The 144,179-nt window shown below is 35.7% G+C and overlaps 4 protein-coding genes across 4 annotated transcripts in view; 3 read left to right on the top strand and 1 right to left on the bottom strand.

Moving 5' to 3' along the window:
* Positions 1–14,984, top strand: part of LOC138320836 (cell surface hyaluronidase-like) — a 24,021-nt gene extending 9,037 nt beyond the window's left edge. The window contains 14 exon segments of the mRNA XM_069264090.1: positions 220–351; positions 718–850; positions 2,506–2,566; positions 2,877–2,912; positions 4,026–4,154; positions 4,674–4,857; positions 5,118–5,333; positions 5,888–6,093; positions 6,627–6,797; positions 7,906–8,065; positions 11,588–11,656; positions 11,964–12,066; positions 12,504–12,614; positions 14,691–14,984. Coding sequence (XP_069120191.1) covers positions 220–351; positions 718–850; positions 2,506–2,566; positions 2,877–2,912; positions 4,026–4,154; positions 4,674–4,857; positions 5,118–5,333; positions 5,888–6,093; positions 6,627–6,797; positions 7,906–8,065; positions 11,588–11,656; positions 11,964–12,066; positions 12,504–12,614; positions 14,691–14,869 — 1,890 coding nt within the window. The 3' untranslated portion in view covers positions 14,870–14,984.
* Positions 14,985–21,392: 6,408 nt separating this feature from the next.
* On the top strand, positions 21,393–38,412 carry LOC138320835 (perlucin-like protein). Its single transcript, XM_069264089.1, has 5 exons — positions 21,393–21,892; positions 22,553–22,643; positions 28,370–28,446; positions 35,699–35,786; positions 37,313–38,412. The coding sequence occupies exons 1-5, from the start codon at positions 21,593–21,595 to the stop codon at positions 37,531–37,533; spliced, it is 777 nt and encodes a 258-aa protein (XP_069120190.1). The 5' UTR covers positions 21,393–21,592; the 3' UTR covers positions 37,534–38,412.
* Positions 38,413–63,089: 24,677 nt separating this feature from the next.
* Positions 63,090–102,593, top strand: LOC138320834 (E3 ubiquitin-protein ligase LRSAM1-like). Its single transcript, XM_069264088.1, is given in 27 exon segments — positions 63,090–63,240; positions 66,476–66,713; positions 67,137–67,190; positions 67,526–67,570; positions 68,044–68,085; positions 68,087–68,116; positions 68,581–68,595; positions 68,597–68,650; positions 69,042–69,068; positions 69,071–69,126; positions 70,868–71,034; positions 73,766–73,813; positions 75,918–76,045; positions 76,426–76,455; positions 80,294–80,416; positions 80,620–80,707; positions 80,832–80,928; positions 81,333–81,403; positions 83,447–83,546; positions 84,075–84,165; positions 84,609–84,764; positions 84,964–85,059; positions 85,966–86,064; positions 89,995–90,126; positions 95,945–96,070; positions 96,671–96,823; positions 97,641–102,593. Coding segments are annotated over 26 exon segments (2,370 nt in total). The 5' UTR covers positions 63,090–63,240; positions 66,476–66,500; the 3' UTR covers positions 97,770–102,593.
* Positions 102,594–102,704: 111 nt separating this feature from the next.
* On the bottom strand, positions 102,705–138,685 carry LOC138320833 (uncharacterized). Its single transcript, XM_069264086.1, has 19 exons — positions 138,517–138,685; positions 135,233–135,741; positions 134,609–134,917; positions 124,443–124,618; positions 124,002–124,202; positions 123,661–123,793; positions 123,153–123,381; positions 122,739–122,900; positions 122,211–122,515; positions 120,615–120,988; positions 111,846–112,686; positions 111,478–111,596; positions 111,009–111,109; positions 110,427–110,568; positions 110,099–110,229; positions 109,801–109,927; positions 108,367–108,552; positions 106,887–107,046; positions 102,705–106,507 (listed from the first exon to the last, which is right to left on the bottom strand). The coding sequence occupies exons 2-18, from the start codon at positions 135,573–135,575 to the stop codon at positions 106,915–106,917; spliced, it is 4,011 nt and encodes a 1,336-aa protein (XP_069120187.1). The 5' UTR covers positions 135,576–135,741; positions 138,517–138,685; the 3' UTR covers positions 102,705–106,507; positions 106,887–106,914.
* Positions 138,686–144,179: the final 5,494 nt, after the last annotated feature.

Below are 144,179 nucleotides of genomic sequence, written 5' to 3'. Positions count from 1 at the left end.
TTTGTATTCAATTCTTCTTTCTTAGCTTATATATTTTCACTCATGACCAGAACCATAACTAGTTTTTACCTTACTAATTAATTGATGCGTGTCGAAAGAAAAAACGTTGATTTCACACAAAAAAAATAGTTTTAATAACTGGAAATGTTAAAGAACTCCTGATCATTTTCGATATTATTTTATATTATGTATACAAAATATATATATTTTTATTTCTAGAAAAAAGGCTATTGGTTTATATATCCTGATATTCCTCTCGCTGGGTCAGCTAACAAAGGTTACATGCAGAGAGATGAGGCTCGTCGTACCGCTATCACAGAATTCACCAACAACGTCGCACATTCCAACCAGGTATTGTTTTTTTATACAATATACAGACGTGTTGGGTGAAATAGTCAAGTAGGGTATACAGCTTTACCAACGTTTCGTATTATTGAGTATTTTGTACGCTTCTTCCATGTCACGTCATACAAACACTTGATCAACAGACATGAGAGCCCGATCAGACGGACTTACGGACGGACGGACGGACGGACGGACGGAAGGATACACCGCAAACAGATAGTCCCCTGAACAAAATACATCAACAATATAAGCACATTTGAAGATGATTAGAGCTCTGGTATAAACTAGACAATACGTTGACCTTAGTCTCAGTAGCAATCATAAAGACAATACCTTGTAGATAATTCGGATGATGAACATTTCTCTTTGTAGAATGGACTTTTCGTGGACAATCGTCTGGACGAAATTACGGGAGAAATCACATCCACTAACCGTTACGAACCGAAGGAAGACCCACTCGACGGGGATTCCCCTAACAAGCACGTGATCCTCGATAGACTTACCTGTATGTATATAGGCATGGATCGAAAACTCAAAATGATGAGTTCGACTTTAACCAGGACAGATTTATAAGCATTGTCCAATTACCTAGGACGATCATATGATACGTCATGGGTGTTAAAACTATTATAATAAATTGCAATTCCCTAAGTACATTATAATAATAAAATCATAAATGAGACGCTCCTGTAAACTCTGCAATTGGCATAGAAATATTTTTTTATAACAAAAAAGACATTTTTCTGAATAATTAACAATTAATATCCCACAGCGACCTCGCACGCATACACTTGAGAAACGAGATTGAGGCCGCAAAAGGGATTTTCTAAAGTAATGAATTAGACATATTAAACAGTTTTTAAATACACAAGAACCACCACATACATCTCATAGAGTATGCATAATTCTTAATATCACGTCTATCACGTCACGTCACATGTATATCGCATAGTTATACTGTATATCATTAAGTCTACCAATGCACCACGTGCACGTGGCTCTAGGACTGCGTTATGGTAAGCAAAACCAGGTGACATTTCGAATATAAGTAAAACTATTTTAAAACAAAATAAACATTATGAAAAAAAATATTAATATACACAGAAACACATTATGTAGACTCTTATTACTACTGTATATGTTAATTGTAATACTTACTTCATGCATGGTGGCGAATGAGAGCGGTGAGCAAAATGAACGTAAGCCGTTGGTGTGAATGAAGACACGTGTGTAATTGGTACGGTGACTGTTTGATAAAATTATACAGGTAATGTTCCTCTTTATCGAGTACACTAGCCTGAGTTCCTTATATAAATGTAAACTCTATATTAGACCGTTCGGGCCTGACTTCTTGTGATAATACTATTAATAACTTCTACTTCATGATTGTTTTGAAATCAAATTTAACATTGTGTGACATATATATTACTAAAATTATTAAATGTATAAAACCTGTAAACGAATAGTAAAATTTTATTCTATTTTAAAAGAATTTCCCCCCTTAAAGTAACTTATTTGAATGGATGTGTAAACAATGATTGTAATTAATGTGAAAGTGGAAATAATCAATTAAAATATGGAAATTGGTATGGAAGTCCTTCTGTGAAAGGAAAAATATTGTTATTTACATGCATATATTGAATAATTTTGAAAAAACCCAATTAAAGATGCTCCACCGCCGACAGAGTATAAATGATATTCATTATTTGAACAATAATTTGTGAATAATCGTGTATATAAAGGTATGATTAACACAAAAAATAACATAAACTAATTTATTTTAACTTTGGTGCATGCGCAATCAATACTTCATTCCATATAGAATATAGTGCCACAGATTTTTTTGGGATGCAATTAATTATTTTTCATATTTTTAACTTGAAGTAAAATTAGAAGCTCAAACTTTTCAATGGTGGTATTGGTGTAAAGTAAGTAATTTTAGTAACAGAAGAAAAATACTACATCGTCTACTCCTGCTTTTGATAGTGAAAAAATACCATTTGTCAGCGGTGGAGCATCTTTAATATCTATGATATTTATTAGAAGTACGTTTGAAGCATAGGTATATGAAGAAAAATGTTTAAGCTATTTCAGAAATACAAAGGTTATGTTCAAACCCGACTACACCACTGATATTTATATAGAACTTTTCTTTTTCAGCCTATCACAACTCACGAAATGCGTGGGTCCGCGGCGGATGGATTACAATAAACAGGGCCTCGTAAGTAAATCGTCACGACATATATATAGCGATGACTTAGAACTTGGCCAAAGCCAGCATAAGTCATTAAAACAGACATATCAATAAATAAAAGGAATAGCAATGCCTTTTTAAACTTTTACAATAAAACTATACAAATAAATATATATTTTACTGCCTTCGCTGTTTCCAAACATTGTTGCTGTTTCAAAAATTATAAATGCTATTACATCTGTTTGTAATTATGTATATTACTTTAAAAAGTAAATTGTTATATACGATTTTTTGTTACAAATATTCTAAACGTTTTATCCTTTTTTTTTCTTTGTAGACTAGCCGGTAGTCAAACGTCAATCACTCTTGTCGGGTAAGTGTAGCCTCTTATACTTCATACATCGTTTTTTGTTTTGTATTTTTTTCAGCTTGTGTATATTAAGTACATACAGAACAGTAGAAATAAAAATTGCAATACTAAGTTGTTAAACTTGTGCCTAATTCCTATTGACTTTGTTCAAATAAAATATGTTTAAACTAAATAAAAATTGTCTTGTAGATATTGAAAAAGATGTATACAAGATTATTTAGTTAATTTACCTTCCCGAGCTCAGTGAAATCAGTTCAGACGACGCGTTTCGTTAATCGAAATATGCACAAAATAAAGTGCCTCTTTCGCAAATTGATTTGACACGATGAATGATCCTCCTTCCATACTTTGCACCGAACGGAAGCGCAGTCAGTTCGTAATCTATATATATCAAAATATGCAGAATGTTATCATCTATTCCAGGACGACGTCGGCTACAACTTGCCGTCGTATTCGGAACTGATATGTAAGATATTTCGGCATATTGAACAGATGGAGCAAGCATGCTGCCCTTCGTGATACTTAGCCATGTCATGTGTTTTGATTTTTTGTTTGTTTGTTTGTTTTGTTTTGTTGTTAAATTTATCATTTCATTGATATGCAACATCAAGGTTTTCCACAAAACTTGCTCCTGTCAATAAATTTAGATTATGGAGTGAAATCTCAAATAAGCACTTTACAGAATGACAACCAATAATTGATAATTGTACAGATTAAATCTACGGATTGAAAGCTTCTGATTGTCCAGTCTCCACGTCACCTGTCACGGAGACAGTCCGTATGTGTGAAGGCATCAACAGCGCTCTCGTCAATGTGTCCTTGCGGTGTACCTCCACCCGTCTATATACCATTACACATGCGATTGAGGCACCAATAGCCACCAGAAGAATGATTCCAGCCATTATTCCAATGATGATCAACATTTGTGTAATAGATAAAGTGTTCGTTGCTTATGTTGACGCTTGATCAGACGTATCGTCATCATCATTATCATCATCATCATCATCATCATATAATCCATACGAGAAATCTTGTTATAGTCTCTGTCGACAAGTGAATGACTCGAAGGGAGCATTGATGAAGATGTGCTTTGATGTTAATAATCTCTTTTTACAGGAAAGCGAACCTGAAACTGTTTCTTTCAAAAAGCGTTGTTTTGGGTGAGACACATAATCTTGGCGACCCGGAATGGAACTCTGGAGTGGATGGCTGGAAACTTACTCGTTCATTACCTGAGAGAAACTAGTAAGTGAAGCGAAGCAGATATGACCAGGCGCATTACCTGATCTACGTTATGATATCAAATTATTGTGATGATATCAAATTATCATATATATATATATATATATCTACATTTCATAAAGATGCTACACCGCTAACGATTGGCAGTTTTTCTTTATTAAAAAACTGGAGCAGACGAAATTTTCTTCAGTTGCATAAGTTACTTACTTTACACCATTACCGCCATTCAAAAGTTTGAGTTTCTTAGTTTATTTCAAGATAGAAATATTAAAGATAATAAATTGCGTCCCGGAAAAAGTCCACTTCACTATGCTCCAAATCAAACGGAGCACTGCTTGCGCATCCGCCAAAATTAAATAAGTACCCCAGTGTGCAAGCGCTAGAAAAATAGAAAAGGTTATGACTTTTTACGATTGAACTCCATCTGACGTAGGACCTTTATATAATTATTTCTCAGCCTATTACATATCTGCGCCAGTACATCTATTCCCTATCAATCATTTCGCATTTCTTATTTTTCAGTAACAGGCCCATACAAGGCGTGGCGTATTACGATGGCCCTTCATATATATTCGATACCTTTTTTGCCAATTTCACGACAACTGCTGACAGGAAGTCGGGAGCGATAGGGTTTAAGAGGAAGAACAGATTTTCTTCACCGTCAATTAGTGGCACAAAGAACATTAAATTTGGCTTTCCGGACGGGGTAAGTACCATATCTGCAAGCGTGTACTTTCTGTTTGCAAAATGAATTAGATAAAAATCATACAGCAGTGATTGTTTTATAACGTACATAGTTTTGGTATTTCAAAAGTAAATAGGTTAGCAATGTAGAAATGTTTGGATAACCGGCATTATATGTTAAGCTTTATGATTGCCGATACATTGAAGATTTTCTAACGAAATTTGGATGTTTTAAATTTAATTTTAAGTTGTGCATATGTGATTTTATGGTCCCTACCCCAGATTCTGATCGGTAACAGAGTGTATGACGGTAACAGTAGTATGGAAGGTTTTGCTGATTTCGATGGAGATATTGCCGCTAAGTTTGTGGACATGGATGGTTCTGTAACCACCATTGTAGAAAGTTCTGTCGTCAGGTCCGATCCGTACATGGTGACGTCACAGTGCACGTTCAGGAATAATTGGAACTTAGCGATCTGTCCCCATAGATACGTAGAGGTAAGTATAGTTACCCGTAATATACAGTGTATCATACTGTAAATAGACACCGGTGACACTATAATCATTTTCTCAAAAAATAACTGCTAATTTATGACAACATTGATAACACTTTTTAGTATTAACGGATGGTACGCAAATTCCCATTGTGAATGGTTTCTTGTTTATACTAAACAAAACTATAGTGTCTGATTTATCCATGTTGTACTGGCGACCCTACCATGTGAAGAGTGACGGTTCATACAATGAGTGATAGCACCAACGCGCACGAAACTTTGTCGCTATTCTAATGGTGCATTGCGGTTGTCATATTGTCACTCTTTGCATGGCGAAGCCGCAAAAGCGATCGTGTGACATAGCTAAAATCAACAACTACATAATGGACAATATTGACCAAATTAAGGACGGTTTCAGTCGCATTGTCTCAATAAGATTCGAGAAAAATCATAGTAGAATATTTTACATTAATGTGTTTTCTTATTTTGCCGTGCTTGACAGGATGTTTATTTCTTAAAGTTGATAATTCGGTTCATGCTTTATATTTCTATACACAGATGAGGTTTTTCGTCATGTCCTCCGGAGATGACGCTCTAAAGCCGTTTGCATCACGTGACGATGCCCCAAACCATCCCCGATATCTATCACCCGATGACAGCGTGACCAGGTTTTCAATGATAGCCGATGGTCAGCACAGTTATTCTATAAACTGGCCGGATAGATCTCCATCTCAATATCAAATCATTATGAGTGGTATGGACAAGTAAGTAGAAAAAAATGCCTTTTCATATTTCCTTTTGATATTTGTTGATATTTGATGTGTTAAGCACCTTAGCAGTGCTTGTCTTGCTGTAAGATATGAAAATTTCATTTCTCCGTCTTATTGCATAATCATAAAAGACAACCTAATTTTCCTTATTCTCAAAATACTTTCGCCATTACCATTTTCCCCACTATCTCCGTTTTGCTTTTGGCCATTTAAGAATATCATTAATCCCTTCGAGGTAATCGCTGGGGTCTGTCTTTTGAACAAAATGTCTTTGTATGTCATTTGTGTCGTTTTATTTATGTCGATTGATGTTGCATGTTTTGGATTAAAACCTGTACAATTGTTAGAGAAGTTCTGCTATTTTGTATCAATGCCTTTTGAGAAAAAAAGTTTAACTGTACACGTTTGTAATAGGCAATAAAAGGCAATACTTACTTACTAACTTACTTTTCTCTCTTAGGAAACTAACATTGACTTTATCATATTTGTATGTATTTGTACTAAAACCATTTGATACACATTTGTAGTCGATTCCCAATTCGCATCGGATTTTGTCTACCTCGCAACGCTAAGTTTGACTTATATAGCTGGTACCCCACTGTGGCTTGGGGAATGCGGTTTTGGACGGAAGTAAGCAGCCTACAGGAGATAGATGATGATACTGTGGGGGCTAAATACTACTTCAACAGTAACACAGGGTAAGTACAGAGGTCTTGTCGGAAGTCAGTAGTCTATCGGAGACAGATGACGATACTGTGGGGGCCAAATACTACTTCAACAGTAACACAGGGTAAGTACAGAGGTCTTGTCGGAAGTCAGTAGTCTATCGGAGACAGATAACGATACTGTGGGGGCCAAATACTACTTTAACAGTAACACAAGGTAAGTACAGAGGTCTTGTCGGAAGTCAGTAGTCTATTGGAGACAGATGACGATACTGTGGGGGCTAAATACTACTTCAACAGTAACACAGGGTAAGTACAGAGGTCTTGTCGGAAGTCAGTAGTCTATCGGAGACAGATGACGATACTGCGGGGGCCAAATACTACTTTAAAAGTAACACAGGGTAAGTACAGAGGTCTTGTCGGAAGTCAGTAGTCTATCGGAGACAGATGACGATACTGTGGGGGCCAAATACTACTTTAAAAGTAACACAGGGTAAGTACAGAGGTCTTGTCGGAAGTCAGTAGTCTATCGGAGACAGATGACGATACTGTGGGGGCCAAATACTACTTTAAAAGTAACACAGGGTAAGTACAGAGGTCTTGTCGGAAGTCAGTAGTCTATCGGAGACAGATGACGATACTGTGGGGGCCAAATACTACTTCAACAGTAACACAGGGTAAGTACAGAGGTCTTGTCGGAAGTCAGTAGTCTATCGGAGACAGATGATGATACTGTGGGGGCCAAATACTACTTCAATAGTAACACAGGGTATTATAGTAGATCCAGGATTCATATAACCTGTTGGATAGAGGTTTCTAGGAGCGTACATATAGACATATTGGCAGATTCAAGGACCAACTAACCCATTAGAGCTTCTAGGAGGTCCTAGACAGAGCATGGTATGAATTTATTGGAATTGTTTAAGTGCAGTTATGAAGCTAACATTAATTCCGTTTACAATATTTTAGAAGACATTATCTAGATATGTGTTTATAAATTTCTTTTCGCTTGTGGGATGCTTACATTTCTGCGTTTTCAATCGGTTAAATTTAAAAATAATAGAAATACATTGTTGTACGATAATAAGACTTTTAGCGTACAATTCCAGTAATGGAGTAATATATTGATGCATTATTGTAGGATGTTATACGTGAAAATGATGACTCCCCAGGACCTAGCTTCCTTCGAATACTACGACTGTCAGAGCAGGAATTGTCCCAATGTTCGTATCAGCATCACAGAGGGGGATCTGACCGACGCAGATTGTAGTCAACGAGACACGCCCACACCTCCAGCTCAGGTATTTACTGTAACAACTCTACCAAGGTAATTACTATAGTCACCTCTACCCAGGTAAATACTATAGTCACCTCTACCAAGTTTATTACTATAGTCACCTTTACCCAAGTAATTACTATAGTCACCTCTAACCCAAGTAATTACTGTAGTCACCTCTACTAAGTTTATTACTATAGTCACCTCTAACCCAAGTAATTACTGTAGTCACCTCTACCCAGGTAATAATCATAGTCAAGGTAATTACTGTAGTCACCCTTATCCAGGTAATTAATTTAGTCACCTCTACCCAGGTAATTACTATAGTCAACCTACCCAGGTAATTACTTAGTCACCTCTACCAGGTAATTACTATAGTCACCTCTACCCAGGTAATTACTATAGTCACCTCTACCCAGGTAATTACTATAGTCACCTCTACAGTCACCTCTAACCCAGGTAATTACTATAGTCACCTCTACAGTACACCCAACACTAAATAATTACTATAGTCACCCCTACCCAATAATTACCATATTTACCTCTACCCAGGTAATTACTTACTATAGTCACCTCTACCCAGGTAATTACTATAGTCACCTCTACAGTCACCTCTAACACAAATAATTACTATAGTCACCCCTACCCAAATAATTACCATATTTACCTTTATTTACCTCTACCCAGGTAATTTCTATAGTCACCCCTACCCAAGTTATTACTATAGTCAACTCTACCCAAATAATTACTTTAGTCACCTCTACCCACGTAATTACTATAGTCACCTCTACCCACGTAATTACCATAGTCATCTCTACCCAGGTAATTACCAGTCACCTCTACCCAGGAAATTACTATTGTCACCTCTACCCAGGTAATTACCAGTCACCTCTACCCAGGTAATTACCATAGTCACCTCTACCCAGGTAATTACTAAAGTCACCTATACCAAAGTAATTACCATAATCACCTCTACCCAGGTAATTACCAGTCACCTCTACCCAAGTAATTACCATAGTCACCTCTACCCAGGTAATTACTATAGTCACCTCTACCCAGGTAATTACTATAGTGACCTTTAACCCAAGTAATTACTATTGTCACCTCTACCCAGGTAATGTAATTACTATTGTCACCTCTACAAATGTAATCACTATAGTCTCCTCTACCCAGGTAATTACCATAATCACCTCTACCCAGGTAATTACTATAGTCACCTCTTCCCAGGTAATAACTATAGTCACCTCTACCCAAGTAATTACTATAGTCACCTCTACCCAAGAAATTACTATTGTCACCTCTACAAACGTAATTACCATAGTCACCTCTACCCAGGTAATTACATTAATCACCTCTACTCAGGTAGTTACTATAGTCACCTCTTCCCAGGTAATTACTATTGTCACCTCTACCAAGTAATTAATATAGTCACCTCTACCACGTAATTACCATAGTCATCTCTACCCAGGCAATTACCAGTCACCTCTACCCAGGTAATTACTTTTGTCACCTCTACCCAGGTAATTACCAGTCACCTCTACCCAGGTAGTTACCATAGTCACCTCTAACCCAGGTAATTAATATAGTCACCTCTACCCAAAATTACTATAGTCACCTCTAACCCAGGTAATTACTATAGTCAACTCTATCCAGGTGATAACACTAGTCACATCTACCCAGGTAATTTCTATAGTCACCCCTACCCAAGTTATTACTATAGTCACCTCTACCCAGTTATTTGCCATAGTCACCTCTACCCAGGTAATTTTTATATTCACACCTACACAAGTAATTACTATAATCACCTCTACCCAAGTAATTAGCAAAGTCACCTCTCACCCAGGTAATTACTATAGTCACCTCTACCCAGGTAATTACTATAGTCACCTCTACCCAGGTAATTACTATAGTCACCTCTACCCAGGTAATTACTATAGTCACCTCTACCCAGGTAATTACTATAGTCACCTCTACCCAGGTAATTACTATAGTCACCTCTACCCAGGTAATTACTATAGTCACCTCTACCCAAGTAATTACCATAGTCACCTCTACCCATGTAATTACTATAGTCACCTCTACCCAGGTAATTACTATAGTCACCTCTACCCAGGTAATTACTATAGTCACCTCTACCCAGGTAATTACTATAGTCACCTCTACCCAGGTAATTACTATAGTCACCTCTACCCAGGTAATTACTATAGTCACCTCTACCCAAGTAATTACTATAGTCACCTCTACCCAAGTAATTACTATTGTCACCTCTACAAACGTAATTACCATAGTCACCTCTACCCAGGTAATTACATTAATCACCTCTACCCAGGTAATTACTATAGTCACCTCTACCCAGGTAATTACTATAGTCACCTCTACCCAGGTAATTACTATAGTCACCTCTAACCCAGGTAATTACTATAGTCACCTCTACCCAGGTAATTACTATAGTCACCTCTAACCCAGGTTATTATTATAGTCACCTCTAACCCAGGTTAATTATTATAGTCACCTCTACCCAGGTAATTATTATAGTCACCTCTACCCAGGTAATTACTATAGTCACCTCTACCCAGGTAATTACTATAGTCACCTCTACCCAGGTAATTACTATAGTCACCTCTACCCAGGTAATTATTATAGTCACCTCTACCCAGGTAATTACTATAGTCACCTCTACCCAGGTAATTACTTATAGTCACCTCTAACCCAGGTAATTACTATAGTCACCTCTAACCCAGGTAATTACTATAGTCACCTCTACCCAGGTAATTACTATAGTCACCTCTAACCCAGGTAATTACTATAGTCACCTCTACCCAGGTAATTACTATAGTCACCTCTAACCCAGGTAATTACTATAGTCACCTCTACCCAAGTAATTACTATAGTCACCTCTACCCAAGTTATTACTATAGTCACGTCTAACCCAGGTAATTACTATAGTCACCTCTACCCAGGTAATTACTATAGTCACCTCTACCCGTAATTACTATAGTCACCTCTACCCAGTAATTACTATAGTCACACCTACCCAAGTAATTACTATAGTCACCTCTACCCAGTAATTACTATAGTCACCTCTACCAACGTAGTCACCTCTAACCCAGGTAATTACTATAGTAGTCAACCTCTAACCCACCCAAGTAATTACTATAGTCACCTCTAACCCAGGTAATTACTATAGTAACCTCTACCAACGTAATTACTATAGTCACCTCTAACCCAGGTAATTACTATAGTCACCTCTAACCCAGGTAATTACTATAGTCACCTCTAACCCAGGTAATTACTATAGTCACCTCTACCCCAGGTAATTACTATAGTCACCTCTAACCTAGGTTATTATTATAGTCACCCCTACCCAAGTAATCACTATAGTCTCCTCTACCCAGGTAATTACTGTAGTCAATAAGACACATCCCGACTCAGTTAAACATATTTTGTTGAAGGGTAACCAAAGAGAAACAATGGTTACAGTTATCGAAATATCCAGGTGAACAATAAACGCATTTGAGTCTCTAAAACGTTCATGTTTTTGTTACAGACACCGATGGCTGCAACCAATCAACAAAGCCAGAATTCAATGGACGACTATTATGACGAACCCGAACAGGTATAGTACCCATATGTGATTCACTATAATAGTCCAATGTTTCGGTTTCCCCAAAAATTTATATTATGTTAGCAATTTTACTCATACTATTAAAATGGCTGAGCATTACACCAAAATCAACCTGTTATTAATTATGTTTCGTCAGCATTGACATTAAAGACCAAGCATGACACTTTAATGGGATTATTGTCTTGCGTAAACAGCATTATCATCAACTCTGATTGGAAATGAAACATTTCCCCAAATAAAATAACTCCTTCCGGTTACCAGTGAGTTGATTAATTATGTCGCTGTTTGTCGTGGACAGGACTGGGGAGCTGGTCTGACTGTTCCCTTCACCACGAGACAGGTGGTGGATGGCGGCTACAGTAGCTGGATGGAGTGGACCGAGTGTAACGCCGACTGCGGTGGTATGTATACAAGAACAAGTCGGAAAGCTAGAAAAGATGAATGAAATAATATCTATCAGATTGCAGATTGAAATTCGGTACGATTAATTTTTAACAGAAATCCACTCTAAACATCTATCTAAATATCTTTGTAATATATTCCCATACGGCACTAGTGTCAAATTCTGTCAATAGTGTCAATAAATCTACGACTATACAGATCATGACGCCAATGTGATGTCATTAGTACGGCAAACAACATTACGTAACGATAATTCAAGATGAAACAATATAAGAAAAATAAACAAAATGAATAAGCCATGTCGTATTGACCAAAACGAAATACATGGAAGAAATCATTTTTATCTCTAAGCATCAAGTATGAATCTATATTATATTTCACATGAAGTTTCGTTACATGTCAATATTTTGAAAATATGGATGAATTTATTTGCAAGGTGGTCAGTCTGTAAGAAGCCGGGCCTGTAATAACCCGAGCCCCAAACACGGAGGAAAGGACTGTGTAGGTCCTAGGCAAGAGACTAAATCCTGTAACACCCAACCTTGTCGTAAGTATGAAATGTATTGCTTAGAGTAGCATACAATATTCGAATATTGTGCGAAATCATGTTCAGGTATATATGGTTTTTTTTAATATAAATAGGTAAAAAGGAAGTAAAGTGCATATAATAATGACGCATTACCATGGTAACATTGCTATATGTATTCAATAACACTTCATTATGCACATTCCCCTAAGCAACAACACAAATGGGAAATAAATTGAAATGATTAATAATTGTAATTGCATGTCCATATTTACAAAATGTCGATAATACAAAAAAAATCATGATTAAATTTATGTCTTGACCAAACATTTTTGTTGACTCATAAGTATCCTTATGTTTATGGAGCCTATGTCACTCGAAGTAAACACATATTCAATTATCGCATATTTAGAATGCTACTTTCCTTGTTTCATCAAAGATGTGGATGAGGAGGGGCCGTTTCGATATGAATAATGCATTAGGTATGATCAAAGCATGACTCATTACAGCATGACTTTAGGTAGAAAGTAACTCTTAAGTGAATTAGGGTACTAATATGTAAATTTTAGGTGACTATCTTCTTTATAAAAAAGGCATTCATGCTGGGGGAGGGATATAAAAAGGCCTTATTAGTCCAGTTATTAAATGCCGAAAAGTATATTTAAAAGGCGAATCTTTATCAGCTTGGCTATAAATGTAGCATTGATGAACACTAAGGTACAGTACAGCTTACCTACATTTTCTCAGCAATGTGAACATCATCGATATTCCAGGGGTTACTATCACTCTCGTTATATCCAACTCTGGATTACTTCATATCAGATCTGGTGGCTATGTGTAAATGTATGTCAATAGATAACAAGGATAGAACGGTCCGTTGATGTTCAACAAAAGAATCAAATAACCCCATGGCTTTGAAGTTGGGCATCGCTCTCTGGAATCTTCAAAGGAGGTCACTGTAGGCCCGTGATTGGTCAGTTGTCTCCTGAAAAACCTTCAGTTTTCTATAGTCCAATGGATATTACGACAGTTTCAGTAGCAACCTCTGGAATATTGAGGATGTAATGTGTGAGAATATGACTGCGTAGGATAATGAGTCAGTCCAAAAATCCACGTTTTTACATTGCATTACTGTGTTCTGCATGCCGTAGTTTTTGCATTATAACATATTAGTAGAAATAATATCATTTCGTATGTAGCATGACACAACAATGACAGGGTGACACACATGGTGATTTCCCTGATACTACACAAGCTAATAAAGAAAATGAATTGAAAACCATTCATTTACACTGTTTTATGGTGATGCATGCATTATTGGCGTTCATTCTAAAGATATTCACAAAATATACCATGCTATCAAACTCGATTCGACACTTATTTCTTACGTCTAGGTTACTGTCATCTTAATCAAACTGGAACTTTAAAAAAGTGCAATTGCTTATCACTGAATTCTCACTGAAAACATAACCATAACAGGATTTGAAATATATACAATTATAAAAAGCTTGGCATACATCAGAAATAAAACAATATAAAATGTGTTGTTAAAACTTGACAAATAAGCCTGATCAAACACACAATAACATCGACAAAAATCAGGAACACAAGTATGTTTAATTGTCATTAATTAATTATCACATTAAATGCTACATAATAATGTCTCTCCAACATGGCACATAGCGTTTCACGTAAAGTTGTAATTTTTTTATTTAGTTGATGTTTTTTTCGGAATGACTTCATGGAGCTTTGGATGATGATGGTAGTAATGATAAGACGATAGAGAATAATTAATATGATAATGATGTTGATATTTCAATATAATAGCCTGATAGTTGTTTGATTATTGATTGATATATGTTTCATTCATTTTTGTTGATGATATTTATTTTTTCAGCCATTGTTGGTGCTGACATTTAACAAAATGTTCCAGCTTTAAATAATGATATATTACGTCTTTGTTGGCTGTTGGTATCTTGTTTGTTCCAGCTATTAACGGTGTGAGTTTACTACATGTATGTTCTCTCTATTGTACGTTACTGTTTGATCCAACTATTGATACTAATGATATTTAAATGATGATTTTTTTAATTGCAGCTATTGATGGAGGTTTCGGACAGTGGTCAACTTGGTCAATGTGTAAAGGGGTCGTGAGCTGTAAGGGTTACCAGGAACGCTCACGTAACTGCGATTCACCTGCTCCAGAATTTGGCGGGGAGTATTGTGAAGGGTATTCAAAGGAACTCCAGAAGTGTACCACGACAGGCTGTATATAAGTGTATGAATTGTACTCCCATTGCCAAAGAGTCAAAGAAATTCTAAATTCTTTATATTATTATGACTTTTTTATTTCTGCGTTTTGTTTAAGGAATTAAATTTCTTGAAGAACAATTCATATATCCATATTGGTTTTTTATTGACTATCACTTATACTTTGATAATCCTGCAACTGTTCCACATACTGACCGATAACTACTGCCGGATAAACTTGTGCAGTATCCGTCAATAAGATCACGTGAACATGTTTCACATCTGATGGACCTTTTCCTAACTTGACCACGTACCTTTAAACTTTCGGTGAATGAAACGTCATTCAGTCCCGCTAAATAGTGACGTCACATTCACCAGAATGACGTCATTTTTACGATAGAGAAAATCGTGAATGACTTATCATAGAATAGGAAAGGTAGATTATGTAAATATAGCACAGGAAAGGAACATGATTTTGCGCGGCACATGATCTTGCGCACGCATGATTTCCGCTAATTTTGATAAAGGAATAAACTTATTCGGACATATAAACTTCAGAAGGGCAATGTTGATTCTTATACAATCTCAGTTTTTAGTCTAAGATGCAGACATACCATGTTACAAAGGGGCCATAGTGGAAGAATGGATGAAAGTGCTTTCTGATTTAAAAAGTCACCAGCAATTTTTTATTGACGTTTGTAAAAATTGAAAATTGACATATAATTGAAATATTTTGGTTTTTCTATAAGAATTTAAATGGTCAGGTAAATAAATTGATTTTTATATGAATAAAATTGGATTATAGAGTGTACTGCGCAAGATTATGTGCTATGTTTACTTCCGGTTCAAACATGGAGTAAGATAACTGGTTTTCGTTTATTTTTGGTAAACTGAAATATACCATTACTTTTTGGAAAGTTACTGAAAAAACATATGTTTGATCCTTACTGTCACCATGACATCACTATAAATGAATATTAAATGTATCACCTATCGGCTATGAAACTCTTAGGTGCGCAAGATCATGTGCGGCATTGTATGCATGTATTAGACATTTGTATCAAGCTGGCAAGAAAGAAAGATAACGATTAAGTCCTCGAATAAAAGCCTTGGTTAGTAATATGAAATGTTGACTTGGTAAAGTCTTAAATAGCATTATAACATAAGATGGTAAAGTTCTAGATAATGTTATGATGCCATATACCACAGATACACATATAAAATTTCCTAAACGATAGAACTACTAAAGCAGACAAACCATAAGTCCGTATGCACAGTATACTTAGTATTTTCCAGACATTTAAGAAACACAGTACTGGAATGCTAATAAATTGATAACGGCAGCTTTTAGCTGAGTATCATGGTGTCTTGTATTTCAGTTGTGACAGCCAGTATGTTTGTTTTACTTCAATTATTTTATTTGAGGTATCAATTCTAACATTCATTATAGTTATTTGCTTAAAATAGAATATTTAATGAATATTAAATGATAATACCTTACATACTCTGTGAGTTGAAATAAATATGTATACTTATGAAAATGACTTTGACCAATTTAGTGAACTAATTCGTTATGCAACTGTCCCTTTTGACAAATGACACATTTCCTTTTCAATGTTTTATCCGACCAATGAATTATAAATGTACATAGCCATATTTTGTATGTAAAATTATTTATGACAAATGTCCTTAAATCAATTTACCTCCTGATATGCTTTGTTCCCACGGCTATTGATGCACGTATTGAAAATAGACACCACATGCACAGCAAAACAAATACACTAAGTGTAAAGTTTTAATGTTCAGAAAAAATCAATATTCATAAAAAGCTTAATGTAACAGCCGACAATAACCAAACATAAGTCGATGATGGTGATTTTATTATCAATAACTGCGAAGTTTCTAACAATGTTTAGAAAATGATCTAATAGTACATAATTAAAAGTAAAGTAGTTTTCTACGTGAAAATTGAAAATCAAAATGAAACTTATTGATTAATGATATTTAGTTTGTGATACTGGTTTGATACGACTACACTGGTTAACCAAAAGGATTTCAACTACAATCGTCTTGGATTGAAAAGGTCATATACATATGTACTTAAGCATATATATGTCAAACCGTTCGTCGGTATGTTTTCTCTGGATAGTCAGTCTGTTCTTCACCTGGCACTTTTTAAAAATTAATGACCATGACTTTCACAAAGACATAAAACAAAACAAAAGAAACTTTATCTTTGAAAGCCAAGGAAATACCAACAAGTTTGAAACCTGCAATTGACATAGTTACTTTTCTTGTAAATCTGTGGAAGTACCTTAGCTGTTTTAAATATTGAATGTTTGACACAACAGACACCTTCTGGTTAATATCAACAGAATATTTCACTTCTGGATATTTGACTGATAATATTGCAGGTTTGACACAACAGATGGCTTCTGTTTTGGTTTCTGTAGTAACCTACCATGCAAAGTCAAGTTGTTTCCCGTCTATATACAGGGGAGCTAACTACCACACATAATATTTTACGGTCATAACAAATAGCGCCTAAATAGAAAGCCATTATCATATCGTTGATACTTGAAATAATCAACAATGGTATAAATGCATTTTACAAGAAAATGCTGTATAAAGAGTAGCCAAAATCTAAAGATTTATGCAATCAATTAGAACCAAGAGGTTGCAGAGGACAAGAGTCGTTATATGTGTTTCCATACTATTCAATGTATGTAAGTAAAAACGATAATCAACTGCCATGTATTACATGATTTTAGGATTTTGAAACGTGAACAGTTATAGGACAATTCTATCTTTATCTGATACATATAATATTTACGTAAAGAGATGATTATAACAGATAATACTTCAATTAGAACAGTTTGGTGATGTTTGGAGTGAAAGTTGCCTGATTTTTCCTCGTAAATTTGAGAACCTCCGAGTTTAATAAGAAAACCTCCAAGTTTAATTTATTAGAGGTCCCATCAATATTAATTATAGGACCCATCGAGTTTAATTAGAGAACACACCGAGTTGAATAGAAGGTCCATCGAGTTTAATTAGAGGACATCCGAGTTTAATTAGAGGATCCTCCGAGTGTAATTATAGGACCCTTCGAGTTTAATTAGAGAACCTCTGAGTGTAATTACAAAACCTCCGAGTTTAACTCATGGATCATCCGAGGTTAATTAGAGGACCCACTGAGTGTAATAAGAGGATCCCAAAAGTTTCATTAGAGGACCTTCCGAAAGTTTATTTAGAGAACATCCGAGTTTATTGATAGAACCTCCGAGTTTAGTTAGGGGACCCTCTGATTTTAATTAGATGACCCACTGTGTGAAATCAGAGAACCTCTGAGTTTAATTACAGAACCTCAAAGTTTATCCAGTGGACCTCCGAGTTTATTTAGAGAACCTCCGAGTTTATTTAGAGGACCTCCGAGTTTAATTAGATGACATCCGAGTTTAATTAGATGACCCTCCGAGTTTAATAAAAGAACTTCCGTATTTGATTAGAGGGCCCGTCGAGTTTACTTAGAGGACACATCGAGTTTAATTAGACGACCCGCCGAGTTTAATAAGTGGACCCAACAACTTTAATTAGGAGACCCAAAGACTTTAATTAGAGGACACACCGAGTTTAATAAGTGGACCCAACAACTTTAATTAGGAGACCCAAAGACTTTAATTAGAGGACACACCGAGTTTAATTAGAGGACCAACAGAGTTTAATAGGAGAACCCACCGAGTTTACTAAGAAGACCTCGAAGTTTAATAAGATGACCCATCGAGATTAATCATAGAATCCTCCCAGTTTAATTAGAAGACCCACAGAGTTTAATAGGAGGACCCGCCGAGTTTAATTAGAGGACCTCCTAGTTAAACTAGAGAACTTTTGAGTTTAATTAAAGAACTCTCGGAGTTTAATTAGAGGACCCACCGAATTTGATAAGAAGACCTCCGAGTTTAATTAGAGGATGATCCGAGTTTAATTAAAGGACCCTTCGAGTTTTATTAGAGAACCACCGAGTTTAATAAGAGAACCTACGAGTTTAATTAGGGGACCCAAAGACTTTAATTAGAGGACACGCCTACTATAATAAGAGGACATACCGAGTTTAATTAGAGGACACACCGAGTTTAATTATAGGACAAACCGAGTTTAATTAAAGAACACACTGAGTTTAATCAGAGGACCTACAGTGTTTGATAGGAGGACCCACCGAGTTTTCTTAGAAGACCTCGGAGTTTAATTAGATGACCCATCGAGTTTAATAAGAGAATCCTCTGAGTTTAATTAGAAGACCCACAGAGTTTAATAGGAAGACCATCTGACTTAAATTAGAGGACCTTCTAGTTAAACTAGAGAACTTTCGAGTTTAATTAGAGAACGTCTGAGTTTATTAAGAGAACCTCCGAGTTTATTTAGAGAACCTCCGAGTTTATTTAGAGGACCTCCGAATTTATTAAAAGGACCTCCGAGTTTATTTAGAGGACCTCCGAGTTTAATTAGAGAATCTCCGAGTTCATTTAGAGGTCCCCGCAAGTTTAATTAGAAAACCTCCGAGTTTAATTAGAAAACCCACCGAGTGCAAATATCGATATTGATTTAACCGGAAAGCTTGAATCTATTAATTATTGGACAGCAGTCTGTTATCGACCATCTTGGTCACAATGCAATCTCCAAATAATAACTCACTATGATATTTAAGCATGAAATTGTGGTCAATACCTTTGATAGGTTTTAATTCTATAAATAGATCATACAAAAGACGCAATTACATAATTTACGATATAATTCTTTGTATTATTATTTATTTTTCATACCTCAAATTTCACAATACACCGGATTCTTGTCACCGAATTATTGTTACCAATGTCAAACATCCTATCTTAAAGAAAGTGTCAAATAGTTTTACATGCGTTTCCTTTAATCAGACTAGTATAATCTCGGCCGTAATATAACGAGTCATACCGGGCACGTCCCGTTGGATAACTAGTAATACCTTAGCCTGGTACCTGATACGCTTATTAACATCGAACGCAATCAAACATTGACAGTGCGCCCTACCCGGAAAAAAGAAAAAAAGAAATACGCGGAAAATGAAAAAAAAATCTCGTTCTAAATGAAGCTTTGAAAGTAAATCTTTCTTTCAGTGTTGTACGGTGAGAAATGAGTGAAATATTGGCTAAACATGAAAGCTTGGGCAATTAAATATTGATATATGGAATGGTGAATTATATATTTCTATTAAAGAACACAAAAAGGCTTTACATATAAAAGCGATTGAAGGGAACTAGAAAATATTTTTATAGCTTTAATATCAGACAGTAACCAAGGGTGACCAGAAAGTCGGTGAAGTAAATTATAATAGGCCTATAGTACTTAACAATAATGTGTAACAGCCCAATTTGAAAAAAAATAGCGCACTTTGAACAAAATATTTCAAATTGTCTTAAGTATTATGCAGATTCAACACTTAAAACAACAACAAAAAAACCGACATTTGAAGACTGCGTTGTCTTGCACCGTGCGTACTTTGAAATACTCTTTCAAAATGTGCTCTTTTTTCAAAGTGGTTTTTAACCATGTTGTCTGTAACTCTGAAGATTCTGAGTTACGCTCGCTAAATATTCATAGTGAATAAAACATCTAGAACAGACGAACAATTCTAACGATGTTTAAGTTTTATTCAGCTTGATGAATTTGAGGTCATTAATAATAGGTTAATAATTATAATCAATAAAATATGACACAGCCACATAAAAATATACTGCGTCGGGCACATATCCTTGTATGTCGGTCATCTTTGAGACAAAAACTGTTTATATTGATTTTCGAACAAAATAGCGCCTCTTCTCTGTTAAATTCCTAATTACATGTATCACAATTCTGTGAGTGATCTACTCTTATCTCTTATTTGCGCGATGACATATCAAATCAAATGTCAAGTTGTGTTGTCTTTGTTCTAATGGGTGTAAAGGACCCATAGTATGCTTATCACACTTAGCGAATTTGTACGATCGATGAATTTGAACATCACGGAAGTATCCATAGCAGGGCGAAATAATGTGTTAATGGCTAGTAGAACAATGCCCACATCATTTTAGGATGTATCTATGATGTGCTTCGATCGCTCTATCTAGTTGAAATCTTTGAAAGAAACTTTGAAATCCGACATTTAACTTCATTAAAGTAAAATCACGAAAAATGAGTTAGTATTAAAGCATATGATCATACCATTCATATCTATAATTGTACTTTCGTCAGAGTGGGATATGGGTATAACTGATTTGAATGGTGATGTAAACAATAGGATGGCGTGATTTCCAATCATATCGAATATATGGTTAAAAATAAACACGGCAACTCATTATCCTCGTGAATACATGATTAGCTGTATCCCATTATTCTATATGCTCTTATTCGGATGTTTAAATCACAGAAGGGTAAAGTTAGTACTATTGATGTCCAATAATCATTTAAGTGCTTCAGTCCTTCATGGTCGCATTGGTACACGGCAATAGAGGGGTACACTACACATGTAGTGGAGTAGGGCCTCGTCAACCGACGGGCGCAGTCAATATCTACTGATTCAGGCAACTAAAGGCATCATCCCTTTGTCGCCTATCGATAAACAAGATGGTCATCATGGTGATCTTCACTTCTACCGCTACTTAAGTTAAATGATTAAGTTGAATTATTCAAATCTAAGTTGAATGAGTGATCACATTTAACTTATATTAGTAAAATTTATGATTTTTCATTTCCTTAGAGGACAAATAACCAATATGGATATCTATTGGCATGATATGTGTGTGATTGTTTTGATTCTGGTGTTTGGTATGGCACTGTCGGAATTATCTGCAAAGTGGGAGCAACGTGTTTACAATGACGGGGAAATATTCAAAGTGATACAGCCATCAGGATATATATCCTGTTGGAAGGCTTGTAAGCTGTCGGTAGACTGTGCCGATATCACATTTAACAAAGATCTGCTATATTGTGGCCTTATAAGGAAGTCACCTGCTGTCTCCCCTCCTATAGATCTAACGGTAAGTACTATACGGTCAGAATGAAAGATAGAAATTTTATTCAGATCTATCAGATGTATCTTTAAAATATATTACAATTTACAATGTATGGCTTTTATACGGACCTTCTTCCATACAATCGCTACAGAGGTGACGGTTAAACATTCATTGGAGTTGTAGATTTAACTTTCCTAGAATTAAAGGTTTACCTTCTCATGGAGTTGAAGGTTTATCTTCCCATGGAGTTGAAGGTGTAACTTCCCATTAAGTTTAAGATTTAACTTCCCGTATAGTTAAGGTCAACTTCCAAAGGAATTAATCTTCCCTTGGAGTTGATATCCATGGAGTTGAAGGTTTAACTTCCCTTTGAGTTGAAGGTTAAACTTATCTACATAATACATGTACGTTTATAGTTTTCTATTTCACAGACTCATTTTTCCGAAATCCTGTTGGTATTATTTTGAAAACACGATACCTCTTCCGTTAAAATGTATTAGGTATCTCGTTATAACTTGATACAAAATAATGATCTCGTTTTAACGCTTAACTAATCTCGGTTTAACGAGACTGATTATAAATGGTCTGTATACCATGTGGTCATTTGTAACCTTACGACAGAGGCTTTCGTGTTAAAATATTTCCATTGTTTATAAAGACCTAACCTGAATATTTACATTGCAGACACAACTTGGACCATGCAACAGCCATTCGTGTAACGTAAACGAACGCTGTGTAGCTTTATCAGGGGGGACAGCTGTCTGTATCAACGCTGGTAAGGCTATGTTCTCTAATTGTTTACGTCAACGTAGACATTAGAAGTTGTACAGAAACTTGTACTGTATCATTGTCTACGCAGACATTATACGTTGAGCTGTATCATTGCTGGTAAGGCCAGTTTCTCAAATTGTCTGCTTAGGCCATATCCTTGCAAATGTCTACTAAGATATTAGCTATATGAAGTAAATTATTGTCTAGGCCTACTGAGGTCATAATATCATTCTGATGTCTACTTAGATATTAGCTATAGGAAGTAAATCATTGTCTACTGAGGAAAAATCCATCTACTTAGATATTAGCTATTGGAAGTAAATCATTGTCTACTGAGGAAAGACCGTCTACTTAGATATTAGCTATAGGAAGTAAATTATTGTCTACTGAGGAAAAATCCGTCTACTTAGATATTAGCTTAGGAAGAAAATTATTGTCTACTGAGGAAAGACCATCTACTTAGATATTAGCTATAGGAAGTAAATGATTGTCTACTGAGGAAAGACCATCTACTTAGATATTAGCTATAGGAAGTAAATGATTGTCTACTAAGGAAAGACCATCTACTTAGATATTAGCTATATGAAGTAAATTATTGTCTACTGAGGAAAGACCGTCTACTTAGATATTAGCTATAGGAAGTAAATTATTGCTATTTCATACGACTAATTAATTTTCCCGTTTTTTTATGTTCTTTTTTTCATTTCTAGTATAAGATCCTCTATACAGAGTGAAAATGTAATAAAAATCTACTTAATTCAGCGATATTAACAAAATGAGAGACAGATGTCCTTATGCGATATTTTGATTGATGAAATGTTCATGTCCCATGGATTGACTTGACGTAAGGACTTGTCAGTTTTTAGGACCTTCCTGTGGTCAGTACCTTGTAACTGCGAAACTCGCTAGTCAGCTAAACCTGCCTATATTATTAGGCTTTTTAAATTTTTTTTTTGCCTAATATATAGTCAGCTCGCGGTACCTCTTAAAAATGTGAAATCGTAGGACAGATTTGGCGGTATATTTCTAATATATCGTCCATGCAATGCCGGGAAAACGTACACATACCTATTCATTGGGATCTTATGTACTCCACTGCCCCCAGTTACATCCCATATATGAAATTTAACAACTCTGCACAATGAAATACTTCCGAGACCCTTCTATTTCACACATTTGTAATGGCCGCCGTTTACACATTTAGTAGAGCAAACGGTAGCCAATCAACGTCGCTTCCGGTTTAGAGTACTGTGGGAGAGCATGAGAGTTCAATCGTTATTTTGTAAAATGTTTGTAGCAAACAGTAAAATTGACGATTACCGATACACATTCCGGTTATCAAGAGGGAGATAAGTGTAAAATTAAACATGTCTATGAGAAAAATACTTCTCAAACGAAATTTAAAATACAAATTACTATTCAATCTCCCATTCATTATCGCCCATGAAATCCACTATTTAGATGGCCTAGAGGTCTGCATACGTTACTGTGTCACTTTATCAGCCAATGAAATGTTGAATATTTGTTTTCAATATCTACTATTTCGAGTGAATAAGAAACGAATTTCCTATTTTTTTTATCAGAATGCTTTATTCGGTTTTACAAAGACATGTGTGATATATTTATTAAAAAAAATCCTTTACATACAATTTTGATATTAGTTGTCCTCTCGGAGCGGGCTTTTATTCGTCATTCGACACTCACCTCTCATCATTTACAATCAGTTTGACTTCACTGTATATTTTATCGCGAACAGTGTTTATTTTCCTATCCCGTAGATAGATTTTGATATATTTATAAAACTTAGCAGAATTTCCATTATATCACACAAACACTTATATTTACTCTGTCGCTTTCTTTCACTCAATCACCAGATATATATTTACTCTGTCGCTTTCTTTCACTCAATCACCAGATATATATTTGATATATTGTGATACATAATTGTTTTCCCAGATAATCGTAGGGATCAATTTGGTATTTACCATTGATTAAAGTTTTTTATACAGGAAGTTATGAAACTATCGATACCTATCTTAGATAGACGTGTAAATAAGATAAAGGTCGTGTCTTAGTACGGTATTTAATGTATGCTAAACAATTATAGCGTCATTGCCTACAGCTACTAATTATGGTTACAAAAGAGAAAAAACAGAATAAACCATTAACTTAATATCAATAATTAATTAGATGCCCCACACTGAATGCGTGATTTATCGGAAGTTAACTTCTTACAACAGTATTGTTATAGTATAAAGGCGTCGCTCGGTGACTGTAGCTTATGTTCTCAGCAGACACTAAAATTTTGTAAAAAAAATGCTAAGATCAACATTTTTTGATTTTACAAAAGGAAACAATACGATGATATACTCTATTATGCATTAATGGTCCTTGGTTGAATCATTAGATAAAATCGTTTTGTTTCCTATAAAACTGTGTCTGACTGTTAGGTACATGATCAATTTAAACAATTATAACCAGAAGTTGTTATGTCATTTCGAGGATACAGGTATTATTGTTTTCTTTATTAAGATAATTGGTACGTATCGATTGACATTCTGAACATTTAATTTCATCACAAGCGTCACTAATGGTTAAAATCATTCTGATGTATGGCTTTGTTAGAATGATATTTGAGTTGGCGGTCAACTCTCGCATAATCATTAGTTTTCATACCTGACATTAGGTGTAACGCCTGCTTAACTCGTTCTAATTGTTTGTATTGTAGTTCTTTCTTATATTGAATCATTCAAATGCAACCGTTAATAGGATAAACATTTCGCTTTTTTATGCTACATTAACCATCGTTTTCTGTATAATGATTCATCTTGTCACATAACATCCAACTGGTATAAACACGTACAATTCTTTAATTGTTATTTGGTATTCCCTTTTTATATCGATAATTTGCTGAGCTCATTTGTTCAAGAGATGATCAAGCTATATCGTATATATATGATACATATGTAGCCAATAAAGACGTTGTTGTAAGCTGGAGAACCAATACGGTCATCCGATTTCTGAGTGGCCCCGAGACGCCCGAAAAAAAATACTCGTATGCGCCGTATTGTCCTATATACCATGAACATCAGCTAACCCTAAACGATTTCACTCACTAGAAATACAATACGTGAAGCTGATTTGCACTGCTTCTTATTTTAATTTATAACGAAAAATAGCATTTAAAGCGCAATTTTACAATGTGTATCATAGATATATTATTTTCCACTGAAATGATGTTGTTCAATGTTTAGTTTGATTAAATTTTGTCCATTTATCACAGCAGAAACAGGGAAGTTATTTTAAAAGTTCACTTGAATATCGTTCATCATCGAAACGTAAGACATTGTATCTATAAACATTATAAGAGTCTTGCATAACGCATACTCGAAATTTGAGTTCTTTCACATTCATGGTGAATTTTTAAAGCGGAGCTTTCTACGCCATATTTGCTCCTCATACCAAAGAACATTTTCGTATACCGAGACACGTTAGACATTGATATTGGTTTAATTTAGGTACACTCTTTTAATTTAAAACATAGTTGTGATATAGTCCAATATCTGAATGAAAGTACTATGGTTATCACTAACTGTCCATTAAGTGAATTGAACTGTCCAATACGTAACAACTTAATGGATAGTTTTGGTCACATAATGGACAGTTAGTGACCGGAGACAAATCAGTGGATGGAATCAAAATACCCAAAACAAAAATGAATTCAACAATTTAAAATGAAGGAACAACCCATATTTGTATATATCATAACCTCGGTATAATCTATATTCTTATACACAGAATCCCTTCAGAATTTCAATGTTAGACACATATCCTTGGTTGTTATATTAAGCTCCCTGCTGCTGGTTTTACATACAACATCACTGTTATTTGGGGTTCTGTAAGTCTTGGAACTTTATGACAGGAAGCTGATGGTATAGTTTGGTGTCCATGTAATATGTCACTCACTGCTATCATTTGCTTCTCACATGTGCGTTTGTATGACCTGACACCATTAGAACGATGTCCCTTTCTGTTACGAATTGTTCGTCCAATCCAGCACTATACATGTGTTTAGCTGCAGTGGCCAGTAGGGAGTAATTCGTATAATGTCCCTGGAATCAAGCCTTTTCACATAATTTCGAAACTGTTTGTTGCAATTGATGAACACCTACTGGAGAATTGCAGTACCATACTTCTCGCGGCTCTTTCTTTGGTCGTAAGTAAAGGGCATCTATACTGTCACGAGGTCTGAAAAACATAAAATAATGTTGGTGTTAGAATTGAATAAAATGTTTTTTCTTAAAATCATAATGCAGGTCCATTGCAGTTTATTTACTATAAACTGGTATATTAAATCAATTATAATAATATCTTATACATATTATGCTAGGTAGATTGAATATATAAACGACTTACCTCAGACTTATGTATTTCTCATAAATATGTACTGGACATCTTTCTAGATGGATGGTTTTCTCATAGGCTCTGGTAGTTTTAGCACTTAATTTCCTATGTTGTATCTCACCAGCATTGGTCTTGGAGATATCCTCAGTGTACTCCAAATACTTTCTCCCATTCGAATCTACTTTAACAGTAATCTGACCTTGCTGTCCAATGCGTAAATTTCTGTGCTCTTGTCCAGCTCTGAGAGCAAAGTGGAGCCCAAGGAAAACACTAGAGTATCTCAAGGTCTTTTTGGAGTGTCAGTCCCTAGCACTCCTATTTCCCACTTAATGTTTTCTTGGTTTTCTGTTATGATTTCCGCTTTTTTTCATTTAATCCCAGACCTTGTCTTGCCAGTAATTTCATTTTTGCGTCCATAATCCGCCTCATCCCTACACATTCTTTGTCATCGAGGAAATTTACCAGGCGTTTTTTGTTTCGTAGTTGGTGTTGCAAAGCAATACCTAGTTCATAAAGTGAATTAGGTCTATAATCCATATCATTTTTATTTCTCACGTTAGCTACGAAAAACTCCAAGGCTTTATTAGACACTCATTGGACATATCCAGTATGTTTCCTTTTAAATTTTGCACATCTTTGTTTACAGAAGCTGCATTTTCTCTTTCTGTTTGCCAAGTTGAGAAGACGTTTATGGCCCATCTTGATTTATCCTTTGTTTTATTTGAAAGTTGTCCAAATCTGATTCCTTTAATGGCTTTGGAAATCTTGTTTCTTCAACTTTGCGTAACTTTCAGCATTTCTTCTTCATCACTAATATCGGAGTGATATACATATACATTGAAATTAGGTATTGTGTTTTTCCTTTTGTGTCAGCAAAGTTTCTTCTTCTAAATCATCTACATCATTTAAAACAGTGTCAGAATCCACATGATTTGAGAATGTTGAATGAGTCAAAAACATATCCTCTTCGTCTGACAAAATTTTTGAAACTGATATTGCTTACCTGTACATACTATGCATGAACGCACACAAAGTATGAAAAGCATGGGCAGTTATATAATTAGAGGACAGTTCACAAACTGTCCAATAAGTTATGAAAGAGCACTGAGGATACCTGTACATGCCATGCATGAAAGCATACAATGTATGAAAAGCATGGACAGGTACCCGAAAATGAAAACTTGACAAACGGTGTTATGTTTTAAGTGAGAGAGAAGCCTCAAAACTGTCCATTATGGACATTGTCCATTATGGACATAATGGACACTTTTTCGGCTTCTCTCCATAACGTCTAACGTGACTTTGTTCGATATTTTTCTGTTGTAGTGGTTTGTGAAGGGAAATACTACCAAAACCGATGCTTCTTCGTAGGTAGTGCTAAGGCCAGTTGGTATGTCGGACAGGTAAGAATGTCGTCTCTGTAGTTTCCTGATGAGCTATTGGTATTTTTGTTTTTTCTTCTCTTTTTGTTGGCATTTGCTGTCATTTTGAAATTTTGTAATTTTTGTATATGTCGCTTGTTATACGTGTATTTTTAGCGCTTTTTCTAGGCTATCACACATAACAATAAGGAACATTCGGGACCTAATTTAGACCCCTGTGGAACACCATGAGTAGTTTAATTGCAGAAGATGTGACTTTCTGAAATCGATCAAATAGATCAAATTGGAACAAGTTGAAAGATTCTTTCATATTGAGTTTACTTTTGAATTAAATCTAATGTATAAAAATTACATCTTATACATTGCTATTATCATTGTTCTTTGCCTGCTTATCGAAAATACTGAGTATACAAGAATAAAAGAATGATGCTTACTGAATCCTGACTGTAAAATGGTACAATGGATACTGGTTTGTAATTAGAAATATCCAAGATTAATCTAATGGACTTAGTACTTCTCAGCTAGTGTAATGTCCAGACAATATATTAACTGAAGACATACCTCACCTAACCTGTTGTTTTCCTGTTCCTGTAGCGAGATGTATCGCTATTATTATTTCTAGTTAGTTTCTTGATTTTCTTATTATCAAAGATAAACAATAAATGGAGACACAGAAACAGATATGTTTTACGGAAATAAAATGACGAGTAAGACAGTGGAAAAGAAGGATGATAAGAGAAAAGGAAACTCTAGGTTATCAGTTATTATGGATAGTTTGAAAGAAGAAATAAAACGACACAGATGGATTGCATTGTCAATATACAAACAAATAATATTAGGATAATATAGATGCTAATTTATATAAGAGGAATTACTAACACCGCGATAGCATCTGAGAGTAGGGAGAACAAGAAACTGTAATTTACAAAGTGTCCCCATGTTCACATTCTCTGCCATTTCACCTTTACTAATTTCAGTGTATTTTTGTAATTCATACAATTCACAAATAAACCTATTAGATGACTTGTGGAACTATCGCATTTAATTATATCAATACACTGGTTTATACCATGGCTAAATGGCTAAGTTATCATCCTTGCTGTTGTCAAGGTTTCGAAATTATCAATATGAAAATAAAGGATTACTCAAATTTAAGCTTAAATGTTATACTTGTACATGTACTTGCAATTGAAGAAAACATATTAGATAACGTCATTGTACCCAAATTGATACTGTACACAAATTGATACCCTGAAACTTTGAAATTGATAAGTCTGTCTCAAACGTGTTAATCCCTAGAAATGTGGTCCTGCGACAAGTACTATTTGTACTATAATAGTGGTTTTTTAAAGCGTAAGGTCTCCTAAAAGAAAATTTTATTAAATAATGAAATTTAAGATATCAACACTTAACAGAAATAGAAAAAACATAGTTGCCTTACATTATTTTTTATATAATCAAGTGCAAATTGTTCTTTGTATAGCGTTATTTCTTCATCTTGATTTTTACTAAAACTGTTACTAGATTCAAGTATCCTGTAACTTGATTGATCCATAATTATGTTTGAAGTATTTTTACATCGACTTTTTTATAATCATTATAAAAATAATTGATAGGGGTCTTATGACATATACAACACATTGGAACTATATAGGCTGAGGTGAATGCCACAGAAAACTGAATTTAAGGATGCACTCCTCTGAGAAGTCAAAATTTTCCTGTATTAAACTTTTTTCGGGATTTTTGGAAATAGGATTTCATATAAAACATTTTCATTTTTGAGCTATTGTCACTCAAAGATACCTAGTTGACAAAATACTGGATTTTATGGGAACTTTGCCGTTTTGACCATATACACAAGAGATTAAAGCCATAATTTCCTAACGAGGTGTTTGATATGTATGGATGTTTGTAGTATTTTCCAGTAGTCTTCTTTAAAAATATACCAGTTTTGATTAATAAGACTAATTTTTTTTCTCCGATAAACAACATATATTTCCTCTACCCCTTAATTTTGAGCTTCAAAATGCACCATTTTCAGCAATTTTTGCCAAATTTAACCCCTTTATAGAAAAAGTTCTGGTATTGAACTTGTGTTAATATTTTGCTTATCAACAGGAAAAGGGTTGTTCTTTCTAAATCAGGCAGAAAAATGGGGTCCGTGTGCTACTTTTTTGCCCGATTTAAATATTTGTTATTTTTCAGTATTTTAGAGTAAAAAATATGAATGCTCAAATAACCATTAAATGTGAAAATAAAGTGACAAAATTGTATCATTTCACACATTAATGCTCAATATTTTAATTACCACGAACCCAGTAAAGCTTTACGGCAAAAATTAGCTCAATTCAGCTAAAAATACTGGCGCAGTGTTGATATAAGTAAAAACAATTTCAATAAAAAAAGGTAATACTGTGGCTCTACTCAAAGCGAAAAAAGACACAATTTCAAAATGGCCGCCAAGTGGACCATTTCTTAAAATCACCGTATAAAAAATCTACTAAAATAGAAATGTAATTTTTTGACAAAATTTAGAACTGGCGACTTGCTACAGATATTGATAGATTTTATTTGAAAATTTCATAACTTCTTTGATACAGGTCGAAACGAGACTTCAACGGGACTGAAAACCTCAGAAGAAAACATCCTTAAATCATTGAAATATCATTTAAGCCATTACGTGATCTAACGGGGTACTGATTTAGCGCATGAAAATAAAGTTTGTATGCTCTTTTTCAAAAGAAAACAGAAAAAAGTGAAGCACACCATGCGATAAATGTCATATAAGAGAAATCTACGTGTATTGGCATCAGTTTGGGTTCAATGACGTTAGTAATTTTCTGTTGTATCAAACTTTCCACACACAAATGTACCATCAACTTGAATTATACTAAGGAATGTGGCAGACTGATTGAGCACCTCCTCACGAGTATCTTTCCACAGACTCTCACAGTTATTGAGATTAGTTTCAATTAGATTATGAAGATATAAAGACTTTGCGTCTTTGACAAGTCTACTTACTACATTAAACTGCAAATGATAGTCAATAAGATCACCATTACGGATGTAACAGTGTCATCCATCTACTCGGGCCGGGGTTGTTTTTCATAACTACGTGGTAATAATAATAATAATAATAAAATATTTTATTTAACCAGGGCTACATATTTAGACAAGTCTAATTTACAATATGGCCCTGCATCAGTATATACAGTTATCACAGACAACAGTTTAATACAGACAATACCTTAATTTAAAAGACATATACATTCATATCAACATGTAAATATGGTTGCTTTCTAAAATATTGGTAGAAAGTATAAAACTAAAATTGTGAAAACACATCCTATAAATATTTTTGTTTAAAAACAGCAACACTGGGGGCATTTCTAATATCATTGTTCAATCCATTTAGTAAATTGGAACAAGTGTAAACAAATGAACGCTTAAAATAACTTGTTCTAGCATTAGGAATATAAAACTTATTTGAAATTGAAGATCTGGTATTTCTCATACTAACATCCCTGATATAGGTAAACATGTTACTGAAGACACTAGGAGTATCCCCATGTAAAATTTTATAAGCAAGAACAGCTTTCCTAAAAATAAAATAGTTTTCTATTGGCAGCCACTTCAACTGAGTAAAAAGTACTTTGGATGGTGTTAAAATATCTCTAACATTTAGTAAAACTCTTGCTGCTCTTTTTTGTAGTTTGCACAATTTATGAATATAAGATTTGTTACTGGCCTCACTCCAAACAACAGAGCAATATATAAATTGTGGAAAAACTATACTTTGGTAAACTTTTTTTCAGAACATCATTTGACATAAATGGCCTTAGCCTTTTCAGAACACCAATCTTTTTTGAGACTTTCTTTGATACATAGTCAATATGGTCTTTCCATGAAAGACAACGGTCAACAAAAACTCCAAGGAGTTTTGCACAATGTACAGATTCAATATGAAAATCATTTATATTTAAATTCAACTCTCGGCATTTGGATAACCTCTGTGCTGATCCAATCATCATGCACTGGGTTTTGTTCAAATTCAGACTGAGTTTGTTTTCTCTCATCCACTTGATTGTACAATGTAAATCATCTTTCATTTGTGCCTCTAAAAGATCTACTGACTTATTTCTCACACTTTGTGAGGTATCATCGGCATACATAATTACAGTAGAATGTTTAAGACATTTAGGATAATCATTTATATTCAAAATAAACAGCAGTGGCCCAAGTATTGAACCCTGTGGTACTCCAATATCTATAGGTTTAAAATCAGACATGACATCCTTGTAGCTTACTGCTTGTGATCTGTTTGTCAGATAAGACTCAAAGAACCTTAATGAAAGAGGTGATACAGCATATGATTTAAGTTTATGTAAAAGAACAGCATGATTAACAGTATCAAAAGCTTTTCGAAGGTCGATAAATACAGCACCAGTTAGAAAACCTTCATCGATATTTTAAAACCATTTATCTACAATATTAACTAAAGCTGTATCAGTAGAATGATTTGGACGAAATCCAAATTGACAATCACTTAAAAGTTTGTTCTTAGAAAGAAAATCATAAAGAGTATTGTGAACATACTTCTCTAAAATCTTACTAAGAACACATAATACAGAAACAGGTCTGTAGTTATTGACCAAGTTGGATTCACCAGCTTTGAAAATAGGAGTAACCTTGGTCTTCATCCATTCAGAAGGAAAAGTTCCATTAGAAATGGACATGTTAAACAAAAAGGTCAATGGTGACACAATAGAGTCGCCGGCTATTTTAGGTAGTTTCACAGAAATACCATCAACGCCAGTAGCCTTACCATCAGCCATTGTCTTGATTTCACCCAGAACAAAATCTGGTGTAATATTTGGTATAAATTAAGGACCGTCTGTTACAAAATTATCTACTGTTGGTAAACTATCTTCAAAGGTTTTACCAATTACAGATCCAATATTACAGAAAAAATCAATAAATGCATTAGCAACTTCCACTTTTTCAGAAATAGTACTTCCGTCAACTTTTAAATTAACGGTCAATGTAGATTTTTTACTAGGTAAAAATTCCTTTATCTTTTCCACAGTTCTTTAGAATTCTTAGAACATTGCATAACAGATTCATCTAAATAGTTTTGTTTGGCTTGCCTAATTTTAAAAAGAACTCTGTATCTACAAGCTTTATACAATGACCAATCAGATTCTAAGTTAGAACATCTGGCTTTGTTATGCAGATAATCATGATTATGCATTTCATTTAGAATATCGTCATTAATCCATTGAGCAGAATGTGTTTTTACTCTTTTTTCACACAAAGGTGCATGTTTATTTATAACACCAAGAAAAAGATCTTTAAATGCAGTCCAAACATCATCTATATCTTCAAACACCTCAATAGAACTCCAAGGAACCTTTTGCATGTCAGCAGTCAGGTCTTTTAGGTTAATGTCCTTGAATTTCCGGTATTGGACAGTTTTGTGAGAGTTAAGGGACCTTCCCCTAAGCTTACGGATAGCATATACAAGGTGATGGTCACTACATCCCAAAGGAATAACCCCGGAGACAATATGCCCAATAGAGTCTGATGTATAGATATGATCTATGAGGGTACTTGAGTCTCTGGTTTTCCGCGTTGGTACAGTGATTTGTTGCCGTAGGTTGAATAGCAACATCAAGTCTTTCAGTTTGGAAGATTTCAGTTCATCAACATTGAAATCCCCGAGTACCACTAAGTTATTCTTTTCCGTGGACAATTTCTCCACGACCGAGTCCAATCGGTCATACCAGTTAGCTAATTCATTCGGTGGTCTATACACTGTGACACACGTAATTGGTGAGGAGTTGTTAGGCCTAATAGTAATAGATAGTAGTTCCAGTTCAGTTTTACAATACTCAGCAGCTGAGGATAATGTATTAAGGACATCATCGTATTATGTAACAACACCTCCACCACGCCTGTTCCGGTCCTTACGATACATACTGTATCCAGAAACAGAAAGTTCACCATCTTCAATTGAGTCATTCAGATGACTCTCAGAAATTGTTAAAACATCAAAAGTTTGGTTTCTTGGTAAAATTCTTATATAATCCAATTTGCTAAGAAGACCTCTCACATTCAAATGTGCAAATCTTAGTCCTGGAGGTAAATTTTGGACCTCTTTGTCAGATGACTGATAAAAATCATAAAAAGTAGACATGTGGTCCACACACACATCAGCCATTCCAGACCAACAGGTGTGGTTTGGTCAGTAGTGTTCACGCAGGTAGAGTGGACAATTGTGGGACAGCCAATAGAGGTAACAGTCTCACTTGAGTGAACTTCTATACTACATAATCCGCACCCAGTATTGTTGTCAGGAGGTCCTGGGTTCAGATTTACATCGTTAGAAAGCAGTATATACAGTATGAAAAGAAACTGAATAGTATTCACTCTCCTGCTGTACTGGCTTTTCTTCAAGGTTTTGAGTCCATTCAAGAAATTAGACATGATGATATCCGCACCAAAACATTTGATTTCCAATGATAGAACAGGAAAACATGTTCCAGGGGTGGTAATAAAATTCTCTGTCAATTTTTGGTTAAATAAACCGCCTCTAAACATGGTAAAAACAATACAATTCAGGAGCAGTATAGTAAGGCATCCACTCCCGGCGGCCATCTTTAATACGAATCCTGCTGTACATAGACCCGTGGTTCTATGTACTTGTCAGTGTTAAGACATCTTTTCTTATAATTCTTTCAAATGTAGCAAAATAATTGATGCCCGTGTTGTAGTCCTTCTATCGTACAGGATACATAGTCCCAGTGACATTTCTGAGAACATGTATGTCTATTTTCTCATGGTATATCATTTACGTTATAACATCGACCATAGTACAGCGTTATTTGACACCTTCTCCAAGTCTTTTGAAATACCAGAGGTATGTTATTTGTATAACTCGTTTAAATATTATATACATGTTAGTTTTTTTCTTTTTTTTCTTTTATAGATTTCCTACTCGAAAATGCTAATATAAATTTCAATCAAGCCTAATGCATTATTTATAAGTTCCACGGAAGACTCTTTAGAAACTGGTTGACGCTTTCTTTGTATTCCAAACAAACTTTCTGTTGTCACTTTTTTCAATGTTATAATTGAACGGCTCTCCTTATACATTACACTGCGTGCTACGGAAATAGAGGTCGACCCAGTAGTGTAAATTCTGTTATCAATCGTCTAATAGGCAATATCATATCACGATGAGCAATCAGGGTAATTTTACTGTTTGTTACAGGAGCAGTGTAAAGCATCAGGTGGAAGTTTGGTAACGGTGGACTCGAGTGATGTCATCAGTCTTCTATCTACCATGACATCAGAAGGAGGCAAGTTTCACAATTTTTTACATTTTCGCACTGAAATATAAGGTTTTACGTGAACATAAAAGCGACATACTGGCGATAATGACGTCATATTTTTGTGTAAAAACATGACGTTATGCTCACAAACATACGACGTAATAATCGCAAGGGCAAATAACTTGTAAAATAATAACCTTTGGTGGAAGAAGCAGTGATGGTCTTCTGTATATAGAAGAGAGAAAAAATGTGATAAATATAATATCCCTTGTTTCTTCATGAATACCAGTTATATTTCATCTCCTGAGCTGGAAACTTGATATTTTCACTCGATGAAATATGACTGGTATTCATCAAGGAATATCCTCTATAAGATATTATACTATATCGTTATTAACCGATCGCCAGACAATAATCAGCCACGACACGTGCAAAAGCATGTGTACTATTCAATGTCGGGGCAAATTAACGTCGTAGTAATACAAAATGCAAAGTCTAAAGCAGTGACCGGGCAGTTTGATAGACGACTGGTGATCCCTTAATGTAAATATGTGTAAAACCAATTTGATTAAATCATAATTTCTGTTCTTATTTCGGAACCATCCTCTATGGAGATAGCGTCTGATATAAACAATGGACAGTGGTTTTAGGAAGAACAGAAATCACAACTAAAAACTGATATTTTTATTACCCTTAATGTAGTGATATCAGCAAGTCTTAAATGGTATGATATATTATACAAATATTTCATGGGTTACTGTGCTCTAGTTCATAATATTTAACCCGAGGTGGTCGTAATCAACAAATGTTTTAATTCAATATAATATTTGTTGATTACCACCAAGGAGGGATAAATATTATGAACTAGAGCACAGTAACCCATGAAATATTTGTTTTATTACATAATCACCAGTTTTTCAGTTTAATACTTTTTATAAAACGAATACGACAATCACTTAACAAAATCGTCAACACCGTACCGTACGGAAACGTTTCAAATCCTATTGAAGAATGATGTATAGCCCACATACGTCACGTTGTAACTCCGGTTGGAATGTCTTATTGTCTTCTTTCACATTATTAGATCTGCATGCAGCCTTTCAATTTAATATATTCATCGTGTCCGTTCTCTAGTCGATAAACATCCACATGACGTGCTTGATTCGAGATCTATAAAGTTAGCGCGAAATTGAGCGTGAACCTTTGTGACGTCATAATAACGTAACTCACTGTTACGCGCGATTCACAGAAGTTTTCTAAAAAAAAACTAGACAACAACAGCGAGGTGTTCCTAAAGCCGTGCAATATAACATCTCGAACCGTGCAATATAACGTTACCATATAAGCGTGCAATATAACTTCGAACTGTGAAATATAACAAGGTTATATTGAACGGTCGGGAAAATAGTTGCAAATATTATATTTCCTCATATATAGATTGGTGCAAACAAATTATGTAATAAAATAAAACAACTGCGGTATAGGCCTATGTTTCAATGGAATAACCATTTTTAAAATTGTTTATCTTTTTTTTAAATTTTTTTTTTATTTAGTATATTGGGCTGGCGGAAATGACATCGAGACCGAAGGGGAATGGAAGTGGATAGAGAATGATCAAACCATAACTACTAACTCTTGGTGGAATACAGGCGCTCCAGATGTCAATTCTCCGGGGAAAAATTGTTTAGGGGTTGTAACTGCTTCCGGTGTATGGCATGATGTGGACTGTTCACTTCCGGCTGTATATATATGTCAAAAGTATATCACCCAATGAAATAGAATCGAACTAGGTAATTGTACTAGACCACGACGTGTGTCTTACAATCAGAGCTACTAGTATTGTACTAGGATAACAAGTACATTTTATGCTAACGCGTTTTAACAAAAATGTCATCATATGCATCATATATTTCTTTTTATGAATCAAAGTTTACCATGTAACCAACCATATAAATCATGCATTATTTAAGAAGATACGAATTTGTATGTTATTTTCCCTATTTTTTTTTTACTTAAAAAACGCATAAGTGATTGAAGTTTTGTCTGTTAAATATGTATTTATACAAATGAGTATATAAAACAATACGTGTATATTTATCTTTTATATTTCAAGTACTAGATATATTACCATCAGAATATTCAGCAACTTTGCTTCATGCAGGAACGCATATCCTTTATATTGTACATTTTAACAAATACTGTCGATATTTTCATCATCGTCTTATTATTATTTATTTCTACATTAATAACTGTCGTTAAAAAATCCATGTCTTATAAGCTTTATTTTCTGACTTAATCTGGTATTCAATTATAAATTTAATAGCTTTTAACCATTTCAGTTACATACGTATTTAATCATAAGTTAATTTGTAATTCTTATATAAAAAGCTACATTTTAAACAATCAACAAAGTGGGTTGTAAGGATATCAAGTATCAGGCATGAATACTCGAAAATTTACCTACAAAAATTACTTATGTTTATGTCTTATAACCTCAATAATTTTAATTAGGCATATTTCAATTTATTGCAAATATGATTTTATAAAATTGTATTACGGTACGTAAAATTTATTTATTGTGCAATCATTGTCATAAAACCACTTATTATTATATTTATAACATGGTTGTAAGCCATGAATTAAAATACTGTTATAACCCTATGAATATGTTTGTTTTTCTATCAACAATTGATTATATCCACTTTTCGTTCGATGTATACGTACAAGTGAACTTAAACTCTGCCGTGTCAACGTGTGACCAGGGCATAGAAAACATGGTGCGTTATACAGGTCAGAGAAATCACTATATTTGGAAATAAACACGCAATCATGTGATCACTAGTTACCCATAATACAACTTCATATTTCGGCCAATGGCATGAATGAGGTATAAGCACGTGACTCGTTTTACTACGTTGTTACTACAAAAAAACACGTGTTTTGTACCATTTGGGGGAATATCCCCCGCGGATCGTGGTTTCATTTCCAAAGTTGGGAAACAGATTGAATTTCATAAATATATATTTGCATTTATCTTTTCACCAAAGCGTTTGTTATATAAAGGCATAACGAATTTTTCATTAGGGTTTTAATGGCCGTGTACTATTAATATTGGTTCAATCTTTAGGATGAAAATCCTCCCGGGACGTGGTTTTACCTCCAAAGTCGGGAACCACATTGAATTTCATAAACATATATTTGCATTTATCTTTACACCGAAACGTTTGTTATATAAAGGCATAACGAATTTGTAATCACGGCTTTCATGTATACACATACATGTATGTATATATTTGAGAAAACTACCCTCGAAACTATATATTACCATATTTATTCATATGGATTTTGTAATTATCTATTATGACTGTTTAAAAAGTAATACTTTGAAAAAAAATGGCACGTAACATGTGGATGATATAACTTTTATTACTGATATTGTCGATACTGAATGCTTTTATACAATTTTGAATCATATTCACGATATGCATCCCTAATAATTCAACTTTTACTGCACATGTGAGGACAAATGAACACGTATACATGTTCCTGGATTTAAGGAATAGATGTTTATTTTGTTGAGGTTATGAGGGTATAATGATAATGATAATTACATAAAATTTACACGGGCTCCATTATCATTATACCCCATAATTATATTTACAGTTTTTCAAGTAAATGAATATCATTTTTTCCCGCGGCAGTTGCATATTTTTTTTTTTTTATTAAAATACCCATATTTTTTCTCTCCCGTCATCGTCAACGAATTCGATTGAACAGCTGATTGGAATCGAGTCATTCATATGGTCCCGCCAAAAGTGGGGTGATGACCTCACGTTGCTACGCCATCGACTATTCACGTAACAATAGAATCGCCGCGCGTGTTGTGCTAACAGTATACACCGATAATGATAATACTAGAAAGCATGGTTATTGAGCCCATGTCAGTGCAAACTGTAAATATTATGTTATAACACGTGTACATAATCAGAAGTCACGTTAAACATGAAAATCAAGGTCTCACGATATCTTACGTCGCACGTGCACCATACCTACGTGAGAAAGGTGAGTGGATTTACAGAATGAAAAGAGAGAATGTAAGGAAGGCAACGACACCACTGCTCTTGTTCTTTCTTGTCGAGGTACGCGAGTATACATGTGCATGTACATTTACATGTAAATGTATCAAAATGTGATGATTCTAAATAAAAAGGCAAACAATTGAAGGTGGAACATATTGAAACGAATTTCGTCCTCGTCTCTACTTGAGGGTTTCTCACTCAAGTCTAAAATACTGGGTTGTGATCACAGATCATCTGATTAGCCAATTATTGGAAAGAATAACTCAACGCCTCAATACAAGTTCATACATATAATTCTGGTTCTGCAGATACAGAGTCACAATGTGTAATCACACTCTCTATCACTCTAATTACTGTACAATTAGAGATTATGCCAGAATATAGAAGTTATAAATGGTAGCGAGTACAAATGTACAATTATCTAAACTGATAGTTAAACTCCCTGTTATAATATATGACTTGTCTTTTTATAAAGAAACAACAAAGTGATAACTAAGATGCAATAGCAACAATCGCGACAACAGAATAAAGATAATAGTAACTCTGTATATTTAGTTAGTAGTTTATAGAAATTGATCAATATGCATCAATTTCACTATTACAAGATTTAAACCCAAATATCTTGTAATAGATATACAACTTGAGAGAACCATAGTCTCTAGTATTTAACAACTGCAATTCTATATAATTATCTATGGAAATTGATCAATGCATCAATGCATCAATTTCCCTATCACAAGATTCACAATTCCAAATATCTTGTAATAGAAATACTCCAGGCTTTAAACCACTGTGTTTGTAATAAACTATTTATAGAAATTGACCAAGTAATAATCAATTTCACTATTACAAGATTAACTATATCTTGTAATAGAAATACAAGAGTACACTAGACTCGTGTATTATCCTATACAAATATTATAGAATTTAGGAATTATTTATAGAAATTGATCAAGTAATAATCAATTTCACTATTACAAGATTAACTATATCTTGTAATAGAAATACAAGAGTACACTAGACTCTTGTATTATCCTAAGTACAAATTATTTATGGGAATTGATCAAGTCATCAATTCCTCTATTACAAGATTAGGCTCTAAATATCTTGTAATAATTCCCTATTGAACAATAGACGATTTGGGATATTATAAGTTATGCCAACTTTCCTATAATCGATATAAGGGAGATAACTCCTGTAGGCCTACCTACTAATGAACCAAAATGGCGCAAGAATACGTATCCGATGCCGGGAGGAGACGTTAAAAATCACAGTAATCGCTCCGCCTTTTATACCCTCCGGGCGTCCACATTTCCTTATATGGAAAAAGTGGAGGCAATGTGGAGGCAAAGTGGAGGCCCTCCAGACTGTTTACAACAATAACAGTCGTACATTGCCGACGTCACAATATAGGGCCAAAAATGAAAGTACAAAGAAAATGTTATACATAGCGTAAACCAACTGTTTATCGACTGAAAAATGTTCTGTGAATACACAAAATATAGTTACAAATATCTTATTCCGTTTCCGAGCCGTATTTAAAAATGTACACAAAAACCCAGCCGGAACGTCAGCGTCAACAGTTTCACCGTGAAAGCAGTACAACTGCTCGGACCGAATATGTCTTGAAATCGACCGTTGTACGCCACAAGTACGTATTAAACACATACATTTTGATGAATAGTATTGTTATTGTCTTAACGATCACTGAATTAAATCATAAGATTGATCATGGAGCTTACCTAGACAAAATACCTAATTCAAATTCTGACCGCCTGCTTAGTCACGATCCAATATGGCGGCTATCGTAGCCAGTGACACACTACTTGCCAACAAACTATTTCACATACAATCTAATATCACATACATTTACCATCTGATAGCATGGTCAGTTAGATAAAAACATTGCCATTTGCCATGTACTGCTAATAATATACAATCCAACCGTTATTACATGTTTATTCCATGTAAACACACCAGGGGTACAGTTCAGTAGCATAAACACACAACAGCTGATCGTCAGTCAGCTGATCTCAAATGAACATTCGTTACATTACCCCCAACTTTCAAAACGTTGACGTCCTCGTCAACTAAGTATTAACACTATAAATAACGAATGTGAACTTATCAAATTAAAAAAACACTTCCTGATACTGATGAGCAACCATTAAACCTTCAGGACTTAATAATTAATCTTATACATAAACGTAGATTACAACAATGTTTCCTACTGTCATTTCTGACTCAAAATACACATACAGCTAACGTGAACTCGTATAGCTCTATCCGAGGATTAATACCATCCTCCTACTTAATAAGACAAAGAACTTCAACTTCACCCCAACAATAAAGGTAAGTTGTCCACTTCTTGTCGACTTTTAAAGCCACAATATCATAAACATAGTACAAGCATTCCTTATTTTACCACGGTTTGAACTTACCAATACTTCCAATGAACAAAATCTGAACAGTTGCATTGTATAACTATACTTGTCTGATAAACTTTACATCATATAGAGCGTTATCCCTATCCAAACTGTAAAATTTTAACTAAAAATGTCTTCTTTCTTCAAGCTCCTCGCGTTCGTCCACATCCTGTGCACGGTTGTCGAGATCCTCTTCCGATACATCCAAGGTGGCTCGCCATGGACTCGGGCTGATAGTCTAGGTTCATCTATCTGGCCAGGATAGCTTTGCCAGAACAAGGATCCAGGATATGTAGAACTAAGGATATGTGTAGCCAAGATTTTCAACCAGTCTCTACCTCATGCATAAGGCAACTGTCCAATACAGCAATGAAGCTGGAATCAACTCCCCTTGGTCATTCCTCATACCAACTAAATAAAACTATCTTCGTCGTCACATGACCAAATAAGAAAGACACCCACCCATCTGGGTTAACATCGGTTCCTCTAACGTGTCCCGGTCAGACACGGACTCACTAATAGACATATACTATTTTCATCTCTCCCATACAACAATAATCGTTTGATATTTTTAACTGGGCTACACTTTGAATTTCTATCAACCATGTACTCAGGACATATAGCTTCGCTTTCAAAGATCTCTCTCATTTGTCTGTTGTAAGACAAGAATCATCTTATGTCCTGTGATATTATGTTTTTTTTTTTTTTTTTTTTTTTAAATAAAATATCAAGTCTGAGCTGTATTAAACTCAATATGACTGGATTCATGTTATTCGCGTTATTCTTCTCAAGCTATTTTCGACACCCTTTAATTCACTCATCTAATTGACCAACATTACTTTTATGTTGCAGACGTTTCCGACACCTGTTCTTCTTGTGTCCTGGTATGCCACAAAAGAAACATAATCTTGTCGACTTCGTTCCTTCCTGAATTGACCTTAGCTATAGAGTAGCCGGGGTTCCATGGATCAGCAATTCATCTATTCTCTCTGCTATTTTCTCTACGATTCTATCGATGGAATCTTCGTCTTCTTCCTGAATGTGACGGATGCTGCATGTTGCTCGTTTTCGTCTCCCAACCCTGAATGTTTCAAGGGATAGTGCAATCCGTACAGCATCTTCGATGGTCTGCACATTGCTTGAATGTACAGACCATTCCATCTCGGTGTCATTCAGGGCATCTGTAAAGCAGTCGATGCTTATCTGTTGTCTAGTCTCTTGGTTTGCAGATGGGTATCCTAGTCTTACTAGTCTTTTAATTTCATGTGCCAGCTCAGGAAGCGGTTGATCTTTCTTCCTTAATTTTCCTTTTAATTGTGTCTTGTACATGGCTGACATATTTTCAGGCTGAAATCTTGTTGTCAAGGCTGCAACTAAACTGTTGTAATCCTTGCGTTGTGTAACTTCCAAGTCACTTAAGACACCTTGAGCAGCACCTCTTAAAGCAATTGCCAATTCCAAGGCTTTGCTTTTGTCGTCCCAACTATTCATTTCAGAGAGAAGTTCAAATTGAACCAAATAGTCTTCCCAATTGTCTTTACCATCATAAGAGGTCGGTTTCCTATACTTCTTACTGGTCCTTACGTCAAGCTCTCTGTGAGATTGCTTACGTACAACATTTCTGCTGGGCAAAACGGGATCCGGATCAACCGGTGAATCCCGAATAACAGTACTGTCATGCGCGCGACACCCAGCCCCGCAACCATCAGCAATCCGCCCGTGTGGACACCTGCCAACACAATGGATCTCACTAGGAATTAGTCCTATATCTTGATCCGAGGTGAATAACCGGACAGAAGGATCGGCTTCCCGATATGAAGAAAGTCGATTAGCCTTCTGCATTCCCTCACGGATTTCAGAGCGTCGATCACCAAATATCACACCTTCACCGGTGCTTGATGACCGAACCCTCACAGAAGCTGTCGTAGCATCTTGCATTTCTTCTAATGCATGTATGCGTCCATGAAGATTTCCAATTTCCCTCGCCAATGCAGTCTCCTGCATGTGTGATCTTGTTGATCTCTGCATGTTTTCCAACAAAGAATCCGCAGAGAGTAACCTCAATTGTACGTCACCACTAGGTGAACTACATCTGTATTGCGTCCGTGGGAACTGTGTCTTCCCGGCATCGGATGTGGCCATTGGTTCATCTCCCTCAAGGTCTTGTCCCCTGAGCACATCTTCATTCGAATGAATGTCATGACTGGCCATAGTGATTGGTCAAGTAAACGTCTTTAATTGGCTAATATTTGATATCCCACCGCTGCCACCAATGAAACGAATTTCGTCCTCGTCTCTACTTGAGGGTTTCTCACTCAAGTCTAAAATACTGGGTTGTGATCACAGATCATCTGATTAGCCAATTATTGGAAAGAATAACTCAACGCCTCAATACAAGTTCATACATATAATTCTGGTTCTGCAGATACAGAGTCACAATGTGTAATCACACTCTCTATCACTCTAATTACTGTACAATTAGAGATTATGCCAGAATATAGAAGTTATAAATGGTAGCGAGTACAAATGTACAATATCTAAACTAGTAGTTAAACTCCCTGTTATACTATATGACTTGTCTTTTTATAAAGAAACAACAAAGTGATAATTAAGATGCAATAGCAACAATCGCGACAACAGAATAAAGATAATAGTAACTCTGTATATTTAGTTAGTAGTTTATAGAAATTGATCAATATGCATCAATTTCACTATTACAAGATTTAAACCCAAATATCTTGTAATAGATATACAACTTGAGAGAACCATAGTCTCTAGTATTTAACAACTGCAATTCTATATAATTATCTATGGAAATTGATCAATGCATCAATGCATCAATTTCCCTATCACAAGATTCACAATTCCAAATATCTTGTAATAGAAATACTCCAGGCTTTAAACCACTGTGTTTGTAATAAACTATTTATAGAAATTGACCAAGTAATAATCAATTTCACTATTACAAGATTAACTATATCTTGTAATAGAAATACAAGAGTACACTAGACTCGTGTATTATCCTATACAAATATTATAGAATTTAGGAATTATTTATAGAAATTGATCAAGTAATAATCAATTTCACTATTACAAGATTAACTATATCTTGTAATAGAAATACAAGAGTACACTAGACTCTTGTATTATCCTAAGTACAAATTATTTATGGGAATTGATCAAGTCATCAATTCCTCTATTACAAGATTAGGCTCTAAATATCTTGTAATAATTCCCTATTGAACAATAGACGATTTGGGATATTATAAGTTATGCCAACTTTCCTATAATCGATATAAGGGAGATAACTCCTGTAGGCCTACCTACTAATGAACCAAAATGGCGCAAGAATACGTATCCGATGCCGGGCGTCCACATTTCCTTATATGGAAAAAGTGGAGGCAATGTGGAGGCAAAGTGGAGGCCCTCCAGACTGTTTACAACAATAACAGTCGTACATTGCCGACGTCACAATATAGGGCCAAAAATGAAAGTACAAAGAAAATGTTATACATAGCGTAAACCAACTGTTTATCGACTGAAAAATGTTCTGTAAATACACAAAATATAGTTACAAGTCTCTGATTCCGTTTCCGAGCCGTATTTAAAAATGTACACAAAAACCAGCCGGAACGTCAGCGTCAACAGTTTCACCGTGAAAGCAGTACAACTGCTCGGACCGAATATGTCTTGAAATCGACCGTTGTACGCCACAAGTACGTATTAAACACATTTTGATGAATAGTATTGTTATTGTCTTAACGATCACTGAATTAAATCATAAGATTGATCATGGAGCTTACATAGACAAAATACCTAATTCAAATTCTGACCGCCTGCTTAGTCACGATCCAATATGGCGGCTATCGTAGCCAGTGACACACTACTTGCCAACAAACTATTTCACATACAATCTAATATCACATACATTTACCATCTGATAGCATGGTCAGTTAGATAAAAACATTGCCATTTGCCATGTACTGCTAATAATATACAATCCAACCGTTATTACATGTTTATTCCATGTAAACACACCAGGGGTACAGTTCAGTAGCATAAACACACAACAGCTGATCGTCAGTCAGCTGATCTCAAATGAACATTCGTTACAATATATATGTGTTGATTCTTTTGCTAATGCAAAATCAAAGCAATTCTGATATTCTTCAAAGAAATAATTTGCTTGTTGATTGCTATTTATACAAAATCCATGCTAAAAAATGGATTGTACCCACAGAAATCTTAGTCAATCTGGCTCCAATTTCTCGAAACAAAAGTGAAGACTTAAGTCAAAACTTTAGTTTTTCTCCTTATGTAACTTAATGGAAACTTTAAACTTAAGTCAATTTTGTACTTAAGTTTATTTCGAGAAATGTGGCCCCGATTTCTCGAAACAAACTTAAGTCCAAAACTGACTTAAGTCATAAGCTTTCTATAGTTACATAAGGAGAATCTTAAGTTTTGACTTAAGTCTGCACTTTTGTTTCGAGAAATCGAGGCCTTCGGAGGTGAAATCACTTCCCGGGGGGATTTTCACTCTCTATGTTAAGATATCAAACTTAATTGTTTAACACGTACACTTTGAACTGTTATTTATATGCATACATACATACATTTTGGTATATGTACATAATACATGAAAGCCGTAATAACAAATTCGTTAGGCCTTTGCATAAGAAACGCTTCGGTGAAAAGATAGATGCAAATATATATTTATGAAATTCAATGTGGTTCCCGACTTTCGAGATATAATCACGTCTCGGGAGGATTTCACCCAAAGATTGAACCAATAATAATTATACTTGGCCATTAAAACCGTAATAAAAAAAAATCGTTATGCCTTTATATACAAAACGCTTCGGTGAAAAGATAAATGCAAATAGGGGAGAGTGGGGGTAGTTGAGCCACAGGGTTAGTTGAACAAGTGGCGGGAAATAGTTTTACGTCATGTTTATGACGTCATAATCGATTTTTCTGAAGCCGCCGTTATTTGAAGTGGACGTCAGCAAAAGAGGTAAGTCGATATTCCCATAACATTTTTTTTAATACAAGAAAATTATTTTTTCACACTCCAAAGTATTTTTTCGGGAATTATGTATTTTCCGATTACCGCTTTATTTCTTATTGTGATTTATATGAATTATGTACCGTCGAGATCTGTAGAATCACGCGTATCATTTCGTATCAAAACCATTTGTCAGACCATTACCTAAATCGCATTACAGACCATTAAAAATTTATACTATACGCGGGGCTAGTTGAGCCACCTACGATGGGGCAAGTTGAACCACTGGGTCAACGTGCCCTTAGACTGGTTCAACTTGCCCCACTAAGTGCCCGCATCGCCTTTCATAGTTACATAATGTTAAAGAATGTTTCAGCAAATTTCAGTTTGTATTTTCAAAATTGTCCAGTGTAGATGTTCATAATGACATGTATAAAATATCAAAGAAATACAATTTAACAAAGCATGACAATTTTTTGATGGATGTGGCGCAGTGGTAGAAGGCGCAGGTATGTTTGGATAGGCGATTGGGTGCCGTAGATCGTGAGTTCGAGGCCCGGATAGGGCACGAGTCAATAAATTGTCATGCTTTGTTAAATTATATTTCTTTGGTATTTAATGACATGTATATGTATATAATATCATCATTACCTTATACATGTAACGTTAAGAACATGTGTGTGAACTCGTGTAAATATGTCCTCCCCACGATCAGCTGATTTGATCTTCTTTTGATTACCGCTCGCCGTTACATGGACGATTATGATTGGTAAGATCGTATAAGATATTATCGATTAAGGTTAAATTGACATATAAAAATATTTAAGTGAAGTGAGAAATTCATGAAATGTATATAGTAAAATAACTCAAGTTGACTCACATTATGTGTCATGCTGTATTCCCAAGGTCTGCCTTACAAACTTTCCCTGTCCTAAATCATGTACGAGCTGTACGTACCCTGTCCTATATCATGTACGAGCTGTATGTACACTGTCCTATATCACGTACGAGCTGTATGTACACTGTCCTATATTACGTTCGAGCTGTATGTACCCTGTCCTATATCATGTACGAGCTGTATGTACACTGTCCTATATCATGTGCGAGCTGTATGTACCCTGTCCTATATCATGTACGAGCTGTATGTACCCTGTCCTATATCATGTACGAGCTGTATGTACCCTGTCCTATATCATGTACGAGCTGTATGTACCCTGTCCTATATCATGTACGAGCTGTATGTACCCTGTCCTTATATCATGTACGAGCTGTATGTACCCTGTCCTATATCATGTACGAGCTGTATGTACCCTGTCCTATATCATGTACGATCGAGTTGTATGTACCCTGTCCTATATCATGTACGAGTTGTATGTATCCTGTCCTATATCCCGAGCTGTATGTACCCTGTCCTTATATCATGTACGAGCTGTATGTACCCTGTCCTATATCATGTACGAGCTGTATGTATCCTGTCCTATATCATGTACGAGCTGTATGTACCCTGTCCTATATCATGTACGAGTTGTATGTATCCTGTCCTATATCCCGAGCTGTATGTTCCCTGTCCTATATCATGTACGAGCTGTATGTACCCTGTCCTATATCATGTACGAGCTGTATGTATCCTGTCCTATATCATGTACGAGCTGTATGTTCCCTGTCCTATATCATGTACGAGCTGTATGTTCCCTGTCCTATATCATGTACGAGCTGTATGTATCCTGTCCTATATCATGTACGAGCTGTATGTTCCCTGTCCTATATCATGTACGAGCTGTATGTACCCTGTCCTATATCATGTACGAGCTGTATGTACCCTGTCCTATATCATGTACGAGTTGTATGTATCCTGTCCTATATCCCGAGCTGTATGTTCCCTGTCCTATATCATGTACGAGCTGTATGTACCCTGTCCTATATCATGTACGAGTTGTATGTATCCTGTCCTATATCCCGAGCTGTATGTACCCTGTCCTATATCATGTACGAGCTGTATGTACACTGTCCTATATCATGTACGAGCTGTATGTACCCTGTCCTATATCATGTACGAGTTGTATGTATCCTGTCCTATATCCCGAGCTGTATGTACCCTGTCCTATATCATGTACGAGCTGTATGTACACTGTCCTATATCATGTACGAGCTGTATGTATCCTGTCCTATATCCCGAGCTGTATGTTCCCTGTCCTATATCATGTACGAGCTGTATGTTCCCTGTCCTATATCATGTACGAGCTGTATGTATCCTGTCCTATATCATGTACGAGCTGTATGTTCCCTGTCCTATATCATGTACGAGCTGTATGTACCCTGTCCTATATCATGTACGAGCTGTATGTACCCTGTCCTATATCATGTACGAGTTGTATGTATCCTGTCCTATATCCCGAGCTGTATGTTCCCTGTCCTATATCATGTACGAGCTGTATGTACCCTGTCCTATATCATGTACGAGTTGTATGTATCCTGTCCTATATCCCGAGCTGTATGTACCCTGTCCTATATCATGTACGAGCTGTATGTACACTGTCCTATATCATGTACGAGCTGTATGTACCCTGTCCTATATCATGTACGAGTTGTATGTATCCTGTCCTATATCCCGAGCTGTATGTACCCTGTCCTATATCATGTACGAGCTGTATGTACACTGTCCTATATCATGTACGAGCTGTATGTATCCTGTCCTATATCCCGAGCTGTATGTTCCCTGTCCTATATCATGTACGAGCTGTATGTTCCCTGTCCTATATCATGTACGAGCTGTATGTATCCTGTCCTATATCCCGAGTTGTATGTACCCTGTCCTATATCATGTACGAGCTGTATGTACCCTGTCCTATATCATGTACGAGTTGTATGTACCCTGTCCTATATCCCGAGTTGTATGTACCCTGTCCTATATCATGTACGAGCTGTATGTATCCTGTCCTATATCCCGAGTTGTATGTACCCTGTCCTATATCATGTACGAGCTGTATGTATCCTGTCCTATATCCCGAGTTGTATGTACCCTGTCCTATATCATGTACGAGCTGTATGTATCCTGTCCTATATCCCGAGTTGTATGTACCCTGTCCTATATCATGTACGAGCTGTATGTATCCTGTCCTATATCATGTACGAGCTGTATGTACCCTGTCCTATATCATGTACGAGCTGTATGTACCCTGTCCTATATCATGTACGAGCTGTATGTACCCTGTCCTTATATCATGTACGAGCTGTATGTACCCTGTCCTATATCATGTACGAGCTGTATGTACCCTGTCCTATATCCCGAGCTGTATGTTCCCTGTCCTATATCATGTACGAGCTGTATGTACCCTGTCCTATATCTCGTGCGAGCTGTATGTACCCTATCCTATATAATGTACGAGCTATATGTACCCTATCCTATATCTCGTACTCATGAAACACATTATTTCCACATAAACACTACAACACTTTCATAAAGTATTTGTAAGCAGTTCCACACATTCGGAAATCTTGATTTACAGCAGAATATGTACACAATCACGACTACTATTCCGTCACTACTACTATTTACGTCCAAGTACCCTGTCCTATATCATGCACGAGCTCTGTGTACCCTGTCCAATATCACGAGCTGTAATATCACAAGCTGTATATGTACCCTGTCTTATTCACATTTGCTGGATGTACCCTGTCAACGTCCATGCATTATAATGTACCCTGTTCAATTCACATGTGCTGTACCTACTCTGTCCAATATCACGAACTTTTTGTACCCTGTCCAATATCACGAGCTGTATGTACCCTATCCAATATCCCGAGCTGTATGTATCCTGTCCAATATCACGAGCTGTATGTACCCTGTCCAATATCACGAGCTGTATGTACCCTGTCCAATATCACGAGCTGTATGTATCCTGTCCAATATCACGAGCTGTATGTATCCTGTCCAATATCCCGAGCTGTATGTACCCTGTCCAATATCCCGAGCTGTATGTACCCTGTCCAATATCGCCCAATTCATGCCATTTGCGTATCAATAATCCTATTTTACTATGCTAAATTTATTTTTACGCTTTTTATCTATATGCAATACATGTCTTTCTTTATGTTGTCCACAGATCAATATGACACGGACATATCACAGAAAAACCAATAGAGCCGACCGCACATCAACAACTGCATTGAAATGGGCAAGAGATCGTGTTCTGTTAAGCAATGTAAGTGTGAGAGCAGCAGCAGCAGAGTTCAACATTGACCGATCAACGTTGAAGCGTTTCATATTGAAGAAGAGCAGTAATCCTGATGCCTCTATGGGATACCGGGGTCATCGACAAGTGCTTAGTGCCCAACAGGAGGACATTTTAGAGGACTATCTCCTGACGGCATCGAAGATATACTTCGGTATGTCTCCCAAGAGCACACGGGAACTAGCGTATCAATGTGCTATATCGTTTGGCATCAGCATTCCAGAATCTTGGGAAAGAGACAAGTGTGCTGGAACAGATTGGTTCCAAGGGTTTTTGAAGAGACACGGGAGCCTCTCCCTGAGAACACCTGAAGCAACTAGTTTAAGCCGAGCGACAAGTTTTAATAAACATAACATCTCTACCTTCTTCTCCAACCTTGGACAGGTTTACGAAAGATATGGATTTGCGGCAAAAGATGTGTGGAATGTCGACGAAACTGGAATCACAACTGTACAGAAACCAAGAAGAATCGTGGCCGGTAAGGGAGTGAAGCAAGTAGGTGCCATTACATCGGCCGAAAAGAGGTACACTAGTGACCGTATGCGGGGCAATCAATGGTGCTGGTAACTCCATGCCACCTATGTTAATATTTCCAAGAAAAACCTTCAAACCCCATTATATCAGGGACGGGCCAAATGGGTGCACTGGCTCATCGCACAAGTCTGGGTGGATGACATCTGAAAATGTCCTTAAATTCATACAACATTTTGTCGAGCATACAAAATCATCGGTAGAGAAACCTGTCCTTCTACTCCTTGACAATCACCATTCCCACATAAGCATTGACATTTTGACATTCGCAAAGACCCATGGTGTAGTAATGCTTTCCATTCCACCTCATTGCTCTCACAAACTTCAACCTCTTGATGTATCAGTCTATGGACCACTGAAACGACTTGTAGCAAGCGCTCAGGATGCATGGCTAAAGACTCATCACCGGAACTCCAATGACTATCTACGACATTCCAGGAATCCTCCGTGAGGTGTGGCCTCTTGCTTTGACTCCAAAGAATGTCATCAGTGGCTTCCAAACGACTGGGATATTTCCTTTGAATGTAAATGTATTTAACGAGGACGACTTCGCACCCTCATACGTAACTGACAGATCAGCGCCATCATCAGAAACTGCAGCTGAGATATGTCAAGATAAATCTCCAGTTAATACAAGTCAACCTGTCGTCGGTATCCTCACAGACCCCGTACTTGTGTCTTCATGTCGCGCTGATGTGGATCCACCTGTTAACGACGCGATGGTCCCCAATACGGGTGAAAGTGCTAGCACGGCACTCATAGATGTAAATACCTTCCTTCAAGTAAAAGGGAAATCTCAACTGCAAGTTGCAGGTGATGGGCATTGTTTGCTACATGCATTTGAACTGGCAATCCAGTCAGAACTAAACATACATGTCAACTCTTTCCAGCTATGTGGAGGACTTATTAAGGAGATTTCGGAAATGTGAACTTTTATAGTAACTTCATCATGAACAACAGCAACATTTTAGAAGAAATATACAGTTATATACAACGAAAGGCATACAACACGCAAACAGGAGACCTCGTACTGTCTGCTTTGTGTAACGCATTTAATGTTTCGGTAGTTGTGTACATAGTAAGTCACGGTGGAATCGATGAAATTCACCAGGATCCCTGACCATCACAGGACGGGGCGTCATTGGGAACTATCTTTCTGATTTTATCGGGAGAGGGGGGTAATGCACACTACAGCGTGGCTTCCCCTGCAACGAATGGCATTCAACCTCATGCAAATCTTCCTAATGTCGGTCCTCAAAATTTTTATCTGCAAGCAGTCCGTCCTTTCCCGAAAGCGACACCAAGAAAAGGTGTACACAAAGGCCGTAAAAAGAGGAGGAGTGCCATACTGACGGATACCCCAGAGCTGAAAATTATCGAGGAGGAATCGCTTAAAAAGAAACAGAAAGAAAAACAGCAACCTGCACCAAGACGTAAAAGACAAAGAAACGAAGGAGGAAAGCAAAAGAGACAAAAGAAAACGAAGGCCATTGCCGTGATTGAAGAGGATAGTAGTGACGATGATGATTACTTCTGTTTAGTTTGTCTAGAGTCTTATGCTAACAGTAAGCCGAACGAATCTTGGATTCAGTGCATCAATTGCAAGTTGTGGTCCCACGAGGAATGTACCGATGGGTCATCAGTATACATTTGCCAGAACTGCGAATCTGATGATGATTTATTTTGAGATGCGTGGTAATTTAAAGATAAATTGAAACCTCTGAACTTGTCATACAAATGTACTAGTGTCTACTACTTCACCCTGTGCCGCTGCTATCCAATTACATATTACAAAATGTATTTGAATTATTTCGTTTTTCTTTTCTATTTAGTCTTATACAAATATATTCTGTATATTTGCAAAGTATGCAAGAATTGATTCTCTGAAAATTTCACGAATAATATACAGGTATATGTGAACGTGTACGCTACGCTTTTACATACAATGACACTTTAGACACATGTATAAAATACATGATCAGGCAATTTGCCTCTGGCAAGTTAACTTATTCAAGTTAAGAATAAGTAATATTTAGTCTAGGCTTATCAATGATTTGTTGCATTTTGGATTCGTGACTAAATCGGCCTATGTCAAAACAGCACATGTTTGTAACTGTACCTGTATTGTATTTGAACAATCGTACCACTCATTTGTAATACGTTGTAATTCAACCACTTTTGTAAACATTTTTCTTTGTTATATCATGACAAAGAAAAAAAACAAAAAGCGAAAAATGTTCATAGACCATTTAAAAAAACCACACACACCCTTACACAAGGTACATGTATATGAAGTAAACTTAAGCTGGCAAAAAAATACTGGTTAATAATAAGCTAACGATTTATGAATGCTATACATGTGCATCAATATATACATATTCAGATATCATTAGAATACTTTTATTAATTTATTAGTAACGTCAATAATATTTGTATAGGTTCACGGCAAAGATTTATAAGTAGTCGTCCTTGGTACGCGGAAAGTGTGTGGCTCAACTTACCCCGGTTGGTTGTTCAAGTAGCCCCGGACACGGGGTAAGTTGAGCCATTTAACTGAGAACTTGTAATGATTATTATTGTAATATGGAGGCCAAAGAAAATACTTTTAACATACAAAATTAAAGAGACATATGTGCACTTTACGATAGAATTAAATAAATATGTATTTTACCCCTTGCCAATTTTTCGAAGAGCTTTAATAATATCACGAAAATGGCTCAACTATCCCCACTCTCCCCTATATATTTTATGAAATCCAATCTGTCTCCCAACTTGGAAAATGAAAACCACGATCCGCGGGGGGGGATTTTCCCCCAAATGGTACAAAACACGCTGTAGTAATAACGCAGTAAAACGAGTGTGCTTATACCTCATTTATGCCATTGGCCAAAATATGAAGTTGTATTATGGGAAACTAGTGATCACATGATTGCGTGTTTATTTAAGGATTAACTTGAATATATTTTTTATGTTATTGGAGATATAAACACAAAAATCTGAGTGTACTCTAAATAAACCGCGGAAGCCGAATCTATGTTGAGAGTACACTCAGAACTTTTTGTGTTATTATCTTCCATGAACATAAAAATATATAATGTCAAATGATTCCTTTTAATTCCATTTTACTAAAAGAGTAATCTCTTTCAATATTCAAAAATTCATTTTGGGATTCCTTTTGTCTGATGGAAAGTCATTACGCCGATCAGTCATCTTTGAGCCAGATCAGATGCACGTTGATTAATATAAACGGCGGACGCCATTTTTTTTTCTCCGTTTAAATGGGCTGTGTAAATGGTAAGATTTTTAAGCCAATGAAAAATGCTGCTGTAACATGCAAACATTGAATAATATCCATGAATATTATAGTGATTATTCTTATATATGACCTGTTATAGCTACTCGATCTGGCCTAGCTGATAGATCAAACAAAGGTCTTACATCTTACTCTGGCAATTATTTTGGATGAAACAAGTTCCAATGTCATTTCTTTTATAACCATCCTTGTTCCAAATCTAAGGCTTTGTTTGTTGTTTGTTTGATTATTTTAAAGTGCTATTAACAGCCAGGGTCATCCAAAAACTAAGGCTATCTATATGTGCCAAAACTAAGACATATTTATTTGGTGCCAAAACTAAGGCATATCTATATGTGCCAAAACTAAGGCATTTCTATATGTGCCATAACTGGGTGAATTGTTGACATGTTTTTCTTTTCTTCTGTAATCTATTGAAAGCCTTAATTCAAAGGTACTGGTAAACAATCATAATATCTTATAAACATTAGCTAAAAAAATTTTGTCCTATAAAATGTCTTGTTTTATGCCTTATATATATCTTAATGAAAAATACTTCCAGAAATCGCATTACAATTATTAAAAACATTGTGAAAATGTGAAATGAACTTCATGTTCTGACCACATAAAATCATTTCACAGCATTGTTGCCTTAAATTTAACGATTTCTGGCAGTACTGCCAAATTTCATTTTGAGCTTATATGACATTGTAAAACTAAAATCTTTGCATTGTAAGTATTGTAATTCTTAAATATTGATATTTTTTGGAGGCGAATAATAACATATTAAAAGCTTATCTTGATTTGTGATTATGAAAATTACGACACATATATCTTTATGTTTAATATGTGGGACTTCGTGTATCTTACATCACTCAAGGTATCATGAAGTAACATACAATGTAACTGGAATACCAAGGAATTCATATTTTTTATAAGGAGAGCCTTTTTAAAGGCCCACTAACTTTCCGAAACGGCTTTTTATTTTTTTATGGGAATGTAAAACGAGATGGATAATTTTGTAGAGTCGCAAAAGTTCTTAACTTACCGTTAATACTACATGCATCTTCACCTTCTGAACAATTTGTTTAAAAGAAATTAAATGTTCATTTTCATAACGCGGGTCGTCTTATATTTCTCGTCGTCGTCGTCCTAAATACTGCGCGTTAGTTGACTATCACTGTGCCAGACGGCAAAACAGCGAAATGACTCTTCACTGTTATCACAGGAAATCTTGCATATGTTTGGTGTTGTAAACTCATCTTAGGCCATCAGTATTGATATTTTCTGATATTATAAATGTTTTTAAAGAAACCCATATGTTTTGCTCCAGAAAGGTAGTGGGCGTTTAAAAGAAATATAAAACAAAGAATAGGAACAGCTAAATACAATTCAACAAAATTGATATTCATTACACAAACAACGAAATACAACTATTGACCTTTAAGGAGGTGTGAAAATCACCTGCGTCATACCGACTTGTTAATCAGTAGTAGTGCGACAGTTGCTATCGAATATCGTAAAAGTGGATCCCACATTAGGTAAACTTTAGTGAGAAAGTACACGTCTGTAGGTATTGGGGCCATTGAGTCATCAACCGAATCCATTCGTAATTGGACCCCTCACTCCGCACATCCTCAAGATGGTGGGATGTGAACAAGAGAGATGTGTCTCTTGTCCTCAATGGTCTGGCTTCCATTTCTATCTATAATATCCAAAAGGATACTCTCTCTGTCGTTGTGCTGCCTTTTGACATGCTGTTAAAACAATGGCTCCCAACATCTTACAGTGTGAAATTGATAAGAATTTCCGAGTTCCTCATCTCTATTAATGAAGTAGTTACCATGCATGCCTTATAACACTTCATAATCATATAATGATCCCACCAGATTTGCTATAGTATATTTAAGCCCTTTCCTTTGGGATCAGAGAATGATCATTCGACACTGTCGCTCCTTCTAGAAACTTGCCCAGTGGTAACCTCCTCGGCGGCGTCACCGTCAGAATCAACCAGCAGAAACCTCAACCCGCTCTCGATGTGTGCCTGCCTGGGGGTGGGGTATCACTGGAGATACTCATACTATCATTCTGATCCCCTGGTCCAGCCAATCTATTCGTTTTATCAGGTCAATCCCTGTGGTAAGGTCCCCTTTCCCCCTCACTCCAGTTTTAAAGCATTTACCACTACGACTGTTAGTCTACCGGTCATCAGACCACCGTCATTTGTTCCTACAAAATCTTCTATTCGTGTAATCTTACTTGGTTTACTAAACATCTACCACGGCCTCTGTCAGAGTTTTCCATCTCTTTGTTATTCTGCTCACCGATAGTCTTTGCCTGGACGTTAGGTATCAGCTGTGTTTCTCTGTAATTTTGGTCCGCCTCTTCTCACATATATATACCGAATCGCTTCTTTATTCTAAGTTCTCGTGTCTTTGCAAGGAGTTTCTACTGTATAGTTTGTTTAAATTCCGCAGTGAAATTTTTTTTCCTATCTCCTCTATGATAAAAATTCTCGGGGATGAATGTTATCCGCATTTGATTTGTCAATTTCTAAAGAACAGTCACAAGTTGGACGAGTCATCTAACCTTGTCCTAGTCATTTTTTACCATGTTATTTACAGGGTAGGTTAGTAAAATTTACGAGAATTATCTCCGGAAATAAAAAGCAACTATACAGTAATAACATCGGAGGGGACCGGTCGATAAGCTGGTTCGCTATTTCGTCTTCATCCTCGGTTCCATGGGTACGTTGCACTATCGCTTACTAACCCCATGGGGCCATAGGCGCATTTGTTGCAGTATCATTTGTCTGCTCGAGAGTAATCAAGAATAATTCGCCGCCTCTTTACTCAAACGGCACCTCCTTAATTCGATTGGATCCGCTTTACATTAACTCTTGAGTCGCGTCCACCTAATCAACTTTGCAATGTCCCCTCCCTTAAAACATTATTACTTCGTGCCTCGTTAGCCCAATGCGGTCTTTGGTCCCAGTGGTAAGTAACCGTACTCGCGAGCCCCAAAAGTTACAGTGGTAATAGTAGCGTGTAGACCCATACCCGTCCTTCACCCACGTCCACCTCTACAAATGTACAACCGACAACCCTACCCCACAACCCCCTCAAAACCAATAAGAGAGAGCCCACGCAGTGAACACGTAACACTTTAGCCCTCCCCCACCGAATGCACCCAGCGACACCGTCCTTGCACCCTTTCACTTTCGTGTTCCTCCGGGGCTAAAACAGGGAAGATTAAGATAAGAATGCCGGACAAACCCTGTGCTGTCCTCGTTATAGAACGACAAGGTGTAAACCCGTCTCCGTCTCAGTCGAGTTGTCTAGAGCAGCGCAAGATTCAAAATGAGTGTTGTAATTAAGTCACGAGTCATTGTCATCAATTGTATCTGATTTGATTTTAAAAGATGGCATTATCCTATCCCTTCTGCCAACTTGGTACTGGGGTGTCGTTAACCGCTGACACCTATCGCCGTTGGTATCAGTCAAGATAGATATCAAGAAAAAAAAAGGGGCTTCCCACCTTTGTAGCTTTTAGTAGTGGACTTTAGCAGTAATAGCTTTTTCAAACTTTTGTAGTTCTAAGTAGTGGACTTTAGTAGTGGTAATAGCTTTCAAACCTGTTGTAGCTCTAGTAGTGGACTTTAAGTACGTAATATGCTTTCTAAACTTTGTAGTTCTAGTTAGTGGACTTTGACTCAGTAATAGCTTTCAAACTTATGTAGTTCTAGTACGTGGACTTTAGTAGTAATAGCTTTTTTCAACACCTTTGTAGTCTCTAGTAGTGGACTTAAGTAGTGGAATAGCTTTCAAACTTTTGTAGCTCTAGTAGTGGACTTTAAACAGTAGTATAATAGCATATCCCACCTTTGTAGACTCTATGTAGTGGACTTTAGTAGTAATAGTCTTCTTCCTCCCAACCTTAAGTAAGCTCTAGTAGTGGACTTTAGTAGTCAATAGCTTCCCCACCTTTGTAGTTCTAGTTGTGGACTTAAGTAGTAATTTAGCTTTCAACCTTTGGTGCTCTAGTAGTGGACTTTAGTAGTAATAGCTTTCAAACTTTTGTAGTTCTAGTTGTGGACTTAAGTAGTAATAGCTTTCAACTTTTGTAGTTCTAGTAGTAGGACTTAAGTAGTAATAGCTTTCAAACTTTGTGGCTCTAGTAGTGGACTTTAGTAGTAAAAGCTTCCCGCCTTGTATGCTCTAGTAGTGGACCTTTAGCAGTAATAGCTTCCCACCTTTGTAGCTCTAGTAGTGGACTTTAGTAGTAATAGCTTTCAAACGACCTTTGTAGCTCTAGTAGTGGACTTTAGTAGTAATAGCTTTCAAACCTTTGTAGTTCTAGTTGTGGACTTAAGTAGTAATAGCTTTCAAACTTTTGTAGTTCTAGTAGTGGACTAAGTAGTAATAGCTTTCAAAACTTTGTGGCTCTAGTGAGTAGTGGACTTTAGTAGTAATAGCTTTCAAACTTTTGTAGGCACTAGTAGTGGACTTTAGTAGTAATTGCTTTCAAACCTTTGTAGCTTCTAGTAGTGGACTTTAGTAGTAATAGCTTTCAAACCTTTGTAGTTCTAGTTGTGGACTTAAGTAGTAATAGCTTTCAAACTTTTGTAGTTCTAGTAGTGGGACTTAAGTTAGTAATAGCTTTCAACCTTTTGTGGCTCTAGTAGTGGACTTTAGTAGTAATAGCTTCCCCGCCTTTGTAGCTCTAGTAGTGGACTTTAGAGTAGTAATAGCTTCCCACCTTTGTAGCTCTAGTAGTGGACTTAAGTAGTAATAGCTTTCAAACCTTTTGTAGTTCTAGTAGTGGACTTAAGTAGTAATTAGCTTTCAAACTTTTGTAGTTCTAGTAGTGGACTTAAGTAGTAATAGCTTTCAACGCTTTGTAGCTTCTAGTAGTGGACTTTAGTAGTAATAGCTTTCAACCTTTGTGGCTCTAGTAGTGAACTTAAATAGTAATAGCTTTCAAACTTTTGTAGTTCTAGTAGTGGGACTTTAGTAGTAATAGCTATTCAACACTTTTGCTACTTGTAGTTCTTAGTAGTGGACTTAAGTAGAAATAGCTTTCAAACCTTGTAGCTCTAGTAGTGGACTTTAGTAGTAATAGCTTTCAAACCTTTTGTGGCTCTAGTAAGTGAAACTTATATAGTAATGAGCTTTCAAACTTTTGCGTATGAAAAAAAAAAATTTAGTTGTGGACTCTTAAAGTAGTAATAAGCTTTCAAAATTTTGTAAGATTTCTAGTAGTGAACTTAATTAGTAATAACTATCTCAAACCTTTGCGGAACCTCTCAGCGTTGTTGACAACAGTGCGATTGTCCAACAGTACAATGTAGTACGAGGCAACAGCACATTCTATCCCAGTCAGCTATTGATACACTGATTCTCGCGATCCGCATATGGGCATCTTTCTGAGTCAGTGTCATCTTTCTGATTCGAAGAGCGGGATCTCAGGCGAACTCAATCCACCTCCGAGCCTCTCTGAGCTCAGATCCACCCCTGAGACATATAACAATCCCGTAATTTCAGATTCGCGTCCATTGTAATAGATCCAAAGATCCTTGACAATGAATACTCGTGGTAGGAATATTTTAAAACATAAGTCTTGAGCGCGATTGACAAAGTCCAGCAATAATGAACCGTTCAGTCTGTTAACAGGAAAGGTGCCAGAGTTTCAGAATCTCATCACTGCTACCGAATAAGACTGGAGTGAACCGATATAACTTGGAACAGATATTATCTCTCTAAGGTTATATGGGCAAATTAAGACATACAAATTGTATCTCGAAATTTATTCCAATCCATAAGACTGCTAAGGATGACTTTCTTAGGTCCATACTACTGTGCGACATGTTATTATATTTCATTTTGCGTGCGTACATCAGCGGAGGGATGGATTTACGAATGAGCAGCGGTTCAGAGGTCCTCGTCGTAAAATCGGGACGCTAATCGAATATATCTCATCACTACAACTACCTGCCAGTCATTATCACTTGTAGCACAGAGGCATAAGATTTCAGACTCGTGATAACGTTGTAAGACTCAAAAAAAGGAAGAGGGGAGCAAGGCAATCGGAAATCCACACTGGACCAAGCCCCTCCAGGAGATGGTCTGACTGAAAGACAGATCATGAAAAGACCAGAATGCTCTTAAGCGTCGAAATAAAGCTGGAATAACCTACTGGTGCGGCATAAAAACAACATCGGTGATTGGAAGTATCAGACGACATGGTCTGAGAGATATTTAAAAAGAAGGAGGAAGGTAACATAGGCTAACGTGGTTGAGCTGGAACCACAAAAGGCATGCGAAATGCCAGAACGGAAAAGCTATATATCGAGCCTGGTCGAGCATTTTCCCCACTCCGTCTACATATTTATACACGTAACATAAACACGATATAAGATCTACAATAAAATCATACCCAGTCCCCCCCAACCTCAAAATAAAGTATGGGCATTAGTTCTATAAAAATACGAAAAAAATACATGCCTAACTTCCAAATAATTGCAACAGAATAAGTTTTCTGCTTTTTGGGATTGAGGATGTTAGTATTTTAACATGAAAAAGGTCACCAAAAATCATATGTTCGGAAAGTCGTTTTTTCAAAACTCCAAAAATCTTAAAATATAAAGAAATCACACTTTTGACCACTTTTAAAGTACAATATCTTCTTTTTTTTGCAATACTTGAAATATGAAATCGGGTATATAGTAAGACAAAGTTTAGGATAGTACAAATAAGTTGAAATTATACAATAATTTTCATCAATTCAATACCCAATTAAGGATGAAAACGGTCCAAATCGTTTTGAATTTATCCAGCATTTGTAAAATCTTAACCTGAACAATATCAGTTTATGTTTCTTATAGGATTATCTTTTCTTTCTTTGAAATAAATGCATGACCAATAATAAATTAGCCAGAAAAAAAATCCCACTAGATATCAAGCTATCAAAGTGACTGATAAAGTGAAGTGTTTTTTATATCTACATTTTGAACACACAAAAAAACATTTTGGAAGTTAATATTTTGGAAAATAGAAAAGCAATGCTTCCAAATATGTTTTATCCATTTTGTATTTTTGCTAGCAAATCCATCAGAACTGTGATGATTTTCAGCTGTAAAATTGAAATTGAACTTTTCGTTTATTCCATTTATCTTATTGAAAATTATGTAGATCTAACTCCCATCCGGTTACATTATGGGAAAATGAAAAAATGACGTATTCAAATTTTTGATCAAAAATAAACTTTAATCTCACTTATTAAAGAACGCTCCATTATGGTGGTAATATCTGCCAAAGGATTTTGCAATCTAATTAGTCACAAAAATGATTAACACCCTATCTTTACTGGACTACATTCAAGTTGTAGAAACACAGTCATAATAGCTTTATAGAATATCATTTTGATCTTCAAAAACTATAACTTAAGAACTAAGATGTTTTCCTTTTAGTTTCTCTAATGCTCTTCCTATGGATACATTTTAGTTACGGAATATTTCCTTTAAGGTCAAAGGGAGGTAACTCTAATTAAAATTATACAGATACCTATAAAATCAAATATATCTTTCCGCTTTGCACAAAAAAAAGTATAGAATGAATCAGATAGTCTTCTTGTCATGATATATTTGGAGGCCGTGAAGTTAATAGAATATCAGTTACTTCCAAAACAGTAGCCTACATGCCACCTTAATCAATCATTATACGCATTAACCAATCAGAGTAGTCCTTCCAAATCGCTTTCGGTTTCATAATAACAAAGTCACGTGATAGTTATTGGATGGATGGATGTCATAAAATGGAGACTGCAGCAATGCTATTGTGAAATATCCTGAAAGGAGGTATATTTACGTCAATTTGAACATTTCGTCGACCTTTATACAACTCTTCGCTTTACAGGTAAGATATATGTAGTATTGCCAAATCTGTGTTTCCCAAACTTTGTCGTGGATTGATCACTGAAGTATCGATTTGACATATCTCCTGATCGTTTGTGATCAAATAACGTTGTTATCTGTGTTTGATATATATTTGTAGTAACTGATCGATACTTGAGACTTCATTTATATATTTATAACTGTATAACATATACATGGGTAACATTGATTTGTTTTCTCTAAGTTGACCATGATATAATATAAACATGTAAATAACCCCCTGGTAAAAAGTATATACATGGGTAACATTGATTTGTTTTCTCTAAGTTGACCATGATATAATATAAACATGTAAATAACCCCCTGGTAAAAAGTAAGCTGTAACATACAGTTGGTAGTAGATAAAGGTTACACCCTTGTGCACACGCAGTGCACTACGTTTAGACTACAGGTAGACACGGAATGCACAAGATTTAGACTACAGGTAGACACGGAATGCACAAGATTTAGACCACAGGTAGACACGGAGTGCACAAGATTTAGACTACAGGTAGACACGGAGTGCACAAGATTTAGATCAAAGACTACAGGTAGCCACGGAGTGCACTATGTGTGAGCACAATGTCCACTACGGGTGGACATGGGGTCCAGGTACATTCAGACCACAGACAGATAAGGTGATGTGTTACGTATACAGCTAGGGATCGGGGGAAGAATACATTCTTCAATTTGAAATAATACTTAATTACAAGTTTGGCTAGTCTAGCTACCTACAAGTACCCAATTCAGCTTGTAATGATTCTTAATTACTGTTAAACACAATATGTTTATGTCAGATCCCAACCCCGCAAATTATCTTGACTGTATATTACGTCATGGTCCAATAATTATAACTTGTCAAACATACCTACAGGTAAGCCAGTATCCAGCTATACAGATACCTCAAGGTGACCATCGATAGATAGCCAGAGGGCAGAATCTTTGCCTTCTGTGTTTGCATGGCTTTATGAGAATGGGGCAGTATTATCTTTGTACATGTGATTTTTAGAAATTGTTTACCGTTTAAAAATCATATAGGTTTATGAATTTGAAACACATAAATACCATTCTTATTAGAAACATCTACATGCATGTCGGAGTGTCTTGGTAAACATGCATGTACACCGTAGCTTGGAGGTTACCCGTAGATTGGCTTTAGATAAAAACTAGCTGGCAAAATACAGTAAGTGACATGATGCTGAATACAGCTCAATTATTGTCATGACAGGCAGCCATGTATATGTAGTGGAGCTGACGGGAGCTGTACAATGTGTAAATCAAGCATGTCTGTTACAACCATGCATTTACCAATAATACATGTATATATATATTATGATCAAAATTAATTTAGGTAACTTATGTTTTTTAGATTTACAGTTTTTTCTGAAAATGATTTATAAAATCCCTAAACATTAGGTAAGAAGTAGCATATTGTAAAAAGAGTGAGTTGGTGTGTTTTGTACATAGTGTTAAATATCCTCTTTGTCAATCGATCTGACAGCTGATGGAGGTCGCTGTTTCTCAGCTAATGCAGCTTCTATGGCTTAGGCTAAGTCGGTAGAGCCATAGTTTTTCACATCGGAGACTCAGCTGCGATTCCTGGTCAGGGCACTTGACAGGAATCATGTGTATTTTTCCTGTTTTTCTTCATCATTGGCTCCCGACTAAAAGATCCACATAAGGTGATTAGATAGTCTCAGGTTGAAATGCAAGGGGAGTAATGTAAAAGGAGCGGGTCAGTACTGACTTGTACATATTGTTTAATACGGTCTCTGTCACTCAGCTGATGCCACCTGCTTCTTTGGCTCAGTCAGTAGAGCCCTAGCTTTCCACACCAGATACCCAGGTTTGATTCCTGGTCTGGGCACTTGACAGTAATCATATATGTAATCTCTCTCACTTGGCTGATGGAGCATGCTTCTATAGCTCAGTTGGTAGAACTGTAGTTTTCTTTACACCAAATTTTATTTTTATGTGTTCATCTATAACATCCGCTGTATGTCCTGGACTCCAGATAAACATAATTATCTATAGCATCCTAATTATTACATATACAATTGCCACGTACCTGTGAAAGCAATGACTAAAAAGTGCAGCATGATTGGACTAGCTAGGTCAATCATTGGTAATCAGGCAACTCTATTGGTAGAGCATGCAACTCATGTTTCCAGGTCCTGTCTTTTTGCCCAGGTTTGACTCTTTTGCTTCCTCTCCTGTTATAACTTACTTGCATTTTAAATTGAACTAAATAAATATCTACGGTGGTAGCATTTATTAGAGCTGACGCATGCGTCTTCAAGGGCTCCTCCTCGATACTCCAGGCCTTCCGATCAGTTACGATCGCTTCACTGCTGGACTATTTCACAGTAAAACTGGAGGCAACAGAACAGAACAGGTAATTCAGTCCTTTGATGTACATCAAAAGAGCAGTATAACGGTACACTGCGGTTGGCAGTATGGCTTTGAAGTCAGGCGTCCCTCTCTCTGTAGTCTTCAAAGAAAATCTTTGCATGTATATGATTGGTTCTGATGTTTCCACCTGAGCTGCCTTCAGTTTTACTATGAGATAGTCCAGGGGTGTAGAGATCGTTAGTGATTGGAACCCCTGGAGTATTGAGGATGTCAAGGGCTAAGACTTTGAGAAAGAAGGGGTTAGTGTTGTGGGGTTGCCTGGATTGATCATTGGTGACTATAGGTAGTTAAAATGCATCCAGCTAGTGTTCAGAGGTCCCAGGTTCAACCCCTGGTCTGTCCACTACATGTTTTTCTCTCCTGTTAGTCTGTTACATACAGACTTCCATGTTTTCTGACATATCATAGCATATTGTGATCTTGCTCTACACCAAACATCTATTCTGTCAAAATGTCTTAATCCAAGTTTGATGCCTGGGCCATGATGATCTAGCTCTGACTGGACAATTTATGTACAGTGGCTGATCAAATCCATTTTCTCAGTTGCAAGTGTTGGAGGTTCTGGGTATGAACCCCGGTCCGGCTGCTACATTTTCTCCTTTCCTACATGTTACACATAATATAAGCTTATATGTATTTTCAGAGTGCTCAAGAAATTAATTTGATTACATTTGAATATATTGACACTATGTATTAAAAACATGCTTGTCTTATTTGCTAAAAGTAAAGCTTTAATTTGGTAAAAGTAAAGCTTCAATAATTGGATACTAAACTAATGGTTTATGCTTTATTTATTCTTTTTATAGTTTGTAATTCACAATAAAGGCCTGAATGGGCCATAATGGATCCAAGCAGAAATCGTTGTCATCTTCATCCAGCCCCTCGTCTGGTAACTATGACAACGACTCCGACAGTGATTCAGATTCTAACCAAGAAAAGTTAAATCCAAAACTGCAAAAGCAACGAAGCAGTAAGAAAAAAATGCCACTGTTCAGGAGTCAGAGTGAGGCTGCGAAACGGAGGATGGAACACTTGCTCTATTTGGTAAGGACTATAACGTATATAAAGCAGATCTGTTCACCTGTCTTATTGCTTATGTAAAAAATATGCATCAATATGATTAGTTGTTAGATCCTTCATACATACTTTGCGTATTGTATGGATCAAGGAAGTAATATTAACCATTGTATCCCAGATAACACTGGATCCTTACAAACATATATCTGTAGGATACAAATTACTTGAAGTAATAAATATGGGGCAAAGAAGTAATTCGAACATGCAGTGTAGACAGAATATCGTCGAATGTTCGTGGTAATCTGCTACTTTGTCTTAAGATACAGAAAAAAACAAATAAAATTCCATACTAAGGACAGACATGAATGTTCACAAAAACATAAGCAATGAACACACATATATATATGTAAGGTATTTACAATATAAAGGACATATTTGTTTGTATTTCAGGGGCAGGAAAGTCCAGACTCGACCTTTGACCTTTCAAACTGTGAGATGTCAGAGGTTTGTATGTATATACATGTAATAATATTTGTATAGTTTACCTCATGGTATTAAGTTTGATAAAATGTTCAGGTATAAGATAACAAATCTGCCATCTCAATATCATCTGCGACATTTAAAAACTGTTTAGCAATATGCAGTGTTAGAGCAGCATACTTGGTGCTCTTTTTCAATTGCTGTACTGTTAATGTATAATTTTCAATGTTACTTTGGATTGAGAACCTAACCCATAATTTCACTGTACATTGGTATCCATTCAACCTTAAATCTTTGGAATTTCTTGATTTTATACCACAAACAATTGCCTGATCAGCATTTTGTTTTTTTATACACAGGTGCCACCCAGTGCGTACCCCTTATGTAAAGTTCTCAATAAGGAGGTAAGTCAACACATTACAGAAATACATCTCATTCTGACAATTGTAACAGCAAACCATTCTATATGATAGTATTATTCAAAATTCATCTGATTAATGCAATATTAGGTTCAATCGTTCATTTTAAAGTAGTATTAATGACAGTGCACTTCTTATAACATAAAAACCTGTCAAAAAAGGCCACACAAGGGACCAAAAAGAAAGCTTCTTCATAGTCAAATGATCTTTATACACAGGGCAAATTGTATTGAAATTGAAATTAGTAACTTGAGAAAGTGGTCTTATTAAGCAGGTGGTCTTTTTGCAGATGTGGTTGTTAAGGCAGGTATGGCTGTAATTAGTAGCATATTAATTATAAAGATCAAAATGAGAGACAACTATTGAAACAGGTCAGATAGGTCAGGAATTTCACTATGAATGTGAAAACAGAATAAAATGTTTATCAGGATTCACTATATAAGTAAGCTTAATTGCAGGCACTGCTGTTGAATGACAACTGGTTATCTGGACTCGATGCTTAGCAAGGTTGCAGATCTCAAAACTTTACGGGTAAGGAATATGCAAATTAATTTATGTGATTATTTATGTTCATTTGTTTCCTTGTTTGTTTTTCCTTGACATTTTAATAGTGTGGAGTTATTGTATTCATGGCTTTACCAGTGTTATAAAATTCAATGGATATCATTATGTCTTTAGTATTACAGAGTTAACAACTCCCATGGGGTAGGTATCTATTGTGACTTTCACTATTTTGTGAGGGGAAATTGACATATTGATTTCTCTTTAAAAAGTGTGGTGTTTCACTCATAAACTCATCATACATCATGATCAATACCATACCCACAAGTACAGATAACTCTGTAAATATACAAATACAGAATAAGATGAAGCTGTATATTTTTGGTCTTGGTATGATCAAGTATTATGACATTACAGGTGCATGATGGTTGTAAGTCCCTATTGGGTTAATTATTATCATTATAAAACACATTCTTCATGTTTTATTTTATAAGGTTTTGGATCTTCATATTATATGAAATCAAATTGTTGCCTTTGAACTGGGAGGCATCATCCAAGCTGCAGGTATTTATCTGTAATCATACAATTTACATCACTAAAAAGACATCTTAAGCTTATGATTTTAAGGGCTGTTTTTTGGCACTAGGTACTATTTTCAAAGTACATTAGTATTAGTTTAAACCCTTCTTTTCTATTAACATATTTATCTATGGTCTTAATTTTAATACTGTCACAGTCCATTTTGTCTGTAAAGACTGCCCAATGGACATAGACAAACTTACAGACAAGTAGTGTTGTTTCATGATTTGGTATTTGGTGTTCTTACTTATCAGGTGACCCTTTTATAGAGGTGGGTATACTAATACTGTATGAAAGAAGAATACAAAATAATTTACAAGAAAAAAATTTTATTTACCAGTTATTGTATGTTTGTGTACACCTGTCTATTTTCCAGGTTTTAAATCTAGAAAACAATAGATTGAGAGTCGAATACCTGATAGTCTTTCAAAACTACGACACCTCCAAACGTTTGAATATAAAAAGGTACATGTGTACATATGGCTGGTGACTACTTGAACATGATTAGTGAAACTGATGAGTTCTTACTATGATTATATTTGGTGGACAAAAATATATTAGTGACATTGCTTTTATTTTTCATCTAATATACTACAATGTCTCTCGTCATAAAAGAGTTAAGACCTTTTCCATTTATCTAGGGAATAGGCAATTTAGCCTCACATTGTGCAAAAGTAAAAGATATTTCAGGAGTAAACTCTGTGTGTTTATGAGGTTTTGGCTAAAATTGAAATAAATATCAAAATTCTTTTTGATCCGAAAAAGATGCGACTTTAATTTGTTTTCCACAGCTTATAGCTGTCAGGGTTGGGGGATCAATTACATACTGTCAATGTATTAATTACAATTAACAATTACTTGTTTCAAAGACTTCAATTACAATTATACAAATTACAATTGACTCATGTTTTGTAAACACGTAACAATTAATTACAATTACAATTTACTTTCAAAAAAGTAATTAATTACAATTACACCATTTACATTATCTGTAACATGTTAACTTTTTGTAATAACATTACACAATGTATAGAGTCATATAAATCGAACATTTATAGCATATAACCGGGTTGTGTTCAGTACATACAGTAAATGACTCTGATGTGAACATTGATCTTTGCTTTCACATAAACCGACAACCAGATTACAATATGAGTATTGAGTTAGGTGTATTAGTTTTACACAGTACATTTTTTTATTGGACAAAGGTCCATATAAACAATGGTACATTAAAACTTCTCATACACTGATGGTGATGATAAAATGCAATTCAAAAATAATGAATACCTGTGAGTACCCGTACCAGTATTCATATTTTTTGAATTGTATTTTGATCATCATCAGAGTTTGAATCTATTATCATCAGACAGTACTGTTTCTGCCTGGTCGGGATATAAATCTTTGCTAGCAACACTAAACAATCTCTCAAGTACTGGAGCTGAAGTGGCCTGTATACAGCTAAGTATTTAGCTAGCTAAAAGATAATACACCCAAAATTTGGGAAATCTGCAAGAATTATCTTTCCAGAACATTTAATGGGTCATCAACAATCTCTGTGTGCAATATATCACTGAATGTACCCGTAGTATGTCTACTTTTTATTGGATTAACACCTGATCATAGTTGTGTCTCTTATCGTGTGGGATGTAAGTGTGAGGGTGTAGTGGGAAGAAAACTGAAAAAAAATCTTCTGTTTTAATTTTTTTGCCAGGGGGCGGTTGAAGACTAATCTGAGCTACCATCTATATATTTGCCTTCATTAGATATGCTAATTAGGTGATCAACAGGTGTTGTATAAGCAAGACCTTTGTGAGTTGTAATCACAGGCTATGTGTTCACACCTCACACCTGTATATTGCCTGAGGGGTAAACTACAGGTAAAACAGGTACAAGTGTAGTGTATACTATGGTCACTGCCTCACATATGTTACCTGTTTAAATTTCTATCTAGCCAAATACATGTCTTACATTAATTAATCTAGTAAATATATATATGTAATTGAAAAGTAATTGAAATGTAATTGCTAATTACACATTTTTAGAATGTAATTAATTACAATTACAATTACATGTAATTGAAATATTTCTTAATTACAAATTACTTTCAATTACTTGAAAAAATGTAATTAATTGCAATTAAATTACAATTACATTTTTAATTTTGTTTCCACAGCTTATAGTAAGTTCTATATGATGATTTGCAGCCAATAAAATGAAGACATTTCCTGCTGGGATCTGTGGATTAAGAAGTCTGAGATTGCTGGATATATCAGAAAACCTCCTTACCACCTTACCCAAGGAACTCTGTCAAGTGGTGACGTTAGAAACATTAGTACTGGATGCAGATAAAATGACATATCCACCCGCAGGTAAAAATTCAGAATAAAAGATAATATGGAGTTCATGATAGAGATAATGATAGAGATAATTTGGAGTTTATGACAGAGATAATGTGGAGTTTATGATAGAGATAATTTGGAGTTTATGACAGAGATAATGTGGAGTTTATGATAGAGATAATATGAAGTGTATGATAGAGTTAATATGGAGTTTATGATAGAGAAAATATTAACTTTAGAATAGAGAAAATATGGAGTTTATGATAGAGATAATATGGAGTTTATGACAGAGATAATATGGAGTTTATGATAGAGATAATATGGAGTTTATGATAGAGATAATATGGAGTTTATGATAGAGATAATATGGAGTTTATGATAGAGATAATATGGAGTTTATGACAGAGATAATATGGAGTTTATGACAGAGATAATTTGGAGTTTATGATAGAGATAATATGGAGTTTATGATAGAGATAATATGGAGTTTATGATAAAGATAATATGGAGTTTATGATAGAGATGATATGGAGTTTATGATATAGGTAATATGAAGTTGTTACCTACAAGAGATACAGTTTCAAACAAACATGTATCCTGTAGACAAACCTATTGTTAGCTCACCTGGTCCAAAGGACCGAGGTGAGCTTATGGGATACCGCAGCGTCCGGCGTCCGGCGTCCGTCAACAATCGACTTCTTCTCCATAACCGCTGGTCGGATTTCAACAAAATTTGACTGGTAGCATCCTTATGGGCTACTAACTGAAAATTGTACAAATGATGGGGCTGACCCCCCGGGGGCCTGAGGGGCGGGGCCAAAAGGGGTCAATTTGGCTATTTCCATTTAAAACAACTTCTTCTCTGAAACCAAGCATGGGATAGCATCCATAATGCAATGGTAGCATCCTTATAGGGTGGGGATTCAAAATTGTACAAATGATGGGGCTGACCCCCCCCAGGGCCTGAGGGGCGGGGTCAAATGGGGTCAATTTGGCTATTTCCATATAAACGACTTCTTCTCTGAAACTAAGCATGAGATAGCACTCATAATGCAATTGTAGTATCGTTATAGGGTGGGGATTCAAAATTGTACAAATGATGGGGCTGACCCCCGGGGGCCTGAGGGGCGGGGTCAAAAGGGGTCAATTTGGCTATTTCCATATAAACGACTTCTTCTCTGAAACCAAGCATGGGATAGCACCCATAATGAAATGGTAGCATTCTTATAGGGTGGGGATTCAAAATTGTACAAATAATGGGGCTGACCCCCCGGGGGCCTGAGGGGCGGGGTCAAAAGGTGCCAATTTGGCTATTTCCATATAAACGACTTCTTCTCTGAAACTAAGCATGGTATAGCAACCATAATGCAATGGTTGCATCCTTATAGGGTGAGAATTCAAAATTGCGCAAATGATAGGGCTGACCCCCTGGGGGTCTGAGGGGCGGGGTCAAAAGCGGTCAATTTGGCTATTTCCATATAAATGACTTCTCTCTGAAACTAAGCATGGTATAGCACCCATTATGCAATGGTAGCATCCTTATAGGGTGGGGATTCCAAATTGTGCAAATGATGGGGCTGACCCCCCAGGGGCCTGAGGGGCGGGGTCAAAAGGGGTCAATTTGGCTATTTCCATATAAACGACTTCTTCTCTGAACTTAAGCATGGTATAGCACCCATAATGCAATGGTAGCATCCTTGTAGGCTGGGGATTCCAAATTGAGCAAATGATAGGGCTGACCCCCGGGGACCTGAGGGGCGGGGTCAAAAGTGGTCAATTTCCATATAAATGACTTTTCTCTTCAACTTAACATGGATTGCGCTCATAATGCAATGGTTACATCCTTATAGGGTTTGGATTCAAAATTTTGCAAATGATGGGGCTGACCCCCCGGGGGCCTGAAGGGTGGGGTCAAAAGGGGTCAATTTAGCTATTTCCATATAAATGACTTTTTCTCTTCAACTTAACATGGGATTGCGCTCATAATGCAATGGTTACATCCTTATAGGGTTTGGATTCAAAATTTTGCAAATGATGGGGCTGACCCCCCGGGGGCCTGAAGGTGGGGTCAAAAGGGGTCAATTTAGCTATTTCCATATAAACGACTTCTTCTCTGCAACTAAGAATGGAAGAGCACTTATAATGCAATGGTAGCATCCTTATAGGGTTGGGATTTGAAATTGTACAAAATGATAGGGCTTACCCCCTGGCCTTAAACGGCAATATATGTGAGGTCAAAAAGGTCAATTAGGCTACTATTTTCATATAAATTACTTTGTCTCTGAACCTATGTATTGGATAGCATATTTTGTATGGTATCAATAGCATCATTGTATGGTTGTGATTTAAAATTAAACTTTGGGAGTCAATTTTGCTTATTTTTCTAATTGTCAGAGTCTTGTGATAATTACTAACAAAAAACCAGGTGAGCAATACAGGCCCTCTGGGCCTCTTGTATGAACTTGTAATTAATTTACAGTTTTGAAAATTATTCTGCAGTTTACATGGTAGCAATTATAGATTCATATAACTGCCTGACTTCACAATTATATATTGATTAACATAACATTTCACTCTCCCATCAAATACAATGTACAGTCTTGTCAATTTGTACTTCAGCCCTTTAAAGTGCTGGTTCTACTTTTTCATCCTATTTTGGGGCATGTTTCTATAAGTTGCTATTGGAAGTGAAAATTAGAATTGTCTAATGATTTCCCACTAGTATTGAGTAAAAAGATGTATAAAACATTCTGTTTTTTAGCTGTGTGTAACCAGGGAACAGAGGCCATCATGCAGTTTCTTTGTGATGGTAGGTATAAAGTCACGTTAAACCTCTCATTATAAGTCAATCAGAAATAGGTCATGTCACATGTTAGCTTTCGTTAAGGTGGTATTGCCATCAGAACTTATCAGACATGTTAACTTTTGGTGACCAAAAAGAGGTAGATTTTTTACTCAAAAGTGGTAGCATTGCACGCGGCATTTTTCGTGGTGTCTCAGAGATATATAAATACCAATAACATGCATTGCAAAATACAATGTAATTACAAAAACATATTTTGTCAACAAATAATGTCTTAACTTTGATAATCACCATAGGCCTTGGTGGCTCATTTTGCATTTTTTTTATGTTAATCCAGAATTACATTACATTTAAAAGATGAAAAATGCCAACAAATATCTTGTATACTTTTATTTCAATGCTATTTATCACCTTTTTAGCTCGCCTATTCGAAGAATAGGGGGAGCTAATGTTGTAACCCCGGCGTCGGCGTCAGTGTCCCATTTCACGTTAAAGTTTTTGAGCAAGTTTCTGTTTTGTCAATTGTTTAAGCTCAGTCATCATAAATGTTTATGATTTTATTTTCCTAATGTGTATGGATGCTGAACGTGATAATACAACCAATTTGGGCCCTTTAGGTTTTTTTTTGAGTCTGTTAATTTGTCATATTTCCACGTTAAAGTTTTTGGGCAAGTTTCTATTTTGTCTTTTGTTTAAGCTTAAGTCATCATAAATGTTTATGATTTTATTTTCCTAATGTGTATGGATGCTGAACGTGATAATACAACCAATTTGGGGCCCTTTAGGGTTTTTTTGAGTCTGTTAATTTGTCATATTTCCATGTTAAAGTTTTTGAGCAAGTTTCTATTTTGTCTATTGTTTAAGCTTAAGTCATCATAAATGTTTATGATTTTATTTTCCTCATATGTATGGATGCTGAATGTGATAATACAACCAATTTGGGGCCCTTTAGGGAGTTTTTTAGTCTGTTAATTTGTCATATTTCCATGTTAAAGTTTTTGAGCAAGTTTCTATTTTGTCTATTGTTTAAGCTTAAGTCATCATAAATGTTTATGATTTTATTTTCCTAATATGTATGGATGCTGAATGTGATAATACAACCAATTTGGGGCCCTTTAGGGAGTTTTTTAGTCTGTTAATTTGTCATTTTTCCATGTTTAAGTAAATACTTGAACATCAACTTCTTCTGAATAGGCGAGCTTTGCTGTTCTCCAACAGCTCTTGTTTAAATATAAATTTTGTCTGCTTATTTTTTTTTCACTTTTTTTGTAATTCATACTGGACTCATGCTTGTTTGATTTATTCAAGAAAAAATACAAATATTTGTTTCAAAAATTTACAACACTATTCTAGAGAAATAATCCCCCTGCAAAAAAAGAAAATTTTATTTAGTGAAATCCTGAAATTATACCAATCCGGCTCCTCTTTTAGAATCGTCCCATTCCAGAATGGCGGCCATTACGATTGTATTTAGTTAATGACTTTCAGCAGACACTATACCCCTATTTTACATTAAAAACGTGTGTAAATCATTTCAATTATAAGAAGTATTTGTTTTTGAAGTGATGCTAACTAGTTTTAAGTACAAAATTTATTGAAAGGCTAGATGATTGTTTCCTTGCGGTAGGCCTACGTTATAGCCTACACATCGTTTGAAATTCTACACCCAGACACGTGAAATAAGTGACACCACCAAGCCAAGGTGGAACTAGCCCCAGGCTTCTAATTAGCATCAGTGGGTGTTGGTCAGTGAGTGTTCACATCTCCTTCGTTTACTTAATTATCAAGCCAGTCCCCCTACTCTGTCTGGTATGCAGTTTGAAGCCGCCATGACAGCCCCAACCGACTATAAAAATTTCAGAAATCGGAAGAAAAAAAATTAAGAAGATGTTTTGCAGAAATCGGAATATTTGGATATTAAAGCGGTAGGCGGAATGTCAGCCTCAAAAACGGTAGACTTCCGCCTGAATCGGTAGGGTTAACATGTCTGGAACTTATATAAAACAGTTTATAAAGAAGTAAGAGAAAGGCAATTTTGGAGATCTGGGATAAGATTAATGTGTTATAAAAGAACATTTTATAGGAAATCCCATGTATTGATGTTTTTTAGAGAGTGGAGTGGAGTATCTACCGCCATCCAATTTCCTGTTAGGTGTGTTGGACTCACCAGATGACACGTCACCAGGCACGGCTAATAGGTCTCTCTACCAAACAGCTGCTGAAGAAAAAAATCTTCTTGTAAGTTCATTATAATTGTCCTAATCAGGTCAATATTGTGATGTGATATGAATGGATGGTCAGTCTTTCTTTGTAAACACATCACTATGTAGAATGTAACTGGATGGGGACTAATATGAAAATAGTTAAGTCTCCCAAAACACTCACACTCACCTTATATCTTTTTCCTTCACAAGGAGTTAATCTTGTCTAATAAAGCTCATCCTTATGTCAAAATTAACAAAACATTGAAATGTCAATTGATTGGTTAAAGGGAGATAACTATACAATTTATTTTTCTGTAAGATTAATCACTGCATGCATAGTGTGGCTTATGGAGAATAGCGACTTTTGAATATGATTTTATTAAAGAATGTTTTTTTTATTTTTCATTTTTTCAGAGAACATTGGAGGAACAACGTTTACAAACGGTAAATATATATTTTTTTTTATTTAATATGTTTACTAACCATTCCGAAAACGGTTTTTAGCCAAAACCCACACATCAACCCCCTCAGATGGTGGGTCTATTCAAATCGTTTCTTTTTTGTCCGTAGGTTCCTGTCCGCCTCTTACTTGCCGTCGCGTCCTTCCTCCGTCCCTCCGTCCGGTTTAACAATTCTTGTTCATCGGCTATTTCTCAGAAAGCACTGAAGGACATCTTTCTCAAATTTCATATGTAGGTTCCCCTAGGGCCCTATGTTGTGCATAATGCATTTTGGGACCAATCGGTTAAACAAGATGGCCGCCAGGCAGCCATCTTGGATTTTGATACTTAAAGTTTGTTATCGCTATTTCTCAGAAAGTACTGAAGAGATCTTTCTCAAATTTCATATGTAGGTTCCCCTAGGGCCCTAGTTGTGCATATTGCATTTTGGGACCAATCGGTTAACAAGATGGCCGCCAGGGCAGCCATCTTGGATTTTGATACTTAAAGTTTGTTATCGCTAATTTCTCAGAAAGTACTGAAGGGATCTTTCTCAAATTTCATATGTAGGTTCCCCCTAGGGCCCTAGTTGTGCATATTGCATTTTGGGACCAATCGGTTAACAAGATGGCCGCCAGGCAGCCATCTTGGATTTTATACTACTTAAAGTTTGTTATCGCTATTTCTCAGAAAGTACTAAAGGGATCTTTCTCAAATTTCATATGTAGGTTCCCCTAGGGCCCTAGTTGTGCATATTGCATTTTGGGACCAATCGGTTAACAAGATGGCCGCCAGGCAGCCATCTTGGATTTTAATACTTAAAGTTTGTTATCGCTATTTCTCAGAAAGTACTGAAGGGATCTTTCTCAAATTTCATATGTAGGTTCCCCTAGGGCCCTAGTTGTGCATAATGCGTTTTTGGATCGATCGGTCAACAAAATGGCCACCAGGCAGCCATCTTGGATTTTGATAGTTAAAGATTAATATCGCTATTTCTCACAAAGTACTGAAGGGATCTTTCTCATATTTCATATGTAGGTTTCCCTAGGGCTCTTGTTGTGCATAATGCGTTTTTGGATCGATCGGTCAACAAAATGGCCGCCAGGCTGCCATCTTGGAATTTGATAGTTAAAGTTTGTTTATCGCTATTTCTCACAAAGTACTGAAGGGATCTTTCTCATATTTCATATGTAGGTTTCCCTAGGGCTCTTGTTGTGCATAATGCGTTTTTGGATCGATCGGTCAACAAAATGGCCGCCAGGCTGCCATCTTGGAATTTGATAGTTAAAGTTTGTTATCACTATTTCTCAGAAAGTATTGAATGAATCTGTCTCAAATTTCATATATAGGTTCCTCTATGGCCCTAGTTGTGCATATTTCGATTTGGGACCGATCGATTTACAAGATGGCCGCCAAGGAGCCATCTTGGATTTTGATAGTTGAAGTTTGTTACTGCTATTTTCTCAGAAAGTACTGAAGCGATCTGTCTCAAATTTTATATGTAGTATGTTTGCAAAAGTTTGAAAAGCAGAGAAAAGATCCCTCTTTCCATTGTCAGACATAGATCATTCTTTGGTGGGCGCCAAGATCCCTCTGGGATCTCTTGTTGATTTTTAAAATGGGAATGTAAAACGAGATTAATAATTTTGCCGAGTGGCAAAAGCTATTAACTTAAGGTTAATACTACTCTTATTATCATCTCCTAAAACAATTTAATAAAATAAATAAAATGTTAATTTTCATAACGCGGGTAGTCTTATGTTTTCCCCCGTCGTCCTAAATACCGCGCGGTAGTTGACTATCACTGCGGCAGACGGTAAAACAGCGAAATGACTCTCCATTGTTATCATATATTACGCAGGAAATCTTGCATATGTTTGGTGTTGTGACCTCATCTTAGGCCATCATATATATTTTCTGAGGTAATTAATGTTTTTAAGAAATCTTTATATTTTGCTCCGGAAAGGTAGTGGGCCTTTAATATGTTTAATCAGTAATAGTGATTTTCTCTAAAATCACAGGGGAGTTCTATGTCGAAATTGTCCGTTATTTGAAGGGGACTTGATTTAAAGGTGGTTAAAACAATGACCAGTAACTGCTATCAGCTAAGTCTTCATAGAAGTTTATTTTGGCTTTTAAGAGATCATCCAAACACCAAACAAAATGATTTTTGGGAAAGTTGTAACCTATTGATCTTTGAATAATAATGTGACCTCTGACTAGGGGTGTAATATTACATCGGACTATCGATATATTGCAATTGTATGCCTCTCAACTCGATCAACTCAGCAGACTAACAGTCACGATAAAATGTCACTTTTCCATGCTTTTCAATCAAAACAAAAACACTGACAATGTTCTCAATCACGATCTTCATTGCGTTTGAGTTGGTACTGACGCTAGGTAAAGGGAAGTAACTCTAAACCAATTACTGGAAGTCATGGAATTCATCGACCGGATGTCATGGAAATTCGTGTGCATTACTATCACAATACTATTGCAATTGTTTTCTGCAATAGTTAAACTAACGCAATAGTGTTTCCCTCGATAGCAATAGTATTGCAATAGTTACTGTCGTGCCGGTCTAACTGTTGACGATGAAAGTGATGTGCTCGCCGCGCAAGTGATGTACTCGCCGCGCAACTTGCGCAATACCTATTGCATACTGGGTTACAATATAATGCTAGATGCGAGTTGATTGGTTGGTGGGCGTGGATTATATTGTGTGATGTGTGTGACCCACATGTGATAGATCCATCCTGAACTCATCGGGTGTTACCGTATTCATAGAGCTGCAGGGTGCACTACCTGCAATTTTTACGACAAACTTTTCGTCAAAGAAGTGCAATTGTTGTGGAATGAAGTTCATAGTTCTGTCAATAAATGCGATATGGCGGTTTTCATGAGCTGCTGTCCGTGTTTCAGCCGGGATAGACTGGATAACTTTTCGCGTCATCGATAGCATAATTCATGGTAGGAAATGCACGTCACAAATGTTACTTAGAGAACAGTGTCATGGCTGCCGTGAGGCCCGCCTCGCGGTAAGTCTGCCTCTATTTGTATCTTTATCAATCAACTTCTAAATTATCAATGCCGTCTAAAGTACTTCTAATGCACTACAGATTTATCGGCTGTTAATGTATTTCTTACAGAATGTACCGTTTTTTTCAAACATTCAAGGACAAACATCGTACGCTTGTAGATCTAACATTGTTATCGTTATGACTTCTAGTAATTTGCTTGGGTTCCGATGAACTAATAATTTGCTTGGGTTCAGATGAACAGGTGACGGGGTCAAATGTCCCCCGTGCAGTCATATTCTTTATATTTTTGTGAGTCTGACAACCTCCTCTCATAATATCACTTTTTTTTTTTTTTTTATTGATCTCATGAAAAGATAATCCTTTATAATGAAGATCAAATATTTCACGACGAATTTTACCGTCCGTTGCATAAGATCTTCCACACACACTTTTCTTATCAGGCGCATCAAACTCTAGAACATTGTCAGATAAACTCCGCCCACTCGTTCTATTGCCTGACGTCGGGTAGGCTATGTAAACTCCGCCCCTCCAGACGATTGACAGAAATATTCGACCAGTTGATCTATCTGTCGCTCAACATACCGAGGTATTACATCATTTATTTTGTCAACGGTTAGACCGACACGACAGTAAGATTGTAAGCGATAGTCACCCCTACCTCTGACCTTTGAATTCAATAATAATGTGACCTACAGACCTTTGAATAATAATGTGACCTACAGACCTTTGAATATTATGACCTACAGACCTTTGAATTTAAACGAGAAAAAATATCACAAGTTGATTGGTTTGTTATAGGAGAAAAAACGACTGGAGAAATTGGAGTTGGAGAGAAATCTGGCCGAGAACCAGAGAGAACAGGCATACCTAGCAAGTCTGGCTCAGTCACGGAAACAGTCCTTCATAGACATGGTGACAGAGGTACTTAGTTACTCCTTTAAAGATGCTCCATTGCTGACAAATGGTATTTTTTCTCTATCTCTATAGTTTATGCTCTGTCGGCGGTGGAGCATCTTTTACAACATCAATGGACATTTGGTTATAATAGACACTGTATAATTAATTTTGAATACTTAAACCGACTGAGTTAGACATTTTTTTTTTCTTTTTATCTTTTTCAACAGGACCAGAACAAGATTGAGCGCGAATTAGAGGAGCTTAGCATGAAAAAAGATGAAGAGAGAAGTCGACTGCTGACGGACCTAAAAATAAGTAGGTATATTTAAGGATACTTAATATAATTTATCCGCGCTGTGTTTGCTGAAATAGTCTGAATTCTAGGTACTATAGTTATGATGTTTTTACCGTACTAATAATAAATTTGTTACATTTGAAGTTGAGGATGGGACCAACGACCTTATTCAAAAGATGTTAGAGATGAATGAGAAAGCGAGGAAAAACGAGGAATTACTTGATCATCTGGAGAATGAAAGGTAGCAGCCTTATCTATCTCTTGATAGTAAATCAAAAGACATTTATGTGATGTTATAAGTTGCAGTCTGTATAAGAAATAGCAGTCTATGCTAGAATTAATCCTTTGCAATTTGATTTCTGACCTGGGTGATAAAAGATATACCTTCAGTTTTCTTTTCACATACATGAAGAATCTGAATACCAATTTGTTTGATGAATCTTTTATCTTCATTTTATATTCAATTTATTTGAAAAGTAAGTGTACAATTTGTATAAGCAATTCAAGTCTTAAGTGATTTTATATTTCTGTTTCACACAATTTTATTGCAATAATTTTTTTTAAATTATTCCTGAAAAATATAAAAATCTGTCTTTAGGATTTATCATTAAATAATTTTTGATAAATATAAAATTCTGTCTTTAGGATTGAGAAAGAGGAACTATTTGTCGTGAGATGGGAAGAGGTGCAGAATTTGAGGAAGAAAGAAGTTCTAGGTAAATATTCTATATAAATTAAAGACTTGTGCATTACTTCGCAGTGTATATTGCTCCTTTTTAGTAATCTTAAGTAGTATGTACATGTTTTCATTCTGTTTTAGTGTTAGCGTAAATCAAAAAGTAAAATGTTTAGAAATCATGATTATAACCACTCCTATGCTATTTCCATCAGTAGAAATCATAATTATAACCACTCCTCTGCTATCTCCATCAGTAGAAATCATAATTATAACCACTCCTATGCTATCTCCATCAGTAGAAATCATAATTATAACCACTCCTCTGCTATCTCCATCAGTAGAAATCATAATTATAACCACTCCTATGCTATCTCCATCAGTAGAAATCATAATTATAACCACTCCTATGCTATCTCCATCAGTAGAAATCATAATTATAACCACTCCTATGCTATCTCCATCAGTAGAAATCATAATTATAACCACTCCTATGCTATCTCCATCAGTAGAAATCATAATTATAACCACTCCTATGCTATCTCCATCAGTAGAAATCATAATTATAACCACTCCTATGCTATCTCCATCAGTAGAAATCATAATTATAACCACTCACTATGCTATGCTATCTCCATCAGTAGAAATCATAATTATAACCACTCCTATGCTATCTCCATCAGTAGAAATCATAATTATAACCACTCCTATGCTATCTCCATCAGTAGAAATCATAATTATAACCACTCCTCTGCTATCTCCATCAGTAGAAATCATAATTATAACCACTCCTATGCTATCTCCATCAGTAGAAATCATAATTATAACTCCTATGCTATCTCCATCAGTAGAAATCATAATTATAACCACTCCTATGCTATCTCCATCAGTAGAAATCATAATTATAACCACTCCTATGCTATCTCCATCAGTAGAAATCATAATTATAACCACTCCTATGCTATCTCCATCAGTAGAAATCATAATTATAACCACTCCTATGCTATCTCCATCAGTAGAAATCATAATTATAACCACTCCTATGCTATCTCCATCAGTAGAAATCATAATTATAACCACTCCTATGCTATCTCCATCAGTAGAAATCATAATTATAACCCTATGCTCTCCATCATAGATCTATGCTATCTCCTCATCAGTAGAAATCATAATTATAACCATCCTATGCTATCTCCATCATTAGAAATCATAATTATAACCACTCCTATGCTATCTCCATCAGTAGAAATCATAATTATAACCACTCCTATGCTATCTCCATCAGTAAGAATCATAATTATAACCACTCCTATGCTAATTCCATCAGAAGAAATCATAATTATAACCACTCCTATGCTATCTCCATCAGAAGAAATCATAATTATAACCACTCCTATGCTATCTCCATCAGAGAAATCATAATTATAACCACTCCTATGCTATCTCCATCAGTAGAAATCATAATTATAACCACTGCTATGCTATCTCCATCAGTAGAAATCATAATTATAACCACTCCTATGCTATCTCCATCAGTAGAAATCATAATTATAACCACTCCTATGCTATCTCCATCAGTAGAAATCATAATTATAACCACTCCTATGCTATCTCCATCAGTAGAAATCATAATTATAACCACTCCTATCATAAATATAACCACTCCTATGCTATCTCTATCAGCACCACATGGAGGAGGGGGGGGGTATCAGATTCAGGTTGCCTGTATGACCATCTGTAGATACAACTATCGTCTAAACTATTGGAAGGATTATCAACAACATTTAGCGGCAACAATCCTTATACATTGTAGATTTGTGTTATCTATATCAGAGCAGGTTAGCTCCAACTTTTCCATAGTTATGCCCCTTTGTCACAAAATTAGGGGGGGGGGGGGTATAATCTGGTCTCCAGGAAGACAGATCTAGTTACAAGGAGGTACATTTCCTCAACATATAATATACAATGGTGTATTGTATACAGTTCTGTAATATTGTGTAAATTTGTTTCTTCTCTCGAAAATAATAACCTTGTGTATATTGGTTATTTTGTTGCTGTAATTGATACCACTGTACCTTTTCAGATGCGATGAACCATATCCTAAACGAGACGGAGGGCTTTGAGAAGTTACGCCAGGACTACACCATTAACAAAGAATTTACTATGCAGAAGGCTCTTGAGGAGTAAGTTGTTTTGAAAATATTGTATACAAGACATGAACCAGCTTCATAACCCAATGAAAAAAAAGGCGATATCAAATCTTTTGAGACCTATTAATATAAAACAAAAAAATGATACATTTTAAATCTATGATTTCACTGAATTCTCAAGTGTTTACATTTTCCAAATCAATACACAACATTGGTAATATGAAGTGACCATGGAGATTGACTTACAAGATAATGATTTTAATGAGTCAGCAATTTAATACAGTAAAGCATGGTAAAAATGTAGTACTTATAATTCGCTATGAAGGTTCTTTAAGATGTTTGTAATATGTGTATAACAAACTAAACTCATAACAAAGTAATGTCATTGGTCCCTAGAGGTTTGTTAACCTCTAGTTGTTGTGCTTTTAATTTAATTGGTGATTATTGGGGTTTGACCCTATCTTTAGTGTTTCATTCTAGGTCAAAGGTCAAGCCTGTAATGAGGAGAAGAGGTCAACATTCAGGTTGAATTTTAATCACAATCATCTTGTTTCTTTACAGCGAGACAATGCAGGCCAGCGGACATGTGGAAAGTATACTATATCACAGAGAAAAAGGAACCATGGTTCTGATGGATATCCTTAAGGAACAGGTATGTAAAGGGAAATATCTCTATTCATATCTAGGGCTATGACCATAGTGCTAATGGAAATCCTTAAGAAGCAGGTATGTAAAGGGAAATAACTCTGTTTATATTTAAGATTATGACCATGGCTCTAATAGTGAATAGGTATACTAAGGAACAGATGTGTCGAGGAATTTCGCAGTCTAGGTGGATAGTTATGTTTCTTTGCTGCAAATTATAGATATATAGAAGCAATACATGTTGTGTTTTATCAATAAATCTTTTTTATGAGAGAATATTACATTGATAGTTTTCTTCCAGTGTATCTTGTAGGATAACATAATAGAAAGTTAGATTGACACAAATCTGGGAATCAAAATTTCCCATAACTGTAAAGGAACAAACTTTAAGTAAAGATATAAATTACTTAAATATATAGGTTTATGCATGTAAACAATCTTTGTTCATAGGAACAACTACAGCGTGAGGCGTTTGAGGCCTTACAGCTCCAGAAGGATACAAAACACCAGAGAATTAGTAGTCAGATCGCTCTCATACAGGAGGAGCTTATGGGGCTGACGGCTGTCGAGATAGAGAAACGGTCACTTCGAATGGAGGAAGAAATTGTATGTATACATATAAAACACAATATGGTACGTTAACACAGACTTGTGAATTCCAAGTATGGGAAGAAGTGGTATATTAACACAAGATGATTGAAATAGATCATTTTTCCATATAAACTCTTGTAGTCTAGATCATTTTTCAATGGCAGAGTTTCTGTTATCTAAAGTTTGTACAGGAATCATATTGTTTGGCTTACAGAATATTGTAGCAGAGAAGAGGATTGCCCTGATAGAGTTGTTATCACAGCTGATGCAAGAACAAGAGAAACGGCAGATACTGCTGAAGAGACGTCTGGTAAATAAAACATCCCCTTCAAATGCTATACTGTTAGAAACACTAAGTCTGTCTCTGAGAGATGGATCCAAATGTATCTATCTGCATTTATGAATATGCCACTACTGATTTCTATGTATTTATGTCAAACAATAATTCTATTTTCCTGAGCAGAAGCAAGAAGTTTATAATTTTATTATTTACAAGATGTAAGGCTTTGATCAAACATGAACATTTCCAGACCAGAATGACAGGGATCGAGCAGCAAAGAAAGGAATTTTATATGAATTTGCACTGTACTTGTTTTATTATTAGGACTACAGGTTTGCGTCAAACCTTGTCCTGTAGTTTACAATTCAGTGTTAACATATTACAGAGTTAGCTCCCTTGCACGTAGGTATTGATTTTTATGTCATTATTTTGTGAGAGCAATTCACAATGTAAATACTCGAAAAGTATGACGTTACGCTCGTATAAATACATGGCGTCCCAATCAATACCTACCCACAAGAGCAATTAATTCTTTAATATGCAAATACAGAATGGGGGAAAAGGAACTATAAATACTTGGTTAATGTGACCTATATTTTGACCTTTAGCCTCAATTTTCAAAAATAAAGCTTTTAATATCCAGACTTGTTCTCCGTTAGTATGAAGCACTTTAGATTCATACTTTGTATACAGATCAATCTTGCAAGGGACAATACAAGCATATGGCACAAACGGCTTGGGAAATAAATTTCTTGAGTTAGCTCATCTTCATTTGTTCTGAGCAGAAACAGATAGTGCTATAGAAGCAGAAAGTTTATAGTTTAAATGTATTTCATATTTGAATTTCACCATGGAAAAAAATTGAAATTACATAGACCGGGTATTTATATGATTTTTTATTTGGTAATTCTTTTTAAAACCATTTTGTTTGAGCAGAAAGAGATGGAGCAACAGAGATTAGATGGACAAACAGATTATTGGTTAGTGCAGTATCAACGACTGATGGATAAGAAGCCTCAGGCACTTATAGACCAGGTAAATATCAATTATAGACCAGATAAATATCACTTAGAACAGGTAAATATCACTTACAGACCAGATAAATATCAATTATAGACCAGATAAATATCACTTAGACCAGGTAAATATCACTTATAGACCAGGTAAATATCACTTATAGACCAGGTAAATATCAATTATAGACCAGATAAATATCACTTAGAACAGGTAAATATCACTTATAGACCAGGTAAATATCAATTATAGACCAGATAAATATCACTTAGACCAGGTAAATATCACTTATAGACCAGGTAAATATCACTTAAGAATGTAGTCTCATGGTAAGGGAGACAGATCATGATTTTTTCATACAGACGCTTGAGTTATGACAGTGCCCCAAGCTCTTCAAGCATTTGAATGACCGCGATTTGATTAAAACCCCCTTTTCTGAAGTTTGAATTTATGAATAAATTATTTTATTATTTTTAAAAATAACAACACATATAATCCTATTAGTCTTAAATTGCAATTTTATGGTAAATATTATATTGATTAAACATTTTTAATTATTTTAAAACTAAAACTATTGACATCTAGGCTATATTGTAACAGAAAATTCTGTAGTGAATGTATAAAAAGGTATATATTATAGGGGAGGTAACTCTATTGTGAATCCCATCTTTTTCAATGAAAAATGAAGGTTTTTTGGTTCTAAAAATGCTCTATCTTGACAAATTGTGGTTCAATTTTCTTGAAAATTGACTGATTAAAAAGCAACTTTGTCACTTTTTAGTCTGTTATTTTTCTATAAAAATTGAACTTCACAATTTCGATTTATTTTCATTTTGGTGAGAATGTTATAGGTGATTTACTTGCGTCTTTTTTACCTAATTTCCTCCAAAAATGATCAATAGAAATTAATTATGACGAGAAGTAAAGCATTTTTTTAAAAAAAAAGGATTGATATATATCACGTCAATTAAACAATATATATATCGTAGAAACATTTTGTTAATTAATTTCATTTACTGGGCGGATTTAGTACAGACTAATGCTGTTTTTTCATGTGCAGAATCTACTCAAAAATGGCAAATTTGAATATTTATTTAGAAAAAATAGATGGTTCAATTTCTTCGAAACTTTGACAGAAGATGCATAACAACATATTTACTTCATAAATCAAATATGAAAAATATTGAACGACAGGAAAATTTTGGGGAATGTGAGACTACCACCTTAAACCAGGTAAATATCACTTATAGACCAGGTAAATATCACTTACAGACCAGGTAAATATCACTTATAGACCAGGTAAATATCACTTGTAGACCAGGTAAATATCACTTAGAACAGGTAAATATCACTTATAGACCAGGTAAATATCACTTACAGACCAGGTAAATATCACTTATAGACCAGGTAAATATCAATTAAAGACCAGATAAATATCACTTAGAACAGGTAAATATCACTTATAGACCAGGTAAATATCACTTATAGACCAGGTAAATATCACTTATAGACCAGGTAAATATCACTTATAGACCAGGTAAATATCAATTATAGACCAGGTAAATATCACTTAGACCAGGTAAATATCACTTAGACCAGGTAAATATCACTTATAGACCAGGTGTATATCACTTATAGACCAGGTGAATATCACTTAGAACAGGTAAATATCACTTATAGACCAGGTAAATATCACTTACAGACCAGGTAAATATCACTTATAGACCAGGTAAATATCAATTAAAGACCAGATAAATATCACTTAGAACAGGTAAATATCACTTATAGACCAGGTAAATATCACTTATAGACCAGGTAAATATCACTTATAGACCAGGTAAATATCAATTATAGACCAGGTAAATATCACTTAGACCAGGTAAATATCACTTAGACCAGGTAAATATCACTTATAGACCAGGTGTATATCACTTATAGACCAGGTGAATATCACTTAGAACAGGTAAATATCACTTAGAACCAGGTAAATATCAATTAAAGACCAGATAAATATCACTTAGACCAGGTAAATATCACTTACAGACCAGGTAAATATCACTTATAGACCAGGTAAATATCAATTAAGACCAGATAAATATCACTTAGACCCAGGTAAATATCACTTATAGACCAGGTAAATATCAATTAAAGACCAGATAAATATCACTTAGACCAGATAAATATCACTTATAGACCAGGTAAATATCACTTATAGACCAGGTAAATATCACTTACAGACCAGGTAAATATCAATTATAGACCAGATAAATATCACTTAGAACAGGTAAATATCACTTACAGACCAGGTGAATATCACTTACAGACCAGGTAAATATCACTTACAGACCAGGTAAATATCACTTATATACCAGGTAAATATCAATTATAGACCAGATAAATATCACTTAGACCAGGTAAATATCACTTACAGACCAGGTAAATATCACTTGTAGACCAGGTAAATATCACTTATAGACCAGGTAAATATCAATTATAGACCAGGTAAATATCACTTATAGACCAGATAAATATCACTTATAGACCAGGTAAATATCACTTAGACCAGGTAAATATCACTTATAGAGGTAAATATCACTTATAGACCAGGTAAATATCACTTATAGACAGACAGGTAAATATCACTTAAAGACCAGGTAAATATCACTTAGAACAGGTAAATATCACTTATAGACCAGGTAAATATCAATTATAGACCAGATAAATATCACTTAGACCAGGTAAATATCACTTATAGACCAGGTAAATATCAATTATAGACCAGATAAATATCACTTAGACCAGGTAAATATCACTTACAGACCAGGTAAATATCACTTATAGACCAGGTGAATATCACTTGTAGACCAGGTAAATATCACTTGTAGACCAGGTAAATATCACTTACAGACCAGGTAAATATCACTTACAGACCAGGTGAATATCACTTATAGACCAGGTGAATATCACTTGTAGACCAGGTAAATATCACTTGTAGACCAGGTAAATATCAATTAAAGACCAGATAAATATCACTTAGAACAGGTAAATATCACTTATAGACCAGGTAAATATCAATTAAAGACCAGATAAATATCACTTATAGACCAGGTAAATATCAATTATAGACCAGATAAATATCACTTAGACCAGGTAAATATCACTTACAGACCAGGTAAATATCACTTATAGACCAGGTAAATATCACTTATAGACCAGGTGAATATCACTTGTAGACCAGGTAAATATCACTTGTAGACCAGGTAAATATCACTTACAGACCAGGTAAATATCACTTATAGACCAGGTAAATATCACTTATAGACCAGGTGAATATCACTTGTAGACCAGGTGTATGTCACTTATAGACCAGGTAAATATCTCTTATAGACCAGGTAATTATCTCTTTTAAACCAGGTAAATATCACTTATAGACCAGGTAATTATCTCGTATAGAGTAGGTAGATATCACTTATAAACAAGGTAAATATAACTTAAAGACCAGGTGCTTAAAGACCAGGTTAATATCTCTCACAGACCAGGTGAATATCACTTATAGACCAGCTAAATATCACTTATAGACCAGGTAAATACACTTACAGACCAGATAAATATCACTTATTGATCAGGTAAATATCACTTACAGACAAGGTAATTATTACTTATAAACCAGAAAAATCTAATCCTTATTTTCTATGATAACAGGAGAGACAGTTAGAGATACCTTTTGTGACGATCCTTGAGGACTCTATATGTTTAAATCTAATCCTTATTTTCTATGATAACAGGAGAGACAGTTAGAGATAACAGTTTTGACAATCCTTGAGGACTCTATATGTTTAAATATAATCCTTATTTTCTATGATAACAGGGGAGACGGTTAGAGATACCTTTTGTGACGATCCTTGAGGACTCTATATGTATAAATCTAATCCTTATTTTCTATGATAACAGGAGAGACAGTTAGAGATAGTTGTTGTGACAATCCTCGAGGACTCCTCTGCAGATGACTACATCCCATTGTTTGCTCGCCATAGGATCACCATAGAAACACTGCTACAGCTTTCAGAAGATGACCTTAAACAGGTAAGTAGCACGAGTAGTTATAAACATTACCTGATGCATCCTTAAATGATCCTGGCTGTTATAGGATGTTAGCAAAAGGACTGTAAATTGTTTGGCACAATGATCATAACATATGCAAAGCTACAAATACATTTTTATAAGAGGGGCAGTGCATGTGTGGTATTTAAGTGCTTACTGTGCCATTACAATAAGCATACGTGTGACAGCCAGTCTAGCGGGTGGTTCGGTTGATTGGTAGCTAGTCAGTTTGCCAACGACATTCAATAAGCTGTGTAAGCACGGCTGTCATTGGCTGTCGCTTCAAAGTTAGGGCGGAGCTTATACAGTCGGAAATGTCTGTCGGCGATCGTAAGCTTCATAATGTAAAAAGATTGCACAAATACATTTTAATTACCTCGTGTATAGACTCTGAGTCAGCGCTAATCAGTGAAGTACGTATGGAAAGAGCTACCGTTGTAGAGGAAAAGTCAGTCAGAAAATGTAAGGAAAAGATATCACCTGCTTCTGACTACAGTCAAACCTCGATCGAATTTCTCGATGTATGGAACTTTTTTCATTGGCCATTTGTTATAGAATCATAGGTAACTGACACTCGATGATTTGAATAAAAATTTACCTGTACCGATCAGGTGTTCGCCGATGCCCTGCGGCGTGCTGTCACACCTCTCTCGCAACGTCCCTTCGCCGGACAATAGGAATTATGACAGCTTGTGTTACTTACTTGATATCATCAAGTTATTAATATCACTGATCAGGACGATACCAGGTGCTTTGTTTTTACAAGCTACGTCGTTATTAAAATCATAAGTACGACAAAGATACTGTTAGTCGAGTTTGATGATCGCCGCCGCCATCGGTAGCGGTTTGTAGAAATTACGGAATGGTAAATAGCGTGCCATATAATTTAGTAACTCATACTCAAAATTGTTACATTCCAAAACTTAGGCATAAATACTAGAGCAAATCGATCATTCTAAATCAAAGTATTTTTGTAGGTGTTGTAGCGCTTTCGGTTCCTCCTTTTTAGTTTCGTTTTTACAATGTGTTTTCGTTTTTAGCTCACCTGGCTCGAAGGGCCGGTGAGCTTATGTCATGGTGCAGCGTCTGTCGTCCGTCCGTCAACATTTCCTTTAAATTGCTACTAGTCATAGAGTTCTGCATGGATTGTAACCAAATTTGGCCACAAACATTCTTGGGGGAGGGGGAACAGAACTTGTATAAATTTTGGCTCTGACCCCCCGGAGGCAGGAGGGTCAGGGCCAAATAGGGGAAATAGAGGTAAATCCTATAAATTGCTACTTGTCCTAGAGTTCTGCATGGATTGTCACCAAATTTAGCCAGAAACATTCTTGGGGGAAGGGGAACAGAACTTGTATAAATTTTGGCTCTGACCCCCGGGGGCAGGAAGGCTGGGGCCAAATAAGGAAAATAGAGGTAAATCCTAAAAATCGCTACTTGTCCTAGAGTTCTGCATGGATTGTAACCAAATTTGGCCAGAAACATCCTTGGGGTTAACAGAATTTGTATAATTTTTGGCTTTGACCCCCTGGAGCAGAAAGAGTGGGGCCCAATAGGGGAATTAGAGGTAAATATCCAAATTCTTTCAGAAAAGAAACAATGAACTTATATTCAGAACATTACTTGGCATTACAAACCAGGTGAGCGATACAGGCCCTCTGGGCCTCTTGTTGTATTCATTCCGTAATATTACCATCGCTTCAATAGGCACCACATGTATGTACATATGGGTTAGGCCTAGTACACGCGTAAGTCTTGTTTATAATATATTGCTTATGATAGCAATACACGTGATTTATTGCATACTTCGTTTTTTTGTTTTTGTTTTTGTTTTTTTTTTATTAGAATGATTATAAAGTTTACGGAACGGAGACGACATGTACACAACTACCACAGTTGGTCATGGTAAAAAAACTCGGTTTAATTCCAACCATGAATAATTCGAAGTCTCGATGTTTCGAAGTTTTTCTGTCGGTCCCTTGAACTTCGATACATGGAGGTTTGACTGTAATTATAACTTTACAGCAAGGTGTGGGAAACCAAATGGGGTACAATAAGAGACTTAGATATAATAAGTCTCTGGTACAATGTACGACCGACCATCGTGTTTGGTAAAAATATATTCCGATAAAACACGGCTTTGACACATACCTGGATGTTAGTAGGGGATGCTATTCCAGCTGAAGGCATAGATTTTTTTTAACTTTGTCACCAGTATTTAATCAGATAGATTTATGCATTTGAATCTAGTGTTGATAATTTCTCGGCTAAAATCGACCAACATTTTTTAAACTACCGCCAACCTCCGAGAACATTACCTGTGAGAGTCGCGCAAATTTAGGCATTGCATTCTTGGAAACTCGACGTCTACAACTAGAATAACATCCCCTTTCATTTCGTATCAAAAACGGTGTTTGACTGGAATATATTCTGATAAGACATAATCTATTGTCAGCCGTAACAGTTACCTGATTTGTTTTTCCACACCAAACGGACTTTACAGTGCAAAAGTCAGTCAGAAGGTACAACAGTAGCTAGATTTGGCTGTGACATTACATGTAACATTAAAATGGATACAATAGATCTAAACCCAACACATTAACAAACATGATGAAAAATTCGGAACGATGTTATTGAGTTGATTAGGCAACTAAGGATAATTACATAAAAAAACTACAGAGCTCTCTTGCTGATAAGTCTACTAATCCTAGAAAATGGTGGCAAATTGCCAAAAATATGGGGAAAATTACTAATAATAGCAATCAATCATTTCCTTTAAAAAAAGATAATGAAATTCTTATCCATCCACTGGATAAAGCTGAAGCTTTGAATACACATTTTACTAGTATTGCCTCTGATATTACTGACTCTGATCTACCCGAATTACCTCCCCTGTCCCATGTTGAACTATCTGATATAACAATAACTGAACAAGATATAATTGATCAACTTAACATTTAAAAAAAAAAAAAAAACCAGCTTGACCAGATGGCATTTTACGAGTTATTATTAAACATATATCACCATCTTTAGTATATCATTAACTATTGGAGAAATCCCTGATATTCTAAAAGTTGCTAATGTTACAGCACTTTATAAAGAAAAAGGTGAAGTTTGTGACCTTAATAATTATAGACCCATAGCGGTCACTTCTGTCTTTATTAAAATGTTGGAAAAAATTATTTTTAAATATACATATAATTATATTTCAAGTCATAATATGTTAAGTGAACATCAGTCAGGCTTTCGACCCGCTGACTCTACAGTTAATCAGTTAACTGATATACCAGGTATAAATACTATAAGTAGTATGTTAGATCAAGGTAAAGATTTGCGTTTTGTTTTCTGTGATATAAGTAAAGCTTTTGATCGCGTATGGCATTCAGGTCTATTACATAAATTGAAATCTTACGGTATTAAAGGTAAATTATATAATTGGTTCAATGCTTACTTATCTGACAGAAAACAACGGGTAATCTTTGAAGGGTATCAATTTAGCACAAAACATATCGGCAGGAGTTCCTCAAGGATCTGTCCTTGGCCCATTCTTGTTTCTTCTTTTTATTAATGATATTACTAATAATATAAACAGTAATATAAAACTCTTTGCCGATGATACCTCTCTTTATGTAATAATACAAAATAATAATGATTTAGATATACCTTCTTTACTGCTCAATAATGACTTGGTCTCTATTTCTGACTGGGCACATAAATGGCAAATTCTCTTCAATTCTAATAAAACAATAGCAATGAATATTAGTCGTAGACAAAACATTGATTATCCACATTTTTTGTTTAATAATAATGTAATTGCAGAAAATGAATTTCATAACCACTTAGGGCTTACCTTTAATAGTAAAGGAACATGGGCGGACCATATTTCTAATGTGTATCAAAAAGCTAACTCCAGATTAAGCTTACTTTGAGTATAAAAAACATTAGTTGATAGGAAAACTTTGAAAACTTTATATACTTTATACATAGACCAATTTTAGAATATGCTTATGTAGTTTGGGACAATTTCACTCAAACCGAATCTGATCTTCTTGAATCTATTCAACTGGAAGCCATGCGTATAATAACAGGACTCAGAAGAGGTACCTCTCACCATATCTTATATAATGAAACTGAACTAGAACCTTTAAGTAAAAGAAGACAGAATCATAAACTTATTTTGATGTTCAAAATTATTAATAACTTTACTCCATTGTATCTCTCCAATATTCTACAACCATATTTAAATGTAAACAATATATACAATTTTAGAAATAACAGAGTATTTAATATACCACTGTCACGTACTAATAGCTACATGAAAAGTTTTTTTCCTTCAACTATGGCTATGTGGAACTCACTTGATATTTCTCTTAGAGACTCTATTTCAATTTCTTCTTTTAAATGTAAGCTAAAAACTACTAATGATACAACTATTTCTGAAATGTTCATTAATTCTGCTCCCAGACAACTTAATATAATTTTATGCCAGCTTAGAAATTTTAAAAGTGACCTTAATTATGATAAATATTTTGATCACCTTATTGATAATCCATCTTGTGAATGTGGTGCTCCAAGTGAAGATTTAATGCATTTTTTCTTCCAATGCCCAATGCATTCCAATTCTAGACACCATATTCTATCTATATACAATTTGTTAGGTTATATAAATCTTCATTGCTTAGTGTGTGGCATCATTCCATTCTATATCATGTAAACTTATATATCAAATCCTCTAAACGCTTTTCTATGTACAAATAAGACATTACATGTAATACTGTCTTTAGTAGTAATACAATTAATTCAATATACTTATTACCTACTATTATAGCAAGGCAAGTTTGTTATGTTAAATACACCTTATAACATTCTAATTTGAAAGTGCGAATGAATGTGTGTTTAAGTTTTCATTTTAGACTTGGTGGAAATATGTTGTGTCTACACTTTATCAAATAATATTTTTGTTTTCTTTTTTCTAAGTAATTTTGAATAGTAGTTATCTCTATAATTATATCACCTATTCTATTTAATTTCATGATGAATATATAATACTCCTTAATCCATAATAAATTAGATGTACTTTACATGTTATGATATACAATTTCTGTAGAAATAATCAATTGATACATAATATCTTTCTACCAAGCCTAACCGGAAGTAATAGAAGAAGACTGATATAGGCATTGCGCCTGTTGTCTAATTCTTTTAACAATACTTTTTAATTTTCATTATATTTTTTATTGTTAATCAAATATTTCTGAAATGAAATGATGAAAAATTTGATCCATTGGAATACTGATAGATAAGCTACAGTACAGTATGAATTCTCCCGGAAGTCGAGAGAGTCGGTTTGAACATCAAAGATCTGCTGGCTCTGCCTCCTTCTCAATCTTGTCGGCAATTTTGTCACTCGGGAAGCAATCAGTCAGGCTGCCGATGCTTCAGCCAATCAGTGCCTTGAATTCGTTACATGCCAACTAAATCTAATCTACTGCATCAGTTACCAGCCCACTAGATCAGCTACCAGCCAACGTGTCTATCGAGTGAATGAAATTCAAACAGGAAGTTATTGTAACGGCGCTGTAAAGTGTACTCCAATTTCCTGTCACTAGTCCTTCACCTCAGGGTTGTTAGTTTGAGGACCCATGTGGGGTTTTCATGTACTAATGGTAGGGCTCTTGATTTCTCTGGGTGCTCCAGTGTTCCTCTAACTTAAACTAACATATCTTGAAATGATCCTTGCAGGACAATAAACAAAGTAAACTAGACCAGTTTGATGTAAATGTAATGATTTGTTTGACAGATGGGAGTACATGAAATGGGACTGCGTAAAGCTATTTTACGTAACCTTGACCACTATAGAGAGAAAAAGCAAAGAGAGCGTCCGAAGGATGAAAACGGGGCATGGGATAACTACCTGGAGTCAAAAGTGAGTATCACGAGCAAGTAATTCTCATTTAGTGGCTGATATATAGCTTTAAAAAATAATTTGATATTTCTCATGAAATGTCAGTGGTCAAGAAAAAATAAGGCTTTTACATTAATCTACTGGCAATATGCCCCCCCTCCTTCACTTAGTAATTAGCCACTCCTCTTGATATTGATTAATTAGTATGTCTGATATGTCACTAATTACTTAACTAATATTATGAGTTAAGAGTATATCCATATAGGGTTTCCATGTCAAATTATATCACTATTAATATAGAGTGTACATTCAATATATGCTTCAGTTTCTATAAACCATCTTTCTTTTGCGGCTACTAATTTCGCAATTTCTATTTCAAAACAAGATTGTGAAGACTAACATTGCAGATTTAAAAAAATGATTGGAAATTCCTATCAATATCAATTATGTAGACGTTAATTCCCAAAGATAAACTTTCGCGTATTTACCTGGATCACGAAATTCGCGAAAGTAAATGGCACGGGAAAGAAAGTTGGTTTACAGTATGTGTTATCCCTATATAGAGTGTACGTTAATATATCTTCCATTGATGTCATTATCATTTGTTTGAAATGTCCATAGCTACAGCATGATAACAACGACAGAGATCAGGAATCACCAGTTCCTTCAGCTCCGACAGAACCCTCAGCGCCACCTGTAGAACCGCTTGCTAGACAGTCTTCTATCCTGGCCAGGGGAGTTAATACAGAATGTGTCGTGTGTATGGATAAATCTGTAAGTATTATGCTGACCAAAGTTGTAGTCTGGTTATATTTAGGCAAAGTATTTGATGGCAAAGTATTTGATTGGCTATTTTTAGCCGACCATCATCAGATAGGAATATATTTTCGTGACCATGGAAATTTAGTCAAAAATACCAAATTACTGATTCTTTTTATTTCCGTACTATAACTCCAAAACTATTCAACACAGCTCCATGAAACTTTCTGTATGTATCAGACAAGTTTCCTAGTTGTGCCTTTTGCTGTTGCATTTTTGCATTTTTGGAATTTTTCTGTTACCATGGAAAGTCAGTGAAAAATACCAAGTTACAGATTCTTTTTTTACCTGCTGTTATTATTTTTTAGTTTTACATTACTTTCATTTAAAGTTATACTTGAATAATTGTTACTTTGACCTTGATCCCTCTTTCTATTGTCAGACATAGATATTTCTTTGGTGGGCGCCAAGATCCCTCTGGGTTCCCTTGTTTTTTTACTGATTTAGAATTATACATTACAATTTGTTTATGGCTATATATGTATATAAGTAAACTGTTACACAAAGATCTTGATAGGTTCTATTGTTCACCTAGTAATTGTGAGCTGTTTGATATGAATGAATCAGTGAAACTTGTATACGTTTCTTCCCTTTTTCTTGTCCATCAGAGCTAAAAATTATCCAAAAGCTAGACAAATTATAAATTAAAAAGCTTGGGTATTAGCTATAATGCACATAATGTAGCATCTGTCAGACTGTCTTATTTGATACATGTGTATGTCCAATTTTCTTAAGATAACCTGCAATAATTGTTGCCTTCTTTATTTTCTAGACGGATGTGATTTTCCTGAATTGTGGTCATGTGTGTACCTGTAAAGACTGTTCGATCAAGGTCCAGGAATGTCCTTTGTGTCGGGAACCGATTGTCCAACGTGTGAAACTCATGATTCAGTCGTCGTGACAGAGAACCTAGATTCTTTTAAAATCCAATAATAATTTATACACAGAACTAGGAACAGACAACTTTTTTTTTAATTGCGAAATTGATACCATCATAAATCAAAACCATTCATGTATGTTGAAAATTTTGTTAGTCTCATAACCATGCATGTTTATTTGACATGTAACCCATGTGAATACTGGCCACAATATACCTCTCAGCTAGAGAGAATTTCTTGATCGGTTGAGTGTTTGACATGGAAGCCAAAGGTTTGAAGTTTGATCACTATCGGAGGGAGTCATTTGATTTATATAAAATCATGTGCTCCCTTGGAAAAAACCAACATATTAATTCTATTGAAAGTCTCAAAATGAATGATTAGTTTGATATGAAAATATAGACAAAACTGTCGGGATTCAAAGTTGTAGAACTCAGTCTAAAATTCAACCGTTTTTTATAATTATAAAAATTAGTATCTTCTAAACCAGCCATGATATTATTGACATAATGTATAGTGTTTGAAATACTTTTACAAGAAACTAAGTAGAATATTTATAACAGGGTACCAAATATGCAACAAAGCATAAACCCAAAAGATTTCATCCTTTAAAAGAAGTCTTCTTTTTTTCAAATACCAATGTCGAGAAAAAGTAACGGAGAGAATACACTGTCTTCTCTAGAATAGCATCACTTTCCTTAGTTAAGTTCATTGTCAGAAATCTGTCTGTTATAGATAATCAAATCACATTATCACACATTTATCACCATCCTCGATATACCAGGTGTTAATATCACTGTTGTTATATCCATCCCTGGAATATATAGTAAACTGAAGGTGCTGTGTATGACAACAGATGTTTATAGGTAGTTTGATGTACGTGTATATAAAGAGATTTAAATAACGGTACACTGTGGTTGACTGTTTTGCTCTGAAGTTGGGTGTTGATCTCTACATAATCTTGAAAGGAAAACTTTGCAGGCCTGTGATTGGCTAGTTTTGTTGTTTTGTTTTTTCTTTTTAAATGCCTTCAGTTTTACTATAATGATATAGTCAAGGGGCGGATATTGTGACAGTGATAGTGACTGAAGTATCTAAGATATTTTATTTAGTAGTAATGAAATCATTTACCATTTGATACAATGTTATAGTACTTTTATAAAAATCATGTTGTCCCATGTATAAGATGAAAACAAGATATACAATAGAGGAAATTATGTCCAACGTCGGAGATAAATCAGAAAATGGAAGATAATTCTTTATAGAAAATATATTCCAGCAATGAGAGTGTGGCTGTAATTAGATACGTCTTGTATTTTAATCTGTTAAAAAAATGACAATTGTAAGCTCTTGTTTTGTGATATATCTATTTAATGAAGGACTCAATCTTCATTTTTTTTCGAATCAGAAAGTATGTAATTTTTTTTTTTTCATTATTATGTATGTTCATAGTAATTAACTCAATGTTTCATCTAATTAACTAAGAATAAACTGTTAATTATTACAGAAATGTGTTGTTTTATCCATGTACTTAATCTTATGCTCAATATAAGCAATGTGTCCAAATACTCAAGAGACGATGTATCTCGTTGATGATCCCCAGTAACTTACTGTGAAATGATGTAGGGTTAGTGCATCCAAGTGTGTGTGTCCCCTCTTCATTTTGCTGTTTGAGTGGTATCAGTTTCGTAAAATTATACTTTGATGTCACAGATTTGTTAGCTTAACATTTCAGGAATCGTTCTGCTTCAGTAAAATCTATCATCAGTTTTATGATGATTTGAAATGAATATTGACAATATGGAATGTAATCTGAGATCTGACTTTAATGGTTATTAAATGGAAAGTTTGAGAGCTGAAATATTTACTTTGACAAGATTGAATGAAATTACATGTAGTTGTATTTTGTTCTAACAGCAAAGATTGACAAGAATGAAGAATTTTTGATGATCATATTGAAGCTTGTAAATCAATTATGTGTGCAATATATATACTGGAGAATGAAAGAAGGCTTCTGGCTGAGCAAAATAGGTTATCAAACTCTGTAAAAACAGCAAGCTTTCAATCCTGTACAGAGTTTGATAAAAGTGATAGCATTAGAAGGAGATATGTAAAATAAGTGTAATATCTGTACTAAGTTGTTTTATTGTATTCTTATATGGTGAGAATCTTGTGCAAAATCAAGTGTCATTAAACACAAAGACTTTGCATGAATTCCCTTCACAGGTTTATAATTATTTTTTCTTTGTTTTCAAACTAAATCTGGCATTCTGATTGGCCAATACTTTTTTGTATACGCTATGGAAAAAAAATCTGAGATTAGCGTGAAACGCTGACGTTATCTTGGCGTCACAATAGAGACATTGACTTTGCATATTGATTCGGAAAAAGAACCACTAGAATGGTACATTTAAACGTACTTCATTTATCAAACATTATAAAAATAATTATTTTTAGGCATTGATGTCACTGTGTATTTTTTTAATTTCATCAGGTTAAGACAAAACTTTTGTTTGCAAACTTTACAGATTTACTGTTTGCAAACAAATTTTGTTTCATACTCCAATGAAATGAAAAAATAGTGATATCAATTCTTAAACAAGAAGACATATTCAGTGGAAGCCTATAGGATCTTGAAGAGTTAGACCAGTATTGAAATTAATGTTTCTAGTGGTGTGAATACAAATACCAGTATAAGCTTGTTAAAACATACGCTTTTACTGTTAAGACATGAAATTTTACACATTAGAATTTAATTTCAACAAATTTTATTTCATAAAAAAATGTGAAATGTGATCGAATAACAGGTTAAACTTTATACAGGTTCTCTCCCAGATGGGAAGAGATAAACGCAAAATTAAGCCTCCACTGTATACACTTAATGCTAGTAGGTAGTAAGTAGATTGCACTAACCTAAGTTACTTTCTCCACTGAATCATACAAAATAGAATGTGTTTGTTAATTAATTTGTGTTAGACAACTATATCAATTAACGCTATTTGTATAGGATTCAATGGTTAAACTTTGAAGAATGGAAAGAGTTTCTTAAAAGTTTCTTCAGTATATACCTAAATGTGTCTTTTATCAAATCTATCAATTACCGATATACGTGATGTGTTCCACTGTTTTGTAGACACCCAGCATACCAGTCAAGAGTAAATATTAATGTTGCTGTGATTACATCTGATTTTCCCCATGCAGGCCCTTAAACATTACTTTGATGTATTGTAACATGGCAAATAATAGTAACTTTACATCATTGTACACTTTTCACCTACCCGAAGAATGTGTTTTATAATAACTACATTAATGAATATCTGTCCAATGTTTATTTCCTTTAGTCTTGAAACCTTAATTGTGTTAAAGCCTAGTTGAAGTATTAGTGTGTTGGCCACTTAACTGTTTACAGTTTAAAGTTTGTGGTTGTTAAAGCTTTCAGTATAGTATTACTGTTGTAGCTGTAAGTAGTATGTTTACATGTTAGGTTACACAAATTCATACAACATTTAAATGAAATAATAATTGATTGTAACTAAGTTTGGTAACAAAGTTCAAGACAAATGTTCATTAATTCATTATCATGTTTTGTTAAATGGTATTTTGTAGCAATATTTCATGTAACATATGAAAAACGGTAGGGAAATCCGGTATTTGCATGTCTATGTGGTAAAGCTTGCATAAATGAAGGAACATTGGTTTGTTTTTGTTCGCAAGTAATGCTTTGTTGTAGGTGTTGAATAATGTTTGGTAGTCTTTATCAAAGTCTTTAAAATTTTCCAATAACAGTGTATGTTATAATTATTTATTGAATTTTCTTCAGTGTAATCACACAGAACTAACAACTTATGTATGTACTTTCCCAGCTGCCACAGATAAATATACAGTATATATATATATATTTTTTTTTTTTTTTTTTGTATTCCCACTTTTCCTTATTATTACAAAGTTAATTTTTCTATTCCATGGTGTTGTTAGATAAAACTCATTCTAAAGCATGTTATAATCCTAATATACAATATTATATATTGTGTAGTTTATTGCTCTTGATTTTGATTATTTGTTATAAAGTGTATCAAAATCATGTTTTTCATGGTAAAATAATTATTAATTATTAGTTTTAGCAACTTATTTCTATTCTAATTAATCAAATACAGATTGAGAACAATAAACCAAAAGGCCCAAAAATAAATGTTGAAATCCAAAATGACATCCGTTTTTATTTTTTCCCCGATGATTATGCATTTTGTCTTATTTGATGTATTTTGAAATTTACATTTGTTTTCGGACGTCTTATTTGATGTATTTTGAAATTTGTTTTCGGACCTTGGTTAATAATACAAGAAAATAACAATATAAAGTTACTATGGTGGACTCCCACACAACTTGTACAGATTTGATGTGTTGATGTGCTACGTGAAGCATCTTCAGTTTCAGAAATGTTTTTAATTGTGTAATGATTGCAGACATTATTGTGATGTACCATACTTAACCTAATTAGTGCCCATCTCACTCTACACAAACAAGTTAGTGGCAGACTTAACATTGACCCTTATTCTATTGCACCTACACTATGTAACTTCAGTAATGTTACAAGCTGCCACCAGCAGCTAGATGTCTTATACATTGTCCATCCTTCAGATCCTCTCCGTACAGTGGACAGTCTGCTCTTGAACAATCCAAACTTTTTACTGCTTACTGCCTTTCATTTCTAATCGCTCAGGGCGCTGATAAAGTTTATTATGGTACTAACTTAACTTTTATTATACACACTTTACAAATATATTATTGTTATTCATATATAAATGTAACTTCATAATTTCTACCAGAAATAAACTTCTTTCATTTAATTTTTGTGTATTTTTTCTTTACAACTTTGTATCCTAAGCTTCCAAATCCTGGAGAAAACACATGTACTGTGCAATGTTCATAATTTGTACATCACTGACAAGAAAAAAAGATTTCAAAAGGGAAAAACTTTTTATTACAATACAGCACTTATAATGAAAGGAAACGTGTTTCTACATAGTAAAACACCGACCACTGCATGATACAACGGTTCAATTTCATTTTCTTCTTCACAATATGTACACATTTTTTTTGGTGCTATCCAAATACATGCCAATAATCATCATTATTGACCAATGGCAAAATTATTAAGAAGAATATTAATGTCAGTGTTAACACTTAGATATATATCAATCTTAAGTACAATTAGGTCAAGCCATCAAATCAATGGCCGCCCATTACTGTAAACCAACTTTCTTTCATGCAATCTAAGAAATTTCACAAATTGATATTTTATCATCTATATTGATTGGAATTATCATTTAATTTTCAAAAATGCGAATGTTAACCTTCACAAACTTGTTTTGAAATGAAAATCGCGAAATTCAGTAACCATGTAAGAAAGTTTGTTCACAGTCTAATTTGTCTTAAGAAAATCATGCATATTCAAAATACCAAGTTTCCATTAGGAAAAACAATAAGATACACAGCATTACTTAACTAGTATCAAAGTCTGATGCAGACATTTGTGTACATATCTAGCTCATCTAATCAATAATATATCAATTCCGTAAAAGTATTATAAATATACTTTGTGCTATCCAAATACATTTACAACAGATACTCTATATTTATTGATCTTTTCAAAAATTGAAAAACATTAAAAAGAATTGAAAATCATTAAAAAGACAAAAGTATAGTTAGAAATTGTTCATATTGAACCTGAACTTCTAAACATGTTAAATTTTTGTTTCTTTTTTTTCTCCTTTTCCGATACAAAAATGACCAATAGTTACATTTTGTAATACACTTTAGAGTAGAGAAATTTTCTGGAAAAGAACATTCATCTATCATATGCTTGATTAAAAATATAATTTCCAAACAAATATTGTGGAAACAAGCAAGTCTATAATAATGACTATTTAAAACAGGACCTGATTATATTTCTATTTACTGAAGGCAGATTTATAGCTTAAAGAAACTTTAATGTTCATAAACTTGGAAAAAGTATAAAGTGTTATAACACCAACTACTGGTATGCTGTTTGTTTGATATTTAATTTGATTTGGGTGTTCCTGCCTGTTTTTCATTAGATATTTGCTTTAATCACTTTCCAAAGTATGCCAACAGAATGGACATAGAATCAGGTCTTGTTGACACCTAAGTAAAATATTACGCTTATTATTAATTAATTATGAGCTTCCAAGTGATTCACTTTATATTCCAGCCCTCTTATCATACATGGACTACAACTCCATTCACCAATACAATGTAATGGTTGATCAGTGGTGGCAGATCTAGAGTACTATCTTGGGGAGGTTTCCAAATCCCTGTGGGTTTTATTACACAAATTAACAGAAAATTCCGAGAATATAGGAACAAGTGTTCTAAAAAAATTCATCTCTAGATCTGCCACTGTTGTTCACCCTTTATACATGTTTAACATGTCAAAAATTAGCCTAAGAAATACCCAAACATTTTGAGATATTTATCAACACTAGGTATAATAATGCAAAATTGTCTATTTCATGAAGCCTTCCTCTAAACATATAACATCAAAAGCATGAAGTTTCTATCCAGCAAATTTATCTTCATTTTTGATATTCAAACTAAATGTAAGCCTATGCATTTGTTATGTTATTAGGCCCACACATTAGTATTGCTATAACCTGTGTATTGATCTATACCAAATAATTCAGGAACTGACCACCGTTCCCATTCACTTCATAGAAACTAAATGCAATTGAAACTTTAGTTGAAGTCTGCAACATATCTTCAACAAAGGTTTAACATATAAAATAAAATAACAACTAATCCCTCGCCATCAAACATGACACATTTTAAACGACACTCAGAAAACAATAGCTTTTTCGACCCTTTAATAAACACGTACTTGGACTAGGTCCTTTCTGGTAACATACCATAAACATACATATTTTGAGGTGATCTCATTGTAGCCTATGTTGTTTGTCAAGATATCTGATAAATACTCATGGAACACACTTTAGTTGAAATCATGGATATTTCCATGAGTGTTTAATATTGTGATTAGCATATGTAAACATTTTGCTTTGTAATTATTTTTACAATAAATAAACCTTTTAACTTTTTGCAACATAATCTCAAAATACATAAACCAAATAATAGCACATATTACATGCAGGGGAAATTTTAGTGCTAAAACGCCTTTCGCATAATTTGCGTAAATTCACCCCTGACATAAATTTCTATATTTAGAGCAACAGGATTTGCGATGTGTGTTCCATAAATGGGGTCCCTGTGTATAATTGCGATGGATTTTCAGAAAATAAAGTGGGATCCTTGTCATTTTTTGTGCTTAAAAAGGATATGGGGAAGGCCAAATGCAAACTCTGAGTACCATGGTAACTGATAAATGCTCAAATTTGAACACAACAAACTATAAACATATCATGGTCGGTCTCTGTAGTGAATACAAAATTAAGATAGCTGCTCACATAGTGATAGCAAAGCAGGTATAAAACACAGTACTATAAATACAAATGATAATTACATTTCATACCAGTACAGCTCTATACACAATAGGTATCAGACAACACAGCAACAAAACTAAAACTTTCTGAAGTTATAAAATAATTGTTCACATCAACCTATGTAAATGTTTTAAGCATAAATTTATGAGGCATTTCAACAAAGAAACTTTTTAAACCTACAATATAAAAAGAACACACACTACCATGCTTCATAGTTGATAATACTGTAACTGTACTGATCTTGTCAATGTCACTTTTCATATCTTGGCATCATCATGAACCGATAACCTATGTTATAAGGGAGACAACTCCCTATTATTCTTTTGTAAGACAGACAAGAACTCGTCTATCATGGAATGGCTGTTCATGATCATGTCTACTTTACATTCAATCCACTTCTCCACCATTTTCTAATCAGAGGTTGAAATTAGATTCTACACATGTTTTGATCTACCTGTATGTCTTTTATGACAACTGATCATGATATGATACCTCCCTAAATAATCAGCACATAAAAAAAAATTAAAAAAGAAGAAGAATGGCATAGACACCATAAAGAAAATTTTGTTCTTGTGATTTTTCCCTTCAAGACATTTTCCTTGGAACAAGCTTACATGCTGAAATACATGTTGAAAATTTACAACACTACGCAATAAAAAGCAGTTCACAAATTCTCTTCTATAAAGCTAAATAAATGAATAAGGAAGGTTGGGATTCCATTAAGCTATTCAGCCACAACATTAGAGAAAAAATCTTGACAATAAGCCATTATTATCTCTGCTTCCTTTTTACACATAACTATATTATAATGCAGGATTAAATGTAGCCAAATTCTAATTACCTTAATTCTTTTAACTTGATAACCAAAAAAGAAAGCTTGTACCAGAAAATTTAAAGTTAACAATTGCAATTCATGCTGAATATTGTAAAATATTGTATTCATGTAAAATATTGTATTCATGTTAAGTGATGTATCAAAATGTCAGCTATAAAATGGTATTACCTCCCTTGTCATGACTTTAAAGCAATTGACTGTTATCATTATCTGGTAGATTTGAAGGAGATAAAATCAATGTCTAGATGAGGTCACTGACAAGGCTACACCAATACACTCTAATTCACATTATAACTGTAAATACGTTCAAGCTTTCTCCCTGTATCATTGGCTCAATCAGTAGTAATGTAATCCTGAGCTCCATCACAAGAAAGCTTTCCTTTATTCAGTCTAGTGTCCACACTACAACCTGTAAGGAATCAAATGTACAGCCTTCATTTTAAACATGTCATTTCAACAAAGCATGGTTTCCATGGATTGATAACTTTTCTTGAGGCATAGTCCAGAATTAGATAAGAACATCACATGGTAGCCCTTTATGCCAGCATGCTAATGGCCCAATATCAGGTCCCTAGGCCTCTTAGTGACAAGAAGTTGTTTAAAGGTTTCAGACTATTTGATGTAATCTCAAATGAAGGCCAAGGTCATTTGAACAAACTTGGAAGCCCTTAATCCAACCAAGCAACAGGCCAAGTATCTGGGCTCTGGGCCTTTTCGTTATTAAAAAAAGTTGTTTGGATGAAAAGTTTATGCAAGGCAGATGAAACATAAAAACATTGAAGTCTTACCTATATATGAAGGGATCTAATGTGTGTGTTAGGCCTTGAAGTTGCCTGGACTTTCAACGCCGAGGACTTCCTTGAGGAACTGTTCCTCCTGTGGGGTCAGTGTCCCAGTAGGCTGGTCCACAGGTACTTGCTTGAATAGTTCTCGTAGCTCATCCATCTTCTGTATGTAGCAGTAATAAGGAAGACAATGAAAACAAATCATCAATGATTCATGATTTTTGTGAATATAAATAAATATCTTGTCCTAAGTTTCCACTTACATTAACCAAGTAGCATGTGGTGTACACAGCAAACAAATTTCACCAAGTCAGAGATTTGGCATAACTTGTTGATTTTCCTGAGGCAATGATTTTAGGCAAAATAAAACAATTATTTAATTCACTTGATATAAAACTCTGCATGTTGTGATTAAAGCCTCACCTATTGTACATGTATAACAAGAGATCCCAGAGGGATCTTGGCGCCCACCAAAGAATGATCTATGTCTGACAATGGAAAGATGGTTCTTTTCTCTGCTTTTCAAACTTTATCAAACATACTACATACAAAATTTAAGACAGATCGCTTCAGTACTTTATGAGAAATAGCAGTAACAAACTTCAACTAGCAAAATCCAAGATGGCTCCTTGGTGGCCATCTTGTTGATCAATCCGTCCCAAAACTAGGGCCCTAGAGGAACCTTCATATGAAATTTGAGACAGATCCCTTCAGCACTTTCTGAGAAATAGCGATAACAAACTTTAACTATCAAAATCCAAGATAGCTGCCTGGCGGCCATCTTGTTGGCCAACCAGTCTCAAAATGCAGTATGCAAAACAAGGGCCCTAAGGGAACTTGCATTTGAAATTTGAGACAGATCCCTTCAGTACTTTCTGAGAAATAGCAGTAACAAACTTAAATATCAAAATCCAAAATGGCTGCCTGGCTGCCATCTTGTTGATCGATCGGTCCCAAAACACAATATGCACAACTAGGGCCCTAGGGGAACCTACATATGAAATTTGAGGCAGATCCCTTCAGTACTTTCTGAGAAATAGCGATAACAAACTTTAACTACTAAAATCCAAGATGGCTGCCTGGCGGCCATCTTGTCCGCCGATCAGTCTCAAAATGCAATATGCACAACTAGGGCCCTAGGGGAACTTTAATATGAAATTTGAGGCAGATCCCTTCAATGCTTTGTGTGAAATAGTGATAACAAACTTTAACTATCAAAATCTAAGATGGCTGCCTGGCGGCCATCTTGTTGACTGATTGATCCCAAAATGCAATATGCACAACTAGGGTCCTAGTGGGACCTACATATGAAATTTGAGGCAGATCTTTTCTTTACTTTCTGAGAAATAGCGATAACAATGATTGTTAACGGACGGACGGACGGACAGACGGATGCAAGGACAGAAGGACAGACCACGGACAAAAAGCGATTTGAATAGCCCACCATCTGATGATGGTGGGCTAAAAATACAGGTAAACTGACCTGTCCACGTGTGTATGCTGCCTTGAGAAGGTCAAAGCTACTCCAGATTCCAGGAGGGTTGTGAGGTGTGTCGGCCTTAACAGGGACAGCGATCGGTACTGGGACCACTACCTCCACTGCAGGGTGTATCTCTGGTTTGAGGATCGGAGTCTCGCTGACTGACTGTGACCCAGTCTTCTCTGTTTGCTGAAAGAAGGAAAATTGTATGCCCGTTTTTTTTTTAAACAAGGAAAGAAAAAACTTTGATGTAATAGTAATTAATTTGGAACTATGTACAATAAGCAAATTCATGGAAATTATATTCCCCGCTTTCGTTAATCAAAGGCCCATTACTCCGCCAAATAGGGTTCAATGAAAGTGCTGATCGAACTCGGCCAAGGCCCCAAGACATTTAACCATGTTACCAAGTAACAAATCAAAGTGCCAAGGCCACTCATAGATGCTGTGAATGAAGAACTCAAACAAAGGAATAAAGAAATTGGTTTTGCATTTAAATATTGAATTTAGTATACTAAGTGCACAGTGTTAAATTAGGGAGTTAAACAAAATATATTTACAGTACATCGTATTTATTTTATGATATTTAAAGTTGATTCAAGAACAATAAGTTGAATAACTCATTTTCCTAAAGTAAATTTTATATTTAAAATTTTAAATTATTTCTGAAATAACGATTTCAACACCAATAAAACCGGTCAGAATCTGAGTATCATTTTCTTATGATTCTTTATTAATTACTAAAATTATCATCATCATCAATATCTCTTCAAACATTAAAGAATATTTTCGGAAAAAATGTAACATTTGAAATACATGTATTACCATTTCCGGGTATGTTTTGGTTCCCTTTCTAAAACAAGAGCTGTTGGAGAACAGCAAAGCTCGCCTATTCAGAAGAAGTTGATGTTCAAGTATTTACTATTTAAACATGGAAATATGACAAATTAACAGACTCAAAAAAACTAAAGGGCCCCAAATTGGTTGTATTATCACGTTCAGCATCCATACACATTAGGGAAATAAAATCATAAACATTTATGATGACTTAAGCTTAAACAATTGACAAAACAGAAACTTGCTCAAAAACTTTAACGTGTAATGGGACGCCAACTGACGCCGACGTGACAACATTAGCTCGCCCTATATTCTTCGAATAGGCGAGCTAAAAATCGCGGAAGATTTGTGGCACTTATTGCATGGAAACCAAGCGTTACAGTGGTGAAAGCAGGGGATAAAAAACAACAGATACTGACAAGTCATGCAGGAAGGGCCTCACTACATTACCCGCTAAATGAATGGTCCACCAAGTTTATCAGAATCTATTGCAATCAAGTACCTATCAATATGAAATGTGTATCAATTAGGTGTAAAACTGATTGTTACAGTCTATTCAATGATAGTCCTCTATTGTCTATGATTTATATACTACTCTACCAGTGATATCTGTAACTCTACAGCCTTTAGTTCACAAGCCAAGAACTCATTCTCTGTATCAGCCTTTAATGCTTGTTGTTCTAGTCGGTTCAGTTCCCTCTGTACACAGTTCTCCAGCTCACTAGGCCTAAAACATATCAAAGTATATTGTACAGTTAGGAGCATGATATCTCGTACAGTGATCTGTCAGTGTTAGTGCTAGGGTTTGAGGTAGAGATCCATCAAACACAAGAATATCATTGCATTTTTTTTTAAAATGGACCATTTTTCTATGAAGAGTATAATATATAGAGCTTACCTCCTCCACCTAACAGCGTTGGGTGAACTGGATGTCTCGACCACTGGTGCTACATAGCTAGGCTGGGCCTTGGCTGTAGGCTTCGGATGGTCCAGTGGGGTCACAGCGGTCACTGGCGTCACCTTCATTATCTAACGGAGATTTAACAATGTTTTTATCATTTTGGATCAATAAACTTAAAATTATAAGCAGTCAATTTACTTAAATTAGTAGCTGTGATAGACTAGTCCTTATCATTATAGTCACTTTAAAAGCCTTGAACACAAATCATCAACCGTGGCAAACTATTTAATTAACATGCATCATCACTTGTGGTAAAATAGCTTACATCATTAGCTGTAACTTGTACAGGTTCAGTGTTTTTATACTTGGTTCTGGCTGAGCGTGATATAGGTCCGAAACGAGACACTATCGGTTTGGAGTCAAATGGAATAATGGCATCATCCTCAGTACGATCCAGGGCAAGACTTCTACAGGTAAAAAATTAAGTACAATGTAGTATAAATCAAGCTTTGGTATGGAATGTACAATATTCAGATATTCAAAATTAATCTGAATAAAAAGTAAACAGTTATCCTGTATTATCATTATGTATATACAGGCCTTATGAGCTCATATCATTCAAATGCTATCTTAGTTATCTTATGCAAGATCAAGTTTTATAAGTTGACACCAGATAGGGATAGAAAGAACAGTCATCCAGCAGACTCTTTTGTTGAAAAAACCAAGGTAAGTGTCACTTCTTGGTGGTCAGTCTGGAAAGGAGATGACCAGGTCCTGTACCAGACGGTGTCGGTGAGTTCCACCTTCTGATAAAGCAGTGCGCCCTGGCCCTAAACCAGACACCAATCTGTCATAAAGTCTGGTGTCAGGGCCAGAGTATTGCGGGTTACTAACAAGAGAATAATACCTTAATGGTAGAATGAACTGGTCCATAGGTTCTATTGGAGTTGGCTCGTCTGGGATGTCGTGGAGCCAGTTCAGCATGAACTCTGTACTGTTGATCTCTTCCTATGGTAAAAATAAAGCATAAAACATATACAAGGCTACACCAATGATGAGGGTAGATAATCTCATGAACTGCAGTTAGACCCTACTTCAAACTTAAGACCTTCAACATCATGATATCTATGACCATCTGTAATTCTGCCCCATTCATTGACTGTATTAAAAGAAAAGATATTTATCACTTTTACTCATGTGGTGTAGTTGCCAGGTACTGACTGGTGATCGGTGGTTTTTCTCCAGGTACTCTGACTTTCCTCCACCTAAACCTGAAACATCCTTAAATGACCCAGGCTATTGGTAGTATATTAAATCAATCAAACGAAACCAACTTACAGAAGGATTCTGAGTATGACACCTGAATATAAACCTACCTCTTTGAGAAGATCTTCCTCTTCATTTGACTTGTTAGACATGGCTTGAGTGTCAGTGAAGTTCCATACCACGTCATCGATACCGTCAATTGACCATACAGCACATCCAGTGTCTAATGCTACAACAGTTAGTAGTAAAACAATTCAGATTTAGATAAACACCAAGCCATTAACAGTGTTTAGAAATACATACCATATAGTTGGTAATTTTCAAGAAAAAAAATCATGGTTATAGCTTTAGTAATTTTTATCATAATTTTTATTGTAATATGTGTATAACAAACAACGCTTAACAGCAAGTGCTTTCGTTGGTCCAAAGACGTTCGTTATAACCATGTTTTATTGTACTAATTAGAGAGTTCTCTCACCTGCTGGTGTGTCACTTGGATTGGATATAGTAGAGGTGTTCCTTGAGGCTTGGCCCATATAGCTTTGTTGGTTTGTTAAGACATTATCCGGCTGAAGCTTGGATGCATCAAACACATCCATGTTGTGTCCATTTCTAGTGGCAAATGTCCTGTTCCTCACACTGTTATGACTTGTTCTCCAATGAGAAGTGTCAGATTTGCTGTGAAGCTTTGCTTTGTTCGTAGAATTAGTGATATTTACGGCATGTTCGTGATTGCTATAAGCCTGTGAACAGGACATGTCTGCATTACCATCTCGGAAATAGTTAGCTCCTGGGCGGTTAGTTTTACCCCACTCTGAATAACTGGAAATACCTTTGGCTTGGCAGCTGCCAATATTGTTTTTGTTGCTGGTGAATTTGAACTCTTCTAAGTCTTGAGACACGACCTGAGTTGATGACTGCTGGTGATTATTGAAATCATTGGACCAATTGGAAACTTGCTTTTTAGACCCCAGTAGTACATTTTGTCTGGTTGCAGGTGAATCTTCTTGTCCAGAGTCTGATATTTTGCCAGTCCTAGATCTCTGTCCAATCATCATCTTGAGGATATCCTGTCTTGTGTCGTTAGAAGCATGGGAAACGTGTGTGGGTAGTCCTTGGTGATGAGAGTTGCTGGGAGTCTGATTACTGAACACTTTGTTGGGGTGGATAGCACCTCTTAACTTGTCATCAGTATCAGACTGAGACACGGTGGGGGTAGAATACATAGACACTTCTGTATTTGCTTGATCCTCCATTGGGTTGAAAAGTCGATTTAAAATTTCTGCTCGGCGATGATGTAGATCATTTAGAATTTTATCCTATAGAAAAACGAGAAAGAAATAAAACTTCTGAAGTATAAGCACTCAATAAACTTAAGTTACAGTAGAAAACAATCATTTCAATCAGCAAAAAATTTAGTCTAATTGGTTAGAGTTATCTTGTTTTATTTTGAAACAATTGAATTGTTTTAATTAAATATATCTTCAGGAAATGATTGAAATCTATAATGTCAAAATAGAGCATAAAGAAATAAAAAAAAAAAAAAATCTTTTTTTTTCTCTTTCTTCCATAATCAACCTTTACTTGCGTTACAATTTTGATGTTATGTTAAATTTGACTTATAATAAAGACAAGAGGCCCATGGGCCTTAAGAAATTTTCTTGGAATTACTACTCACAACTACTATTTTAATCTGAAAGGACAAGATCAACACAATGTTTTTATTCTTTATTTAATAGTTTATCAAATTATATGAAGTTATGAAAATGAACATGTTTTAAATACAGTCAAACAAGTACATACAGGACCGTCCTGTTCTTAGAATCAATTTGGAATGGCCAACAAGCGCTTCAAGTCAGACTCTTAAAGGAAAGCAGATTCTTATCTCCTTGCATTATATTTCTATTAACTATCAAAGGTTTTTACATGGAAAATTAGGTTCCAAATTGATGATTGTCTTCCTTGACATGAGTCTTGTATAAAGAGCTTGTCCCAGGCAGAAATTTGAAGAGAATCAGTTTTTAAGTGATATAACAGAAAGTTTTTAAATATAAGATTTACGTACTCGACACCGTAAAAACTGAATTTTCTAAGAACCGAAAGATTTGCTTGCATAAGATTTGAACAGCAAATGCACAGAGATAAACAGCATGACACAATCGTTTGTGGAACTACCAAACAAGCAGACTATTATATACAGTATCAGGTGACTTATGTACAAGCTTGACTGTATTTATACAGATTTTATCACAATAAGACAAGATTTGTGTAACAGAGTCACCTAGATATTTTACCTGAGTAGGGTTGTCAACTGTTGAGCCTTGCGGTCGTCCATACCTCAGCACTGCTTGGCTTACAACCCAACCTTTTTTCCCCTTAACCCAGCTAACCTTTTACAAGGCTCTGTAATCTTATTACTTACATATACACAATTACAGTAAATCTTGGTATGCTTTTCTTGTGGCGATCTGGTCTTTGGTTTTTACATTCTTTATATCTGGTATGCTTTTTTGTGGCGATCTGGTCTTTGGTTTTTACATATACACAATTACAGGTATAATCTGGTATGCTTTTCTTGTGGCGATCTGGTCTTTGGTTTTTACATATACACAATTACAGGTAAATCCTGGTATGCTATTCTTTTGACGATCTGGTTTTTCGTTTTTACAGAATTCCTCATTTAAATCAATTAGTTTACAATAGTATTCACTTCCACACACCAGTAAACAGAATCTCCCTTAAAAACACACTAACATGGGATTACATTTGTTCATAAACAGAGACAATGATTATTATTTTATTTGTTCTTTTGAATATAATGTAATCAAGTTCAGAATATAAACACCACATATATCTCGGCTCTCCGTTCTTGTATTTTTTTTTATATGATTAGTACAAATTGTACTTCGAATTGTTAGAAGTGTGCAACCTATAGGCTAATGCCATTTTAAACAGACTAATCCTAGACTAACCCTAGAAAATCCTTGTCGGTTCAGGTCTCTTCTTACCAGTATGAAACCATCCGTCTTGTCAATTCTGTTCAACCTCTGGACAAAAATATACTGGCAACCATAGTAACCAATTTTCAATACAACATCAAAGTGTATCTCATTTGGCAATGATAAATGAAATGTTGTTACCAAACAACTACTAATCCAACTACACTTTCATTAACAAAATAGTTTATTCAAGCAACCACAATAAAGTACATGTATCATTTAGATGAGCTGTATTATCTCACAACTAGATAGTTACAATAATAACATTATCATTATAGTTTTAGCACTACAGTACTATGATCAAGTCCACTTCAGATTGAAAATATTCTGACCTCTATAATGTCATTGTTCACAAACTTACTGGTATAGAGTTTAGCCTTATTAGTTTGTAGAGCCCCTTAATATCATCCAGATACCGTATGTAGAATTTAAGCCTTTACACTTGATATTCTCCAATTTGGTGTTATGGCCCTTGTAATACAGTCCTTTAGTAAAACATCACCCAGATTCCAAGTGTAAAAATTTGGCACATTACAGAGTTGTTGCCTTTGTAATACAGCCCCTTAGTAAAAAAAATCATCTAGATACTGTAACGTCCTAGCTCTCTATATTAGAGTTATAACCCTTTGTCAATTAAGTGCACCTTGTATCAGATATATAGAATGGAACTCAGTCAATTTCAAAAGCAAAATTTGTCTATTTTTCCCCAAAAAACATTAAGTCATGGTACCATATATCAAAAAGAAATGATTAATGACCTATCAATTAACTTTTTTCACACATAAAGTTCACACAGAAAAATAAATTGGGACTGTACCACTAAGTAGGCAATACTGTTCAGGAATAACTACATCTTTAATTATTTTCCCAAACATTTAAAGGAATGTCAAACTCAGGATTATTCTGCTCCACTTATCCTCCTACATCTTCCCTACAAATTGCTCAAGAAAACCATTACTTTGAACTCTTCATATAAGATTCACAAGAAAAGTACAAGACATCAGATATGAATATGCAGTAAATTTACAAATGTAAATAATTATAAATTTGATTCACTGAATACAATCAATAAGTTCTCGCGTCCTTATGGATGCCTTATAATGACTAAAGGTCATCTGTAATACCTATGAGATTTTACACTTCTATCATAACTATGATTTGCTTGCATAGTTATTTGAACAGCAAATGCACAGAGATAAACAGCATGACCACAATCGTTTGTGGAACACTCACCAAACAAGCAGACTATTATATACAGTATCAGGTGACTTATGTACAAGCTTGACTGTATTTATACAGATTTTATCACAATAAGACAAGATTTGTGTAACAGAGTCACCTAGATATTTTACCTGAGTAGGGTTGTCAACTGTTGAGCCTTGCGGTCGTCCATACCTCAGCACTGCTTGGCTTACAACCCAACCTTTTTTCCCCTTAACCCAGCTAACCTTTTACAATTTTTAATCTTATTACTTACATATACACAATTACAGGTAAATCTTGGTATGCTTTTCTTGTGGCGATCTGGTCTTTGGTTTTTACATTCACACAATTACAGGTATATCCTGGTATGCTTTTCTTGTGGCGATCTGGTCTTTGGTTTTTACATATACACAATTACAGGTATATTCTGGTATGCTTTTCTTGTGGCGATCTGGTCTTTGGTTTTTACATATACACAATTACAGGTAAATCCTGGTATGCTATTCTTTTGACGATCTGGTTTTTCGTTTTTACAGAATTCCTCATTTAAATCAATTAGTTTACAATAGTATTCACTTCCACACACCAGTAAACAGAATCTCCCTTAAAAACACACTAACATGGGATTACATTTGTTCATAAACAGAGACAATGATTATTATTTTATTTGTTCTTTTGAATATAATGTAATCAAGTTCAGAATATAAACACCACATATATCTCGGCTCTCCATTCTTGTATTTTTTTTATATGATTAGTACAAATTGTACTTCGAATTGTTAGAAGTGTGCAACCTATAGGCTAATGCCATTTTAAACAGACTAATCCTAGACTAACCCTAGAAAATCCTTGTCGGTTCAGGTCTCTTCTTACCAGTATGAAACCATCCGTCTTGTCAATTCTGTTCAACCTCTGGACAAAAATATACTGGCAACCATAGTAACCAATTTTCAATACAACATCAAAGTGTATCTCATTTGGCAATGATAAATGAAATGTTGTTACCAAACAACTACTAATCCAACTACACTTTCATTAACAAAATAGTTTATTCAAGCAACCACAATAAAGTACATGTATCATTTAGATGAGCTGTATTATCTCACAACTAGATAGTTACAATAATAACATTATCATTATAGTTTTAGCACTACAGTACTATGATCAAGTCCACTTCAGATTGAAAATATTCTGACCTCTATAATGTCATTGTTCACAAACTTACTGGTATAGAGTTTAGCCTTATTAGTTTGTAGAGCCCCTTAATATCATCCAGATACCGTATGTAGAATTTAAGCCTTTACACTTGATATTCTCCAATTTGGTGTTATGGCCCTTGTAATACAGTCCTTTAGTAAAACATCACCCAGATTCCAAGTGTAAAAATTTGGCACATTACAGAGTTGTTGCCTTTGTAATACAGCCCCTTAGTAAAAAAAATCATCTAGATACTGTAACGTCCTAGCTCTCTATATTAGAGTTATAACCCTTTGTCAATTAAGTGCACCTTGTATCAGATATATAGAATGGAACTCAGTCAATTTCAAAAGCAAAATTTGTCTATTTTTCCCCAAAAAACATTAAGTCATGGTACCATATATCAAAAAGAAATGATTAATGACCTATCAATTAACTTTTTTCACACATAAAGTTCACACAGAAAAATAAATTGGGACTGTACCACTAAGTAGGCAATACTGTTCAGGAATAACTACATCTTTAATTATTTTCCCAAACATTTAAAGGAATGTCAAACTCAGGATTATTCTGCTCCACTTATCCTCCTACATCTTCCCTACAAATTGCTCAAGAAAACCATTACTTTGAACTCTTCATATAAGATTCACAAGAAAAGTACAAGACATCAGATATGAATATGCAGTAAATTTACAAATGTAAATAATTATAAATTTGATTCACTGAATACAATCAATAAGTTCTCGCGTCCTTATGGATGCCTTATAATGACTAAAGGTCATCTGTAATACCTATGAGATTTACACTTCTATCATAACTATGATCACAATGTCCTAGTTAGTGCATCACCTAACAACCGGACAAAATCTGACCAATCACTAAATCCACTACCTAAATATATTGGATTTTATACATGAAGTTTATTTCATGAATAGTTTAAAAAGCAATATATGATATATGAAATCTTCCTGTTCTCTCAAAACTTTTTAACAAGAGGCCCAGAGGGCCTGTATCGCTCACCTGGTTTGTAATGCCAAGCACTTTTGTGAATACATTGTAGGAATTTGAATATTTATCTCTAATTCCCCTATTGGGCCCTGCCCCTCCTGCCCCCCTGGGGTCAGAGCCAAAATTTATACAAGTTCTGTTCCCTTCCCCCCCTTCCCCCCCCCCCCCCCCAAGGATGTTTGTGGCCAAATTTGGTTACAATCCATTCAGAACTCTAGGACAAGTAGTTATTTATAAGATTAACCTCTATTTCCCCTATTGGGGCCCGCCCCTCCAGCCCCCGGGGGGTCAGAGCCAAAATGTATACAAGTTCTGTTCCCCTTCCCCAAGGATGGTTTTGGCCAAATTTGGTTACAATCCATGGACAATTAGCAATTTATAGGATTTACCTCTATTTCCCCTTTTGGGCCCCGCCCCTACTGCCCCCATGGGGTCAGAGCCAAAATTTATACAAGTTCTGTTCCCCTTCCGCCAAGAATTTTAGTGGCCAAATTTGGTTACAATCCATGCAGGACTCTATTGCTAGAAGCGATTTAAAAGAAATGTTGACAGACCGACGGACCAGGTGAGCTAAAATAAAACCATGGCAAAAGGTAAACATGAGAAGTGGATCCTTGATTCCGATCGAAGCCTGGCTTATCACAGTCTTGCTTGTGTTTACAAGAAGGTATCAGTGAAAATGTTCTTGCTATAGTCCACACACACACAACCATTTCATTTCACTCTTAAATGGGTTTTTTTCCATCTAAGCACAACATGATTACTCTTAGGGTCAGTAAATTTCTATAACTTCAATGATATATCAGATATATATATATGAAAAAATATGAAGAATTTCACTAATATATACAACACAACCTTACTTTTACACATTTCTTTCAGACATCATGAGCACAACCAGGCAATCCAAAAATATCAAATTTTACACACCCACACATACATGCATCTACAAACCATTGATGATATTATATGTATGTTATATGTTTATCAAAAATCGATGCCAATACTAATATTGACTATGTACAACATATTATAGTCTCTTAATTATATATATCAAATTCAACGCAAATAAAGCAAGTACTATAAGAAGACCTTATAGAACTATTAGTTTTAACTAATAAGATGCTCTCTACATCAAAAAGTTTTTGTTATGAACTTGTGTTATCGGGCACGTAGCAATCATGGTACTCAATGCTCTCAACCTGAAATAGTGAAGCGAGTGGGTGACAGCAGTATGCACTTCCTGTAGCCTGCAAGAAATAGAAATATGGTGAGAAAGAGGGAGAACATGCCAACATACCGAGGTTTGTTACTCCATCACACTTATCTACTGTTCATCTATATCAGCATCATGTCAATTGAAATCAAGATCAAATCTTGATTTTCTATGTACATCTTTATTCATAATGAATTTACATGAAATTTAGAAAATATCTTCTTTATCCAATAAATACTTGGACGAAACAAGACTTTAACTGTTTATAACTTAATAATGAAAAGTAAAGTTCATTTAATCAAACTTTCTAAAGGTTTGCAGTGTTTTATTTCTACATAGCTCAGTATTTCTGGCATGACCTCGGTACTGTATACATCAAGTAAGATTGAAGCCTTAACCATTTACACCAGAGAAAAGGTCCGAAAGGCTGTTTGGACTGGTATCAAGACAATCATGTGGGGCTCTCTGGATAATTTTTGGGATTATTCTCAAAGGCTCCAATGCTGATTTTAAGCAGATTATCAAAAATATCTCCAAGACAAATTTGAGGGTCACATAAGATTATAAGAAAGGTTCAAACACGGCTTTTGGAAGGCTCAAAAGAGTGTTTTTTAAGGTTTGCATGCAATATTGTAATGATTTATGGCTTTATGGGAATTGTCATGCAAGATAGTGATACTTCAGGAGTGTTTTGAGCTTTTCTAATGGAATTTTCTTAGAAAGGTTGTATGACTTGCTTTTGGGATGTCTTACATATATAGTTGCAAGGCTTTAAATGTCACACAAAGTTGAAAGACTTAAGTTTGTTTTCGGGATTGTCACATGACACTGTATAGCTTTATGAGAATTATTTTTGGGATTGTTACGTGAGACTTAAATACTCTACGACTATTTTGGAGTATGTCATCAAACATTGTTCTAGCACTGATTTTGGGTATTGAAACAAAATGGTATTGTCTTTTGTTTAGAATATATGATTTATTGTCTTTTGTTTAGAATAAATGTTTAATAAGTAATCAGAAGCCTGGCCCCAGAGCAGGACTTAAGAAAAAATATACCTGAATGAGTGATAAAATCCAGCTGCCAATGAGAAATGTTTGTACAAGGTTTCTGGTTATTATCTACACAGTAGAGACAATGTGAGTCATTTTTACCGGTGTATTACATATACAACAGAGACATCATTATCAAACTAGCACAGAAAACATACATGTCACAACCAACTAGATATATAGTCTCAAGTATCATATATACATGGTCTAAATGAAACATTGTGTGGCTTTTTACAAAGTTAGCACAGTGTATGCATTTCTGCATGAAAACCTCACAATGTTTTTACAAAGGAAATTTTGAAGTCAACCTTCACATGTTACTTCCACTGTGTGGCACTAGGCCGTCGCAGTACTTCACATGATCATGTCATTACAAATATCGGGAAACACATACACCACCAATCTTTACATAGGCCAGGACAGATCTGCCCGAGTGTTGTACATGTGTGCTGTCCGTCTGTATCCTTGGAGCTCCGTCTTCTTAACCTAAAGGTTGAAGTTTAACACGGTGCACCGGCACCTAGTCCCTTACTTACCTTCGCCTGTAAACAAAACGGGTTTGTATTATTTACCTGCCCTTGGCCATGTGACCCCAGCTGGTAATTGTAGCCCTCAGGGTATCCTCCTGCTAGGACCGGGTACATCTGGTCCTCGGGTGTCAGAGGCCTGGAACCTCCGCCTTGGAATGGCTCAGCATATGGGTTCAGGACTGTACTGGAGTTCTGCTGGTAGTTGCAGTTAACAAAATTCATAGGAGGTTGTTGCTGCTGCTGCTGAGGGAATGGTATTCTTGTCAGGCCTTGGTCTACAGGCTGCCTAAAGGAGACGCTAGCAGGGTACTGAGCCGGTGGTAGGGCCTGGTTATATGGCTGTCTATAGGGACCTGCCACAAATCTGGGAACTGAAGGGAACCCTGGTCGGCCGGGATTTAACACACTCCCACCACCTGTAACAAAATAGTATAAGGAACATCTCTAAATATTCAGAGCTCGAATTTTACATTTTTTGTCACTTGCTAAAAATAGCAAGTGCCCTAAATTTTTACTTGCTAAAATATATTTTTATTATAATTAATATCCGTATTCAAATTACAGTTTTGTTATATATAAAATCCTTTATTTTTGCATGATGATGTGAGGTGTATAAGTACATAACGTATATCAAAAACATTATTGTAAGAACTGAGTCCCCATATTTTCCATTAAAATAATTTTTTCACAATCATTATGTCATTTTTACAGTTGTCCCTGATAAAAACCACTTGCTAAAATAAGCTAGTGCATATTTTTTCCGCTTGCTATTCTGGTATATCTACTTGCAAAAAGCAAGTAAAACAACCTGAAATTTGAGCCCTGATATTATAAAGATGAAAGACGATCTATTAATATTATGAAGACGAAGGACAGTCTCTAAATATTATATAGATGAAGGACTGTCTCTGAATATCATATAGATGAAGAACGCTCTCTTAACACTTTAAAGATGAAGGACGGTCTCTTAATATTATAAAGACAAAGGACGGTCTCTTAATATTATCAAGACGAAGGACAGTCTCTTAATATTATAAAGATGAAAGACATGTTCCTAATTATAAGATAAAGGAGAGTGTCTTAATATTATAAGACAAAGGACAGTCTCTTAATATTATATAGATGAAGGATGGTCTCTTAATATTATAAAGATGAAGGATGGTCTCTTAATATTATAAAGATGAAGGATGGTCTCTTAATATTATAAAGATGAAGGATAGTCTCTTAATATTATAAAGATAAAGGACAGTCTCTTAATATTGTATAAAGGACAGTCTCTTAATATTATATAAAGGACAGTCTCTTAATATATTTTTTAGATAAAGGACAGTCTCTTAATATTATAAAATGAAAGACAACCTCTTTTTACTATATACAGGTCTGACTGATTGTTCAGAGAGTGGAAGATGGAAAATCTCTCAATAATGCAATGGTTGATCCATAAACCTGGAAAGTCTAGTATAATATTTCCAAAGAAATCATGAATTGGAATTCATTGTCCTGTTGCATTGAAGTTCAACACATGTGACTGCTGATAGCCATTTCAATGATAAAATATAGATACCATACTTCATTCCTTTGCACTAGGCAATGGAACTTGATACTGTGAACAGCTACTGAACAAAGAAAAGTACTTACCTCCAAACACAGGTCTTGATGGAGCAGGAGGAGGAATGCCAGAGGGCCTCTGTGGTATCTGACCCTGATACAAGTCCACAGGGTAGGGATTATGAGGCATCTGTACTGGTGGGGGCTGCATGGTGTTGGGGGGTGGAAGGAGTGGTGTTATACCAGGAATGACGACAGAGCTCATCCGAGGACCTGTCTCTGATGATTCCGTCATTTTGTCAGCCGTCAAACCCTTGGCCTGAGCAAAGGTCAATGACGACAAAGACTTTGCTACTGATGTCAGTACCTTGGCTGTCACAACATTGTGTGGAGTTCTGTGAACAAAGCAACACTATCACAACAGTGGGAACGAAACATCAGAAATTCTTAACCTCAATGTTTTACAACAGTCCCCTGAATTCAAGATGACGAGATCTGATTTTCATTTCACTGTCATCAAAGTGAACTAATTGCCTGCATTTTAACATACATGAAATTATCACGGAAACTGAAAGCTGTAAGGCGCATGTAATTTGTACAGCAATAAAGTAAAGTTACCTTTGGTTATCAAATTGTGAAGCTGAATTAAAAGACTCCAGATTTGGTCTCTCCTGATGATTTACTGTTGATCTTTGTTGTAAGTCATCACACGGGGAAAAATCTTCATACTCTGGTGGTGTGATACAGATTTTTCCACCCTTCTTGGTCCGTGATCGATACCTACAAATAAATACAACAAAAGCCTCTATTAACTAATTTATCTTATAAGCTGTAAAAGTTATTATCATCTGCGCACATAGCTAATGTGTGAGTATACCTAGTATTTGTATATACAAATATTTCATATTATCCACTGGGCCATGTATCACTATATTGCATAAAAAAATTGAGGCAATATGGTGTACACAATTTAGAACCTTCCTATATTTTCCTACATAATTATTTCAAATGCAAACTCTGTAAATGACCTACTTTTCCAGCTCCTCTTGAGAGTGAGCAAATGTACAGTTAGCAGCTCGGGGACAGGTGTTTTTCTGTAGGAAATCGCGACACATGCTGGTTTTGTAGCGTGAATTATGAACTGTGGTGTTTTCCAGCTTCTTGTGTCCGTTGTTCTTGACAAAGTCCACTAGTCCCTGAACCACACTTCTCACTGCCTTCATTACAGCCTCCAGATTCTCCCAGGATGGGGGCGGGGCTTCTGTAACAGAAATATACGTATTACAGGAAAGGACTCAAAAGTTTTCCTCCAGTTATATTTTCTTCATATAAGATCTCCACATCATATTATTGTAATTAATCATTAATTTTGACGCATTGCAACATCCATGTGATGTTGACGCTATGAAAATAAATCTAAACAACTGATTTTTTCTCTAATACATGGAATAATTAAAATATGGGCCTTTCAAGTGTTATGTAAGATTCTATTATTCTCCTTGAAGACAACAAAGTTGACTGTATGTATCCAGTTATTTACCTGGAGATGGGTCTATGTTAGCGAGGAACTCGAGGTGTGCCCGTAGTCGCTGTAGATTACATGGATCACCTGTCCTCTGAAGCGCTATCACAAGTTCATTCACACTCTGTGAGAAAGACTGTGGTGTCTGCAGCTGCAATACACAAAACATTAATATTGACAATGTATGCAAGGACAGACTTGACAGATTTTACACACATAGGAAAAAGTAACTATGACCGTACTTAATTGAAGATATTAAGGCTTGGTACCATGATTTTTACTTCTTTTTAACTGAAACTAAAACTCTGAAATGACCTACTTTGATTATAATGGATTGTGTATGCAATTTGTGAGTCTACCTTGTCTATAATGGACTGCATGTGTGATTTGTGAGTGGTGTCTCCATACAGCAATGACGACCATTGGTCTGGCGCAATCCTCAGGCCTGCCTCCATAGCAATTTGTACAATCTGGGAGTCATGGTCACGTCTCAATGCATCGTATGTCCGACACTCTTCTTTAAGCTGCATCAGTGACGATTCTTCCTCACGCTTTGTTACCTAGTAAGCAATAAGCACAATGGATCATGTAAAAAGTATGGACTTTCTGGTAAGTTCCTATAAGGAATTATAACCTTAATGATTTCACAGTAATTTTCAGGATGCTTCAGGAGGAATCCTGACATAAACTACTAAAATTAAAACAGGAGGCTCTATACAGTAAATGAACCACACAAAATGTAACAAATGGCTGTATTTCAAAGTGAGGCAGGGGAGGAGTGGGGAATATAGACAACTCACCACAAAACAGGAGGCTCTATACAGTAGCTGTACCACATGACCTATGGCTGTTTTTGATGCCTGTGGATAGTGAGTCTCTAACCGTTGAACCACGAACATAACAAGGACTTTACGAGACAAGGCTGAGCCATCTTCTAAGGCAAGTAGTATCAACTTCAATACCTCCTCTTGCATAGCTGTAAACAAGATCGGAATGTGATTCAAAGACTGAGGTGAAAAAGTATTGTGGTCAACAGTTTAAAGATGCTCCACCGCTGAAAAATAGTATTTTTTCACTATCAAAAACAGGAACAGAGGTTTTAGTATTTTCTTCAGTTACAAAAGTTACTTACTTTACACCATTACCACCATTGAAAAGTTTGAGCTTCTAATTTCACTTCTAGTTAAAAATATGAAAAATAATTAATTGCATCCCGTAAAAATTCCGTGGCACTGTATCCTATATGGAATAAAGTACTGATTGCGCATGCACCAAAGGCGAAATCAATTATTTTATATTATTTTTATAATATTTTTTATTATAAGTTAGACATATATGTACACGATCAAACACCAATCATTGTTCAAATCATTAACATCATTTATGCTCTGTCGGTGGTGGAGCATCTTTAAATGAATATACCAATTTGCACAAGTATTTTTTCGATTGATTAGAGATGCTCCACCGCCGACAGAGCAGAAACGATACTCATCACTTGAACAATAATTGGTGTTTAAGGCCAAACAAAATTAATTTCTTGTTTCTCAGGCACATTTTTCCAAAAAAGGATGAGGGAGGGAGGCTATTTTTTTTTTTTTTTTACTACCTAAAAATGTGATGAGGGAGGGATTTTTTTTTTTTCTCAGTCACATAATAATATACATGAATCATGTGATTTGAAATTGTGTCAATTGTTAAATGCATAAAATGAATAAAGAAATCTTAATTTTAAACTATTGTCTTTATTTTCTGGTATTAAACTTACAATTTAAATTGAAAAACAATTGAAATACAACTTTATGTTCAATGTTAGCCAGATGTACATAAGCAAGTGATCAGGACTCCCTATGTTTTAAGATTTGGTCTTTTTGCTCCCCTTTCGTTCCTCCCACACATTTCTCTTTCTTTTAAGAGCTTGTTTGTCTATTTCAAAATTCACATAGGGCAATATATAAAGTTTACTGATAAGAAACCCCAGCTGGGCTTTCTGAAGTGTTGACACAAACTTGTTGAATTGGAGATGTTTACTATTTCGGATTTTGTTGTCTGTGTTGTACATATTCGGCAATGTGAGCTTTCTACCAGCATCTATGAGAACTTGGAAAGCATTCCGTTTTTTCTCACCTGTTTTATTCCGACATTCATTTTCATGATCAGTTTTGACATTGTTTTCAGATGTAGATGCCGATGACCGTTGCACCTCGTGCAACGTTATTCTGACATAATGTCCAAACAGTTTCGTTGCTTCATTTACCTTTGAAGACATCATAACTTTGTCAAAAACGTCAGTTTTCCGTTTGCCGATAGCAGCCGACACATGATGATCCGCGAATTTTGGCGGAAATGACCAGTCGTCGGGACCAAGCGATCCATCGCACAGACCTTTGTAGAGTTCGCCAAACGAACAAGTATCACTATAATTCGAAATGATTGTCCAGGGTAAAAGAACACTCCCAGAAACAAGAGGCCCATGGGCCTTAACGGTCATCTGACTCATTGCACAAAACAACAAAGTCACAGTATAAAGTATTGGTTAATGATTAATATAAACAATACAAGGAACTCCTTAGTTGAATATGTAAGTTTCTGAAATAGGTAAATGTCATTCGTTGAACAAACTTGGTAGCCCTTCATCCATATATGGTTGTAACCCATTTACGGATTTTAAAGCCAAATTTCAGCAAAGCTTCCATTTTGGACATCCGCCATACTATCCCCATGGGTCTTAGCTCGGTCCTTTATAAAATATGATTGTCCTCACCTAAAGTTCCCCTTCAGAATCAATTAAAACCCCTATAGACCAATTTTCCTTGAGATTGGAGACTGAAACCTGAAAACAGGAAGTGGGCCAGCGGCCATCTTGGAAAACCAAAGACCTAATGAAAATGTTTGCATGTTGTTCGGCATTAATTTAAACCCCTATAGACCAATTTTCATTGAGATTGGAGACCGAAATCTGAAAACAGGAAGTGGGCCAGCTAACATTAAGAAAATTTGCCCTTTTGGGGCCCCACACCTCAGCCCCTAGGGGTCGGACCAGACTCATATATATAAAATACGATTGTCCTTCCCCAATGATGTTTCACACCAAATATGGATGAAATCCATCCAAGGATGAAGGACTAGTAGGATTTTAAAGCTTAAATTAAGAAAATTTCCCCTTTTTAGGCCCCGTCCCTCTGTCCCTAGGGGTCGGACCAGGCTCATTCATATAAAATATGATTTTCCTTCCCCAATGATGTTTTACACCAAATATGGATGAAATCCATCCAAGGATGAAGGAGGAGTAGGATCTAGCTTAAATTAAGAAAATTTGACCTTTTGGAGCCCCGCCCCTCTGCCCATAGTGGTCGGATCTATTTCATTTATATAAAATATGATTGTCCTTCCCAAATGATGTTTCACACCAAATATGGATGAAATCCATTCAAGGATGAAGGAGGAGTAGGATTTTAAAGCTTGAATTAAGAAAATTTCCCCTTTTGGAGCCCCGCCCCTCTGCCCCTAGGGGTCAGACCAGGCTCATTTATATAAAATATGATTGTCCTTCCCCAACGATGTTTCACACCAAATATGGATGAAATCCATCCAAGGATGAAGGAGGAGTAGGATCTAGCTTAAATTAAGAAAATTTGACCTTTTGGAGCCCCGCCCCTCTGCCCATAGTGGTCGGATCTATTTCATTTATATAAAATATGATTGTCCTTCCCCAATGATATTTTACACCAAATATAGATGAAATCCATTCAAGGATGAAGGAGGAGTAGGATTTTAAAGCTAAAATTTAGAAAATTTGCCCTTTTTTGGGCCCCATCCCTCAGCCCCTAGGGGTCACCAGGCTTATTTATATAAAATATGAATGTCCTTCCTCAATGATGTTTCACACCAAATATGGATGAAATCCATTCAAGGATGAAAGAGGAGTAGGATTTTAAAGCTTAAATTAAGAAAATTTGCCCTTTTGGGGCCCCGCCCCTCTGCCCATAGTGGTCGGATCTATTTCATTTATATAAAATATGATTGTCCTTCCCCAATGATGTTTCACACCAAATATGGATGAAATCCATTCAAGGATGAAGGAGGAGTAGGATTTTAAAGCTTAAATTAAGAAAATTTCCCCTTTTGGAGCCCCGCCCCTCTGCCCCTAGGGGTCGGACCAGGCTCATTTATATAAAATATGATTGTCCTTCCCCAATGATGTTTCACACCAAATATGGATGAAATCCATTCAAGGATGAAGGAGGAGTAGGATTTTAAAGCTTAAATTAAGAAAATTTCCTCTTTTGGAGCCCCGCCCCTCTGCCCCTAGGGGTCACCAGGCTCATTTATATAAAATATGATTGTCTATCCCCAACGATGTTTCACACCAAATATGGATGAAATCCATCCAAGGATGAAGGAGAAGTAGGATTTTAAAGCTAAAGTTAAGAAAATTTGTCCTTTCGGGGCCCCATCCCTCAGCCCCTAGGGTTCGGACCAGGCTCATTTATATAAAATATGATTGTCCTTCCCCAATGATATTTTACACCAAATATAGATGAAATCCATTCAAGAATGAAAGAGGAGTAGGATTTTAAAGCTAAAATTAAGAAAATTTGCCCTTTTTTGGGCCCCATCCCTCAGCCCCTAGGGGTCGGACCAGGCTCATTTATAAAAAATATGAATGTCCTTCCCCAATGATGTTTCACACCAAATATGGATGAAATCCATCCAAGGATGAAAGAGGAGTAGGATTTTAAAGCTTAAATTAAGAAAATTTGCCCTTTTGGGGCCCCATCCCTCAGCCCCTAGGGGTCGGACAAGGCTCATTTATATAAAATATGATTGTCCATCCCCAATGATGTTTCACACCAAATATGGATGAAATCCATCCAAGGATGAAGGAGGAGTAGGATTTTAAAGCTAAAACTAAGAAAATTTGCCCTTTTGGGGCCCCACCCCTCAGCCCCAAGGGGTCGGACCAGGCTGATTTATATAAAATATGATTGTCCTTCCCCAATGATGTTTCACACCAAATATGGATGAAATCCATTCAAGGATGAAGGAGGAGTAGGATTTTAAAGCTTAAATTAAGAAAATTTCCTCTTTTGGAGCCCCGCCCCTCTGCCCCTAGGGGTCGGACCAGGCTCATTTATATAAAATATGATTTTCCTTCCCCAACGATGTTTTACACCAAATATAGATGAAATCCATCCAAGGATGAAGGAGGAGTAGGATTTTAAAGCTAAAATTAAGAAAATTTGCCCTTTTTTGGGCCCCATCCCTCAGCCCCTAGGGGTCGGACCAGGCTCATTTATATAAAATATGATTGTCCTTCCCCAATGATGTTTCACACCAAATATGGATGTAATCCGCTCAAGGGTTAAGGAGGAGTAGGCTTTTGTATAAATAGTCTTACGCACGACGCACGGCGCACGGCGGACGGCGCACGGCGGACGGCGAACGGCGCACGACGACGGACGAAACACAATGACAATAGGTCATCCTGACCTTCGGTCAGATGACCTAAAAAGATATTTGAAGCGAAATCATTATTGCTGCCGTGTACCATGTGCAATCACAAGCTTCTAAAGGATAAACAAACGTTTCAATGATCTGATTTGGGAGATTCTAAAACACGGATCGGTCAAGTTCCGGATAATGCGGGAACCAACGTCGGATTTTTTTCCGGAATTTATTTTTCGGCGCGGACGTTTTTATTTTTTTGATTTCAATAAAAAGTGAGTGGTGCGGGGGGTTCATATTGGATGCGGGCGGGCCTGAGAAACAAGAAATTAATTTTGTTTGGCCTAATCGTGTGTATATATACAAAGGACTCCACTGAACGATTATTCAAATATTGCGGTTATTTGTATAAACAAGAGGCCCATGGGCCTTAACGGTCATCTGACTCATTGCACAAAACAACAAAGTCACAGTATAAAGTATTGGTTAACGATTAATATAAACAATACAAGAACTCCTTAGTTGAATATGTAAGTTTCTGAAATAGGTAAATGTCATTCGTTGAACAAACTTGGTAGCCCTTCATCCATATATGGTTGTAACCCATTTACGGATTTTAAAGCCAAATTTCAGCAAAGCTTCCATTTTGGACATCAGCCATACTATCCCCATGGGTCTTAGCTCGGTCCTTTATAAAATATGATTGTCCTCACCTAAAGTTCCCCTTCAGAATCAATTAAAACCCCTATAGACCAATTTTCCTTGAGATCGGAGACTGAAACCTGAAAACAGGAAGTGGGCCAGCGGCCATCTTGGAAAACCTAAGTCTTAATGAAAATGTTTGCATGTTATTCGGCATTAATTTAAACCCCTATAGACCAATTTTCATTGAGATTGGAGACCGAAATCTGAAAACAGGAAGTGGGCCAGCTAACATTAAGAAAATTTGCCCTTTTGGGGCCCCACACCTCAGCCCCTAGGGGTCGGACCAGACTCATATATATAAAATACGATTGTCCTTCCCCAATGATGTTTCACACCAAATATGGATGAAATCCATCCAAGGATGAAGGACTAGTAGGATTTTAAAGCTTAAATTAAGAAAATTTCCCCTTTTTAGGCCCCGTCCCTCTGCCCCTAGGGGTCGGACCAGGCTCATTTATATAAAATATGATTGTCCTTCCCCAATGATGTTTCACACCAAATATGGATGAAATCCATCCAAGGATGAAGGAGGAGTAGGATCTAGCTTAAATTAAGAAAATTTGACCTTTTGGAGCCCCGCCCCTCTGCCCATAGTGGTCGGATCTATTTCATTTATATAAAATATGATTGTCCTTCCCCAATGATGTTTCACACCAAATATGGATGAAATCCATTCAAGGATGAAGGAGGAGTAGGATTTTAAAGCTTAAATTAAGAAAATTTCCCCTTTTGGAGCCCCGCCCCTCTGCCCCTAGGGGTCGGACCAGGCTCATTTATATAAAATATGATTGTCCTTCCCCAATGATGTTTCACACCAAATATGGATGAAATCCATTCAAGGATGAAGGAGGAGTAGGATTTTAAAGCTTAAATTAAGAAAATTTCCTCTTTTGGAGCCCCGCCCCTCTGCCCCTAGGGGTCACCAGGCTCATTTATATAAAATATGATTGTCCTTCCCCAACGATGTTTCACACCAAATATGGATGAAATCCATCCAAGGATGAAGGAGAAGTAGGATTTTAAAGCTAAAATTAAGAAAATTTGCCCTTTCGGGGCCCCACCCCTCTGCCCCTAGGGTTCGGACCAGGCTCATTTATATAAAATATTATTGTCCTTCCCCAATGATATTTTACACCAAATATAGATGAAATCCATTCAAGGATGAAGGAGGAGTAGGATTTTAAAGCTAAAATTAAGAAAATTTGCCCTTTTTTGGGCCCCATCCCTCAGCCCCTAGGGGTCGGACCAGGCTCATTTATATAAAATATGAATGTCCTTCCCCAATGATGTTTCACACCAAATATGGATGATATCCATCCAAGGATGAAAGAGGAGTAGGATTTTAAAGCTTAAATTAAGAAAATTTGCCCTTTTGGGGCCCCACCCCTCAGCCCCTAGGGGTCGGACCAGGCTCATTTATATAAAATATGATTGTCCATCCCCAATGATGTTTCACACCAAATATGGATGAAATCCATCCAAGGATGAAGGAGGAGTAGGATTTTAAAGCCTAAATAAAGAAAATTTCCTCTTTTGGAGCCCCGCCCCTCTGCCCCTAGGGGTCGGACCAGGCTCATTTATATAAAATATGATTGTCCTTCCCCAACGATGTTTTACACCAAATATAGATGAAATCCATTCAAGGATGAAGAAGGAGTAGGATTTTAAAGCTAAAATTAAGAAAATTTGCCCTTTTTTGGGCCCTGCCCCTCAGCCCCTAGGGGTCGGACCAGGCTCATTTATATAAAATATGAATGTCCTTCCCCAATGATATTTCAAACCAAATATGGATGAAATCCATCCAAGGATGAAAGAGGAGTAGAATTTTAATGCTTAAATTAAGAAAATTTGCCCTTTTGGGGCCCAACCCCTCAGCCCCTAGGGGTCGGACCAGGCTCATTTATATAAAATATGATTGTCCATCCCCAATGATGTTTCACACCAAATATGGATGAAATCCATCCAAGGATGAAGGAGGAGTAGGATTTTAAAGCTAAAATTAAGAAAATTTGCCCTTTTGGGGCCCCACCCCTCAGCCCCAAGGGATCGAACCAGGCTCATTTATATAAAATATGATTGTCCTTCCCCAATGATGTTTCAAACCAAATATGGATGTAATCCGCTCAAGGGTTAAGGAGGAGTAGGCTTTTGTATAAATAGTCTTACGCACGACGCACGGCGGACGGCGCACGACGACGGAAGAAACACGATGACAATAGGTCATCCTGACCTTCGGTCAGATGACCTAAAAATCTTTACGAAAATGTTGTATGTTGTTCGGCATCAATTAAACCCCTATAAAATCATTGAGATCGGAGACCGAAACCTGAAAACAGGAAGTGGGCCAGCTAAAATTAAGAAAATTTGCCCTTTTGGGGCCCCACCCCTCAGCCCCTAGGGGTCAGACCAGACTGATTTATATAAAATATGATTGTCCTTCCCCAATGATGTTTCAAACCAAATATGGATGAAATTCATCCAAGGATGAAGAAGGAGTAGGATTTTAAAGCTAAAATTAAGAAAATTTGCCCTTTTGGGGCCCCACCCCTCAGCCCCTAGGAGTCGGACCAAGCTCATTTATATAAAATATGATTGTCCTTCCCCAATGATGTTTCACACCAAATATAGATAAAATCCATCCAAGGATGAAGGAGGAGTAGAATTTAAAAGCTTAAATTAAGAAAATTTGCCCTTTTGGGGCCCCACCCCTCTGCCCCTAGGGGTCGGACCAGGCTCATTTATATAAAATATGATTGTCCTTCCCCAATGATGTTTCACACCAAATATGGATGTAATTCACTCAAGGGTTTAGGAGGAGTAGGCTTTTGTATAAATAGTTTACGCACGACGCACGGCGGACGGCGGACGGCGCACGGCGCACGACGACGGACGAAACACGATGACAATAGGTCATCCTGACCTTCGGTCAGATGACCTAAAAATTTTCCTTCTTTATCTTTGTTTTTCAACTCCGTGTATTTGAATCAAAATTTTACATGACCTCCGGTTATTTACTTAAAATATCTGGAACATTCTTAAAATAAAACAGAATATTTTTTAATTTTGCAATATATTTTCAGTGAAATTCGCCAATATATGTTTCAAGATACTTCGCTGATTAATGTTATTGTTTGGCTTGTTAGTTTATGCATGAATCTGCAAAGGTATTCGATGCTGATACGATTTGCATCAGCAGTAGTAGATTATTACTTAAGTATGATAACTGACTCAAACATCTAATTAAGGCATTTGCACTTTCTTTTATATATATTTATTAATGTAATATACCTTAGTTCGCGATTGGTTGAAAAAAACCATGCTTCCTTACAACAACCGCCATTCATGAGTAGTCTTTTTGCAATGACTACCGCAAGTTAATAATAATATGGATACAAAAAATACTTGCTACATTGTTTCGTTGCTGCTTGAATATGCATTATTTTCTGAAATATTATCAAACTAGTTCCCCACAACAATCACCAATGCCGGAAGAATTCTCAAAACATATTAAGGTCCAGTTAATGTGTGGCTTCATCACCAGCCACTTTTTTCGCATTCATACACATGTGTCAAGTTGATCGGCCCTTTGAAGTTTAATCACGATCATATGCCCATTTTGCAGGGCAAATGTACATAAATTTGTTCATTATTTAGGTTCAGAATTGATATGTTAATATTTTCAGACACAATCATGTTAAGGATGTATTCTTCTGATGTTTCAGTCCCGTTGAAGTCTCGTTTCAACAAAGATCAAAGAAGTTAGGGATTTTCAAATATAATTTATCAATATATGTAGCAAGTTGTCGGATGCAAATTTTGTCAAAAATTACATTTCTATTTTTAAAAGATTTTTTTTTTATACAGGGATTTTAAGACATGAACATTTTGAAATTGTGTCATTTTTTGCTTTGAGAAGAGCCATAGTTTTACCATTTTTTACTGAAATTGTTTTTACTTATTTCATCACTGCGCCAGCATATTTAGCTTTATCGAGCTAATGTTTGCAGTAAATCTTTACTAGTTTTGTGGTAATTAAAATATTGACCATTAATACGTGAAATGACACACTTTTTTCACTTTATTTTTACATTTCTTAGTAACTTGAGTACTTTTATATTTTAATCTAAAATACTGAAAAATAACAAATATTCAAATGGGGCAAAAAATAAGCACACAGACCCCCCATTTTGCTGCCTAATTTAGAAAGAACAATCAATTTCCTATTGATATGCAAAATATTAACAAAAGTTTAATACCAGAATTTTTTCTATAGTATAAAGGGTTAAATTTTGCAAAAATGGCTGAAAATGGTGTGTTTTATAGCTCAAATTTAAAGGGTAGGGGTAGCATATGTTGTTATTTTGAGAAAAAATATAAAACTTATTTATCAAAACTGGTATAATATTTTAAAGAAGACAATAGGAAAATAAATTCTACAAACATCCATACATATCAAACATCTCATTAGGGAAATTATGGCTTTAATCCCTTGTGTGTGTATATGGTCAAAATGGCAAAATTCCCATGCCATTAAATCCTAAATTTTGAGTGACAATAGCTCAAAAACGAGCACACGGACATATGTTTTTTCTTCCATTTTCTTTTATGGTTTGAACTCCTTTTTCCAAAAATCTATATGAGAAATTAATACAAGGAAATTTTGACTTCTCAGAGGAGTACATCCTTAAGTTATTGTATTTGGTAATCACGATTGTCAGGCTTTTTTCTCAAACAGATTCACAAAAAAATACTAATTTGTCAGCAGTGGAGCATCTTTAAGGAAATACCTGGTCCCAGTATCTGATTAAGGTAATACCTGGTCCTAGAAACTGACATCCTCTAGCCCTCACTGCTGCCCACAAGTTGGATGATAGCTGCTGTGGATTTTGGTGTTGTAAGATGAGCTCAGTCACGGTTCGCTCGCCCAAAGACCGAGCAGCTCTCATGGCCCTACCACGACCCTCCTCTTCTACCAGTTGACAGTTGACCAGCGTAACTAGCTTCCTCTGCATTGGTCGGCTCAGCGCACAGTTGGAGAGGGGACAAGTTGTACTGCTAACAGAGGAGCCAGTCACACCTATTACCTGCGTGGGGCCATTGCTGGTTACCTGTCCTGGTACAGCACCTGTAATGATCAATTACAAAACAACATCTTGTGGTTTAGTGGTAATTTTACTTTTTTTTTTGAAACTTTACTTCAATACTATAACAAAGATTATCATTGAGCTTTACTTTTTAGTCATGGAAATATTGCTGCTGCCCTGATCTGGAAATTTGACTACACTAATATTATAGACTCAAGCATTTTTTAAACAGTACGTCATCCATAATTGTATAACAGAAATCATACTGCATTGTATTGAGTATAAGTTTCAATTCCAATGGAGGGCCAGTGTATGTAAGAAAACAATAGATATACTGTTTGGTTGTAGATACTTACTTGTAGAGAGAGGTTTGAGGTATAGAGCCAGTGCCTCAATACAGTGCCGGGCTGACTCATAGTTGTTGATGCTTTCTGTCGGGACGGACACATTGCCATCAGAATTTGGTATGGCTACCCCCACTAACTGTAGAAGGGCATAGTTTATAGGGAGTTCAGCAATGGACCTGTTGATGAGGTTCTGGTCAAATGGACACTTCTTTTGTTGAAGTTTAGACAAACAAGTCTTGCATATTGTATGTGAACATGCAAGACTGATGGGGCATAGGTTCTTGCCATCAAACACTTTATAACATATTGGACAGGAAAGAAATTCTGTCCAAGCAGGTGTCTGCACAGGCATAACTTGATGATTGAATGTTTAACTTTAGTTTTCCTCAATAACGAATATCATATATATTATACACATAAAACAAACATGGCTCCCCTTCTGAAGTAAGGAATATGTGCTTTTTCTTTCAGTCATGGGCTGGATATCATATATGGCAGTGTGCCAAAACTGAATCAATCTGTAAAAAATAAAGGATCAATTAACGAATGATTATTTCATTAGGGCTGTGTATCGTGAAAGAAAAGTGTATCATGATATATCATGATATTTGAATGGTGTATCGCCATGTATCATGATATATCAATTTTTGTATGAAATGTATAGAGTTAGTAGCACTTCCTAGCAATTGGTCACTTCCTTCAAGAAGGATAAGAAGAACAATGAAAGACAAAGAAGATGCATTACAAAAAAACTTAACAATTTGATATGAAGTTTTTTACAAAAAAACTTAACAATTTGATATGAAGTTTTTTACATTAACAAATTGAACAAAATACACCTTTGTCAATAAGACTTGATGTGATTATGAATGATTGGCAAATTGGTAGTTATTCTTGGCTAGAATGTTTGGTAAAAAAATAAAAAAATAACACAATACAGAAGTAATAAAAGTAACATCACAGTGCTCATTTCTTTTGCTTATATCTCATTCAGATCTACCGGTAGAAAAGTTTGTTAATTTTCTTTGACTTGCTTTCACAGGCGACGTTTTGGGTTTGGGGTCCGACGAAACTGATGGATGTTGTCATTAGGTTTGTGGTGTTACCACAATGTTTAAGTTCCAGATTACACAATTAACATACAACGACAGATGATTTCACTGTTTCATCAACCTTTTTAATGCAGAAAAACTGCCATTCTGCATCTTTTCTACTTGTTTGGGACAATCTTGTCCGCCATTGTAATGGTATGGCTTCATCACTAAGATGCTTGAATTGTAACATAACAGCATGCGTTAAAGCGTTTGAAAGATGCTGTTTAGGTGACTTGTTCTTCTAACAAAGAAAACTACCTATGGCTATACTTTCCGGAAAACTTCTCGATTTCCGATTTTTAATTTTGTATCGATATATCGTATCGCGAGGCAAAACATCACAATATATCGTTGTATCGATATATTGTTACACCACTATATTTCATACCTAAACTACAAACTTATACTGATAAAATGTGCTGTACTACTGGCAGGTGCTATGCTCATATTGTCTGAACGGAGTATACAACATTGGGTGCTAAAATCTACATATTCAGAGTGGGGCCTTCAATTTAAATTTTATTTTATGTGCTTGAAAATATTCACATTTCAGTTAGAGCTTAATAATGACTCGGCTGAACAAAAAAATACACAGCTAACTATTATATGCATGTCATTTCTGTAATATGGATCAGAAAGTTATCTCTAGCTGTAGCGGAATTAGACTAAGTTAATCATTGGTGACCAGGTGGCTCAGTCGGTGGAGCACTCGGCTGGTGTTCAGAGGGTCCCCGGTTCGAATCCAGGTCTGGCCGCTACATTTTCTCCTCTTCTGTTACAGAATTGGCGCCCAACTAAATAACCCACCATGGTAGAGTTTGGAAGGATCTCGTTTGTCTTCGAGGACGAAGACTTTGAGAAAGGAGGGGGGTAGTGTAGCGGAGTTGGACTGGGTCGATCATCGATGGCCAGGTGGCTCAGTCCCTGGAGCACTCAGCTAGTGTTCGGAGGGTCCAGGGTTCGAATCCCAGTCTGGCCACTACATTTTCTCCTCTCCTGTTACATAGCTAATAAATTACAGGTGCTCTGCCTTGTCTTATTATTGCCAGAGAATAAAAATTTACATAACCATTTAATTATATCTCTGATACTGCAAATCAGTCTGTGGTTAACTTATTAGGACAGCATTCCTTATTCTGATGGATAGCTATATATATGTCAGCAGAGACATATTCATTAACCATATAGCCTACTTGTATGCCCTATAGGATTTTTCAGAAAAGATGGCGATGACGTCACACAAAGGTACATCCGAGCGCTCAAAGGTACAACTCCGTATATCTGTACACATTCACATGGTGGGAACACAGCCGCTTTGATGTTTGTTTACATTTTATTGTAATAAATAGTACGGCAATCCGAGAATTGTTACTTTATCTTAATTTCAAAAGGTGTAAATAAAAATATGTAACAATAATATATAGATATAAACATATGGTTTTCATATATTTTATGATGCTTATACTCTATTTTCGACTGACACGAGAAAAACCATGGTCGCCATTATGTATAAACATTGACAGAATATCGCAAATACCAGCTTGAAATTACGAATTAAATTCCAAATTCCGCAAATATCGTACTGAAATGTTAATAAGCGATTACTGTTTTCTTAGTCTTATTTGGTAAAACCTTACGATGTGTGATTATGACCAAATTAAAGTTTGCTTTCGTATATCACCCCGAGCGCACGGCAGCCATTACGTACAGTGCTGCCGAGATCTCAAATTTCGTCCTTTTTCAGAGTCACAAAATTACGTATTCTAGATAATTTTTGCGTCAGAAATTTTGAAATTTAGTTTATGACATACAAATGAGTCAGTTTATAGTTACTTTTTATCATATTTTTAAACAAAACTTTTAGTATTTTAGAATTTCGAAGCCGTGCGCAATGTGTCCTGGTCGGCATTTACATTATTACGATCTGTATTCATAAATCTAAATGTAGTACGAAATGTACGTCATCATTTTTTAAACTGCAAGATGTTTACATTGTGATGTTGACCTTTTTTCTAACTATGATATCTGTACATGTAGGCCTAGTTGAAAACAACTAAACAATATATTTCAATGCGTAATTTTAAGCGACAGAGGCAGATTCTAACTATTTTACCTGTCGTGTTCACAAACCGTGAAGGAATAAAAACAAGGCATGAGGCTAGCCTAACTGTCGGATTTTCCCTATGTTTTCACACTTACCAGTTGTCACCTTTGCGATGATAAGAATTTTCACGCAACATACTTCTAAAATGAAGCAGTTGCACGAATAATTATTTACAACATGGACAAAAAAGAAAAAAAATAAGGCGATCCGAGACCGCTTCTCTCATCCCATCATGGCCGCCGTTTGTGTGCGATTCCGGTTTGTGCTGGCGCCACCAGCAGGGGAAGTAACTCCTACACATATTAGGCCTATACCAATGACAACCTGAACGACATCGGGACTTACACATAATAATTGCGATTTATCTCCCCTCGGTAGCTCCGGTTGATACCAGATTGGTGCGAGCACTGGGCCTATGATGTTTCACCGCTCACAACTGGTATTTTTTCTCTATCAAAATTATGAGCAGCCGAATTAGTATTTTTCTTCAAGACATCGGTTAACTACATATTAAATGATTATGTAAAACATAGCCTTTTATTTTTAGGTTTACTAGGTGACTAACAAGGAATTACGCGCTATTCTATTTATCTGCCACCCAGATTGCATTTATATCTCCAATAATAATGCAATCTAACAATCCTTTAATTTTTAAATATACACAAGATCCTTCAGATCTTAGCAATCATGCAACCAACAACGGCAATATTAGCAGAAAGAAGCTTAAAGATGCTCCACCGCCGACAGAGAATAAATGATATTCATCATTTGAACAATAATTGGTGTTTAATCGTGTATATATATGTCTAATTAACACAAAAAATAATATAAAATGATTTATTTCGCCTTTGGTGCACGCGCAATCAGTACTTCATTCCATATAGGATATAGTGCCATGGAATTTTTTCGGGATGCAATTAATTATTTTTCATATTTTTAACTTGAAGTAAAATTAGAAGCTCAAACTTTTCAATGGTGGTAATGGTGTAAAGTAAGTAACTTTTTTAACTGAAGAAAAATACTTAATCGTCTGCTCCTGTTTTTGATAGTGAAAAAATACCATTTGTCAGCGGTGGAGCATCTTTAAGGGTTCTGAAACGTCTTAAAACCTGCGAAAATGGGTTTTGGCTCTTAACAAAAAAGAGGAGGATGTTGTTAGACTGAACTTTGATATGTGACTATAGCTACATGTAGTCTCCGTCGCTATCACATTAAAACAAGTGTAGATCTACAAATATAGAGTACATTTTTACATGCATTCAATGAACTTTTAACAATGAGTTTCCATGTGTACAAACGTTTCAATAAGAGTATCGGTATTTGGTCTCCATGAAAGGTGGGTCCACGTCCCGAGACTGGGTGCACTGGATTCTTGCAGATGCGCACCACTTTTTGGGGTGCGATGTGCGATGTGCGTCCGCGTGATATCAGTGTAGCTGAAGGCTTTCACAGTAGCTCCAATTTGAGCCAACCTGTTTGCCGTGGGTCGCATCTCGTATCCGGAGGAAGAAGTCCTGGTAGTTGAATAGGTTTTGTTCTTTTTTCTTGTTCTTCTTACTGCTACACACTACTATGGCTTCAGACTCCGGTTTAATAGATGAGAGGTAATATGGCCCTCTATCATCAATCGGCTGGTCATGCCGTGCCCTTGGTTCCTAGGTTCCCAAGAAGGCGGTGGCTAAGGATCAATCGTGAGTTTAGTTTGAATTGTTTTAATTTTGGTCAATTTTTCTGATGTAGGCTACTATCCCAATATTTGGGGGTGTGATGTGCGTCCGCGTGATATCAATGTAGCTGAAGGTTTTCACAGTAGCTCCAATTTGAGCCAACCTGTTTGCCGTGGGTTGAATCTCGTATCTTGGGAAGACGGTCCTGGTAGTTGAATAGGTTTTGTTCTTTTTTATTGTTCTTCTTACTGCTACACACTACTTTGGCTTCAGACTCCGGTTGGACGAGAGGCTGGTCATGCCGTGCCCTTGGTTCCTAGGTTCCCAAGAAGGCAGTGGGTTAGGTTCAATTGCGAGTTTAGTTTGAATTGTTTTAACTTTGGTCAATTTTGCTTTTATATTATCCTAAGTTTAATATTTGTTATTACTCGCATGAGCGTGCTGCCGCGAGCTTGCTTTTGATTATCTTTATTCGAAATATTATTCCGAGTATACTATCTTGTGCATCCCTAGAACTTTGACACTGGATATCCATGTTGTTGGACTCCGTGGTGGATGGGGACACAGATAGCGAGCGATATAAAATTCTCATCACAGATGGCTTCCAATAATAAAACAAATGAAACCAAATCGAATTCCCAAAACGAACCCAAAACTATATCCACAAATCCACATAATATCACACTTTCCCACAGTTTCTGGCTAAATACCATCCTACAAGCTGTTGCTATAAGTGCAACTCTTCACCAAAAAATAACAATCTGTTCTATGTATTTACCTCCAAATACTCCATTTAGTTGTGATCAAATTAGTAACATCGTATCGCAACTAACAGTACCACAAGAAAAGTACTTGGAAAGTACGTCTCAAAAATTAATTCCAATAATCCTCGAAGAAAGTTTGGGAAATGATTGGTAAAATCAATGGAAGAAGAAAAACAACGCCATTCTTTCACCTCATTAACAAAAATAAAACCTTTACTTCAAAATCTGAAATAACCGACGCCTTTGCCAAAACATTTTCTGAAAATTCATCCGTAAAAAAATCATTCCAAAAAATTCCAAAAAATTTAAAAAGAAAAGGGAAAAAACCGTCTCCAAATACTCCATTTAGTTGTGATCAAATTAGTAACATCGTATCGCAACTACCATTGCCATATATTATCATTGGTGACTTTAATGGTCATAATAGCCTCTGGGGCTCCAAAGGCACTGACGATAGAAGACGTATCGAAGAGTTTATTGATAAAACAGCGTATGTCTTTATAACACCAATGTCCCAACATATTTACACCCTGCCTCTGGCTCGCTTACCCACATTGATCTATCGTTGTGTCATCCATCAATTCTTATGGATTAATATTGGAGGGTCAACGATGATCCTTGTGGGAGCGATCACTTTCCAATTATACTTAAAACATAGGGTCACCAAAACTTGAGGAGCCTATTCCTCGTTGGAATTTACATAAGGCGGATTGGGTTCAATTAAAAATCTTATGCGCCGAGGAGCTCATCGAGGATAATTTTCTTAACCTCGATGACCCCATTAAAATTTTCACAGAAGCGCTCACTTCTATCGCTACAAAAACTACACCAAAATCCGTGCCAAAACCTACAATTTCCTTCTCTCAAATGATTCATTTATCGCTAACCGTTTCAAACTATAACAATTTTAAAATTTGGAGAGCAAAAGCTCGAAGGTCTAACAAACCCGACAAAAATTAATTCCAATAATCCTCGAAGAAAGTTTGGGAAATGATTGGTAAAATCAGTGGAAAAAGAAAAACAACGCCATCCTCTCACCTCATTAACAAAAATAAAACCTTAAATTCAAAATCTGAAATAGCCGACGCCTTTGCCAAAACATTTTCTGAAAATTCTGAAAGTTACAATAGGCCTTTTGAGTCACCAGAACTACTCGAGTCCCTCGAGAAATCAAAGGACTCGGCAGCTGGACCAGACGAAATTCCATATATGCTTTTAAAACAATTACCAGACTCTTCACTAAAATGTCTTTATAAATATATTTAAGCAAGTTTATTCTTCTGGCAAAATTCCCGAGTCTTGGAAGGAATCTACTATCATACCCCTTCCAAAGCCGGGGAGAATGCTACTGATGCTAATAACTATCGTCCTATTTCACTGACGAGCTGCATTTGTAAAACTCTTGAACGTATGATAAATACTAGATTAGTTTGGTTCCTGGAATCAAACAATATGTTAAGTCCTATGCAAAGCGGCTTTAGAAACCACAAAGGAACGGTAGACCACTTAGTTAGGCTAGAAACATTTATACGAGAAGCCTTTGCTAAGAAATAACATCTTGTGGCCGTATGCTTTGACCTTGAAAAGGCATACGACACAACTTAACAATATGGAATCAATGACGATCTCCATGATATCGGTATACGTGATAATTTGCCAAAATTTATTTCAAATGTTATATCTGACGGGCATTTCAAAGTTCTAACGGGTTCAACTTATTCAGAATCAGAAAAACAGGAGATGGGTGTCCCTCAGGGTGGTATCCTGTCTGCCACACTTTATATTTTTTTTCATATCAAAAATTAACAGCATAACCAAATGTCTTGGCCAATCTATAGAAAGGTCTCTATTTGTGGATGATTCATTGATCTGTTACAGATAAAAACCATGAACACTATAAGAACGACAACTACAACAATGTTTAGGCAAATTACAAAATTGGGCTGACGAGGCTTTAGATTTTCAAGATCAAAAACTGTCTGCATGCAATTCTGTCAAAAACGAAAACCACACAACGATCCAGACCTCGCACTCTATGGAATTAAAACTCCAGTAGTTGAACAAACTAAATTTCTTGGACTACTATTTGATTCGAAGTTGTCCTTTGTTCCACATATCAAATATCTGAAGGATAAGTGCTCGAAGGCGCTGAACATTCTACGTGTTATTTCCCTTTCTAATTGGGGTGCAGACCGTGAAATGTTTCTGCGTATCTACCTGGCTCTTATTAAATCAAAACTTGACTACGGCTCGATTGTCTATGGATCGGCTCGCAGCTCCTATCTACAGATGCTTGACCCTATCCAGAATCAGGGACTGCGTCTCACACTTGGAGCTTTTCGAACAACACTTGCTAATGCGCCATCTCTAGATGATCGAAGAAAGAAACCATCCTTAAAGTATGCTGCCCAACTGAAATCCAATTAAAAAAAACCCGCATTTAATCTTGTATTCAATCAACAACATCAAGATATATTCACACAAAAGCTCATACCAACATTTGGCATCAAATTTTTTGCAGGAACTAAATATAAATTTCGACACCATCGACGAGTACACCGTATCGGATGTACCACCATGGCTCATTCAAACACCTGATATCAATTTATCTATACATGGGAGGGCAAAATCCAGTGCATTACCCGAAGAACACAAATCCTCCTTTCGGGAGAGCATTATTAGAGCTTTCCCTGATCATGATAAGATCTACACTGACGGCTCAAAAGATGGTGATAATGTTGCGGCAGCATGCTGTAATTTCATCACTGTTCCTGTATCCGACTCCCGGATGTTGCCTCCATTTTCTTTGCGGATGTATGTGCTAACGGTCTGGCTCTTGACCATATCGAAGAACATCGCATTGGATAGGCAATCATCTGTTCCGACTCCCTTTCGGTCCTTCAGGCTTTGAAATCAAGAAACCCTAGAAATACATTAATCCAAAATCTTTTGATAAGAACATTTCGATTATCTTCTTAAGCTCAAATTACTTATCTCTTGATTCCCAGTCATGTGGGTAAAAAGGAAAATGAAAAGGCCGATAAAGCAGCTAAGGGCTAAGCTCTTGGCCTAGCACAAGCAGACTTGAAACTACCATACACTGACTTCAAACCTTCAATTCAGTCAGCCATCAAACACCATTGGCAACAAAGGTGGTCTACCGAAACAAACAATAAACTGTTTAACTGTCCATTTATTATTCGTAATCAGTTTTTGACCTCTTATCAATCGGTAAAAACAACAACAAGAAAAACATATAAAAATGCAAAAGAGAATTATAGTTATACCATCATTTGGTTTACAAAACATCACCGGGTGCGAAAACAG

The sequence above is a fragment of the Argopecten irradians genome, chromosome 4 (genome assembly GCF_041381155.1).
Source record: "Argopecten irradians isolate NY chromosome 4, Ai_NY, whole genome shotgun sequence".
Classification (NCBI taxonomy): domain Eukaryota; kingdom Metazoa; phylum Mollusca; class Bivalvia; order Pectinida; family Pectinidae; genus Argopecten; species Argopecten irradians.
This window is presented reverse-complemented; position numbering and strand designations above follow the sequence as displayed.

Coding starts and splice junctions, on each gene's coding strand:
- LOC138320835 (XM_069264089.1), top strand. CDS start 21,593: ATGATTTTTCATTTCCTTAGAGGACAAATAACCAATATGGATATCTAT. Junction 21,893..22,552: donor CCCCTCCTATAGATCTAACG/GTAAGTACTATA, acceptor TTTACATTGCAG/ACACAACTTGGACCATGCAA. Junction 35,787..37,312: donor TACCATGACATCAGAAGGAG/GCAAGTTTCACA, acceptor TTTTTTATTTAG/TATATTGGGCTGGCGGAAAT.
- LOC138320833 (XM_069264086.1), bottom strand. CDS start 135,575: ATGCCTGTGCAGACACCTGCTTGGACAGAATTTCTTTCCTGTCCAATA. Junction 124,203..124,442: donor ATAGAGCCTCCTGTTTTGTG/GTGAGTTGTCTA, acceptor ATTGCTTACTAG/GTAACAAAGCGTGAGGAAGA. Junction 109,928..110,098: donor AACGCTGTTAGGTGGAGGAG/GTAAGCTCTATA, acceptor GATATGTTTTAG/GCCTAGTGAGCTGGAGAACT.